General features: G+C 41.9%; 4 protein-coding genes across 6 annotated transcripts; 1 reads left to right on the forward strand and 3 right to left on the reverse strand.

The window, feature by feature from the left end:
* The first annotated feature begins 2,916 nt into the window (after nt 1-2,916).
* disp1 (dispatched RND transporter family member 1) lies at nt 2,917-82,880 on the forward strand. Of its 2 annotated transcripts, XM_022767369.1 has the most exons (12): nt 2,917-3,083; nt 5,072-5,155; nt 27,941-28,018; nt 57,662-58,397; nt 74,584-74,613; nt 75,074-75,197; nt 75,442-75,569; nt 77,361-77,455; nt 78,137-78,234; nt 78,329-79,918; nt 80,012-80,275; nt 80,428-82,880. In XM_022767369.1, exons 4-12 carry the CDS (start codon nt 57,703-57,705, stop codon nt 82,294-82,296), a joined length of 4,893 nt encoding a protein of 1,630 aa, XP_022623090.1. In that variant the 5' UTR covers nt 2,917-3,083; nt 5,072-5,155; nt 27,941-28,018; nt 57,662-57,702; the 3' UTR covers nt 82,297-82,880. The 2 variants fall into 2 exon arrangements, with proteins under 2 accessions (XP_022623090.1, XP_022623097.1); XM_022767376.1 differs by lacking the exons at nt 2,917-3,083; nt 5,072-5,155 and adding an exon at nt 13,283-13,316.
* A 4,204-nt stretch (nt 82,881-87,084) lies between these two features.
* On the reverse strand, nt 87,085-93,325 carry tlr5 (toll like receptor 5). 2 transcript variants are annotated; one of them, XM_022767404.1, is made up of 5 exons: nt 93,110-93,325; nt 92,030-92,089; nt 89,421-91,698; nt 88,806-88,894; nt 87,085-87,945 (listed from the first exon to the last, which is right to left on the reverse strand). In XM_022767404.1, exons 1-5 carry the CDS (start codon nt 93,140-93,142, stop codon nt 87,700-87,702), a joined length of 2,706 nt encoding a protein of 901 aa, XP_022623125.1. In that variant the 5' UTR covers nt 93,143-93,325; the 3' UTR covers nt 87,085-87,699. The 2 variants fall into 2 exon arrangements, with proteins under 2 accessions (XP_022623125.1, XP_022623133.1); XM_022767412.1 differs by having other exon boundaries at nt 89,421-90,087; nt 93,110-93,320.
* A 5,113-nt stretch (nt 93,326-98,438) lies between these two features.
* On the reverse strand, nt 98,439-100,628 carry LOC111238070 (thrombomodulin-like). The gene has a single exon (XM_022767473.1). The coding sequence runs from the start codon at nt 100,435-100,437 to the stop codon at nt 98,806-98,808; it is 1,632 nt and encodes a 543-aa protein (XP_022623194.1). The 5' UTR covers nt 100,438-100,628; the 3' UTR covers nt 98,439-98,805.
* An 841-nt stretch (nt 100,629-101,469) lies between these two features.
* LOC111238082 (thrombomodulin-like) lies at nt 101,470-104,719 on the reverse strand. The gene has a single exon (XM_022767483.1). It carries the CDS (start codon nt 104,628-104,630, stop codon nt 103,035-103,037), a length of 1,596 nt encoding a protein of 531 aa, XP_022623204.1. The 5' UTR covers nt 104,631-104,719; the 3' UTR covers nt 101,470-103,034.
* Nucleotides 104,720-134,687: the final 29,968 nt, after the last annotated feature.

Genomic DNA, 134,687 nt, shown 5'->3' on the forward strand with positions numbered 1-134,687 from the left:
ATTCTGGAGAGGAAATGGATCCAGGTGCATGCACATCAATTAGACATTTCAACTGAAAACCACAGCCTATTTAAGTTAACCATTAATATTTTTTGCTGTGCTGTTTCTGCTTCATTTCAGCCTGCACCTGCTTCGCCCCTGCAGAGTTGTTGCAGTTATTATTATTCTTTGTGCACTCCAGAACAACAAGTTCGGTGACGCCGTGCTGTTGCCTGCTTTGCTGCTAATCTAGACTGTTTTATTCTTGAACTCATTGTGATTAGTTTTCATTAAATAGATAATAATTTCTTACAAACGTCCAGAGCTCATATGATCTGATGGAAAGTTTCTGTGTCAGGTGAAACTCTATGGGTGATCATTTCCCAATGCATAATGTGATCCTGAGGGCATGCTGGGAAAATCAGAGCAGGGCGAAAGTGAGTGACAAGTGCTCTGCTCTCCTTTAGCTGCAAACAAAGAGCTTTTGAACAAGAGTCAGCCTTAATCTGCCACAGCGGAGGTGTTAAGTAGTCAGATGCATTTTAAAACATTTGTATTGCACAGTAGAATATGATTAACATTAATGGTGTTAAAGCAGACACATGTGTGACCTAACAGATTCATAATGGACTCCCAGTGTTCATATAAAATGCTTATGATGCCATATCTAGTCTCTTGTATGAGATACATTATAGCACCACACATTTTGTAAATGAGGTGTGAATGCCGCTATGCAGAATCAGTGCAGTTTACTGGGCAGCCTAGTAGTCATACTGCCCCCATGTGACAACTATTGTTCAAAAATCATCAGAGGAGAATAAATGAATCAGTTTGTGTTTCAGTGTGAGCGGTTTTGTCTGTTTTAACTGATCTGATGGATACACATTATTAGTTACAAGTAATTTATATTCTATGATTCTTAACATTTGAATCCAATTAAATCAGTGTAGATAGAAGTGTGGCGTTTTCATAGCTCAATTGGATTCTTCACTCAACTCACCGATGTGAAACTTGTGAAACAAAGTGAATTTTGTCCATAAATAAGGTTGTTTTTTTTCAACTCTAAATAATAACTCAGGTAACTGTGCTCAGCAGTAACTATGCTTTCAATTCTTTATTTAGAGAAACTCATTGTTGTAAATTAAAGTAAATATTCTGTGATGTTTGTTTGATGGACCATCATAATATCTCTCCTCCCTTTCCCTCACTGAATAAAGTAATTTATATCTCATCCACCCCTTTCTGTGATTTCCCTGTTGATTTGTGAGTCTACCTGTGAGGAAAGAAAAATAAAGTAATTTCCTTTTGTCTGAAGAAACAATAACACATTTATAAATGTCAAGGTCTTGCTCTTAGCACGAGATGCTTTAAAATGAAATTAGGTTGCTACCGACATGATGGGAACATTTGGGAAAGCAGGAGAAAATGTCAGGGTAAAAACATCACATTTTCAGGAACATTGCAAGTAAAAACATGTTTTTTCTTTCTTAATTAGTTTTACATCAGTACTATTTGTCAAGATAAATGTTAGCAATGAGAAAAAGAGCCACAGCCTCAGATGCACAGAGTCATGCAGGTCATTGGTGATGGGAAACCTCTGTACGGCTACAAGGAGATGATACAGTTCAAATTAATGTCATTGCTCATTCACTGAACTTGAGTTGAATCCTAAGCTTTTATGAGGTTTCATCTATGCAAACATTATTGGTGTAGTGTGTTGTGTTCTAGTGGCTTTTGACCTTGGGCTGGTAAAGTAAAGCTCTGATTTCTCACAGGAATACAGAGCTTTCGTCTGTGTTATTCCAGGAAACTGTGAGATGACTGAATATGCTCTCATGCAGCGGCATGGAGCTGCCTCTGTGGACTGTTAATGCACTTTATAATAAATGTTATTGTCCACAGACTGACACAAGGCAGATGTAGGATGCAGGATATGTATGTGCAGACACAAAAAAACATTACAATACATGTCGTCATCACAGTAATACAATAGACCTTTATGATATCATTTATAATATTCATCTCTTCTATATCAGTTCAGTAGAAATATTGAGTCCAAGATGATTATCCCAGTCTTCATTGTATCATAATAATTAATTGCCAACAGTTGTTGGAACAAAACTGGGCAGATTGTAAAAAGGGACAGGTTTTTATGAGCCCTCACCCTGATGTACTGTCATGTAATGTACTTTTGAACAGCAGAAGGAAACTATAACCATTTTAAAGGCTTGTAATTTCTCAGAGTACTTTAGTTTTGCCAATTCCCTTCTCTTTTAGTTATTATTCTTGGCTGCTTGTCTCGTCCTATCTTCAGCTCATTTATCGTGGGTTGCAAAATGCTCTTGTCAAGTGCTGAAGACCTGAATGGCAAAATGAGATATTATTTCTGGAACATTATGTGATGAAGTATGTCCAGTTTACTCCCCGTGTAACATCAGTAATAACTGTCAGAATTGGAATTAGGAGCGCTGTGAGACTGATATTAACAATAACCGTATTTAAAAAATGAAATACTGATGTTGTGTTTAAAGATGAATTTGACTTTTGTCCTTATGGTTATAATTATTTTCAAATTGTCTAGATATAGTGATAATATTGTTATCGTGAATTCTTTTGGTCACAGTAATTGTGTAGTGAAAATCTGACATCTTGACAAGCCTACTTGATATTGATTCAGTTTTTGTTCAGTGGCCTTTATGAATTTGTTATGACTGACATATACTGCGCCGTATTTTCACAGCTAAATAAAAATTTATTACTTTGCCTCTTATTTTTACACTTTACCCAATGCCGACAATTTATTCAATAAAAAAATGACTAAAATAATATAAAAATACTTTACCAGTACATAGATTAGTAGGAGATAAGAGGGTAGGGTACATTGTCCCCTCCTAGTGTCCTTCAAAGTTCCCTACACTTTTCCAGAAACCTCCTGAGTGCAAACAAGAACTCAGTGCGCAGCTGCCCACTCAACATGGTTTGATGCTTGTATAGTGGATACATCAGCATCCGGCAAAAAACTACAGCAGAGGACCAGGAATACTTTTCTTTTCTGCTGGAAGTGCTCACCGTGTGTTCTGCTCTCATACCGGCTGGGTGCTCATGTGAGTATGCGGCTTGGGTTGTGGGAGAAACAACTGAGGCAGCGCTATTGTTCAGCCAGCTGTTTTGGTCAGGGGAGGTTAGCTGGCTAGCAGCGTCAGTCAGCTAACGTGAACTTAGCTAGCTTGGTGAGAGCAAACACCAGCGTCGGTTTGTTTAGGTGGTAAAAACGAAGCTGAATATCCAGAGTTTGGAGCTTTTTCTGTGACGAGGAGACAGTGTGTTTAACAACAACGTATTTCAGCCTCACACAGGCTTCAGTATTAAAGGTTAACGCTAGCTTACACATTGAAAGGGTCAGCTGTGATTTGACATCAGGCCGAAGCTATAATGATAACGTCATCTTCGGCCGTTAATGGACTCAACGACATGTTTCAACTTAAAACTTCAACATTAAAGACTCAAAAGTAACGACTGAATTTAAGACAAATACGAATCTGTGGTTATTTTTTAGCTGTTGCTACTTCAACTGGTGCGAATAAACAGTGTAACATGTATTTGTGTATCATCTTTCCATTGTTAGTTTTCTAAAACTTGTCTCAAACAGCATGTTATGACAAACCCCATCAGGACAGTTGTATTCTATTCTCCATTAGGACATGTCCAGACAGTTATTGTGCTCTACTCATTTCCCGTGTTTGGCTGTAGTCTTCCAGAAAATGTTTTTAAGCTGACTGAAAACTAGTTTAAAGAGAAGTTGCTCAACTCATTTATTTGAACACCTGCTGTTGTGAGTAGGAGTTGTGTTTGCAGGGAGGGGAAGTGTCAATCAGCTCTATGTTACTGGAGCAATTATCTCTCCAACACCTCAGCTTCTCATTTTATAACAGCTTAATTGAACCCATACTTTGACTCCTTGCTCGCCATCTTTTTTGTTTGTTTGTTTGTTTGTTTGCAATACCTGTAGTCTACAAAAATCTTATTCTCAGTCCATCACATCCCGGAAACCACTCCCTAAATGAAATGTCCTGCCTGCCTTTAAACACTCCCAAATCTTAACATCAGCCAAATACCGGCTGGTGCCAAATGTTCTATCATTGTTTTTGATGTCAAGGCCTCCAGCGGATATAGTATGTACCATTTAGATATTACAAGGCTTCTAGAGATGTTACATTGCAAATATTGAAATCAGTGAGCTCTTTGAATATGATATGAAATGATTGGTTAGAAACTCTGTGACCTTTACCAAGTGAAAACTAACCCTTTACTTTCACTTTTTAATGCTTTAATGTACATCGCCATCACACAAATCCCTATCCTAGTCAAGCATAATGGAAGTATCAGTCAAGTGACCTTGATTTTTGGCTAAAAGATGAGCAATTTCCTATTTATAGAATAAGTACAAATACCTCTAATTCCCCATGCATTTGGACTTCATGTTTTGTGTAATTAGTTTATTGTGAAAATGTTTCTCTCACGAGCATTAACAAACTAATCCTCTGCTTATAGCTTCTCAACATCATATGAACGTGACCAGCAGCTCTCGAGCCAAAGAACTGTTTAGAAAGTTGAAAATGAAATGCAAAGAACAGTGGGTCAGTGGGTTGGACTGGGGTATTTGGCTTCAACAAAAACACAGTATTACTGCTAAAACTGCAATTTTTGTTGTTAACCAACATCATAGTAAAATGTCTGTTCCTATCTCCTACACTTTCCTTAATAAGGATGCTAGTGTAACAATGTCCAGCCCAGTGTCTGGACGTATTCAATCAGTACACGTGACCCCTGTCTTCAGGTTCATGAGTCTCTGTCTATTTAAAGACAATAGACAATTATTCTGAAAAGTTTCAGTAAGTGAAGCCCACAAACATTTTTCTACTTTGTTTAATATAGGCCTTTGATAAAGACAAATTTGATTTAAAAAAAAACAAAAAAAAAAAAAAAAAAAACTTTCTGCTGATCTGCACTTTTGTGGGAGAAATATAGACTGTGCTGGGAAATTTTGCACAATGTTCTTCACTGATTTCTTAATGCTGTCTTCTTATCACAGTTTCCTGTGAGGCTGCCAGGTGTGATCACTGCGTTGCCGTTAGAAACAGGAGGAAACACAGCGAACTCTTCCCAGGAATTTCCAGTAAGTGTCTATGGCAAACATTTCCCAGACTCACACCCACACCACTAATTAACACACACAGAACATAACACCCACGACTGTGAATGATGCTTCACACATCATTTTCCAAAATGAGTGTAAGCACAGAATACATTGACAAAGTACACACAAACCTGTTTTAGCCATATGCTGGAGGCAGCTTGAAAGCGTGTTACCTGTTTACTGCTGGTTTTTCAGACATTAGTCGTGGCAAACCATTTCGTGTATTTGTATAGCCTGCAGCTGGGCTTTTTTCACTTTATGATATTTTATATATCATCTTGAAGTTGCTCGTGTGCTGCAGGAAGGGCCACCAGGGGGCACTCTTATGCTTGGTATTCCCTAAAGTCAGCCCATTAGTCCACTTTGAACAGCGGCTTTCCTGTGAGACGTCCTGTTGAGATTTCAGTTCATGATTAGCAAAAATTCTACATGAGCATATTAACAACTCACTAACACAAATTACCAACCAATATCTTAAAATGTGGAGGGAAATTTGTGCCTAAATTTTCTTTACATTCTATTGCATTACACATGTATGAATTAGCAATAGCTATAAACTCCTTGTGCAACAGATTAATTTCATACCCTGTTTTGAAACCATGTTAAATTGCATTGTCCCTATCAAATAAATAAATGAACTGTTGATGTGTCTAATTATTAGGCTCCTTTTAAACTTCTTTTCTAAGTGGCCACTGGAAACATAAATACTTTCATTAGCAGTTCATTAGTTTAGTTCATTAGCATTAGCACGTATACAGAATGAGAAGAAAAAAAAGCTTCTTGTTACCACAGGTGATACAGAGGAGCCCATTATATGTAAAATAAATATAAATCAATAAATCAAATCAATGCACTCATCTGGTCTTTTAGTCATGAAAGTGTTATTACATAGATTCTAACGGCTTGTTCAACATACTGTTTTAGTGCAGTAATTAGTCAACTGCTGTTCAAGGAAATGGCTCAGTTATTTATGTGAAACGGCTGTGTTGTGATTTGTTGTTCTTTTTTTTTTGTTTTTTTTTATGCAGCAGTAAAGAACTGGAGCTTATTCACAGAGCAGTTATTTGTTCACTTTCTGCAATTTAAAAAGCAACTGCAGCCTGTAACAGAGCCAAGTCTGGCCTGCTGATTGCTACAAATAAATGTGTCCCACTCTGAAATCCACCGCTTCGACTGTGCCCCGCTGAACACATACATTTTCTTTTAGCTTAGATCTCTTCGGTTTTTCCACTTTCCTCCCTCCCTGTCAACCCTCACCATCTCTATCTGCTTGTTATATCTACGCCCCCCCCTGCTCTCTTTCCCTAAATGTCTCTGAATCCCTCCATCCTGGCCGCCCTGCTCTTATGAACAACTGGCCAGGACAGCTGGCTTTAACAGCTGCTTGTCATCTCATTTTTGGCCTATCTCCATCTGGACAAGTTTTCCCATAGAGCTGCTCTTTTGTAAGCCAGTCATTCTGTTTCTAAATCAGTCTTTATGCTATCTTTGTGTCACCGCCGTTCAGCATAAAGTACGCTAAAACCAAAATCCAAAGAGTTTTTTTATTTTTTTTTATTGTACTTCTTGATGTTGGAAGTTTTTATGACTCTCTCCTTTTTGCTCTTGTGACCTAGATCTGTCAGCAAAATCTGCTGCCTTCAATAGAGGACATCCTCTTGGAAAAAGTAACAGTTCACAAAAATTTCTATTTTCCGCATCAGCATCTGTGTTATCGCTGCTTCTTTGTTTTCTTCTGATCCATTTATCATCATTACCTTCTGCTGACGACACCAGCGTTCATCTTCGTTGCCTCAGAATGAATCCCATGTGTCATCTGTGCCTGTAATGGCCCGATCTGAATCGTCTTTTGTCCATCTGCTGATAATGTGCTCTAATCTCTCCTGATTGTAACTGCTGGCATTTAGTTGAGGGGAAATGTTCCCTGAGCAGTGGCAGTAAAGGGAAGCGAGGTGCTGCACGAACAGTCGGAAAATATGATTTTTCTGTTCGTTCGAAGAAAGAGGCAACAAATGGCAGACCTGTTTGAAAAGCTTAACCTGTCTGTATCTGCATTTGCACTTATAGGACATTGATTAGGTGATTGAGGTTGACAAAGTACACAACTCTATTACTTGAGTCAAAGTATAGAAGTAGTAAATTTCTACTTGAGTTCAAGCAATAGACTACTTGCGTTTAAAAGTACTTAAGTACTTGAAAGTATCCTACATTTCCTTATGTCAATGTATTGTTGTATTGTTCCACAGTGCATTTACAGAACCTAATAAATGTCTCATACCTTGACATATTTTCTCAAGTTGGATGGCAAGTATTTGTGGTAAATGCAGCAAACATTTGAAATAAAAGGAATTTTTCTTTTTTTTTCTAAACTTTCAAACATGAAGTTCAAATTGAGCTGTTCAGAAATGCAGCAAGCAAAACAATAAACAAACAATAAAAGAAAATTAATTCCTCTGACTAAAAGCTTTGCTTCATTGTAACGAGTACTTCATAGAAATGTAGGGAGTTAAGTAAAAGTGTAAAACACACCTAGTCAAAAATAATAACAATAGAAACTACTGGCAGAGGTTAAACCTACTGTAACTTTCAGTGTAAATTCCCATAGACTTGAATTTGCAGTTGAGGAATTGAGCCATCAACTGGCTGCGTGACCTGAGCGACCCTTTGTCCGGTTGCTGATGTGCAGTTGTTGGTATTGTAATTTATCTACCCTCGCTACGAGCTGTATCCTCCGCTCTCCCTCCTCAGGGTGGCACAGAGGTTAATCAGGCCGGGAGTTAGTTGCCACTGGAGGCATGACTGCACACTTGCTGTCTATAATTCAAACTGTTGCGCTGCGTTCTTTTGATGTCGAGCTGAAGGATGGAGACGCTGGCGGATCCTGTGGACCATGGCACCAGCATGCCTAATCTCTGTCTGTCTTTGTAGAGACTTCAAACTGCTACACAGTATGGATTTGTGTCTTCTGGTGCTGACAGGCCACTGAGAGAGAGATGTTCTCCCGGCTCTGAGGAGACGGAGCCTTTCACTATCCAGGCCTGTCAGGGACATGGCTTTAGATCAGTCTGAGATGAATATTTTGCTTTCAGTAAGGATGAAATCCAACTCAGGACTCGAATTTCAAAGTTTATTCGTAGCCTGGGAGAATGATCTAACTAGTCTGTGAGAAGATTTACTGTAGGGAATGGGCTATACCAAGTCTGCATTTAAAGTAATAAAAGCATATTGAGATTTGCAGATTAGGCTGTGTTTCATAAAAAAAATTGTAATTTAATCTTATTTTCTCAATATTGTGTACAGGCTTTGGTTGCATAATTGATTAAAATGGAAACTTTGTGCAACTGCTAAAACAAACTCTGAAACACTGAGATACGTCAGTTGAGAATCTGTCTTGTATCCCCACAACAGTTATTAACAGTCATTAATCAATCAAGTCAAAGAGTCTCGTAATATTTTACAAAAGGACAACGGCAAAACTAACAAACAGAAACAGTTAATAGATAATACGGATATATTAATATGGAGGACAGTAAATAATAATAAAACCAACTGACCGCGAGGAGAGGATCAAACAGAGGTGTTTAGCTGACCAGATGGTTACAGGATATTAAATATACTGTAGGAAAAAGAAAGCAGGTTAGTTGTTGGTGTGGCCTTAAAGGTTTCTAGTGAGCAAGATGTTCTGTTATGAGAAGGAAAACCGTTCCATGATGTGAAAATGCTCTGAAACCAACTGAGTTTTTCCTATCCTGGTGTACATGGCAGATGTGAGAGGTAATCAGGTGTTTGTCCATTCAGTAAGTGAAGAATAGAAAAAATACAGTTTTGATGTAGATGTCTTAAAACCCAGTAGGCAGGGAGGGCAAGTAAAGAAATGACTAATTCACGTTCTCTCATATTCTCTGTGAGCTGAAAATAGATGTTTTTATTCCAAAGCAAAGTGTCTGAATCACCAGATGACTTTCTTAAATTGTTTTGACTACTGATGCTAGATTTGTCTACCAACTTCCTCCATTACACACACACATGTGCACACGCACTCACGCACACGCACACACAAACGCATACTGTGTAATTTAGTGGAAGTTTAGAGGAAATTCAGCATGCAGGCTCCAGCTGCCGCACCATTCATTTTTTTTTATCTCTTCTAATAGAAGAATCAAGAGCCACAAGTCTCTCATTGTTCTGTCTTTTCCAGTCCTCATTTATTCCTTAAAACAGCTATATTTTTGGGCGTACCGCTTCCCCACACAAATTCATTATCTCATAGACAAGATATTTGAAAAGCCACTCAGCTATGAAGAGCTACACAGTGCTCAAACCTGACCCTTCACTTTGTGACTGCAGCCCACCTTTGACTGTCGCTGGATTTAAGCTTTGGGCATGTGGAGGATCCCGTCAGGCACTTGAGCCTGAGCAGACCGAGGCATGGATCCTATCATGGCATCTCGCAGACCGTCCATTACATCAGCTCCTATCTCTGTGTCTTTATGGACCTCATAACTGAAAGCAGGCCGCCTGACGGGCCCCTTTTCCTTTTGGGTCCCCGGCTTTAGATTATAGAAATCGATAGCACCTGCTGCTCCTCAAAAAAGCACATGTGAAATAATACAGGCTCTGGCCACTGCACTCTGCTGTCAGCTCTCTGACCCGAAGACGGCCCTGTGTGGGAAGAAGAGCTCTGAGACAACCCACTGTCTCTGTCTTCTGCATCACCCAGAACCCAGAGCCCTGCCATATCGCTGCCTGCACCACAGCTGTCACTGTTTGTATATTTGATATAGTGACGGATGCCGAAAAAGGAACAGGTGTTGCGTATTAGTGCCACTTTTTTATTCTACAGCCCTCTGAAAAAAAAAAAAAAGTGGACTGCAGTCAATAGAGTTGTCAGAGTGTATCATTGTAATATATGGCAATCTGACTTTTAAACTCAGCTTTGCTACAAGGCATTACCCTCACAGTTTTCCTAAGGAAAAGGAAGAGGCTCAGAGAGGGAAAATGAATTAATGTGGTTCAGGTGGACTGACCCCAAAGACAGATCAGAAACATGGGAATGTCTTTGAACATCGACCCTTTTCTGTCCCGCTGTCTCTCCTCACTAAGTTTTATTGGTCTGTGTGTGTTGAGTTTGTGGGACTATCAACCACAGATGGAAACTTTCCCATATTTGGTTTTGACGTTTATGTCTCATATATTTGTCGGAGGAATTTTATTCCACAGTCCCGTCTGATTATTTCATGAATGATCCCTGAACTTAAACTGATTTTCCTTTTCTTAGATTGGAGCGTTCAGCAGCAGTAAAACCCAACAATTATATGAGCTGAACATAAATCTCAGCACTGCCCAAGATAAGGGTTTTCAGTCTACCTGTGCTTTCCTAACCTGCTGCCAGTCAAACAGATATTTTGTCACGGGCCATCACTCACATAGCTGCCTGTATCTGCTGCTTAATATTTTATATCTTTGCGGGAGCACATTTTGAATCCTTCACCTTGCACAGGCCTGAAGAACACAGTTTGACTTCCCTCACCCTATCAATCTTGGTTTATGTGTGTGTGTGTGTGTGTGTGTGTGTGTGTGTGAGACAGAGAGTGAGAGTGTAAGCGAGCGGGCTGCTTCACTGCATCTTTCCTTGGTTGTTTAGCTCTGGAGACAAATCCCCACAGACAGGGGCCTGGTTCCCCCCACAGAGAACAGCCTCATTAGGATTTGTTGCACAAACTGGAGAATGTTGACTGACTGAGGGAGGAACAAGGCCTTTTCCCTCCCAGGGACACATGTTCCTCACTGTGGCCTGACCCTGGAGCTCTGGGCCTTGTCGAATCACATTTGGCTCATATGCCTCCCGGTCAGGGGCTCTGTTACCCCTGGACCAACTTCATGCTCCCTCACCGAGGCCTGTATGCAAAACTGAGCTTAAGGTTTTAATACATAGGGAAGCTTGTTGAGGCAACATAGAGGGCTGATGTTGCTATCACGAGGTATGGAGTCCAGTGAATATCGCACCGTGCGCTGTTACTCTTAGGATGTTATTTCAAATCAATTTGTAGTGCAAGGTCTCTGCAGTGTGCAGAGAGAGTCAGGTGGCTCATTTAAGGGCAGCGTGTGGCTGGAGGTCACATCAAAATTGAGTCACATTAGGAAAGAAGTACTTTCCACAGCATACAGTATTGACAATTTAGGTCGTAGAGTGTCAAGGAAGGATAGAGTGGAGGAGTCTTTCCTCACAGATTCAAATATTCTCATCCAAGATATATATATATATATATATATATATTATTTTGAAATGTTTTGAAATGAAATGATCTATAAAAATGTTGAAAAACTCCTTTCATAGTTGTTTTTCTTCTTGTATTAAGACCTATCACTGTGATAAGACAATGATAGGAACTTTTATGTTGTGACCAGCTGGACCACATCGTATTCTTGTTTGCTCTCTCAGTTTGATTACACACTAATCAAACTGGCCAGCTGATTAGCAACAGGAAGAGTTAAAAGGAAGGACAGTTGAGAGACAGATGCTCCGACATAAAAGAGAAACTGAGCTTCCCCTGCTTTCAGTTCAGTCCTGAATGTTCAATCATTATCATTTGGCCTCCATATTGTTTCGGGGTTGGATGTGGGCCGCCAACAGTTTTGAGATTTTCAACTGGGGCATAAGTTGGAAAAGGTTGGGAACCACTGCTGTAGATAATAACCAATCAGTGAAGTATGCACTAGAGCACATTTAACCGTCGATGTGATACTAAAGGATTAGAACAGATGTCTTTTAGTTACATTCTGCATTGCACGTTTTTAAGTCATATCATGATGAGTCATTGTAAGGCAGAGGTAAAGCTATTTAATTATGCAGACAGGCCAACTCAATCTACTTTATAGGAGGTGTTCACTTTATCACTTCCTCTCTCAGCCATTTCAGCTTGATGTAATATCATTGTCAGTCATGTTTGGCATTGACAGTCAGAGATCTGATTAAAAAGGCTGGGTAGTTAATGAAATGGCAGACTGCAGTTCTTCCGGGCAGCGTAGAGAGAGACAGTGTCACCTTCACCTTGGATTAGCAAATGGAGAAAACCAAAGATTGATGTAGAGGGATACTGTAAACAACATTATGATGTAAAAATCAGCAGTCATGTAAGGGAAGAAATGAACGGAGGTGTTGATCGTTCCACTTCTGTTGAATCGGCTCTGTTCTGTTTCCCTCCATGACTTTCTCTGGCTGTGACTCCCACCACCTTCCTGTTTCTCACAACACACAGAGGATATGGTAAAGGTGCTCTGAAGTCTTGCTCTCTGTCAGCCCATTAGTGTAGAATTGTTGAAAGGGCTTGTTCCCCCATAGGAACCACTGTGAGCCAATGTTGAGTAATGCTGGACATATGGAATATGTAACTCGCCACTGAGTCTCTGGGACTCTGAACACATAGCCCATGATTTTCAGCAGACTTTGTCTCCTTGACTTTACATAGTTTTCCTCCCAAAAAAAAGGAGCAAGTTCAAAACATTTAACTAGTTTTTTATTTATTTATTTATTTTTTTTTAACAGATCTTCTATTCTGTTGTCTTTTTTGATTTTCCTGATGAAGAATGTAATTTCCTGTTGGACTTTATGCAGTTTTACCTTACTTGGAAACAGTGGACAAACTAGAGTCAACATGCAAATCAGTCGCCTTGAGAGCGCCGTTCTGGTCCACTTAGCTCCGTTCAAATTGTGCAAGATGCGTGCAGAGGAACAAGAAAGAGGGGAAAACAAAAAAGAAAAAATGTGACGGAGTTCACTCCGGCTTCTCTGAACTCTGATAAAAACTCAAGTGATGACATGTTTTACTGGCTGCTCTGAGAATTTAGTTGACTTTGGCATATAAAATTGGATCAATGTCTTGTTAGTCAGACTGTGATTAGTCTGATGGACAAATATGGATCCTGCCAGCTGACTCAACAACAGGTACAGAGTACAGCGTGCCATTAGTCTGGGTCATTTTGAAAACAACAACCTCGTAACACAAGCTCTTTTTTTTTTTTTTTTATTCCTGCAGACCAGACCGTGTCTGAGCATCTCTTTATCTGCTTCTGCCTCAGAGACTGTTACAGGAGATTGCTTTAGAGGGCGTGTTCAGCTGCTGGTCAAGAAACAGAAAAGGTTTTTCCAGCATGTTTACATCACTCTGGTTTCCCCTGACAAAAAGCCAATGGGATTTTTACATGTTAGCAACTGGCCTTTTTTTAAAGCTTAAAGAGATCACGACTTTGGTATTTACTGACGTATTTTATGTTGTAGAATAAAACTGTGAATTTAAATGAAAATGTCTGAGCTTGTGTTAACCACAGTCCTTATTTCAGCCATCTAACCAAAAACCCATTCAAAAATCCCATCAACTTGAAGTGCTAAAATGCTAACTAATTTCCAGAATATAGGACTCTGTAACTTGTGGATGTAATTGTTTCTCCTGGAATCCCTCATTGTGTAGTTGTGAGGCAGAAGGATTATGAATTTCTGGTGCTGAATGGTTGAGTTTTCATTTTTCTTGAATTGGAGTCTCACGTTGAAGAGCTGCAGTGAAGGTGCACCCACAGTGTCAACTGATATTTAATAATTCCAGAAACTCGCACCACACATGTGGAACAGTTGGCAGTTGTGTGGGGTTACATGAGTATATTATCTGTGGCTGTGGTAGGCAGGGTGGCAGTTTTCATGGCCAATCAAATTATGACTTTTATTTCCCTTAATTGCATCATGCATCTGCACTGTGGTGGTCTGGCAACTTAATATATAATAATCAAAGAAATGAAAATGTGGTAGCAGTTAGACTAAGAAGACACAACATATTTCTATAACGTTTTGCTGCAGTACTGGGATATCTGCTACCAACTGCTGGTGAGTGTTCAGTAATAATAAGTGCTGAAGTTGGCAAAGAAGCACAGGGATGATTAATGATTCAGCAGCCAGGCTCTGACATCTATATAGGAAGTGTCTGATTCCATAACCCCCATTCTTTCCATTGTGGCCCACAGTGAAAAATTGGTGTTGAATCATTAACGTTCGCACCACATTTATATGCATACAGTATGATTAAAGAGAAAATGTGATATTTTACTTTTTCTTACTTGTGGCAGATGCATCAGTATAGTCAACATGTCTTTGTATAAACAAGTGGAACTTACTGTAGCTTGGAAAAAATGTCACAGAATACAGCTTCACACCGTGCACCATTAACCTCCTCTGAGCTGATGGACAGGACAGGTCCAAATTCCCCTAATACTTTACACCAAATTGCACCACACTGCTTAATCATTACTGACGTGCCCCTGACTGTGCCAGTCCGCCCCCTCAGTACATGGCAAATCATCAAAATATTAACCCGATGCAGGAGAGGGGTGGGGAAATGAGCATATGTGACTAATCTGTATATCATCCTGTGCTACCACCCACATTGGCAAATACTGAAGGAAAGAAATGTTTGAAAATCAGGAATTGAAAAGATCAGACACTCCCCTGTGTCCTTTCAGCTCACTGGGCCAGCGGCACTATGACATAGTGTTTTGGAAAACTGCAGAAATGATGTTTTGACATTTTCATTCTTTTGAAAGGCTTTCTATTCTGAAAATGTCACTTCCTGACCTTCTCTGTGAAACTTTTTGTCATTACTCAGTCTCCTCACACAATGTCTGCATTATTTTACTGAACCCTTCCCTTTGAGAGCCCCTTTACTTACACTTGTGGACACTGTAGAGACCCATGATACCTGAGAATGTGCCCTGCGACAGAGCTGAGAGGCAGCGCGGACCTTAATGATCACAGATGGAGAACTGGCTTCTCCTAACCCCTACAGAGCTAATGTTTTTCCTCCTCTGGATTCTTCCACCGCTGCTACATTCAACAAGTGGTTTGCCATGAACTCAGTTTGCTTTAGCGGACTGCTCTTGTCTTGATGGCTGTTCCATGGCACCACTTCCACCGGAGAGTTATTGGAATTCATGACACTTAATAAAAAGAAAGGCACCTCATGCTTCCTATGCTGCTTCTCCAGGAATTACGATTTTCAGGGGCAGGCTTTACCTTTCGGCAAGTTAGGCAATTTCCTGGTGTCTCTATACTAATAGGGACAAAAAAGGACCTTAACAGCCTCAGATTTCTTATTATTTTTAGATGCAAAACAGATAAAATTATGTTTCTGTTCTAACTTGCATTTACCCTGAAATAACTGCATGAAGGCGTTCAAAGCACTTATTTCATGATTTAAATTATTATGTTATTTATGATATAAATGTGCCACCACAGAAACCATTAGCATGTTTTCCCTGCCGCACAGATTCACTTGTTCAATGATGGGAGCACCGACCCCCCCCAGGGGAAACTCTTTGACTCTCATGGAAATGTGCAGCAACATGCTCGTCCCAGAGCTGGAAGAAGGATTCAGATTATTAAGAAATAAGTAAATATAGAAACACTCCACTACAAGTCTTTAATTTAAAGGGTTACTTGTGCTATAAGTATTAATATCGATGCATTCATATGTACATATGACTTAAATAGTAATTGTAATGTTACAATTTGAACTCCCTCAAGTGCTGCATGATATGATATGCAAAAAAAATGATTTTGGTAGATATTGTGATTGCGACATGCGATTGGAAGGGTCGTTTTTTAATTGATGGCAAAAAGAAAAAAAATATAAAATGATGATGTGGGATTTTTGTTGGGTTTTGTACCAAACAAACGCACTTTTTTACATCTGGAGAATATGATTTGTGGTCGGAGCGTCTCTGCAGCGCCACAAAGCTTATGATGCGAACAATGCACAACAATGTTGTGACACATTTTACCTTCATCAGAAAAATTGCAGCTCCTGCGATTTGGAAATTGCACTTGGTCATATTGCGATTTCGATTATATTTTGATTAATTGTGCAGCCCTGTAGGTGAAAATAAGATTTGATGGCAGCTTCATGCCTGTCTTTTCCCAAATCACTGAATCCCCCCCCTGTTGATTTTATGAACCCATCACTTGGGGAGGCCCCCGTCCCCTCCCTGTGTGGGAGGGCTGCATGCTTGAGCTGCGACATTGAGGTCATAACTTAATCATAAATATAAAAGTGAACCATTGTTGATTATTACCTCATGGAAACAAAATGTAGCTGATGTACAATATAAGTAAAACTCTTCCTGTTGGCTGACGTACAGCTTTGTTAAGGTAGTTACTGTATCATGAAGCATGAAGATTTAATGGGGTCTCAGTGCGATTGCATCTTAACTGTAGGCTGTGTTCCCAACACCATCATCATCATCTTCATCATCATGACCTATCATCCTCACAATGAAGCTGTTTCAAGAGGAGAGAATACCAAAAACTGATTTATTCCTCCTTCTGACACGTGTATCTCTCTCTCTCTCTCTCTCTCCGTCTCTCTCTTCCTCCTCTGCTGGATTCTCCTGAAAGGCGTCCAGGAGTCTGAGGCCTTAATTCAATAAGAGATAAATTGGAAAAATGTGCAAATGTGAGGCATATTTTGGGTTTTGCCGGCCAGAGGAACATTTTGAAAGTGCATTTGGTACTCCCCTCTGCAACTTAACTGCCCTCTTCCCTCCTTCATTTTCTCTCTCTGTGTGCTGTAAATCTTCCCAGAGTTCCATCTGCTCTCTTGCCGCACAACAGTTAAGAGTCAGTTCATTAGACTGACACAAACCAGAGAGGGAAGGTGCTCCCAGGGAGGGGCACAAGCTAGGGAGGGAGGGAGGCAGGGAGGGAGAAAGAGAGCGATCTTGGCCTAGGGCCCAAGCCCCCTGACCCCGGAGGGCCTGCTGTTTGGGTCACAATACAGAGGTGGATGGATAGATACAGATGGCGTGATGGAGAAGGAGATGGAGGAGAGAAGGAGGAGGAGGGCAGGGGCAGAGGATCAGTCCAAACCATTTCTTTTGTTTCACTTGTTGAAGACCTTGGTGTAGCTGGAGCCCAATCATAAATCGGACTAAAGGGCCGACTGTATAGTTGCTGTCAAGCAGAGCGATTAAACATGCCTCACTCCCTTCCTCTCTCTGCCCCCCCCCCTTTTTTTCTCTTTGTCCTTTATGTCACTCTCTTCCTTTTACGTCCTTCTCCTCAACCTTCTTATCATCATCTTATCTTGCACTGTACTGAATGTTCTCCTTTTTCCTTTCCGCCGCAAAGTGCTGATTCAGAGAGTGGGAGAAATTATTTTTGTAGAATTTCATTGTGTGAGTAATGATTTAATTAAAGTTAAATACTGTCAACATAAAGTTTCATTTGTGTTTTTGTTTTAGGCGCTTTGCTTTTTTAGCCTACTGCTGAGGAACCAGATATTTTTCTTCCTCAGCCTCCTGCCATGTGGATTAAAGTTGATGAAAAGCACGCTCACACTGCTGCGAGCCAATTTGATAAAGTTATACGGACACACCTGCATACAAACAATCACATATGGTGCATATTTGCGTACGCACACGCACAGCCATGGATGTGCGCAGACATATGCACACACATTCATGTCAACACAAATGGGCTGCAGCAACATTTGGCTTGCATTTTCTTGGCAGCGTCTTTTGCAGCGGCGGGGTGGAGCAGATTGAATAGGAACCCATGAGAGAAAACAGCACTTCAAAGCGCTCTGTTTTTAGTGGTGTTTCTTTAATGCCTATTTTGTTTTGGATTCCCTGTGGACACAGCAGCTCTATGAGCAGAGCAGAGTTTTGAGTGGTTGACTGTGACCCGGGCCAGGCTCAGGCTAGCGGCTGCGGGGAGATGAGGGTTCTGGCAGAGCTGCCCGCTGGCTTCAGAGTGCGAGTATATTTACTAATGGCACTCACTGGGATGTTGGCGACTCCTCAATCCCCATTATATGGTCTCTGTGGTCCGCACTGTATGATTGTGTTGGGTAGCAGCAAGATGTACGGAGCTGCTTTTAACACAGGCCTGAGCTCCAAGCACAACTGAGCAGCACCTTTTACTGCAGTTTCCACTTCGCAGAATCATTTTCTCTCTCTCTCTCTCTTATTTTAAATTCTCAGTATGTAACCTCTGCCTCTAGAGGTCTCTCAGTGAAACAGTAACAAAAGACGGCGCTTGGTTACGTCGTAAAGTACCTTTGCACTCAGCTTCTCTCCGTTAGGATTCCTTCAGCATCAGTCGTTCAGGTTTTTACCTGGAGCCCAATTATCCACAGAGGTGGGAAACTGGACCCGTTGAAATGCCAGAAGCCACGTCAGGATATGTGTGTTTGCGTTGAAGTCATGTCGGACATAGTAGATGTGTGTTATCAACACAGATTTCATTTCCATTTCTTTTTGCTGAAATTACAATATTTGGCAGTAAGTGTTGCTTTAACACTGCACTTCCCAGAGATCACTTGGCAAACACTGTGTCAATTACCGTATTTTCTGTAGGTTTTAGTTTTCTCATGGTGATTTCTCTGCTCATGCCAAATACTTAGTCCTCCCATTTGTTCCAAACAAGCTGCTTTTTTACTGGAAACATAAAATGTGTAATTTCCTCTGCGCTGGAGTTTTCATACAACAAGACCCACCAGACAAAAAATGTTTGGATCAGAAATGTCAATTTTTAATGAAATGGGTGTGGATCTTATTCACTGATTCGCTGTGTCAGTTGGATTTAATAAAAATATCACTTAAACAAGACTAGTGTTTAACGTCTCTTACTAATGGGATGTGTAGCAAAGTTGGACATAATCAATTTCCAGTTAATTAAACCTTCTCCATGTAATAAAGGCTTTGGACTTAGGACCAGTCAGTTTGTTCCTGTCCTCTTTAGACACCGAGGCCTATTAGCACACCGGGCTTGAAGCCAGATAGCTCCCTCTCTGAGAGCATCAGAGCCCATACATGTACAGATGAATGCACTCTTGGCAACGATGTCCAAGTTTTACGTCACCCTGCAGGACTCTACTCTTGATCATCCCGGGCTGCCAGCGCAGACGTGAGCCCTCTCACAGGATGTCCTCAGCTGTCAAGGCCAAGTCAAGAGCGTTTCACTGCGTAGTGTTCGACTACAGATGGGTGTGTGTGTGTGTGTGTGTGTGTGTGTGTGTGTGTGTGTGTGTGTGTGTGTGTGTGTGTGTGTGTGAATGAATGCTCAGTTGTAAAGATGGCCTTGTGTGCCTCTCCTTGTAATTTTTTAACACATGCTTTCTGTTTTATTAGTTGTGTGTTTTTGTGCGTTTGAGATGAAGGATCAACGTTTGATGTCAGACCGGTCCAGTTACATACTGCATAGCATGCTATATACTGTATGTGTGTGTGTTTATACTGTATGTAGATTTATTATGCTATGCAGTATGTTATACACACTGTAGAAGTCTTTAATGCTCTGACTGCAAGTGGCTTAAAGTGGTCTGACTGACTGACTGACTGACTGACTTTGCCTCAATAGCTGAGCCCAAAATTTAAGATTAAGAAAGCTGTGTGTGCCACTTTGCATTCTCATTATGACTGCCATTATCAAAACATGTTTGTTGATTGAAGTGGATTGAAGATGATATAACTATCACCTGGTTTATACTGCATGTTATCACTGGAGAAACGATAAGAAAAATGAGTTATAGCAAGTTATTATTTACAGGAGTCTAGAAGCAGTAGTGTTTTGTTAATGATGTTGGAGAATAATTCTGCTGTCAGACAGTACGTAGAAATACTGGTTGCACTCTTACAAGTTCCAGAGTACACTGGGTCTGGTCTCTGTCAGCTGTCAACAATACCTTGGCAGCTTTGACCTGAGCTGTGCCATCCCTTCTGTTGCCGTAAGCACAGCAGGTTTATAGACCTCTGGGGACCGCGTGCTTCAGTCGGGCCCGCTGCTTCATTTGCTGGACTTAATTGTGATTTGTGGAGCGTTTGTCTCTGGGGTCGATCACCTTCTCATTCAGTGACTAACTCTGGTTCAGGTTAATGTTGTGATTACTCCAGCATGTCATGGATCGGTGGATTTTTCAGTGACGTGCTTTCAGTTTGATTTACAGCGTAAAAAACGGCCTTTTCATCTTCGCTGTCACTTTTTGGAGATGCTGTCCAGTGGGAGATACTTTGAAAACATGATGGATGGAAAGGTGTAGCTTTTGATTTCAGAGCAAAACCACAAAACCCCAAACTATACAGTTTCCACATCAACTATATGAAAACATTGGCTTTACTCCTATACACACATCTGTGTCTTGTTTTGTTGTGTAGTCTTCCCAGAATACTAAAACATAATGGACTTCCTATTAGTTGATGTTTCCTTAATGGCTTCATAACAGGTACTTATTTTTCCTAATTCTCATGAATCCCTCACATAATGGCTTATTATTGCAAACCTGCTGTCACGCTCACTTCTCCCTCTGATACACCTCCATCACACCCTTCCTTCTTCCATCCTCTCTTATTAGAGAAACAGAACTAGCTTTGTTTAAGTAATAATCACCTGAGCCTAAATTACATTTCTAAAGCATGGAGGTCACAACAACTTCCCCTTTGGGGTTTGATTTAAGTGGCACTTAGGCCCGCTACTGTAGCTAATCACAAGGATTTATAGAGTGCATCACCAAGGGGCCGGTGGACCAAGGAATGTTTGCTGGCACCCTGCTGCAGGTGTTACAAACCTCTTTTCTTTCGTCCTGTCTTTCTTTTCCCTCGTCTATTATAGCTGCTGATGGAAGGCAGCTGGAAGACCTCGCTTGTTCTCCACTTGTTGGGTTAAAAGGGGTCTCTGTTGGTGGAACATAATGCTGGCAGCACCCTCCTCCTCCTGTCGCCGGTCACTGCCCAGTCCGGAAAGTCCTTCACGTAAAGCTTTCATAATTACATTGATCTTGAGGGGGGCATTTTACGACCTGCTGACGCATTCAATCACATTTCAGCATGGCTCTTGTTAAGGGCTCCTGTGTTTTGCATATTCCAAGTTCATGTTCAGTCGTTAGCAGTTCTCGTGTTTCTGGTAATTGGGAGTTTTCACATGGCCCTGAAGGAGCAGGGTGAAGGATGGAGGACGGAGAAAAGGGAAGGAGGAAGAAGCAAACATGAGGGGGAGGGAGCAGCGTGGATGGACGGAGAGGGGGTTGTTGCTCACTTGAGAGGAAGACTGTCAGAAACTCCAGAGGCATGTAGTATGAGATCCAGATGTTGTAACCCCCAACATTTACCCAACCCCGTCATCCTCATGTCTACTGTATGTAACCATAACGATGGATTACATTGCGTCCTCTTGGATAGCACTTTTGTTCGCACCATCGTCCATGGTGCCTCTCTGTTTTGTTTTTCAGCTAAATACAGGAAGTCATTATTAGCCTCTGCCTTATCCAAGGAAACATATCTGTTTCTTCACCCACCTCCCTCCCCCTGCCCTCTTTGACTTTCCACCCTATCACGTCTTTGGTCTAGTTTGAGTGAATGCAACAGCGGGCCAGAGCTAATGAGCTTGCTGTGATCTAAGAGCAATGCCATCTATAGGCACTCACCCCAGCCTGTGCCAAATGCCATACATTAACCTGAGATCAGGAGGGAGTGATAGAAGGAAACGCTTACATTAAAGCCTTAAAGAGGCCCCGTTTGTAGAATTTACAACTGAGTATTTGCTGGTTTTACCCACAAGAAGTGCCTCAAAAAAGGTCAAGATTATTGGCGACACAACAGCGTGAATCCGGGAAGAACTAAGAATGTGAGTCCCAAGATGGATGATGAGGTTAAATGAAAGTGAGGGGTGAGACAGGAGGGATTGTTCTTAGTCCTAACACTTGCTCATCTGCCCCACTCCTCTCTCTCTCCTCCTAATCCCCTCCCCTCCTCCTCTTCCCCAACCTCCTCTTCTCCGAGTAACCTTTGGCATGAGAGGTCAGCATTGTGTTCCAGCAGGGTGACCTTTGGTAATGAGAAGGCAGGTTAGCGGGCGACCTGGAAGCGCTTTGTCCACCTCTCCTGGGAACACAAACAGTGCCCGTAGTAAGGCACACAGGAACAGCTGTAAGGCGGCCGTGTTGTGTGCTCCGGGCCTGCTCTGATGCCCATTTGTCATTTCACTGGAAAAATCACAACTATAAACAAGACAAATCTCCATGACCGTTTCTCTCCAGGTTTCAGGGCACTAGTTTCTACGAGTTCTTTGAGATGGTGCTTTTGTCTGAAAATTGATTTAGGTAAGATGATTCAAGGTAAACTTTGCAAATAGCTGCGTGTTAATAATTAATTGATTGATGATATCGGATTACACATTTCCTTGTGTCTAAGGCCTCAAGCCAGTGTCTTGTTGACCTATCGCTGAGTCTTACCTAGCACCCAGTTTCCAAACAACCAGCTCTTTTGTGATCTCTGAAACGCTGCTTCTACAGACATGCTCTTCTCTTTATCTGGGTAAGATGTTTAAATAGCACTAGAGTGAGTGATTCACCCACACAAGAATGAGGTGACAGGTGTGTATGTGGGTGGATGTGCACTTGCTTGCAGATGTGGGTATTCATCTGTGTTTTTTTTTTAATTTTTTTTTTTTACCTCTAGCACTTTGATCAAACTATTGCAAAAGTCTATAAAGGTAAGTTCAGTCAGGCGGCTTGTGTAGTTTGTAATCGGCTTAACTCTGAGGGCTGACTTTACTCTTCAAGTTCATTCATCCCTTTTAACCCCAACTCCTTCATCCTGTGATCATTTAATTTGTTTAGTCCACATTACCGTAGCCTGTTTTGGTCTCGCTGTTGCCTTTCCCGACTCTCTCTCTCTCTCTCCGCCACTGCTTTCATCACTGGAGATCTCCCATGTTGATATCCCTATGTTATTTGATACCAGCTTAATTTTTTTTTTTTGAATTGACTTGCTCCTGTGTGCTTTACATATCTGGCATGAAATCGAACAGCTGAAAAAAGACACAAGTAGAGAGAGGAGCCGGGTACATACTTCTTGGCCGGCATCCATGAAGTGCAAAGATTGCTAATCTGCTTGCACAGCCCGTTCCATTTCTCTTTTTCCTTGACTTTGGAGCACTTGAGAAAAAGGGGCATCCTTCAGTGCTTTTTAAACAACACGTAGCATTTTACCAGCATGTAAATTCATGACACATCGTCGACTTGCCAATGGAAAATATCAGGGAAGGGCCAGAGAGAAAGGGAGAAAGAGTGTGGATGGCAAAGCGCCACAATAATTCTTGGCATTGATCCCCTATTGAATGAGCAAAGTTTTCTCAAGGCTGCTTGAGTTTGAGTTGATCCCATTGCCGAGAGAGCGTGCTCTGGCTTTTCACGCTTTTCATTTTCTACTTGAAAGTGGCGCAGTTATGAAGCTGCTTTGATCCCCTTGCCATTGGAAGAGACTTGCATTTGTACAGAATGAGACAGTAAGCCTTTTGGAATCCTATAGGCAGTTTGTCGTTCCTTCAAAGTACAACTCAAAATGATCTTTGAAACTAATGAAAGAGGAGGGATTACGGTGTGCTCAAACATAGTTAGCGTCTTCCTGCAGATGAATTTATCGTCTCGATAGGTAATGATTGGGTGCCACTCATTATTCAGACAAAATAAATAAGTGACGAGTGAAGGGCTTTCATCCTTGTTGAGTCTGGTGAGGTCACTGGAAAATATAGTTTTATGTCTGATTGAACGTGTTTCCATGTATGAATGCGTCATGTCATTACATGTTTGCCTCTGGTTATGAATAGGTGAATGAATGAATGGTTAGCCTGGCTGTATATGTGAGTGTATGCGTATGACAGTGACGAGTGTCCCTCGACATAGAGACATCAGTGTATAACGTGTCTGCAGGACTCTTGCTAACCCGGAGCCAGAGGCGCAGGAATAAACCAGACTTCAGTGATGTCTTGTCTGTCTGGAGATGGCTCTCACTCAGAGGAAATGAGTCTATGTTACACAGGCATTGCTCAAATTCCTCCCCTTGTGTCATCGCTGCTAAAGCAAATAGCGGCTTAGGGGAAAGGATTCTGCCACTGAATCAACAGATTGTTTGTGTCTTCACAGGCTCAAAGGGAACATTTTCAGAATTGTGGAAAGGTAGGAATTTGGGGAGTAGTTCCTTTCAGCCTAACCCTCTTCTTGTGAAACCTTAATGTCTCTGCCTTCAGTTTTAAAGTTTTGAAGGGAGTTTGGCTTCAGGAGGGAGATTCCTGGACTTGAATTCCCCCTTATTTGAGTGAGTCTTTTGGAAATGAGAGCGGACTGTGACTCGAGCCATTGGATTAATTGGGGCATGCATGTTTGGCCTGGGCCTACCACTGACCTGGGGTAGACGGGAATTGTCTGCAAGATGGTTGTACACCAATTAATTTGGGTCAGCCTCGGTTTTTCTGGGACTGAATCGGCATCAAAGCCTTGGCTTTTCCACTGCAACACACTATTGTCACACATAGTAAGCAACACTTACGAAGTTAGAGGTGGACTTCTACATTATCCTGAACCTTGTAAACCTTCTTCTTGCCCCCTCCTCATCCTCAAAACTTAAAAAGTCCCATAATTTACACTTTACACTGTTTTATTTTGAAGTGTTGATCCATAAGAAGATATATTTGTGGTTTTAAGAACCAAAAACCATCTCAATGTAATTTTACATCTCCCCTCTCAGACTTCTCTCTTAACCTCTCTCAAATAAAAATATAGCAGTTTTCAGGTAAACACTCGGGGCTTAGGGCATGGCTGAGACAGGTGACTGCTTTGTTGTGACATCACAAAGTTAAGGAAGTCCTAACAGCTGGTTTTAAGGCTCAGTTTCTGAATACAGGCTGTGTGCATTTCTCTGTGGACCGAGGCTTTGATACTTTCACAGTATTAATATAAAATCTAGACCTGCTTTATAATCAAAAGACATGGAAATCTCACTTTATACTATATGGGACCTTTTAATGGGTCATGCTTTTTTCCCATTTTCCACTGCAGGCAACAGTTTATCTCATGTACTCTACTTAACATTCAAAGGTTTTCTTTCTCATGAGAAACTATTCAAACCTTTCAAAGCAAAACCAATACAACAACCATCTTGAAAGAAGCAGCGGCTAGCAGTTGACTAGCCAAGGGTCATCTATATTGTTTTGTTGTACCTCAGTGTCTGTGTCAGTGATGTAAAACTGGATTTATTTCCTTGTGAGAAGTTAATAACATTCCCTTACATTTCTTGTAATACAGACCACATGGGACACATAGTCAACACTCGACATGCATGGAGCATAAAGTCATATCTGAAGAAAAAATAAAGAATAGGGAACATGTTCTTGATTAAAAAGTCATTTTAGTACAAGCTTGTATTACATGCTTGCCTTACGTATATCAAGAAGTAAAAAATATGACGATTTGAGCTGTTTTTATTCTTCTGCTGAGGCAACTCTCAATACTATGTTGTCTATGTGCAAATGCTTTTATTTTTTTTTTGATTTGAGAAATTTAGGTGTCTACACTTCCACTATTTGAGACAGGGAGTCTGGGGAGGAACTTTGAGCCATTGTGCTGAGTTAAATACGTCCCTCTGACCTGAGGTTGTTACTCTAAATTGGCTAAAAGTCCTCCCCCTCCTCATCTGTCCATATTTAAACTCCCTCTGTGGCTACCACTCTCTTCATCTTCTCCCTATCGACGCACACCTTGGTAATTGGTGATGTGGACCATATGTTGGGCTTGAATGGCCTCCTGTTCTGCAGGGCCATTAGACATGCTCAAGGACATATCACAACCTTGTTATCAGGCTACCTGTTCTTTCCTGGACTGGCGTCGCGGGCAGGGGGATATAGTCTGCCAGTCTTTTCAAACCCTCTTATCTCCTCTTTTCATCACCTGTCAAATCATCACCTATACCCACATAAGATAATCTTTTCCTTCAGCCTTACAACAAACCTTTGCTGCCTTTTAAAAAAAAAATCTCTACCAGTTGAATATTTCAGCTAATATTTGGCTGACTGAGAAAATTTTCTATGATTTTTAAAAAAAATCTAATTTGTTTCTAGTTTTGTCATTCTTACAAAATGTAAAAAACATAGTCTGTATAGTCTTTATCTAATATCTGTTTCTGTAAAATCTGTTTCACATTCCCTCATTATTCAGATGCTGATTGGTTAATTTAGGAAACATTCAGAAACTGGATGTGCTTGGATGCAAATGAAAAGCTCTTTTCTTCCTCATCAGCAGTTTCGGCAGCACCTTTCCTGATGCACTGTTCTGATTATAATACAGTGCCACCACATCGGCGCATTGCCGCAATTGCAGTTACAAATGACAGTAATCCACCTAATGCAACTCTTGGTAGACAATAGCATCATAATTCTCTATACTGGAAAGATCCTGCCTATGCACAGTTACTGTAAGGAAAGGATGCTGAATTTGTCTGAGTCTGTCTATGGACTGCAGCTGTCCCTCCACCCTTCTTTTCCACTCTGGATGAATAGGAGAAAATACAGCTTGGTGGACAGGCTTCATTATGGTGTGGCAGGTGCCAGGTCTCGGCAAGAAAAAGACCAAGTCCAAGTTCTGGTCAAAGATCAAGTCATTGACCTAAAAGGACTTTTTATGTTACAAAGAGCCATGTTAATTTGTGGTTGTCCTGCAAATTCAAAATGAGTGTATTCGTGTGTGGTTTATAGATTAGATATGGATGGGTGAGTTAAGAAGTCATTGTGAGTATTTTGTGGGTGAGTATCTGAGAGCCCCAGTGGTTGGGATGCAGGCGATCATGGTAAAAGTCTGGGTTCAGAACTGTTGAACAGTTTTCCAGCCTGACTTCTGGATGAGATTGTAGTGGGTGGGGGACTTCCCCTCCGTCTTTCCCACTTGCCTTTGTCGCCGCCAACCCATTTCCACGGAGGCTCCTTGGGGCATGGTGTGGAACAGGAGCCCGCTGAGCGTCCCTTAGCTGGAGCTGCAGTGTCAGAGGTCAGTGGTGGAAAGTGCTCCACAGCCAGTGTTTCCGCACTTTGCTCTTGAACTGGGAGAGCTGATGCAAGGAGTGCCGAGATTTCCCATGGCAGCTGCTCCAATTGAAGATTGAAAAATAACGCTTAGCTCTGTCATTTGACTTAGCATTGCATCGTTTATTGTACCGTATTTTATCGCACTTGGCACAGATAAAGTTTTCAGGAAACTCTTCCACGTGGCTGAAAAAAAAAACTTCTCACAGTGTTTTCAAATGTAATTTTCAGACCCTTTTGCCCTCGGTCATAGTAAGGGATTCTCCTCCATGAGAAAAAGTCCAGAGAAAGTTCTTTCTTTCCAAGATACAATCCTCTGGTTTCAGCTTCCAGAGAATCGTTCCAGGCAGCAACAGGTTATCGCCCCACTCAGTCCACAGAATTAATTAGTCACCGCTCTCAATTAGAACAAGACTAAAGAAAAAGTTCTTTGGTCTTCAGTTTAAATGACATCGAAACTGGTTAAAAGGAAAAAAAATAACACTGAAGCTGCATCAAAACAAACTTGAGAAAAAGGAGGCAGCCATCTTGACGTCAGTGAATATGTGCGTTTGTCTGGGTTTTGGTTTTGGTGTTTTTTTTTTTCTTTTGAACGTGTGTGAGGTCCCTGGCAGCTCCTATTGAACACGTTCTCAGTCTTTGTTCTGTATTATCTGCCAATTAAAACAACATAGGCCAGACTCTGGAACTGGAAAGTTTTGAATTGGTTTCTTCCAAGGGATTTTTTTTTTTTTTTTTTTGGAAAATTGGCAATAAGTTTTTTTTCCCATTTAAGGTACAGATGTACCCATGGCAGAAATATTGCCCAGTCTGGGTCTTAATTGTGATTTTAATGTATCTTGAAAAGTTAAAAATGAATATTTCCTTTGTGTCCACAGATTTACCTGTTTCTCTGGGGACTTCAAGAGCCTGAACGCATGAATAGCTGCAGAGCATGGTCCATTGTCATCCTACAGGTAAATACACTGTTCAAAAATCACTTGTCACTGAGCAGAGCAGAACATCATATAGTATCTTTTCCACTAGGTAATAGACCTTTCCACATATCTTGCTTCCCTTAATACTCAGTGTTGACACTTGCTTTGAACGGATATTGTCAGACATGTCTGACCTAATTTTGCACGCCCTATGAGGTCTTTTGTGTCTGCTAACTCAAGTTGACTTGAGCAGCACTGCAGCAGTGTGCTATTAATGAATAAAGAGAGAATTGTGAAGTAGAGCAACCTGTAGAATGATTCCTGGCTTAGTTGAATGGAATTTACAGGAGAAACTCTGGAGTAAAATCGTTGAGCTGATCAGTCTGAGATATATTATATTGCTATTTATTTATTTGTTAAGAGAATGATACATGTCTCCCTTTTAACTGATATTTTCAAGTACTTGCTAATCAGTTATCCACATCGGTGGCAAGAGGATGTTTCATAGCCGTGCTAACAGTGGGATCACTTAACTTTTCATCTAGCTGCATCATCAGGTCCAAGTTTCCCTTTGTCCAGTACTTTGGTTTATGACTAAATACCTGCAACGCTGACTTTCCCATCAGCCTCGGCTCTACTTTGTGGTCAGTGCTGATTAGTAAATGTTAGCATGTTAACATGCTGAACTAAGATGGGGAACGTGGTAAACACTTTACCTGTATGTTAGCATACAAATAATGTATTAACTGATACATGGTGTTGTATTGGAGCTGTTTTCATGGCTTTTGTGACTCTCCTTGGACGGCTTGTTACACAGAGGCCTCATTGGAAACTGTTTGGAAAAGGGAAGACACTTTCAAAAAAACTTGGCAGGTGATTGGATGAACCATCTATCACTGTCTATTATGGGCTAACTTCAACCAATCAGATTCTGTATCCTTCCCATTTTTTTCCTTTAGCGGCAGATGGTGAATTAAACTCTTGCCAAAGCCAGTCAGGAGAAGAACGAATAGTTCTTCTTCAGTGTTGCTCTCTGCTTTTCTTTCGATGAAGAAATACTCTCCAGCTCTGATATAACTGATGCTATAGCAGCATCTATGCTAACCTCTTTCAGAGCCGCTATCGCTGTTAACGAACAGCAACTGCTTGTCGCTCTCGTCACACCAACGACACGCCCGTAGCTGCCAGTAGTTCCTCCCGAATAGGACGCTCATTGATTTGAACCACTGTGGTTCGGCCACAGGCCAGTATCTTGGAACCTGACAAAATGGATTCTCTCGTGGGAGAAATCCAGCTGCCTTGTAAGGTTACTTAAATAGCATTATCCACAATAAAGCTGAAACCCATGTTTAAAACAGGGCTTCTGATTTGTTTTTATTTCAAGGCAAACCCATTCTGTCTTGATCTTTATGTTACTCTGTCCTCCCATTGAAAAAAGATTTATTACCAACCCAATCCTCCAGAGCTCATCAGAACATCAGAGTAGAAAAGTCACCATGCTTTAATCTGTGTCCCTTAATCACAAGCAGCCTAATAAAGAAAAAATGCAAAGGAGTCGGTGACTGTGAGAGAGTGAAGCACCTATTGCCGGTCCTCTTCCTTTCACCCTGGGCCTCAGTCTGGCGAGTCCAGACAAGCCTCCGGTAAAAGGTGAGGATGTTTGTTCTTCACCTCGCTACAACTGGGTCAGCGAGCAAGTTAAAGGTGTTTACCTACGGCTCATAGCTCACAGTGCCCTCATGCTCTCAAAGACCGTTTAAGACGGATTCATATTCTGGGAAGAAGTAGTTTGTATCTGGAAAACATGCATCTCTCAACCACTCTTTAATGACGATGGGTTTTGTATTGTTTTAATGAAATTCGGCCCATTTCAATGCGGGAATTGAGGGAAATTTTCCTCTCAAAACAGGTTTGTTTGGATGATTTGTGGCTACAGCACTGTGTGATGGTGTACAACTATTCACAAATTATCCCCACCAAGAAAAATAGTATCAACAGTTGAGGGTGAACTCTGTCCTGTTACTCTGTCCAACACATGACCTCATGTTGAAGTATATATCTAAACTCAGGCAGCAGAGCAGCCTTGCATGCACAGGTAATCACCAGCACTAAACACACTTCTCTCACTAACCCAGTTACACACACACACACACATTTCTCTCTCACACTCACTCAGTCTTTCTGGTTCGTTCTGCCCTGACCTGCTGAAAGGCTTTCAGGGCCGTGTCAGTCAGCCAACAACTCTCTCTGCTCAGAGTCTCAGCAGGTTCAACTTGGACGCCAGCCTGTCCTCCGTCCTCATTCTTTCACATTGGCTGCCTTGTCATGTTCGGATGTCGGGAACACAGACTGGTGTGTGTGTTTGTGTGTGCGTCTGTGTGTGCACCTATGCGTAAAATGGGTGCTTTAGTCTTCAGCAGCGTGCATGCGAACAGGTTTGCGAGTGTACAGATGCGTGTAAAGGTTTGAGTGTGTAATGTGTGCGTGCCTGGCTTCATTTATTATTGTGTGGGATCATTGTGTGTGTGTGTGTGTGTGAGTGTGTGTGTGTGTGGTGTGTGTGTATCGTGGGTGAATTTGCAGAAGAGTTAGAATAAAACAGCTGTGGCTGCTTTGTAACATGGACAGCCCAACTTCTGCTGCCCGCAGCTGCTCAGACTCTCCCTTTAATAGATTTCATAGCCTGTGAAAAGCTTCTTAGAGCCCCAGAGGAAGTAAACACTGACCTTCTTCCAGAGCTCACTTCATCAGGTCAGAAAGTGAAAATCTGCTAACAATATTTGTTAATTACTTAATATTTTGGTGATGTGTGTACAGCAATTTTCCAGTACATTTTCCTCTGCATGTGTTCTCCCCTTTGAGTGTCATCATTTCCTGCAGCAAATTGTGGCTGTAATTAAATAGACCAAAATTGCAGTGAATGACACAGTGAAGGTTGAATAGGGGAAGTAATTTAAGTTAGTTGGTAAAGGAGCCAAGAATTGATGTATTCAAAAAAATATACTGATATTAGTGGGTGTTTATTAACACTTAACACTTGCAATACAATGTAAAATGCTCCTGAGTCACAAACTTAAATATTGATATTGGTATTGGCCTCAAAAATCCCAGTGTTCCTCTGGCTACGATGTAAATGCTTTTACAGACTGTACTGTAGTGGTCATCCAGCTGTTGATTATCAAACTTCAGACTATCGTAACTTCTGTCAGCTGTGCTGCCTGCGCTCCTCTGGTCCTGCGGTGCGTTTTCCTAATTCTGACTGACAGAACATCTTTTTATCCTGAAATTCTGATGTGCTGCTGTGGTTAATGACGACAAAGCCAATGTACTGTGTGATGCGACTAAATCAGACGCACACATCTTGATTCTTGATCAATTCAGTTACTAGATAATGTTCTAAAGGACAGTCTCATGGCGTTCCCTACAAAGGACGTGTTTCGCTTCCGTTTGTCGGTCATCCGTCTCCTGCACGTCTGACAGAATAGATGGCCAGGCTGCGTAAAGACGTATTTTCTGGCTTCAAGTCTGTCATGTCTGTTTTCTTCTATTTGACATGCTTAACTATGGTGATGGTGTATTTGGCTCTGAGTTAGGCGTAGGCGAAATTACGATTACTTTGGCGTTTATCGGTCTTTTTTTTTTAAGCCGTGCACTTTTCGTATTCGGCCATGTGATCCATTCCCACTTGAGCGTCTGTCCATCACCAAAACATTCTCAGATGGATCCGTCTAATCACTGAACAACGGACTGGCCTCGTATAGACATCACGTACCAAGTGACTGATTGAAAAACCACAGGAAGGTGGTCAGAGGGAAAGTAAAAAGGGTTTCCGTGATTTATCCTAATGTTTGTGAGCTCGCTGACTCAATCGAATGTGCCAGTAACCAGCGACTGATCCACCCTCCCTGCTCTCCGCTAGCAGCTGTGTTGACTGTCTCGTGCATGGGAACCCTTGATTACTAGGTTGACTGTACATTTGGGCTGAGCCTGGCAGCCAGCTCATTGTGCCTCCCTCTCCAACACACACACACACACACACACACTCACATACACACAACAAACACAAAACACATCCTTCTTAGCTTTGATCGTGGAGAGCTGTTACCGACTTCTGCTCCATCATCCAAAGCCTCAGGTTATCCAGCGGTCTTTATAAGGTTTGGGGATGTTTGTCTGTACTACAGTACGTCGGTCTGGAGATGCCTCTGGCAGCCGTTTCATGTCCAATAACCTCATCCTGGCGCGGTCGCATTTATTTATATATTTATTTTTTGCTTCATTAGAAGCTTCAGCTGTGAGGGCTCGGGATGATGTCTTCATTAAAGTTTATGATTTGTTGATTTTAATTATCTGTTGTGGTTCTTGATGTGATTGTTAGTCGGGCGTTAGGAAAACACCACTCCTCGATATAACAAGACGCAGGTGTAGTGAAATGACATCAGTGTATAAGCTCAGTTTGGAGCCAGAATATGATTTTACTTGAAATGCGTCCACAGTTTGATTTATGATTAATCTCGCCCGGTGTAATGAAACCACATCTTAATATCAAGGGACAATAAATATGATGTGTTGAAACATTTTGGAATAATTCAATAGAGTCTTGTTTGGTTATCAGTAACAGATGGTTTTAAAAATCTCAGTCTCGATTTTCCAAATATTTGGAAAAACACTGAAATGGATTGTAAGCACATTATTACTATTAGGGTTGGATGAATACATTGGCTAACTGTGACTCTATTAGCCAATTTAACACCAATTTATTTGGTTTTATATTTCTGCCTTATTAAAGTTCCAGGCAACAAATCTGACGTATAAATTAACCTTAAAAATCACAATTTCTGTGCAGTCATTAGTTGCAATGGATGGTGACGTGTCCAAAAGGAAAATGACTGAACCCAAATTACCGGTGCTGTATTACAAGCATATCAGAGCATTTCCTGCTTGTTATATAATTTAAAAAAAAAAGTGAGACATAATCCATCTGGCTCGACTCTCATGAGGTTATTGGAGGAAAAATATACAGTAAGCTCTGTGAATGGAAGGTTAATGAAGCACACAGAATCATCAGCGCTCATTCTGCTGTTGGATGTTGCGCTCATACCAGATGTTGTGTCCAGCCAAGTTATTGCAGTGAGTTATGATGCACAATACTGGTTACATAATGCACATTGTAATACAGAGTCTCTTTATTGCTTGTGCTGAGGGTGCAGGGGCAGGTACAGTAGGGTTTTGACAAACTCATCGTCCCTCCACTGAGCACCTCCATTACAGCTCTTCTCCTTCAATCTTTCAGCAATCAGCTTGGTGGGTTCTCTCCGGGTCCTCCAGCGGGTTAGGTTAACTGCCGACTTTAAATTGTTTCCAATACAGATACTGAACGTTAGAGTGAATGGTTGTTTGTCTGTATATGTCAGCCCTGTGATAGACTGGCAACCTGTCCAGGCTGTATCGCGCCCAAGGATAAGCAGTATGGCTAATGAATGAATGAATGAATGAATGAATGAATGCAAATTAGTTATAGGGGGCAAATAGTGAAATGGTTTGATTTGGGCTACCTTCAGTTTAAACATAGTCTTCAGTTCTGTTCAGCTTTTCTTTACTGACATCTATGTTACTGTCAAACTAAAAGCCTCTGATAGAAGCACAAACGCTTTCGTTTCCTCCTCCTCAGATCACCAAGATACAATTTAATTTTCTGAACACAAGTTGTATCTCTATGTGATGTAGTGTCTGCTGCACTTCTGCTGTCTTCTCTCGTAGATCGACAGCGTGTAGTTTTGCCAGTCTCTTGTATAATTCGGTTCACAGTCTGATGAATGTTTGCTTTAATTCACCGACTCTCTGTTCATTTCCAAGCTTCTCTCAGACAGGAAGCAGATCTTACAACCAGGGAAACGGCCGAGGGAATGATAAACGAAGGAGAGGCACAGACACACGGCTTCAGATCAATGCAAGTCTCAGCTGTTTATTGTTGAGGTTTTGTTAAAGAAAGTCTTTGATCACAGTAGTAGGAAGCTTCACCTGTACATTAGTGTTTGACGCCTGGCTGACATGCATGTCTGAGTGTGTGCAAGAAAGATTATTTTTTCAGTAACAGATATTCAAACACATGGATTTATTTTTCTCTGTGATTGAAATTCCCCTTTTTCTCTTCACTGTCTTTTAATCAGGAACTTGTGAAGGGAAGTTTAGAGGTTTGACCTGAAGGCTCAGGTTTGTGAGGCCTCACTGCAGGATTTCCCACAGACCACTATACCGGCAGCAATTCTTTTTTCTTTTTTTACGTTTTGTAAAGAACTGTAACTAAACAAATATTTTTGCTTTAACATAGACAATTTAAATTTGGCTTCCCCCGGGAAAGCCCTGTTTTGTTCTGCCTAGGAAAAATGACTATTGGGTTTCTTTTGTCGAAAAAGTGGGTAAATGGGGAGATGAAGCCTGGAGGGACGTGTGTATTCATAACACCAGTGCCTCTTTTCTTTCAGGCGGTATTGTCTGGTGTTGTAGATCCTCTTTCCTCTATTGTCTTGTGAGTTCTGCTGGTGGTCTGTCATGTAAACAGCTCTCAGAAGGGAACCTTCTCCGCTCTCCTTTTCAAAAGCACCCTCTCTTTTTTTCTTTTTTTCTTTTTTAAATCTGGGCCTGTGTCTCTTTCTGTGGTCGCCTTCTTGACTGTCTGCCTGTCTCTGTCTCTTTTCCCCAATCCCCTCCATCTCCATCACACACCCACTCACACAAACATCCCAGCTCCCAGCCATTACTGGCAGTGGGTCTGTCCCAGTGCAGACCTAACAGTGTATTGGGGCTTTAGGTGCCAGTGGGGAAGGAAGGACCCTGCTGGCTTGTCAGCATCTCTGACCCCTCTGTCACAATGGGTCCCTCTCCCTCCCACTCATTTCCCTGCCAAGCTGGGAAGAGTAAATATTTATCAGCCCCCACAACAATGGCCCGCTCGGAGGAGGAGAAAAAGACTTTGAGCAGAGCTCATGCAAGGCCTGTAGGCAACAGTGGCGGGGCCTAACGATGGGTTGCAGGAAGATTTGAATGGAGCCTCTGAATTATTTTGAAGAAGTACATTCCATAAGTTAGTGGTTATGTTACGATGGCGGAGCTGAGAGGCTGAATCCAAGACTGGGTGAGTTGGTTAAAAGCAAAACAAGTTTGTTTACACAGAAGATTATACACATTCAGTTCTTGGGCGAAATCTGAAAGATCTTAAAAAACTCTGTAGGAGCTAAGGATTGCATTATGATTTTAATGACTTTAAATTATATTCAGCATTTGAACTTGTTGTCTCTGTGGCCACGCTACTGGCATTAGGGCAGTATATGGACTTTATAAGGTATATTGATATATTATCAAACAAGATATAAGATGAGACAATATTGTTGTGTTTGCATCTCTCCTCTCTCACACTCTCAACGAATCCTGCCCCCCCCCCACTCTCCCTTTGCGTCTGCGCACAAACCCAACCCCACTCGCTCATAAATTCTTTTGCAACAGACCTGTCTTTTATTTTCATCAGTCTGTTTTGATAAAAGTGCTCACATGTGGCTTTGACTTCACGACTGAACATTTAAACCACAGAATACTGAGATATATGTTGTGTATTGCCATTCAGCCTAAAGATAGGCTGAGATATGGTTTTTGATTGGTATCATCCAGCCCTAACTACCATAGCTCTGTGATGTTATTGTCAGTCGGATGGTTGGTCCAACGCTTTGGTCTGAACTGAAATATCTCAACAACTGTTAGATTGACTGCCATAAAAACTTGTGCAGACATTCATGGTTCCCAGATGTGTCCCATACTTTTCCTTTTCCTACGTCTCCACAACTATTGGATGGATTGCCATCCGATTTGGTACAGATACCGTTGGTGTCCAGAGGATGAATCCTAATGAGTTCGGAGAACCCCTGACTTTTCATTCCCTGACCTTGAGGCACATTTAGTGTCTTTCCCTCCCCTTCTCTCCTCTCCTCAGTAAGATTAGTGTCTATTAAACCTTCCTACAGTACATCACAATTAATATCCACATGTTGAGGAGGAGGCCTGGCTGGAGCTGTATGGAAACACTGCTGAAGAGGGTCTTTGTTCTCTGGGTTCTCTGGGCGTAAAGGTATGGCGACTGGTGAGGACGCTGGAAAATAAATGGACCCTACATTGTTGTACAGTGCAGGAGGAAAGAATGACACAAATTTGAAGCCAAAAAGAAGAAGGAAGGGTCAAAAAGAACGAGGCAAAATGATTTGCCCTTGTTATCTAGCTGTACTGTGAAGCATTTCTAAATTGCAGGAAAATACAGACCGGTATCTGTCGTGTGTTTCGTGTAAAGACCAATGTGAAACCATAATGACATGCAGTATAGTCCATCAAGGGAACACGGCTTGTCATTCAATGCAAGCGGACACAGTAAGAAATTTAAAATAGAAAGCAGATAGTATGACTTTAGGCAGCAGTATTTTAACAGTATCTTTGCAGCTGTAGGGAGATGAAACAGAAATTCCTTGAATATATTCAGCACAGAGTGTCATGTAATATACAATCGAGGAAACACCTGCTTAAATGACTAACATGGAGTATATTACAAGCAGGTGCTTCCACACATGTTCACTATGAGGGATAATTAGGCAGTTACACATTCCTTATGGTCATGTGTATAAATGTTGGACACACTCGGTTGCTAAATATTTTGGCTGTTGTGGCTCAAAGACCACTTTGCTTCACTTTCTGATGTTACAAAGACAAAGGTCATGTTACCTTTTGAGTCTTTGGGAAATGGTTCAAATCTGTTTGGAAGATCAGTGGTTGCAGGAGGTTTCTACAACCCTACATTTAAGGTAAGGAACAACGGTGTAAATGACATATGTCAGTCTAATTCATAAGCAGGAAGTTTCATCCAGAACGGTCAAGAGCATTCAAGGGGAACTGTGGTCACGCCGCACTGCATAAACCCGCTCATTACAGTCAGAAATACTCTTTCACAAGTGTTGCAGAGTTTTGCTGAGTGATGGGAGAAAACTGGTGTGGACTGACTCTTCCAGTACATGCTGATGTCGTGCTGCAACACAGAATCATCCCCTCATTTTGTCTGCTATCTGTTAACATTTATCTTTGGTGCAAACAAACACACATTTCCTGATTTTCTTGGCTAATTCAATTACAAAGGCAACTGAATCAGATGGCGGGCATCAGCTTGCTGGCACACTCTGCCTCTCCATTGGCCTGTTGGATTATTAATTGGCGCAATAAGATAAGTTTTGGCGGAAATCCATAACGAGACACTAATATGTCAGATATGGTGTGAAATGGCAGGCGGTGGAGGGTTGGCTGGGACAAAGGTGGTTCCTGCCAGAAAACTGCATATTTATGAGACACTTGACTTATACTCTGTGGTTTTAAGGGTCCAACGCATTATTTCAACAGCTTCTTTTTTTGGTTGCAAACTCACCATATTGTCGGTGAAAGCACTAATTTCAATTTTGCCAACTTCACAGAGCTGAATCTGCACCAAAGCACCACAGATATCATTGGTCTACCTCTGGTCCTCCCATTATTATACCTTTCGGGGGAGACCTGTTGACCCAAAGCATGATGTAATTCCATAAGCCTGTCACTAATAATTTCCCCCTTATTTTTAATGACTCTGAGATTAATGCCAGACCAAGACTGGGCCTCCGTCATTTTCAGGGCGTGGAGTTTTTTTTCCCCCTGGTCTGCTTTTATAGTAATTTTACACTGTTTATAAATATTTATGGACATATACAGACAGCTAATAAAGTCAGCATTGGCTAAAGGAAACTAGACAACTTTCCACTTATTTTCATTTTTTGAGCATTATTGTTCCTCTCTGCCGCCCCGCTTCCTGGTGCCAAAAAAGCTCTACCCACCATTTGAGTCATAATAATAACAACTTGTTTTCTCACATAAGAAAGAAAAGAAAAAAAATTGCAAACAGACCCTCGGTCCAATAAGTATGCGCCAACATGCCTGCCGGAGACAAACATACCCTCATGTGTCCGCAGTTAATGTCTGCTGTGCAAGTGGCGGCATGGACGGACCAGACGTATACACACACCTGTGCATGCCCGCACATTTTCGCACAGCCTCGCTCTCCTATGCTGTATCACACACACACACACACACACACACCTGTACACACACAGACACCTGTAGGCCCTTTCTTCCCCTGTTGTACTGTATCGGTTTTCTGTTTGATGTAGAATTTGTTTTTGGTTGTCGAGGCTCAGTGCCCACGGAGGAGTCAGGTGTTGTGTGAAGTGGATGAGCTGTCAGGAGGAGAAAGGGGCGCCGCTATTGTTTCAGTACAGTTTGTTTCTGTTTTCAGTTTTGTTTCTTTAAGATGGCATCTTCGATAATCACAAGGAGTTCATACAGTCGAGTTTAGGAAAGAGGAAACGCCCACCACTCCCATTTTCTTTCATATTGTCTTACTACTGCACACACACATTAACTGCACTCTGTCCACTGTATTTGAACCAACTGCGTGTGTGCATGTGTGTGTGGAAGCATCAGTGCATATATGGGATTATTTCTAGGGTCCATTTGTCAAAGCACACATTTATCATGGAGCCCACTGGTGTCAGACCTGCTGCTTTCCCACCACGTCTCCATTACGCTCTGCTGGTACTCGCTCAGACACTCAACACCTGACCCGACACACACAGTTAGTAATGCACACACAAGCTCACACTCCTACACAGAAAAATGGACACACACACACACACACACACATTTACACACCATAACTGGCTCTCCACTACATGAGGCCCAGACTAGAGAAGATAAAATATTAAACTAAACATAAATGAATTCAGAGAAATAACCCAGAGGGAGAGGCAGCTCACAGTCCTGCTGTGAAAGTCAATACTAAGTTATTTTCTCATTTTCCTTTTCTTCTCTCCCATGATTTACTTTGGGCTGATTCAGGGAACTTCTGGATTCTAGATGCATCTTAGGCTCCTTTGTATTCAGTCCCTGCAGTGTATTTCAGTAATGAAGCTGGATTCCACCCTCATTATTTCTGCCATTCACATTGTGCTGAAATGATCTTGAACTGGAACCATGAACTCAGATAGCATCCTTCAGCTGCTTCTCAAACACAAGAGCTGGGGCTCAAGCTGTCCTGACAGCGGCATCTGCTTGGCTTAAGTGTCCTTGAGCAACTTTGTCCCTGTAGACCTGTAAACAAGACTAGGTCAAACCCTAGTATGTGGCTGGACTGGTCAATGGTCAATGTGAGGAATTGAGGATGGGGTTGAAAATTGTTGTGGAACCGCTGTAAAAGATTTCATCGCCTTGTACTTGAATTTTGCCTAGTGTCAGCCAGTATATCTGTTTGCTTGTCTCCTCCTCTCTGTGCTCATATATAATGTTTTAATGCCACCAAATTTCCAATAAAGCTGTTCTCATTTACATGTTTTCCTGTTTCTGCTGTCAGACAACGGAACAAGTTTGAAATAGTGACTGAAACGTGGCCTATGGAGACTACATGTTAACTCCCAAGCCATTTTCAAGCTGCTGCTAAAATCCTGGTTTTATAACCACAACGTCGTCTTACAAGATCTCCAAACACATAAGATAAAAACAAAGACTGTGCTGTGATTTCAGCTGTATTTATTTGTAAAATGATCACTCAGAGAGAAAGTTAGAAGCGACAGAATAACTTTCTTATTTTGTCTCTCATACAGTTTCGACCGCTGCGCCGCCTTTGTGTCACTCACTGAACAGTTCACACAGAGAGAGGTGTGCCTCTTGCATTACAGGCAACTCTCTTCTATTGAAAGTAGCTAAGGTTTGTCCAAAAAGTTGCAAGACTTGTTGCTGAAAAAAGTTTCTAAATCTAGTGATGTGTTGGCAACACTGCAGGCTGTGAAATCCCCCCTAATAGAAACTGTTTGCGCCAATTCATTTTGAAAGAGCAACAGCCAATGGGGAAACACCCAGCTGACCAATGGTGTACTGTGATCACTCAACTCTATCACTCACTCACTCACTCACTCAGTCAGTCAATCATGGACATTTGCGTTAATACTTAAACTCAACAGTTTGTCAAACAGCATGAATAAAAGAAAAGCTGTAGATAAAGATGTTTAACAGCCTGGTTGATAGCTAAAAATCAGGTGAAATGGGAAACTGTTTCCCAGTAGCTGTTAGAAGATAATAGGCCTGTAACTCTATGTTTTAATTTGCCATTTAATCAGAAATCGAAATTAAATGAGAACCCTGGTTTCTGTCATCAGGGTACGGGAGAAACCAGATTTCCCCAGATAGACTTCAGATAGAGAAAGTAGAAAGATTATTTTCCGGACCGATGTGCCGTTGTATTTGAAATAATCCCATCCAAAGTCAGACTAAAACTACCACTCCGTTCATTCCTGTGAAAGTTGCTCACTTGGCGCATACGCTGGAAGGCTTCAGGCTGCGGGCTTCCTCATGCCTTTGCATTTTTGGAGCGGTAGAGCATGTGCGGAGAAGAGTCCTTCTGCCTCTGAGTCGTTTTAGAGCATGTGCATCTGAGATTCAATTTAATCATACAGTTCTTTTTAGACTTAACAAACCTTATTGGACTGAATGGATCTGAGAATACCGAGAGAGTTTTGATTGTCAGCTCTAAACCTCGGCACCTTGGATGCCAGTCTCATAAAGTGTTGATCACTCTGGTTTCTGATCTGCCAGTAGGTGGAAAAAGAGAAGAGATAATAAAGACACTTTGATGTTTCCAAGCACACACATTCATTCTGTGTTCACAGTATGTGTTTTATGTGATGCAGTTTCCTTTGTTCGTTCCTGTTGCTTTTCTGTGCAGTTTATCACCGTAGTTTGTTCTGTTTTCTTCTTTGTCTTATAGCTAACTCATCCTGCAGAACAGCGTCTCTGCTTTCTTTTACCTTGTTAGGTTAGATTGTGGAAAATGAAGAGAGAGAGAAAAGTCGAGGCAGAATTTGTGAGAGAGGCGGAGAGACGAGGCGATGAGAGAGATGTGAATGTCAGGTGTGTGTGTGTCTGTGTGTGTGTGGGCTTGTTTCACTATGTTTGTTGGGTCCAGAAAATGGGAGCCCCTTATACTTTTAGGGCCCGACAACTTTGTTGGGACCAAACTGCTGGACCCCACAAGTTTAAATGGCTGTTTGAGGGTTGAAACTTGGTTTTAGGGTTAGGGCTAGAATTAGGGTCAGGGATGAGGGAGTGCATTATGTCAGTGACGTGTCCCCAAGAATATAGTAAAACATGGACGTGTGTGTGTGTGTGTGTGTGTGTGTGTGTGTGTGTGTGTGTGTGTGTGTGTGTGTGTGTGTGTGGGGAGAGCAGCTGCAGAGGCCCTGGTTCCCTTCTCACTGGCGCACACCTCTCCACAGGGAGCAAGAAGGGCTCCAAGTGCCCTGAGCTTGGCTCTAACCGCCCCCAGAACCGGAGACAACCCTCTCGCACACACACACACACACACAAGCTGCAACCACACACGCACACACACACGTATACATACTCTACTTCACATGTACACATACCTCACACACTCAAGGCCCCCATTTGCTTGTTTTCTGCCTTACTTCCTCTCTGATTTAGTATTTTTGGCCCAATGTTTCATTTCAGTTCAGCTTCTTTCCACAACCTTTACTGGCATGAGGAGTATTACAGCAGCAGCCAGGAGGGATAGACTAAAGGGGCTCAGTTCAGCATAACAATAGTATATATACTGAATATATTTTATCTCTCTATCTCTTACATACACACAGACCAGCTACCTCGAGCCAGAAAAGCCTTTTAGTGAATCTATTCAGCTCCCCTCCTCCCCAGCTCTGTGCCCCCGTCAACCCTCAGAGGGCCCTCCAAGAGCCCACTTGTCCTTCAGTGAGATGACACAGGATGAAGTCACTCCATTTGCCTTGGCACCAGCATCTTTGTTTTAGGCACTGTGGTGATGTGCCAAGGGCTATGTTCTCACAGCAGAGTGTTCTGCCCAGTCCTCTGTGAGAGGGACAATGCCATAAAAATTAAAGTATCCTCTGTGCAGCACAACAAATTGCCGTGTAGGACAGAGCATGCCAAACTCAACCGTGGCACAAAGGCGAGTTCAGCCAACTACATTTGAGCAAAATGGAATATGGCTGACAACTGATGGCTGATTATTTGTTAGTAAAATGCTGCAACTTTAGTGTAATTTACAAAACATTCAGGCAGCCTATAGTTCAATAGCAAATATGTAGCGTATCTGGAAAAGTCTTTTGTTTCCCACAAGGTTATAAACTGGAGGTATACTGGGGCCTTGATAACGTAAGAAGACATTTTTATGAAATTTAATATTACATGTATTAAGCTTAAGGAAAAACTGGCAGTAACGTTACATTACACAGCAAAGAATACGTGTTTAACAAGAGAGGTTTAAACTGTGAAAACACTGATAATGAAATGTGATGCTTCAGGATTAGTGTGAGTCAGCTCAGCAGATGATTGACGGATCGATCACATCATACGTTTGCTTCGGAGCAGCGTTCGTTACAGTGCAGGAAAAAAAAAAACCTTTCCTCTTACCTGGTTTCTGGTGAGTTACCTGGTTGTAACTCCAGTTCTATGAGAATAGCAAGTTCATTAGAAAGCAGAGCATGTACAAAACAGAACCGTTGCATACCTGCACACTCAGTGGCCACTTTATCACACACACCTGTACAATGTAATGCAATCCAATACAACGGTTCTGCCACTAAGTCGACTTTTATGATGCCTTTAATGTTCAGTCTTTTTTGACACTGTCATACAGGTGTATTCAATTATATGTTTTTAGCATTGAGGCCTAAGTTAGTGATGTGTCGTACTGGGCGGCATTATACTGAGAGGTGTTCCTAATATTCTGGCCCTCTGATGTATGTGCATGAGAAGGATAAAATCAACTCAACATAATATAGTCCAGTACAAAACCACTTTTAACCATGACCTTAAATAATAAACTTATAATGGGTAATTAACAGATTACTGACAATTATTCAGAGCTGTTGCACTGAATTGCAAAAGGGTGAATACGTTTTTGTTCTGAAATATCGAGTCAGGTTTTAGTCAGTTGCCGTGGTTGCATCTGGGGTGAATAAGACACCAACAGCCACACAACAGACAGACGGTATTAGAAATGTGTTTTGTGATATTCTTGTGGTCAGTCACAAATAACACTATGTACTTTTCGGAATAAAAAACACGGCAATGGATAAGATCTGTTGATGGAAAACGGTCCCACACAGACTAGAGGAAACGAGACCGTTACGAACATCCTGTGGAGTTAAATTTTTACCTCGTACATTAAGCTCATCTGTCCACAATAAAGTTGGCGACGTGAAGCTCCTCGGAGAGCGGATGATGATTTAGATGGAGAAAGTGTTTTGAAGTGGCGTGGAAGTCAAGGAGAAGTCTCTAGACCGGCCTTGTCTGCATTCCAGCTGCTGACTGTGGTGACACTTCAGTGGCACTTCAGCTTCAGTATTTCTAGTGTGTCTGGAGTTTGTGTTTGTAGAAAGAAAGGGAGTGTGTTTTATTCCTCCTCCTCCTATCTCTCCCTTCCTCTCACCCTGACGGCCCTTTCCATCCATCTTCCTCTGCTTGTTCCATTAAGCTCTCCTTCGTTTCACCCTCCGCTCCCTCTCCTGCACATCTTCACCTCTGTCTCAGTGTGTCTGACTGCCAGAAGGTTTATGACAGCAGGATGTGATCTCACACCTCCCTCAACATTTTCAACCACACAAAAAAAATGTCACGATTTTCTTTCTGTTTTCCTCCATGAGGCCATCTAGTCCCCCTCCCTCTGAGAGACCCTCTGTGGCCCCCGGAGAAATTTGACACACGGATGCGATCTTTCAAGTTTTATCACAGTTTTTCTCCAGAGCCACGTTAGCCCATTTCTTACTGTCAGACATTATGTGCTCCAGTATTCAGGCCTTTGTTTGCTGCCTGAAGAAAAAGCCTTGAATGTTGTCTTTGTTTAAATACATTTTAATTATTCAATATTTTTCTTGCATTTACTAATGTTTTCCTACATTAGTAAGTATGTTGTCCTGCTCCTTTCTTTTTTCAAAGGTGTAGGTTTGTTTTAGTCGTGGGTGAGAGAGCAGTCAGGGGTTTTTCAACCAGATAAAACATGCTATAAATAACACATTATAATCATAACATAGTATAACTGATAAATGGATTAGTTCATTGACAGAAAATTGATCAACAACAACAAATTTGATAATCTATTCATCATTTCTGTGAATTATCAAGCCAAAACATTCTCTCGTTCCAAATATAAAATGAATATTTTTGGGTTTAGCATAATCAGACAAGCCATCACTTTGGGTTCTAGTAAATTATGACAGGTATTTTTCACTATAATGAGTAAATTGCTGATATAATAAATATATTGATCAATAAAATATATACATATATACATATAAATAATTGATTTTGATGATTAGAATATATGTATTTATCCTGAAAGTCAAAACAAAGAAATCCACAAAACACTTGCCACTGCTCATCAAACCTAAGAGGACACTGTTTGAAAGGTTATAGCAAGTTACTCCAACTGTAAAAATGCACAGCCAATACACACGCGTTGGAATAAACATGTGGTCGAAATTGCACAAAAACAACCTTTGCTCTTTTTCCCAAATGGTGGGCAACACACATACACACACACACACACACACACACACACACACACACACACACACAATCACAATGTGTTTGTTGAGTAGGGGCTTAGGGGGGTGTGAAGTGTAAAAAGGCTGCTGGCTGTGTGTGTGTTTGGGCAGTTCCTCAAAGGCCGTGCTCCTCCTGATGAGCAAACGCTAACTTTGGTCCCCTCAAAGAGGAACTCCACAAAAATCTGTCCACCAAATTCCTCCTAAACAGCCCTTTGTGCCCTTCGTCTTCTGTGTGTGTCTGTCAACCTGCCTCTGATCCTTCTCTCCTTCCGACTTTCCCTCTCTCCACTCTGCATAACTTCCCGGTCATCCTGTTTGTGTCCCGGATCAAACCGGGACCCTGTTCAAACAAATTAAGATCCCTTTTCTCCCTCTCTGCTATGTGGTTTGCAGACGCTCCTCGTTTGCTGGTCTCTTCTTCTGCTGCTTCTGCTTCCTCTCTTCAGCTTGATAAGAACCCTGCGTTTGCATACCATCACTCTCCCTTCTTTACTTTCTCCTCTCTTGCTCTGTCCCCTCCCCTCCCCACTCTCTCTCCCTCTGAAAGACAATAGAAAGAGGAGTTTTGATGGAGCTGTGTCTTTTCCCAGACTAGGAAGTAGTTCAGGAACTTGAAAAAGGGGAAGAGAGAAGAGGTAGCGAGGAGGGGGAAGAAACACCGGGGTGATCCGTGTTAAAGAACGACAAAGGCCTTGTTGAGCTGCTACAAAGCCCCTGACACCATGTGAAATCCTTAGGAAAAACAGACGTAATTAGAAGGCTGAGCCTAGTTTTTAGAGCCAAAAGTGTGCATATTTTAATGTGTTAAAGCAACAGCAGTAAAACAACAGGCCTCTGTTTCTAATTTCTAAACACTGTCTTGTTCCTCTGCCAAATAATAGCAGCTGGCCAGTTTGAATTCTGCATGCAATTCAAAAACCTGATGGTACTGTTTGGGTTTGGCCTCAAAGTGAGGTCTGTTTCTTTGCAGTTTCTTCATGCCAAGAATCATAACAGAATAATCTTGGTTTTGGATTTGTGATCCTTGATTTTAAAGACAAACTTTACACAAAATGTGTTGTCCTCCATCTTGAGACCCAAGTACTACTCTGTTGTAGTGTTCCACTTCTCAGAACTAAAGCATCCTCATCAGAAACGGGTAAATTTACTAAAGACGTAGGGTCCTCTTTTTCACTGGATATCAGTGATTTGCTGCTGTAGGGTTCTTTACCAAACTTTTTGGTATGCGACTCCTTAAAACAAACCTACTGTGTCTGCTTGTGCAACCTGTGACCTCTCACTCACAGGTCAACCAAAGACTGATTCTTCCTTCTCTGATTGTTGCTTGAGTAACTTCAGAGGCCTCACAGTTATTTGATATTATCTAGTGCTGCACAATGAGAAAAGCAACGATTTGAAACAAATCTGAAAAGTAAAAAAAATCTAGTGTGGAAGAAATGTTTTTTAATTGTCTCATGACCCTTCAGATTTACTTTGTGACCCAAGGGACCAACACCTGGTTTGAAATTGAAAGCAAACTCAGTAAAGTATGAACTGTTTGCGAATGTCTTCAATTAATTACGTCAGCCCTTTGTTTGTCACTCCTGGTTACACTTTCTTAGTGTTGTGTTTGCAGTTCAGTTTCATTGTCATTTGCACAACAGTTGTTCTTTTGAAGTAGCTGTGATCACAATAATATGTTTGTGATTCTATTGGATAAAATGGAGAGAAAGTGAGGTTTTTGTGTCAGTACAGGAGAATCTTTCCGATAAAAAGGGCTCAACCCGCGAGGCAGAATAGAACAATGTATTCAGAAAAATTGTAATGAATAAATTCTAGTAAATTCTGATTTTTTGTTCTTTTTTTATTGGATAATTTCTTTACTTTTCGGCCATACCTCTCCCAATGCAGTACCAAACAGCTAAGCAGCTCTGTCAGCTCTAGGCTGTTTTTAAACCATGAGCCGAGCGATGGAAGGGAACAGCATTTTGGCTCCTACGTTTTAGGTTATTATCTCCAATAGTTTTGAAATCATAGCGCATCAAAGTCATTTCATCATCCGCAAATCAACAAGTATTCTTGCCTTTGGGTTTTTGCCACCTGCCAGCCAATGTGAGTCCAACATGTGCATGTGATGTCATTCGCACCTTCCAGTTGCTAACACCTTGGAGAAGAATGTCGACTGGAAGTGGAGCTAAACCCCTCTGCCAATCTCTTCTAGTCCCAGCCAAACGCTTTCGCTTTTTCCTTTTTTTTTTTTCTCTCTCGTGTCTGTCATTTTCTTTTATCTCTGTGCTGTGCATGAAAGGAAATGATAAGAAACAGACAGATCGGTCATCTGGATACAACATGTCTCTGCACAACCACAACAACATGGTTGCTCCACTCACTTGTTTTACACGCGCCTTCAAAATCTGCCAGGAGGAAAATATCAGGCATAATCCAGTACATACGCCCTCTGTTTGTCACAGGTTATGTGTCAACCCACAGACTGCACAGCATGTGTCATTTCACTGAGATGCAATTCTATTTTTAATCATCCGAAATCTTTATTGTACAGGTGTGTAATACAGCTGTATCGTAAACCTGAGCAGCAGAAGACGGACATGGACACACCGTCTTACATAAGAGCGGTTCAAACCAAAATCACTTCATTTTAATGGAGTCCCAGGAGTGAGCAGAATAAAATAAAATAAATATACTTCATGCATTAAGGGAACCTTTGACGATGCAAATATCTGCCATTGACCAATTGCAAACCATCTTGACAGTGCTGACCTTTGAGAGAACGGAGAACCTGAGGGTCCAGACTGCTTGGCCCTACAGTATTAGATCAGCTGTTGTGTCAGGCGAATAACATAAACTGCATTAACTTCCTGTGTGGCTATTGACTAAGACTTAAAGTAGTCAGTACATTGCCAAGCTTAAACCTTATTTGAGCATATGTCAACTCTTTTCAGAAACATGTAAACTGTCAAAATCAGTGATAAAAGAAAAGAAACACACTTTGTTCAGACCTGGACTTCAGGCCAGTCACACCATAAAGTGGCACTCCCAAATTCATCCACTGCTCTTTATGAAATATGTGGTTCTAGAGGCTTTGTGGTATTGGTTAGTTAGTGAATTACAGCAAGCTAACCGCTAACATGATAATTAGCCAGGAATAAGCCAGTGGTAGTCAGTCACGATCGCTCCCTGACTTTGTGTCTGTACTGAGCTGTTCACTAACCTGGAGTTTGTTTGTGCGTCATCGTTCAATGAGGTATTGAAGAGGGGACAAAAACTTGTCTGAGCCTCTTATGCCTGGTTGCCAATGGGTCTGTAAGTTCACACAGTTCATTCAAAAGACGTATTTGGACAACTGATCCTGTCTCATAACTGTCTAAAAATCATCCATCTTTTACGGAGCAGTACTCCAACAGGAGAGTTCAGCATTGTCAAGACGACTTGATATTTGTCAACAACCCAAATTCGTAAGTCAAAGTTGATCAAAGTTGAACTTGACGTGAAAGGTTTGCACTGATTTACTTCTGAGCAAAACCACTGATTGTAGTGATTTTATTCAGATTTATTTTGCTGTGAAAGTCCTTCATTTTAAAACCTGATCTAGACACATGTTTAGACATGAATCAACATAGTGATTTTGACATCAGCCCAAACTCAACTACACTTTGGAACAACAGGCCCCAAATCAAACCAACCACAGGTCTTCCTAACGTTGAAGCCAAAACTTAGATCCACAATATGTCGACACACATTATCAAACGCATACACATCTTCACAAAGCTACAGATAGGCCAACAGTGGCTGCTTTATGAAGAAAGACGTACAGTAGTTTGCAAAGAAACGTCAATCGATTGCACCATCCCCTACAACAAACTAAAACATATGCATGTGTGAGACATATGGTGCTAATTCAAGCTTTCCTTGTGCATTGTATGTGTAATAAATACAGTTTTCATCAGATTTACATTATACAGCAGAGGGGTAGAAAATAAATTGAACTATAAATAAAACCTCCTGTACCTAAATTTTAATGCAGGGCAACTCAAACATTAGCTCTCCTCTCATTCAGGTTTCAGCCATTCCTCAGCCCCCTCGGGTCTTTCTGGGCAGACGTCAGGGAGCTCAGCACTAATCAGATGGGAGATGTCCGTCCTCACCTCGAAGGTGTTGAAGGGATAAGGTTTCCCTGTTTTCCTGAATCACAGACCTACAGAAGCCACGGAGCAGCGTGATCAGCGCTGCCCGGGAGCGCCTCTTTTCTCAGTCTCTTATTCACCCAGTCAATTACGGTCACACCTTTTCCTTTTTCTCTTTGTTCATTCAGATGTCCACACACACTCAAACACCACACAGTCTTTCGAGCTCTCACTTTTTCCTTCGTTGTCTCCTCGTCTCCTTCTCTTTCTCGCTCGCCAGACAGTATCGCATGCAGGGGAAGGTGAAATGCTCAGAGGGCTTCTAGGATTACCTGCCGCCTTCCTGCATATATGTCGGAGCACATTACGATCCAGCATCTGAATGCTCTGCTATTAGATCACTGTTAATGTGCTTTTAAATCACACGACGAGTTGGGTCATGTTTAAAACTTACAGGATGAAGGCTTTTGTAAAGAGTTTTTTTTTTTTCTCTTTTCATTCCGTTCTTTTGTGCAGCTGTTTGAGGTTTTATGCTCTTCTCTCTGCGTTGGGCATAGAAAGAAAACAACAATTTGCTGTTCAGGCTGCATGTTTGCTCCATGTGCCACATTTGCTTCAGTTAACAAATCCAAAATGAGAGGGAATGATAGTTATTCTAACCCCAAAAATTTGGAATTGGGCTTGGAAAAAGGATTTAAAAGCAAGTTTGAAGACACATTAAGCATTATTTTTGACATGCCATGCCAAAGCCTTAAATTGTTTAGAAACATCTTGTCCTCCTCTGTCCTTCCCTCCCCTCTTTCTTTAACTGTTCCAACCTCCTTTTTTTTTTTTTTTTTTTTGTTGTCCGCTAAACCTGTCACTTTGATGAGTTGTGTGCAATCATCCCAGAGGCCGTTGGGCTTTCACCAGGGCCTCCGTCCTTCCTGGTACAGTGCGGCCTTTGATGTGGTTCCTTCTTTAGCTCCATGCGGGCCGACCTTGGCCCCCGGCTGGCTAAACCCAAACCCGGTCTCTGTAATGTTGTTTAACACCACCTATCAACTCAGTGTTGCTCTTGGTGGAGGTAAGAAGCTGGACAGTGGTGTTAGCGCTGAAATGCCTTTTGTGTTGTGATTTCAACAGACTGTCCTGAGCTTCCCGGCCGCATGACCACCATCAGTGGGCCGCTGAAGAGCTGTGTAATAATTCACGGGCAGCTCCCTCACTGCTGCACCCACAGGGAGCTGGCTCAGAGCCTCAGCAGAATGATATGAAATATGTTTGGGAGCTGAAAACAGCGATGAGATGTTTCTAAGAGGCTGCGGTTTGTTGAATCTTGGACAGTTGTAATGATATAAATCTAGACTGGGTATATGTTTTTTAAACAGCAACAACTACCAAAAAAACAAGGTGTATAAACATATGCTATCACAAATTAAAGTGTAACAGACAAAGTGGGAACTAACCGTAATGTCTCGCAAGATAAAAGAGAAGCACAATTCAACACAATGAACACAACACAACTTATTAGGACAGGGTTATTATTATTAGAGACTACTACAAAGAACTAAATGGCCTGGGCTTTGACTGGCCTCGGGGGCCAGCTGTGAATTAGTACCTCACTACTGCAGATGATTACAGCTTGCTATATGAACTGTGTCCTAATCCTGGTGGACAGCTGAAATTAAAGCCAGGTACGGCCCTCTGCCTTCCCAGCATTCCCTGTGATAAACCTCCTCCCCTGCTGAGAAGAATCAGTTGTTTGTGAGCAGAATGTGTTTCCAGAAGAGTCTCCAGTCTGTAAAGATGAGGTATTTCTTTTAGCAAATCAGGCACCACTGATGAGTGTGAGATTACAATGAATTTGATTTCTGCTTTGTTCCCAGCCCAAGCTTGGAACTTGTGTGTGATAAACTAAATAAAATCAGGCATTGTGTGGCGCACATTTCCTGGTTTTGCAGACATTATATGTGCCATGTAGACTTAGTTACATAAATTATATCCCTTTATAATCCCTTTACTAAAGACATAAGCTCTGAGCTAAACACTATAACACGACAAGAAAACAAAGGAGCTGGTCAAAATTTTTAACAGATGCCTTTATTTTTTTTGTCTATGTCCTGAAATGCTTTTAAAAATGGCATAATTGTTGACGAAATATCACACGTGCGCATGTGAGTCCTCATACCTGGGTAAGGGAGGTATAAACTCCAAAATGAAAATATTAAGTTGAGGATGTATTGACTCGGACAGTTCCACCCTCTCTGAGGTTTGAATGAAACCACAGGGCTTTTGTTGCTTTGGGTGGGGATGGAGAGAGGAAAGAGAGCATTTAAAAGTAGTTATTAAACTAAACCCAGAGGAGCAGCCAACACATCTGAACAGTAATCTATAATTTAAGTAAACCAATGTGTGAAGAACGGGTGCGGCCATATTAAGGAATTATGTGGTAGAATTTCAGATAATTAAAGGCAGTTTGCTGTCTCTGTAACTAGGGATGTTGAAAGCCCTATACTGTGGTCATTTCATTTATATTAATATACCTACCTACTCTGTTCGCTATTGTTTAGACTTCATATTTTAGTGTTTGATAAGAACTAGTTCCCTGAATTATTCAGGTAAAATACAAATTAAAGTTGTACTGACCAGCATTTCCTGTTTGTTTCCCCTCTAAACTTGCATATCTGTATGTGATGTTTTGGAAATATGAATATCTTTCCTTTTCCACACACTGCACTGATAGCTGTGAATGTTTTCCTTCATGTAGCCTAGTTATCTTTGTATATTCTTGCCTTTTAATAGTTATTAGTCCACTATCTTCTTCATACTTGTTAAAGTTTATTGGTGTTTTTTTTTTTATTTTTATTTTTTTAAGTTTTGTAAACGATGTGATAATGCACGGGAGTGGTACCTTGGCGCGTGCCAGCGTTGTGGCAGTGAGCGGGTTAAAGCTGACAGTGTGACCGTCCTATCAGTGCTCCTCGGTGCAGTCCCAGCCCACCGCCTCCTGCCTCCGTCCCTCCACAGAGAGAGAGAGAGAGAGAGAGAGAGAGAGAGAGAGAGGCGTTGTGTGGTGTGTGTGTGTGTGTGTGTGTGTGTGTGTGTGTGTGTGTGTGTGTGTGTGTGTGTGTGTGTGTGTGTGTGTGTGTGTGTGTGTGTGTGTGTAGCTGTTTGTCATCCCGGCAGGACACACTCCATGAGAAACAGCCCGCTCTCCCTCAGTACTTGTTGCTGCCTTGTCGAGGTGTATTGTGTCGGTTGAGCAGCCTCGCGGATCCTATCTGAACTGAACCCGGCGGAGTCTCGATTTGTTTTATCCTCGGTGCTGAACGAAGCGCCGCGTGCTGCAGAGCCCACCGGCGATAACAAGCGCAAAGCACCGGGAGACGCAAAACACGGTAGGATAGTGTGAACACTGGCTCCTCTTCAGACTGTAGTTGTATGTGTGTGTGTGGTTGTGTGTGTGTGTGTGTGTGTGTGTGTGTGTGTGTGTTTCTCTGGACTCCTGGGACCTTCTTTTTTAGACGAGAAAGTCGGTTTTGAGTCAGACGCGCGGTGCGGCTTCATGAGTTCAGGAGCTGTAAGAACATCAAGATCTTGAGAGTTCAATGCATCTCCGGTGCTGAGCGGCAGTGAGTCTGTCCAAGATGTTTAGGATGGAGGTAGATCGATGTCAGAATCTCTTTTTCCTGTTAGCGTTTTCTTCACAGAGCTGATGTTCCTACACTAAAAGTAGCGGGATTATTGTTTTCATTGTAAATGAGTAGATTGATTGAAAACAAACAAACAAAAAAAAACTTGGTCCTAAAAAAGTATTAATTAACATTTTTTTCTCCTCAAAAGATTATTAATGAGCTTGTTTGTGCTCGTCTGTCCTTATCACCCTTGTCCCATTGAATAAGCCAACCCTAATATAACTTAGTTCAGCATGACAGTTACCATGATGTCTTACTATCATCAACATTCATGTCAGCCCTTCAGAAGAAGCTAAATTAAATGTAAGTGAATTTAGATTATTTATCTTATGTTTTCACTGTTTTGCCTACAGACTGAATGACGATGATGTAAATACTGGGCTTTACCTTTTCTGGGAAGATGTTCTACATTAACGTTTTATAGTTAATTAAAGTAGACTTTTAACATGTTTAAGTGCATTTGCAGCATCTTATGTACATTCAAGATATTTTAACATAGTTATAAGGCATAAATGAATTCATCTTATTCTCACTTTCTAATCCAGATGTCAACCCAATGAGTGTATTGGACGTGTGGGTTGATGGAATGATAGATACGGCATGTTATCTCAGTGTGTTCACCTAATTTACCTTGAGACTCAGCGCTGTAGCCTTGAGCCAACACCATCAAATTGGTATGTTTAACAGCCCAGCTGTGAAAAAAAGTGCCCCGAGGAGGTCAAATATGTCCAATATCTCTCCTGACAACCAGAAACATTTCAGAGGGTTTGTGTCCTAAAGCCACGTCAAGCGTGCACGCCCCTCGCAGGGGGCGACTGCCTGTTGTTGTTGATATTATTATTATTAGAAGCAATGTGGTTATTAACCATCTCTTGACTGATTCCTGGTAATTGCTGCCTATTAGTTTTAATTAAAGGGATGCAGGATGCCTTGCCTTGTGTTGCGTAGCTGCCTGTCGCCTGAGGTCTCGCCATCTCGCTCACACCCCGTAATCAAAAACTTCACTTGAAAGACGGCAGAAGAAGCGCTTCGTCATCACCTGCGTTACACCAAACCACTTGCCCTGGGAATCATTATAGATGTTGGTCTCTGATGCACTTTCTTGGTTATTTAAGGGTTTGCACTTAATAATTCCCATGACCAAGGACTTGTGCGGTTTAAAGGGAACTAGGTGCAGCCTCATCCCTTTAAAGCTGCAGGTTTTGTATTGAAAATAAGGGGGAAATGACACATTGGCACATTTGGAAGTCTAGAAAGTTTAACCTGTTGGATTAATTGATGATAAAAGATTCAGTGACACTTGATTTCATGCTCCGCTTTTCAAAGCATTCAAAGTCAGTTAGAAAGATGGTACATTTCATCAACCAGAAACTAAATGAAAGTTAATTATTGTTTGAAAAGACAGCGATCCAGATGTAATTCATGAGACAAGTGAGAAGATGAAGTAAAAATATTCAAAAAAGGAAATCTTAATTCCACTACTTAATACTTCTTGGTTGCTAGCATTACCTTCTTCTTTTCTTTTACAGTTAGTTACTACCACCAGGCTACTCTCGCCACAGAGCTCATGTCCTTGAAGTCAGTTATTCTGGCTTTTTTTTTTTTCAATCAAGACAAATTTCCTTCGTAGATCGATGGAACAGCGGAGGCATTTCTGAGCCTCAGTTCCAGTTGTTCATGGTGCAGCTTCGTCCAGCTGTCAGCTTTTATTTTGAAGAGAGACACAAGACCCTGCTTGTGTCCGCACAGACTACCCTAGATGTCTCACCTGCCTGTCAGCGCTCTGCATTGGTGCGCGCACACACACACACACACACACACACACATTGAGGCTGAATTCCTTTACATCCAAACAACAGAAAGACACACACATTAACTCTACACTGTAGTACCAAACCCCATTCTCTATATACCACTTTTTTTCTTACTTAATCTCCATTAAACTCTCCTGTTTCCATCCAGCCTTTTTAAGTCATTACAGGCTCTTGACAGCTGTGGGAGCCAGACTAATGACTTCATCTGGATTTCCCTCAGCACTCTGCTATTCTGAGCTCTCCAGGCTCCGGAGTTATTCTTCCTCTCCTCCCCTTTTCTCAACCCCATCCTCCCAGCCACCCCTGACCCGACAGGGGCTGTCATGCTCATGTTTCACCGCTCACTCATGTGGAGGTGTCACAGAGCGCATTGGTCGCATACGCCGCATGTCTTTCGCTCGGGGTCGGATGGGAAAAACAGGCCGCTGTGATGTATCGCTTGGCGCTCGAATGCAAGCACATCCATTTTTTTTTTTTTTTTTTTTTGCGGCGAAATATTTTTCGGGGGTCATGTTGTGTGTGAAATGAAAACCTGTGAGTGTGTGCAGGTTTCTCGGAAGGGTAAAGTAAGGAGCTGAAGTAGTTAAACTGAAGGTGCTTATGTTACTTTTAGAATGTAAGTCAATTAAATCTATATATAAGAATTTAATGTTCAAGCAGATTTACAAATAAGAGGCGTGGCATCTAAATCATTTTTGATGTGGCTTCAGTGACGATGACTTTGAGTGGGCGTTGTGGCGGCACAAAGGAATCATATTCCACGGGATATGGGTGCAAAGGACTACAGTAATCAGTTTAGGTCTGCAGCATCTGAAACATTTTCCACGTCATCGGCCTCCAGTTCAGGGTTTTATCTCCTGATGGCATCACTGATAGTTGAGTCGTGGCTCTGGCTTCATGCATCAAAAGTGAGTTATTCACAATACACCCTGAGGAAAACTAAAAAAAAAAAATATGCGATGTTTAGAAGTTCTGCACTGTGGAAATAGAGGTGCCGTAGTGCAACAATCTCTGAGTGAGTTGATCAACTAAAGAATCTCAACAATTTTTTTTATATGTTTGGTGGTTAAATCCACTAAAAATATAAAATATTTGTCTTTCATATCTTCAAATATGAGATTTTTGAATTTGGGTTTTGTGCTGTTGGTCGGACTGAACAAGGCATTTGAAGACGTTTCCTTTCACTCATAATTTGTGATGTGCATTTTCAGTATTATTTTATATATATGTATATATTTATCGACTAAAGGTGATTTATTTATTAATTTATTAATCAGAAAAATAAGGAACACATTAATGAAAGTAGTCAGTAGGTGCAGCCCATTCTGATAACATTATATTTGTCACATTTTAAGAGGAAGTGCGTCTCTGTCTGTCCCTCACCTGTCCAGACTCTTTCCTCTGTTGGTAGCCAAGACTTCGTCGTCCGTCCTCTGTGGTTGGACGGTGGTCACCGTGTCTCTATCGGACTCTGTGACTAGTATCTGCGACAGGAAAGAGATACTCTGCCAATTTATATTCTTGGTTTTGGGGCAGATGGAAATTAAGTTTTGGTTTGGTCCAATGTTCCAGATAAGCATCATTTTTTTAATTTAATACTTTTGGTTTACGCTGATCAGTGGTTGGAAATAAGTGCAGGTCTGAGCTTGAACAGTGTTGGGTGTTATTCCGAGCACTAACTAACTTTTGAAGCGATTTCACTGTCACAGACAAATTTCCAATGTTCCAAAGTTTTTAGTCTCGGCTCATGCAAATAGTGACGTACAATGACGCTTTCTCCTGCACTAAACAGGAAGCAGCAAGCTGAGTTGACAGTGAGCATGGAGGCACTCACTCACTCACTCACTCACTCACTCACTCACTCACAGGCTTCTCTCCTCTGTGGATCTGTAGTTCGGGCTCTGTTCCAACACCTCGACCCTGCGTTACCTGTGAAACACAACTCAGCTGCTTTTGAAGTGCATCAAGCGTATCACAACACAAAGCTGCTTTTCTCCCCCTCTCTCTCTCTCTCTCTCTCTCTCTCTCTCTCTCTCTTTGCCCTGCTTTGCTAAAACAGCCCACAGAATCTCATTTTCACATTGCAGTCTGCTGTGAGTGTTTTGTAATTTAAGCCCGGAGCATCGGGGCTGAAACTGTAGCATAACGTGAACCTTCTGTTTTTTCTCACCCTGGAACCGTTTGTTTGGCCTCCTCATGCAGGAGCGTCCCCTGCTTTGTAATCTATATGAACACTGCCAGTTCATGCTGGGTCTTATTCATGCTCTGTAAATCACACTGATCTGAAATGGCCCCTATTTGACTGTTGTGGCTCCAATGAGAAGACAGAAAATTAGTTCAGCCAAATATTTCAGCGGTGAATCAGTTAGTCATCAAAAAACATCTTCCTATCTAACTTTATTGAGAAGGCGCCTTTTTTTGTTTTTCTCGACTGATTTTCATTTAACCTTTAGTAGATATGTACCAGAAAATTACAATTAAATGCAGATGAGAAAAGAAGTAAGAGTTAAAGTTAAAGTAACTTCATCTTCTCTAGACTCAGTTACAAAGAAAACATGTGAGTCTTGTTGATGCATCTGTGAGGTTCGGTTGGTAAAGTTTATTTTTTTTGCACTCTTGGCTTTCATTAAGTGTTTGTCAGTTTAGTGCCAAACTGGACATCGCACATCAAATATTAAACTCTGATTTATGTGTTGACAAATCGAAGTTAAGAAGGCGACCTTTATAAAAATGTTTTTGCATCTGTAATGGTATTAATGTGTTTCCCAGTTATTTCTGCTGAGTGTACGTTTATGCTGAAAGACAGTCATTTTTCTGAGACAGTCTCTGTCCTCCTCGCTCACTTGGCGCCTCTCATTCTGAGCGGAAAAAAAAAAAGCTCCCCTGCTCAGTTTCTGAGGCCGGGCTGTTTTGGGTTTTTAAAAGATTGTCCAGACTTACGAAAAAACGCAGAACCCTGTTGTTTTAGATGAAATCTCTGTTGTTTATTTTACGTAGATACCAAGATGAACACAACACACATGTGCACAGCATCTAACCAGTGTTTCATCCGGGTATAGTCCACTCATCATCTCTCAGTGGCCTGTCCAACTCATCTCTTGGGAAAAAAATCCACCTACCAATGTCTCCAGAGCCCATTCTTTTATACATTATATCTCATGTGTAATACATTATACGATAGAAGATCCACTTCTGGAAAAAGAAAGGACTTTTAAGAAGCAGCTGTCATTGATTTATGATGAATGTACCCCACCTCACAGGTCACACCCCTCCTGTAGCATCATGCTCTGGTAACCTCCTTGGATTAATTGTGTTGCTGACAGTCGAACAGAGCCTAACCTTGTTTCTCTTTTCCTCTGTTTTCTTCTTCTCCTCCCAGAGGAGTGACAGTGTCCCTGCCAGGCCTGCTGGGAGAGGACCATGGCCCTGAGCGATGTGAGCGGCGACCCTCTGGCCCTCAGTAACGGAGGGCACCATCCTCTCACTGCCAATGGAAATGCCCCCTCAAACACCAGTACACCAGTCAGCAACAGCCAGGACCCTCTCACAGCCGCCTGTAGTAGTGACTGCCTCACAGCAAACGGAGATGAGGATGTTACAGTTAAGGATGGAGTGTCTAAAGTGCAGCAGAAGCAGCAGAGATCACTTGCTGTCCAGAGAGCAAACAGGCCGAGCCAAAACGGCGGGGTGGTCAAACAGAACGGCTCCCTGAGGAACCTTCCCCCGTCCTCCGCTTCCTCGTCCTCCCCAGCTGTCACAGACTCCCAGCGGCTGGCCAAACGCCACCTTCCCTCCACCCTTTCCCCGTCCTCTTCCTCCCCTCCTCTCCAGCCCCCGCCGCTCTGCTGCCAGCACTGTCACTTCCACTCCACCCTCTGCTGCCCCTGTGGACAGCAGGACTGCCCGCTCTTTCAGAATCCAGGCACAGGCCCAGGGCCGGGCTCGCTTCCCCACCCTGGGACCGCTTCATCCTGCCCCTGCTGCCTCTCTGCCTGCACATACTCTCACCCCCACCCTCATCCTCCTCACTCATCCTCCCCTCTCTGTCTCCATCACCACCATCACCAGCGCTGGCAGGAGCACCTCCAGAGTCATACACATGCTGCTGGACTCAGGTACGGGGAAGGAGGGGTCTTTGAGATGTTGATGTTTTCTTTTAATAGATTATAACTCGCCTTCCTGTAGCATTATCGTAGCTCACTGTTCTGAAGTGTTCAACTAATGTGTGGATGTATGTGCACTAACTGCTAACATATCCCCGGTTTGGGCACCGAAGGGTCTCTCACAGCCCTCCAGGCCCCCTGAACCCCCCCCATACCTGATAACATGTCACATCCGTGTTAAGGGATCATGTTAGGCCCGGACTGCAGGAGAGGTGGTTACGGCTGTTAGAAGACGATATTTTGAAGCAAAGCAGGTTTATTTTTCCCAAATAGGGGCCTGACACATAATATGATGGGGTTACTGGGGTTACACCACCATGTTGGAGGAATGACAGCGAGTGATTGATGTAACACAATAGTAATAATAACACTCATATACAGGTATATGACTTGACTTGAATTTTAGCTATTTCAGGTAAACTTTTGTCTTTGCTGTTCATGACGCCTCATATCAAGCGGGTGTTTTTTAAATGGAAGCAGGAATTTTTGGTTGTTGCGTAACTTTCAGAACCAAAAATGCAAAGGCAAAACCCTATTTACTTTTTATATATTTTTTTTAAATTTAACAAAATAAGTCAAACTTCCCAAATAGAATCACTTGAATGGATCTAGAGTTGAAGCAATTTGTCGATTAATCAATTACTTTATTGACAGAATTCATCTGCAATGGTTTTGATAAATGATTAAGTCATTTTTTTAAGCAAAAATTGATTCTTAAATGTAAAAAATTAGCTGCTTGTGCACAAAGCAGCTATAAAAAAAACTACGTAACTTAGTTAAAACAGTGAAAAATGATTTAAATCACAAACTATTTGATCATACATCTGCTTTTCCTTTCTCACTCTTCATACGATGCCACACACACATCGACACCCAGCCTTAACCCATACTCTTCCACTCGCAGCACACAAGCAAATGATTATCACCAAACATGTTTCCAGAATCAAGCAAACCAAGAACTTGAGTGTGGCTGAAAACAGAAGCCACAATGAGCCACTGAGTCTTTTCAAGAGGAAAGATACTGTTGCAGAGTTTTATACATTTCTTCAGAATGTGTGTTGTGTCTGTTCCTCTTAACCATTTATAGTCTGTGATTTAAATGAAGTTGAATTTCTCACAGGCTCCTGGAAACATGTACCGCCCCCCACACTGTACGTGGAGATCAGTGACATACTATAGCTCAGGTTTTGACCCAGAGTCGACTTCCTTATCCGACTGTGACGCTGGTGTTTAAAAGTCGGTCCACATACAAACACTGCTGCTTATTTGTGAACTGATATTTTTGAGTATTTGGTACAAGACCCTCTCGGCTGTTGGGAGACAAACAGCCAAAGTTTATCCATGACATGAGAGAGGAACAAGTTTTTCTTAAAATTAAATGAAACCTGCATGCAATCACACACACACACACACACACACACACACACACACACACACACGTATATATATATATATGTACACATGTGGCGACCATGCCTCCTCCAGTCGAAACAGAATGTCAGCATTGAACTCATTTGTTGGCAAACTCCTCTTTCTTTCCTCCAGTGATCCATATTTAGTGAGTTTCCCTTTTTACTCCAAAACCACAGGCCTTCCACCGCATTTGAAACTGCAACCATTTAATGCCTTGCATAATCATTTGCATAATCCCGTATTTACCATCTCCACGGAGAAGGGGGAGGCAGGAGGTGAAAACTTTGCAGAAATAATTATTTACTCATGTCAGCTCCTTTTTATGGCAGCAGCTCGTTGTGGGGAGTCTGATTTGCATGAAACTTTATTTCTTCTTCTTCTTCTTCTTACTTACTCCTTCGACGTGGAATTTTCCTCAGTCAAATTAAGTCGGATCTCCCCTCGTAACTTTCATTAGAAAGACGGGCGTTGTGGGTGGCGTTGAAAGATGAGGTTTGTGCAGCCACAGCGGGTATGTACACCAAACTCTGGGTGGGCAGAGAGAGGCAAAAACAGGATTGTGTTGCAGGCATTTACATGCATTCACTGGCATCTGCTTTTTCTTTTTTTCTCTATTAACACTCGTTCTGTCTTCATTTCCCTCTCTCTCTCTCAGTCCGTCCCTCCCTCCTCCGTCTCTTGTTCCACATCAGAATGGAGAGCAGATGTGGCGTGGGACGTATGTGTCTCCAGCGTCGAGCTGCTCTCTTATTTACCAAAACAGGTCCCTCTTGTTCAGCGATGACAGGTTTGAATTACAGGGCCTGGGTTCGCTCCAAGACTCCATATCCAACCCCCCACCCCCCTTTCCTGTACAGTGGTGTGTGTGTGTGTGTGTCAGATGGTGAGATTAGACGTAGGAAACAATATACCTGCCTCTGTTGTGTAGTTTTGCCCTGAACCCAGACGTTAACAAAAAATTTCAGACCTCGTCTCGTCTTTAGTCCTCCACCCCTGAACTGAGGGCTGCTGGAGTTTGGTAGTTAAATATACCTTGAACACACACACACACACACACACACACACACACACACACTCTTACACGTGGACATAAACCATCGTATATATTCCTAATACCCTCGATAATTTGAGGGTGTGGAGTCAGACAAGATGGTGTCAGATATCGGCTTGATCTGCCTCAGGGCTGTGATCTGCCAGATTAGCCGAGGGATTACGTCTGTGATCGCACACACACACACACACACACACACACACACACTGATAAGACGTAACATTAGCTCTTCGGGGAGACCTTTTTATGGGTTTCACAACAGGGGGATTTTTATGCCTCTGTTCTCAGCTTCACAAAACATTAATCCATTTACTGAGATTAGCTCAGACTTTTGTTTCCTAACTTTTCTATTTTGAGAACAATCAAAAGCCTTCGGGTTATGGAGAGGGGGTGAGGCACAACTCAGCAGTTTCTGTAGGACGGCAAAAAGAAACCAACAAAAAAAAAACGGATTCAACCGTCCATCATATATCTGTCTCTTTTTTTCTCACTGGGTCTGTTTAAAGCATTAGGAACATGTCTGTGTCTCTGCTGTAAGATTATCTCTCACAGCCATTTCATGTGTATTATTTAAGATTGGAAGGAAGCGGAGTGTCCTTGGGATGTCAGCTGTTTGGCCCGGGTTGCTTCAGTGTGTGCCAGCAAGGTTTAAAGGCCTCAGGTGAAAGCCTTTAAGCCAGGGGTGGAAGTGTGGAAATGCCTGGACCCCCCGTCCCCCCCTGTGCTGCGGCTGCTCCATTGAGAAGTCTTGATTCAGACCTTTTGGAAGACAACCAATCACTGCTGTTGAGAAAAGCCCCAAGCATACAATCCAGAAGTGTTAATCTGGAGTTAAGCATGCACACTTAGACCGGAGCTACAGTTTCAGGACTGTACTTGGGGATTCAAGTGCACACTCACGGTAGATGAGAACTGTGTCAGGAAGGAAATAACCGTAACAGGTTATGTGGAGCTTCGGGGCAGGTGAGCTTCAGCTAACCTGCTTCTACCTGCACCGATGACCCCGCAACAGCCACCAAACAGCTCACTGCCACTCAACCATCCGGGGTCACGCCGAGTATTTAACCTCACTCTCTGCTCTCCCGGAGCTAAATGTTTCTGCCCTCTTCACCGATGCCTCTCGCAGCAGCTCTAGTTGTTTATGGCAACCGCAATCTGGGTTTATATTCACGTCTTGTCAGATAGCAAGAATTCCTGCATCTCACTCCCTCCGACGCCGTCTCAGGAAAAGGTCAGCTTTTATTATCTTGAGCGAGTGAGTATTTTGTAGTATTTGCAGACGGCAGGTGGTTTGGTTGCTATGACACACGGGAGAAACTGTATGAAAACATGACAACTGCAAAGTGCCGAGCAGTTCATCATGTGTAATTTAGCAACTTTTTATCAGTTGGATGTGGCCGAACATTTTTTGGTGGGCCACGTGTGTCTGCACTGTGTTGACCTGCCTGATTTATTTCTTTGCTTTCTTTCTGCCAAAATCTCAATCTCCAGATTTTTCTTCGTGCCTTACGTTCTTTCTCTTTCTTCCTCTGTGTCTCTCGGTCTCTTGCTCTTTGTGAGACAGTTGCAAGGCTCAACCAGTGAAGGGTGTATCTGAAAGCGATCTGTGTGCTCAGTATTTAAGGGTGTCAGCTTGACAAGGCTTTGCACATTATCAAGAATAACAACTGTTTGCAAGGCCTGTGGAGCGGGTGTATCGCCTGGGCTCTCAGTCGTCCGGACCAAATAAGGCCTTCTGGTGCATTTTATGTTGCTTCTCTTTGGAACAACATTTCTGTTGCGGATCTGTGTGAGAACTGTGGGTCAGGCTTTATCCGCCCTGGCTTTGAAATCTTCAGGTTAATGAATGAGGTTGGTTTTATTTTCCTAAAACAAGAGTACAAATCATGTTATTTTACAATAATCTATTAGAATGAAGTTTCATTTTTATTTATTTATTATTAAGTGCAGCAGTTTCTTGTTGGGAAATATCGTGATATTGGATATTATCAGCCCAGGCCTAACAGTCATAGTAACTGCTTTGGGAGCTGCAGGAATTACAGTAGCTTTTAAACATGAATGTAAGTCTTAATGATCTTATGGTACACCACATATTTTACTCTCCCAAACAGAGAAGGAAAAAAGAGAGTGAGTGTGGGCTCACAAATTACAGCTGCTTATTATGACAGATCAACAGACAAACCCGCAGGTTTAGTGAAGGGCAACACTGTGAGTGTGGAGTCTTTTACACACACACACACACACACACACACACACACACACACGCACACACACACACGCACTTCATGTCTTTTTTGAATCCCCTCAGACTGTGAAAGTTCGCTGTGTCGAACGGGGTTTTCACCTCATGCATACCTCTACACAGGACCAACAGAAGCAGGGCAAATAGAGCTTTCTCTCCCCCCCAGGGAACCGTTCATCATCTGCTTTGACAGGTGAAAAGACTTTTACACTTATATTTTAGGCATTTAGCTGAGTTTCTGCTTCAGAGAAAATAATAATGAGCGCAGCAGCAAAACTAAGCTCCAATTTGTCAATCACTGCAGAAAGATCACAGAACAGAGTGAATTACAAGAAAACAGGCATTTTATTTTGATTCTGTTGATAAAAATACGATCATGTTGGAGTACAGGAAAAGTATATGGGGCGCAGGAGGGGATGGGGGGGGTTACTTCTCCTAGAGAGAGACGCCTCTGCTGGTTGTAAAACAGTGATGATATGTGACCCTGAGGCCCCTTTACCTTCACAGTTAATTTGTAAGGAGAGAAACTAGCAATCTGGGTCTGGTAAAAGCCTGTAGGCTTCCTTTATTCTGCTGTTTCTAGCCTTTGTAAACATATGCAAATAATATGTTGTTAAACTCAACTGAAAAGAGGCGATTGCATTTGAAGAGTGTGTTTGTCTCTATGTGTTTGTGCATGTATGTTTGCATGTATGTTGTGGCTCCTGGCTGGGGCTTGTATGAAGACTGTGATGGATAGGAGAGATTTACTGACATCCTGTGTCTAATCCCCTCTGTACTGCAGCAGGACACATGCGCTTACAAGGTTAGCCCGGGATAAAAAACACTTTCAGTCCAAAACTAAGATATACAGTACATGCGTGACTTGGAGGACTTTTTCAGAAACAGTATGATGGTGTGGTTGTTTTCCCTTTGTAGATTTAAACGCCATTTCAGATTTATTTTTCTGCGGAAGGTGTGGTGATTTTAACATACACTGTTTACTGATTTTAATCCTGACCACAGTGGCTCCAGAAAGTATTCAGACCTCTCCTGTACCCCACTCAGTGGTACGGTGTAGTTCCTGGGCACGAAGCAAAGCCCATAAAGATAGCCGTCCCAGATCAAAGGCCCACGCTGTCCCATAAAGCTGGATCAAAGCCTGAAGTGAGCACAGCGTTGTCATAACTTCTTATAAGCTGGCTGAGCAGCTAGCCAGGCCTCAGCTGGATAAAGATGGCTTGATGCTGCTGGCTGGTTAAGATTACTATCACACTTTGAAAGGGATAAACTTCTACATGTGTCCAGACTGTGGCAAAAATGTATTTGGGTTTGTAGGACTTAATTTTCTTTCATGGTTCAATCAATTACAGAACCAGAGTTATTTAGTTAGATAACATTGCATTACAAGTCTCGCAAGTGTTCGGCTCTGACTTCAAGAGACGTGAGACTCGGTGCATTTCCCCTAAACAGGAGCTGTTTGTCATTGCGGCGTCGGCAGGCCGACAGATAAAACGAGCAGCGGCTTTTTGAAAATAAATAAATAAATAAAAAATGAAAAAAGTGGCCTTGTGCGAACAAGCCTTTCCTCTTCTTCCAAATGAACTATCAAAACAAAAACATCGTCACCACTCACCAAAATATCCCGACCAGCTCTACCACATGTAAATCAATTAGTGAGTGCAACAGTCAGTCAGTGAATTACTGGTTCTCAAAATGCTGGAGCGGGAATCCCCAGATCCAGTGTAAAACTGCTTTTTAATTTACTATTTACTATTATTTATTCATCAAGAGCTATAATTAATCCATTAGTTTATTTTGCTGTTGTATGAATATATAATATATAATATACAATATAACTATGCTGCTGGAAACAGACTAAATAGTATACATACATAATTGTGCTCATAAATGAAAGAAAAGATTAAGACTGTTTAAACAAAACTGAAATTTGATTTTTTTTAAATCTATTGGTTGACTAAATAACAAATATATACATAATGTTGGATACAAACCATGTATGTTAAAACATTTTCTCTAAGGCTGAGTGTCAGTAACCTGAGCCAAAATTAATTATTGGTCCTTGGATTTCCTTTGCTACTGATTACAGTACAGTTTTTATTAGCAATTCATCTGTTAATTATATGTTTGATTAATCGTTTAGTCAATAAAATGTCAGAAAAAAGTAAGAAATGCTCATCACAGCTTCCCGTAGTCCAAGTTCACGTGTTGAAAATGTCCACCTGTGGGACCCTTTGGCCTTGGTAGCACTACTTTAGTTGTGTTTAGGTCCGTCCTGGACTCCTCAGTCGCACAACCTTGACAAATTATACAGTGTTTGAAAGCTGCAAGTCTGCTGATTCTATCTGTGCAAAGGGTTTCAGCATTCCCAGATCACTGCAACAGCTGTTGACACAGAGTTGGTTCAGACTGGCGGCTATGGCTCCAAAGTGTTTTCCACACCAAAGGTTCGACTTCTATACAACAGGCTTTATATTCACTTTTTATGTCAAGGGAAATAAGCAAGGCAAGAGTTACTTTTCAAAGGAGACCGGGGTTATCCCCGTCATCATCGCTGCACTTGGATTTCACTGGTTTGTACCAGTTGTATATGCAGCAGATTGGAGCTGTCACTTGTTCAGAAAAGTCAAGTTTGAACAAATTTGAACTGACACGTAATTCACTCAAACTAATTTGAATGTAATCCGTAGACCGTCTGATGTCAGATGCTCTGAGGAGGTTGTGAACCTGTCGTTGCTCCACTGCGTCACTTTGGTGGCTAGCCCGTGAGTTAGTTTATTGACCGGTGGATAAGGCAGCAATACTTGTAGCTGTTGGTGAGTTTTAAGGTATATATAGTTTATATATATACTGTATATATGTATATACACCATCACATTCATATTAATGTTTGTTTGACACTAACAGATCCTAAGAATTTTTTTAGATAAACAATAAGTTTCTTATGAAACACTATTTATTCTGTACTTGTATTTCCTCTGCTGCACTTTGTGAACTTCTACTTGGAATTTTCCAAACCCCTCCACCCCCAGTGCACTCCCTTCCTTACACACACACACATACACACACACACACACACACACACACACACACACACACACACACACACACACACTCTCTCTGAGGGAGTAGGGAGGACAGGTTTTGACTCGGCCATCATCATTAAGGCTGCCGGCCTCAGGGCCTCAGCTATCGGCAGGTTTACTGAAATCGTCTTGGTCAAAATAACCATCTTTGTTTTATTTCCTCCTTTATTAGATACAGTTAATGTTTGTTTAAGCTACTATAGATAACTGAGGCTGGAGCAACCGTCAGCTACACCAGGTGTCTTTAGATCAGCAGCTAAACCTCGGATGTCACAACTCAAAAAGCAGAAAAGGGGGAAAAATAAGAGGAAAAAAAAAATCAGTGGAAAAAAAAAAATGCTAGCACATAAAGGGCGTGCCCGAGAAAGGGAAAGAGAAGAAACAGTGACCCTGCAGCTATCATGTCCTCACATGGCCCACAGTCAGACAAAGCTACGACAACAAAAGCACAGAGGGAAATAGATTGATGGTGCGGTGCGATGAGGTAATAATGGAGTAAGAATAGTGGTGCAGAGTGAAAAATGGACCTTCTATAAAAAAAGAAAATTGACATCGCCCTTTTTCTTTCTCTACTTCGTCTGCTACTGAATGACATCAAAGAAACAGAGTGAAGCTACAGGCTGAGATCATATGTCAGCACAGGATCCGGGAATTAGACATTGGAGGGAATTTATGGCAATGAAATCCACAAGTATTTTGACAGTAATGTGTTTATTATTTTGGCTTCAATATGATTTATTTCAAATGAAAGAAAGACTGTGACTTTGAGGTTAAAGTGATGATTTTTAGCTTTGACGTAGTTTGTATTGGCCGTGCCAGGAAGGAGTCATGCCCTTTTTTTTTATCCACAGGGTTCATTGCCATGTGTCTCTCACCTGTTTATAAAAACATTATGGTTTTGCTGCCCACATGTTAATGTATGGGTAAGACTTGGGACAGATCACTGGCTAAATTGTCTCTCGAATTAGAAATGCCGTCTTTGCCTCGACACGTACCTTGCTCTTTTATTCATGGTGAAGCACTCAGTTTACACAAACCCTTTTAATTTAATGACTCATCTTGTTTTAACACGGAGCCTTGGCTTTAAAAAGGGGGAATACACCGTCTCAAATAAATGAGCTTTGTATCTGGAGACGTGAGGCTCTGCGCTGTGGTCTGAGCCAGAAACGTTTTGTTTTTTCTTTTCAAAAGTCCTGCTCCGTGTCCATCGCTGTGCACGTCCGTTATACGCGTCTTTCTCAAGCAAGCCGTACTAACCAGAAGATAAAGGGTGTCTGGTGCAGCGGCAGGTGTGAACCATTGGTTCCACCTCTGGAGGTCTTGGAGGAAAGCCTGCTGCTCTCGCTGACCACACATGCCCACGTAAAGTTGGCTTGTTTACAGTTATACTCAGCCGTGCAGCGTAAGGTCGGTCCAGGCACATTCATACGTTCATCTGGAACAGATTCCTGCCGATACTCTCCTCCCCCAATTACTGACAGTTTTTTTTGTTTTTTCTGATGTTTAGTAGAAAGTTGTACTAATCACATAAATTATTATAACTATGGATTTTAAAAGCACAGAATCCTGACCCTGTACCATGTGACTCTCCCCCTTTAAGTCATAAAGATGAGACGTGGAACAGCCCTAATAAAGACGTCGCGCTGACTGACAGCTTGTAACTATTGGCTATACTGCTCAAGTCCTGCCTGTACCTGAGGAATTTGTGCGCGGCCGTATTTCACCTCCCAAGAATTCAGGGGAATGGCAGGTGCAACCAGAAAAGGCCACGCATTCCCTAGTTTCAGCTTCTTATTTGTGCAGGTTTCCTCTTTTTTTTTCTTCTTCTTCTATTTTTGTCATGGATATTTTTTTTCAAACAATTAATAGCTTCATTTTAAAATAATAAATTAAGCAGGCATTTATTGGCTCTGGCTCCAGTTGGCAGTCATGTAGACACACACACACACATACACACACCGTAGACACCTGTCCAGCACGGCGCTGTTAAACCAGAAGCACAGCAGCTACACTGCGCACCGGGGATGAAAGAGAGTGAGCTGCAGCCCCGAAATACGTTTCTAAAATCCACAATCATCGATTGAAGCGTCTCATGCGGAGGCTCCGACACATACAGGAGCTCACACACACGAGGGTGAGAGTCTGCACCGTGGCTAACGGCTCTCTCTGTCTCCCTCGTGCCTTTTGTGTGTGTGCTCTGTAACTGCATGTGATGACATTACTCCTTGCAGTTTGTGTGTGGAACAGAAAGATGAACTCAACAGGCAAGTGTAAAAGGTGTTAATCGACTTTTTTTTTAGCAGGTTTACCCGCGTTTTAAAAAAAAAAAAAATTGTTTATACCTGCTGCTTTTGGTGTAAAAAGGGTATTTGTTTTCCGCTGTGAAACTTGACAACATTCATACCACTGAAGGCGTAACATGCAACATCCAGACATGACTAATATATGAAAATCTACCCAAATTTACACACGACAGAACAGAAGTTCCACTGTTTAACAGTTAATACACTTTTTTTCCGCACAAACGTGTGTCTGGTTGTGTCCGGTTGTGTTTCCCCGCCATGTGATAATGAGAGGAGAGAGAGTCCCCAGCTGACCTCCATTTAAACTCTGTGTTTAAACAGCACAGGCCTGATCCAATGTTTATTGGAAGCCTGTTAGAAACGTGATGCCCTGTGAATCACACCGTGTTACTGCTGGAGCTTGACGTGCCTCAGAACGTCGAGGTTCGCTGTAACTTATTATCAACACTGATCCCAATAGTGGTCTTCACAATCGATCCCTGAGAAAACTGTTTCTCATATATTTCTATCTGTCACATACTTGAGGTGGGAACGGTGTGGAGAAGTGTGTTGGGGAAAACATTGGAAGCCTTTTGGATACACTAAGTGTCCACTTTATAGCACTTCTTTGGACACTCTTATTGGCTATTGCTCTTGTCTGTTGAGTTACAGCTATAAAAGTGTTTACACTGTTGAATTTTATTACCTGTTTACAGAAACACGTCTCTGCTAACTATCGCTTCATCTTAATTCATTTACAGGCTTTTATGACAGACAAAACTCACTTGTCCCATGCTACTTTAAACGCTGATACATTAGCTACTTTAGCTTCAGCCCTATTTAGATTATGTCGTTTACATATACTCAAACTTTAACACTTCTCATTCAAACATTAAGTTTATTTATTAAACTGCTTCTATTTCACAAACCATTAGCTCTGATGTAGTTTTATCCTCTACCCCCTATGGGTCTATTTAATATTTACAGTCGTGTTAATGTCATCCTACCGTACACACAGCCTCACTTTGGGGGATTGTTAATATTCCTCTCAGTATTCTGCTTTAGCCATAAGAGACTCTGTGTAAATATACACACACACGCAACTACTTATCAGGCACAGCGCACGGTGTTTTTCTGCCTAACTAGTCTCATGATGTCATCTGGATTGGAGCGCCGGTAGCCTGGGCCTATTTCACGGCTAGGTCGAGCCTCTAATTGTGTGTAGCGTTCCAGCGAGGCACTAATCAGGGCAAGGCAGACCCAGCAGCCTGACGGTTGACACTAATTGCTCTTGCTCAGACATGAAGGCCTTGTCCATGAAATATTTATCCACCCATCTGTTGAAAGTTAACCCCCACCACCCCAGCCACCCCCACCTGGCACAGATATATACACTCATGTTCAATAACACACACGTGCACATTCATGGGCAAGTATGGTCACATTTACATTTACTCAGGTGTATGTTTTTTTTAATTCATTTTTTGTTGTTCAAGAACCAAAATATTGACTTAGGAAGATAGAGTGACAGAATGAATTTAGACAAACATTTCCTGCTGTTGCTATGACTACTACTATGCCGTGTACGTACAAGGTGTCGCATCCCCTTCACACATTTACAGACTGATCTCTCAGGGATATATTTTCACACATCTCCTTGTTATATTTCAGATTGTGTGATGAAGACCTGGTTAATCATAGCACTACAATAAAAATAAGGTACAACAAAAAGCAATAATGGGAGTGATACCTAAAGGTTTTCTTCTTTGCTAGAGTTCCAGCTCTGTTTTAGAAAAGTTGGTGCAAAGTGTCTAGTTCTGTTGAGATTTAGACACAAGTTGGCTTTTGTAGCAAAATGCTTTAGCATGCTCGAACAAAGTGCTTGTTGTATTCTCGAACCTTGTCTCGCACCCCCCCCTCCCCGACACCTTTCCAACTCCACAACTGGAGGGGCTGCGTCTCACAATTTTGGTAACTTTCCAAAACTGACAGTCCCAACATTTATACCCATTTCACGCTTTGATCGGCCAGATGTGCGGAGGTGTGAAAGTATTCAAGTTTTGAACTTCTCTACTAGATTTCTGCTACTGCCAGTGTTTCCAGCCGGCTGAGAAATTTACTTGCGGTGATGGGTGGTGGAGCGTGTGACCGATGTGCGTGTAGGGACTCATACAGTTTAGAGGTGGAGAGTGAAACCCGGGTTATTTTCTGTAGCTTCAATTTACAGATGTTCCCTTAACGCCTTACATGCAGACTATTGGTAGATGCTACAATTTAAAGGTTTCCCCTGAACACCTCACATGTAGACTCAGACTCTTGGCAGATTATACAATTTACAGATGTTCCCTCAACACCTCACATGCAGACTATTGATAGATGCTGCAATTTACAGATGTTCCCTAAACAGAGGCTACCTAGGCGGCTGCACATAGAGAACCCTCTAGTCCACACACAGTTACTGCAGCGCACGCAACTCGGACGGGTGTGTGTTCAAGAAAGAGTGAAAAAAATAAAAAGGTGTTGTAATGAAAGACCGAGTGATTTTATCTACCTGGGCGGGCTGCCTAAGCAGAAACTATGTAGGGGAAACGCTGACTATTTAATGTCACTTTAATGGTGTACAAGCGAGTGCGACACAATGAAATCCTTCAAGAGGAGACTGTGCAAAAGTGTGTGTGGTGTTTGATTCATGGACTCACACCTCTCTATGCAAGCGGGGTTTTTCACCCAGTCGTCAAGTCTGGCCAAAAAATGAGCTATAAACCGTTTTGTCTTTAGACGTCATCGGACGATGCTACTACTGTACCGCGGCTCTGGATGGAAGTCATCGCTGTACATGTCTCACGGTGCGATGTTCAGCCGCCATTTAGTAGATTTCACCACGTTTCGCTCACGATCGTCAACTTTCGCCCCCCCCCCCAAAAAAATTGCGCAGCTTGTTCGGCGTTTAAACAGACACACTCGTACACATGGCTTATTCTCAATCACACTCAGCCCCCAACTGCTGCTGTGTTTCTCTCCTCTGTCAGCACAGTGCTGAGTGAGCGGCTGGTGGTCTGTGTTTACCTTATTAATTAGCCCAGTGATCCAGAAACATTCTCCCTCTGGTAAATAGAATAACACTGAAAGGTTACTCTGGGCCGGGAGCGGAGGGTAATATGAGAGAAGGCAGGAGCCAAGGAAAGGAAGAGAGAGGAGTGGGAAGACAGAGAGAGAGAGAGAGGGGGAGAAAGTTGGATAGAGAGACTGAGAGAGTGTGTGTCTGCATTTTAAGTTTGCTTTAGAGCTGTCATGAGTAGAAGTGATCAGAGTCAGGGAGGAAACCTGACGCTGTGGGTTGTCATCCTGCTGAATTTAGAGCCTCTGTGATCATCAGTCAACACGACGTCTCTCTGGTGCTAACCGTCAGCCACACCACCACCTGCCGTTTTCTTTACCCCCTTCATTTATTTTTGTAATGTGCACAAGGTGTGATGGTGTTGTATCCTCGCTTCCTTTTTATAGACTTCAGATTGAGGCCGAAATAAAAGTCTCAGGAACGGAGATTGATCTCCCGCTTGTTAAATCTTGAATTCATCGCCTGAAATTGCTACGAAAAGGTCACCTGAGTTTTATGATAGCAGGATAAATTATTGCAGTTGAATTGATGGATTCTTGAACTGCCTCATCTTTGTCGTTTAAACTTCTGGAGCCAAATGGCCGACTCAGGTATGCTCCGCATCTTTCCAATTGGCTTAAATGCATGCAGATTAGAGCGCCACAGACCAAAATTCAAAACAGACTTTAAGCAGACAAATAGATACGCCTTAAAGCACTTTTATGAATCCTTTCCAACTATTTCCAATAACTCGGCTCCCCCATTTTTGGGCCATATCTCTGTCCCGAGGTCTGCAGTTCCTGGCCATACATGGAAAGCCAAGAGACAGAGCACAGTGAAAAGAATTACATTAGCAATACAGAGTTTTCCCTTGGCTACTAGTTCAAAGAAGGGCAGGGGAAATGTGGTTTTCATTAGGCATTGTTGGTTTAAACCGGGGTAAAGGTCACTTTAAAAGTCCGCCTCAGAAAAACTCAGTAATTTCAGAAATCATGAATAATTCAATGCTTAAGAGCATGAATAAGTCTCCCAACGCTAGAGTCCAAAAAAAGCATGATTCTAATCTATAATTAAAAAAACAAACTTAAATATATTTCACATATGCATCTCCAGAGTTGGAAAACTGATCCCTACTTTGCGTGTGTGTGTGTGTGTGTGTGTGTTTTTTGTGTGCACTTGTATTTTGAGACTGCGCTCTAAACCTGTGCCACTTGACATCTGGCTGTCATGTTAATGTGTCCAGTGAATCTTTAAAAGGGATTTACTGCCTTCCTTCGACCCGCCCCCGTGGAGTAAAATTCCTTGCCAATAGCTCCAGTTAGTTTGTGCTTCCCATTACCACTAATTATAACATTCCAAAAGACTTTGACGGAAAAACAGGCCAAAATACAACAACCTCTGTGGACAGACCCCTCTGGACAGATTGCTTAAATCACAGTGCAAATGTCCGGAGTGCTAATGACCTAATTGGCTGTGGCAGAGAGCGACCTCGACCCTCACTTCCTGTTCTGAAAAAAAAAAGCTTTTAGCGTTTATTTAAGGCTATTAAAGCAGAACATTTATCTTTACAAATGAGGTTTGTCTGAAAATTGGAGTGGTCCATCTGCTCCCTCTGCCCTTTGTCTGTGCTGGTTATTAATGGCGTCACAGTGGAGACTCAACTCTCCCCTCTGCTAATCAACTTTAAAACCTCTGCCTCTGAAAATACCTACACTGAGCATCAAGGTCGAGGACTGTTTAGCACCTCGTCTCATGATTAATTTAGTCACGAGATAAGAGCCAAAACAAGACTCATGTAGCACTTATCTAGTCTTATCAACCAATCAAAGCACTTTACAATGGACGCCACATTCACACATATACAGTGCTTTCTCCTACATGTGTAACACGTTTCTACCAGACACACACATTCACACATTTGCGGTTCGGTATCTTTCCCAAGGACACTTTAAAATGCGGAGTGGACGAGCCGGGAATCGAAGCACCGTCTTTCTGAGTATTGGACGACCCGCTCCCACAGCTTGAAGAATATTATCTACTTTTTTGTCACCCTCCACTCACACACACTCGTCTGTGTCTCCCCCCCTGACCCTTTTGACCTGTGTTATTTATCCCCTGCAACCCTGCTGTGATCACATGGCCATATCTGATTCTCCTACTTCCTCCTCTTCCCTTCTTCTTTTGCCTCCACCCGGGGCGTTCGCTTGCTCACGGCATACCGGACGCTACCCCATCGCTCCCAGGAGGAGCTAACGAGAAGTCCAGATAGATCTCGAGCAGCTGAAGGCTTCATAAGCCTCTGTGTGTGTGTGTGTGTGTGTGTGTGTGTGTGTGTGTGTGTGTGTAGTGGCGTGTCTCTGGGCTAACCGCATTGTGTGTGTGTGTGGCTCAGACCTGCCAGTATCAGTTGGCCTGATTACAGGATAGGATTCATCAGAAGAAAGTGTCGTTGTGTGTGTGTAACGATAGCTGGTGTGGCTGAGTGTGTCGCATCTCTTTATTGATTGATCTTTGATTTATTGAGTAGTTTGAAAAGGCTTTCGTGAGGTCGCTGTGCTTGTGTCGTCTCATAGGTTTAGCTTCAGAATAAAAAAATGCTGTTGGGGCTTTATTTCGGCCGAAGCCGGCATCCATCGTGTTGTGAATGTTTATTTCTTGCGTGTGTCATAGGTTGTCTGTGTGTGGCTCATGTTTATTAGAAACAGAAGAAAGACTGTCTGTCACATCTGAAAGGAATTTGCAAAGACTGTTATGATACGTTCAGTGGAAAGTGGTTTTGACAGCCACGTCAGTTTTAATGTTTTCAGTGGTCCAGTACTCAAGGTGTGTGCTGCTGCAGCTGGATAAAGAAATCCAGCAGATCATGAAGGAAAGATGTCCACTCTTGCTCAGGAATCTGTTTTCGATTGGCTTCTGCTTTGACTTGAAAATATAAACCTGATTTATCTCCCTCTTTTTGTTTTTCAGCCCCGCAAGGCCCTTTCGATTCCCGAAAAGGTAAGACCTGCCAAAAACAGATTCTGGATAGCAAAATCTCTCTCCTCCTCCTCCTCCTCCTCCTCCCTTTATTCCTGTCATCCATCCATCACTGCTCCTGTGGAGCTATCATTCCTCAGTAGTGAGTCATGAGCGTTATCGATGAGAGTTGTGTGTCTCTCTGTGTACCTGGCCTTTGTTAACCAGCAGTTTAGATCTTCTCATGTCTCCATTACAGTGCAGTAAATGCTGCTGTCTTCACTCTAATCCAGGAGACTGTTTAATAGAAGATTAAGACTTTTTCAGGCTGTCACAGAGGTTTGGGGGTTGCAAAATCTCAAGTATGTCATCTTTTGCATAGAGATGGAGACTGAGACAAAACCTGAGACTGCCGCTGACACTACAGCTTATCAAGAAAGATCTTGTCATGTCTCCTTTCTATCGTTATTTTCACTAACTTTAAGTCTCCGTCTTGTTCCAGCTATGCTGAGCTGATAGCTGATTGGCCGGTGGTGGTGCTGGGGGTGTGCACAGTGCTCATTGTGGTGTGTGCCCTAGTGGGCGTCCTTGTGCCCGACCTCCCTGATTTCTCTGACCCGCTGCTGGTGAGTACAGTACCCATGATGCTTTTATTTTCTGGATAAATGTCATCATTTGTCAACACAAAGCTTCTAAATAACCAGCCTGGTCCCAGATGTGAAATACTGAGGATGTGTGGTCGAGTTAACTGGGAGAACAAACTGACTTCAGCCCAAAAGCTTTGAAAAATCATTGATGTCATGGATATTAAAGAACCGTTTATACCGAAGATTCATTCATAACCTGTGTCCTTCTCTCTCCTCCCCAAAGGGTTTTGAGCCGCGGGGAACAGCCATTGGCCAGCGACTGGTCACATGGAACAACATGGTGAAGAACACAGGCTACAAAGCCACACTGGCCAACTACCCTTTCAAATATGCTGACGAGCAGGCGAAAAAGTAACTTCACTACATCCCTTACACTGTCCACACGCTGTGGTTTCTTTAAATTCCTTTTTGAAAGCATTTATAAAAGACAGACAGAGACAGAGAGTCCAGGAGAGTACAATATTATTTTTTATTCATGGACCAAACATATGATTTTTAATATCTGGTTATTTAATAATAGTCTCCTCGTGCCAACTCAAACTTTCACATCTCCCACTGAAGACTGCGGGATGAGGGTGGGAGACCGAGGTGGAGGGGGAGGGAGGGTATTAGATGGGTGAGAGGGGAGGAGGGGGCCGGAGGAGTTGAAGGATACTGTTGACAGACACGCTGAAAGGTCTGAATCCCCTCCTGAAAGAAAAGGGGCGCGATGCAGAGATCTGTCCATCCACAAGGTCATCGTCTGTCTCCTGCCGGTGGGAGTGAGTTCACTAATCAAGAGCAGGTCTTTGCATGTTTACGTCTCTGTGACTCTGTTTCGCTCTCCAGCCTTTCATTCTCTGCTCCAAAGCTGTTGCATATATTTGGTTTTTCCTTTTATTTAAGCGAGTATAATTAAGCAGAACCGACCAGGGGAGCCATGGCTCTGGTTGTAGAGCCCCTCGAACCCAGGCTGCGTCAGGAAGAGCATCCAGCATCAAACCTGTGCTAAATCAAGTATGCAGACGGTGACCCCCTTTTGCGGGAGCTAATTAGCCTAATGCAACCTAATTAAGCACAACCATTATTGATGCCAGAATATTTTTTGTTGTTTTTGTCTTTGAGCGTTCGGCTTTTAAGTGTTCGCTTTGTCTCACTGATATCATAGCAGTTGTCTCGGATGAATGACGTTGACATCGCAGTGAGGTCACAGCCCTCTGAATCAGATTTTATCCTCGTGGCTAAGATTAGAACTTCTAAAAACTGCAGCTCCACTTGACTGATTAGAAAATGGATCCTTTCAGCTGCAGCCCAGACCTTCCTCTCTCTCTCTCTCTCTCTCTCTCTCGTCTCCCCCCCTGCTGTGTCTGTGTCTGTCTTTGTCTTCCTCCCTGTCTCGCTCCACATGTCTGTCTGCAGATGTAATTGTCTACTTACATGTGCACGGCGCACAAGAGGCCTCTGCTGCTGTCAGCAAGCCTCCCTGCCTCATCCCCTCTGTCTGTCAACCCCCTCAGTCTCCGTCTGACAGCCACCTGATTGCTCTGCCTTCCTGTTTGTAGCTGAGGATGTGACACACACAGGAAGGCTGAAGCATAATCTTCACTTGAAACACTGGCATGTAGACACTATACTACCTAACTATTGCCACATCCTATACAACATATACAGCGCACACACTCCAGAGACACAATCAGCCCTCCACGCTCAATCACAGCCAGTATTATGATTATTATAATAATGACTGGAGTATCCCCCGTACTGTAGAGAACCATTCATCTGGTTTTGGAGGGAGCAATAATTACTGCTGCTTATTTCATCACCGAGCTTCAAATCTGCTTCCTTCATTTAGTATCATGCTGACTCTGCAGCCTCGGACACAGCAACATCTCTGTTCACTGTTTGCATGATTTCATAATTCACCAAACAGCCTCTTCCTGGGTTTGGATTAGTAGCTGTGGCCTTTACCATTTTCTAAGGGGGGTATTTTCATCTTTAACATAATTGAATTTATCTAAAATATATTCCACCAATGTAAGAAAAACCAAAAATAGACTCTCTTCCCCACACATCCAGCTTTTTAAATGTCGCTCTTGTGGCTGATTTTAACAGAACCACACGTTCAAGTTTTGTTCAATGTGCCAAACTTTATTGTTTTCGCAGTCACCAAGAGCCCAGGTGGCCCGAAGACCATTATGACAGAGACAAACGGCAAGCAGAGTGGGACTTCAGTAAAGAGTTTTTCTGTGATGTGCCAGGTAAGTTTCTGAATCATACACAGACACATTAAACCAGATGATGGGGAAAACTGAAATGAAAAAGATAACACACCATAAATAAGCCATCTGTCAAAATATGATTGCAGTGTTCGTGTCACATGAGCGGGATAAGATAATAAGATAATTTACTTGACTACTTGCTGCCAGGTACACGACCAGCGTGTGGAGAAGGCGTCCATATTCTCTCGAATCTGTCGTTTTATTTGGCTTCTGCACGCACAGTCTTTCCATTTGTACAGTAAATAACATCATCTCGAGCCAGTGCACAAAGTAAGGTGGAGCGATAGACGTTCAGGTCAGAGGATTAGGTTTCCTAGCAACCACCATTCCTTGGTGGAGAGCAGTCTGCACGTTGTATCGGAGTTTTAATCTTTAATTAATCTCAGTATAATAGAAATTGTAGAAACTAGCGTAAAGGGAAAACAGGCAAGCAACAGCTAATCTTTTAATAGGTCGTGTACTTTGATTGGAAATAAGAAGAGATTGAAAAATACACAATCCACCAAAAATAAGTCACATTAGTATGAACCCGTTTTCAGCCGCCGGTTCTTCGCCGCACTGATGGTATAAATGTCTTTGCCTCATATTTCCCAACTTTTATTATTTCAGGAAATCTTGTTTTCTACTTTAAGTAATAAAACTTTTTTTTTCTTTCTGCAGGTGACAGTTACTCTCGACTGGTGTTCGCATCAGCTGAGGGGAAGAACCTCTGGAGTATTCAGGCCATCAAGTCAATGTGCAATCTGGACAACACAAGGGTGCGTATGTGGAGCAGGACAAACCTCAGTCATCAGGGCTTTGTCTGCTCTTTTTGATCCTTCCTGTGTGCTGATTATTTGTCTCTGTCCACAGGTGCGTTCCCACCGTGACTACTGGAGTCTTTGTCAGCGCACCAATGACGCCTCCTGTTGCCCCAGCTGGACACTCGGTAACTACATTGCCGTCCTCACCAACAGGTCGTCCTGCCAGAAGATCACCGAGCGCGACGTGTCGCACACGCTCAAGATCCTGCGCTCGTGTGCCAAGTACTACCACAATGGCACACTGGGGCCCGACTGCTGGGACATGACCCTGCGCCGGAAAGACCAGCTGAAGTGTGCCAGTGTTCCCCGCAAGTGCACCAAGTACAACGCCGTCTACCAAATCCTTCACTTCCTGGTGGACAAGGACTTCCTCAGTCCCAAGAGCCTGGAGCTTCCTCCGCCTGTGCTGAAGTACAGCATGCTCTTCTCCCCCACGGAGAAAGGAGAGTCCATGATGAACATTTACTTGGACAATTTTGAGAACTGGAACTCGTCAGACGGCGTCACCACCGTCACAGGGATCGAGTTCGGCATCAAACACGACCTCTTTCAGGACTACCTCCTCACAGACACGGTGTACCCCGCCATAGCCATAGTGATCGTCCTGCTGGTCATGTGTGTGTACACGCGCTCAGTCTTCATCACGCTCATGACAATAATAGCCATCATCAGCTCGCTGATTGTGTCTTACTTTCTCTACCGAATGGTCTTCAACTTTGAGTTCTTCCCCTTCATGAACCTCACGGCGCTCATCATCCTGGTCGGCATCGGTGCGGATGACGCCTTCGTGCTTTGCGATGTGTGGAACTACACTAAGTTTGATAAACCCCACGCTGAGCTGGCGGAGACGGTCAGTGTGACGCTGCAACACGCTGCCCTGTCTATGTTCGTCACCAGCTTCACCACCGCCGCAGCTTTTTACGCCAACTACGTCAGCAACATCACCGCCATACGCTGTTTCGGCGTCTACGCTGGGACCGCCATTCTGGTCAACTATATTCTCATGGTGACGTGGCTCCCGGCGGTGGTGGTGCTGCATGAACGCTACCTGCCTAACATGTTCACCTGCTCCAAGCCTCCACACCAGCAGAGAGGTTACTGCACGCGGACGTTCTGGGCGGGTCTGTGTCAGAAGGCCAGCAAATGCCTGTTTACCGTCTCCGAGGCGTCCAGGATCTTCTTTGAGAAGGTGCTACCCTGCATTGTCATCAAGCTGCGCTACCTCTGGCTCTTCTGGTTCCTCGCCATCACAGTGGGCGGGGCCTACGTGGTGTGCGTCAACCCAAAGATGAAGCTCCCGTCTCTGGAGCTGGCGGAGTTCCAGGTGTTCCGATCCTCTCACCCGTTCGAGCGCTACGACGCAGAGTACAAGAAGCTCTTCATGTTCGAGAGGGTTCACCACGGCGAGGACCTCCACATGCCAATAACGATCATCTGGGGCGTGACGCCTCTGGATAACGGCGACCCCCTGAACCCCAAAAACAAGGGAAAGCTGATGCTGGATAGCAGCTTCAACATTTCCAGTCCAGCGTCTCAGCTGTGGATCCTCAACTTCTGCCAGAAGCTGAGGAACCAGAGTTTTGTCTTTCAGTCGGAGGAGCAGGACTTCACCAGCTGCTTCATCGAGACGTTCAAACAGGTCAGAGTCATTAAATAGAGCCAACTTTAATATTTAAGTGTCACTGGATGTAATCAACTTTTCTTCTTTTTTTTTTTTACCTGATTTTAACAGTGGATGGACAACCAGGATTGCGGCGAGGGCTCCGTCTACCCCTGCTGCAGTCAGTCCACCTTCCCCTACAGGCCTGATGTCTTTGAGCTGTGCATCAAGAGAGCCATCATGGAGCTGGATCGGAGCACTAACTACCATCTGGACAGCAAGACCCCTGGACCTCGATTCGATATCAATGACACCATCAGAGCCATAGTTTTAGAGTTCCAGAGTACCTATCTCTTCACACTGGCCTACGAGAAGATGTACCAGTTCTACCGCGAGGTAAAGGCGCAAAGTATTTCATATTATATGTTAAATTGTCTCTCCATAATTTGTGCTGGCTGAGAGTGTTTTTGGTTTTGCTTTACTTACAGGGTGAGTTTTGTTCCTGCTTTAATTCTCCCGACTTTTAACGATTGCGATTGTGTTTTCAGGTGGACGCCTGGATCACGGAGGAGCTGCGCTTCGCCCCCGCAGGCCTGAGTCACGGCTGGTTTGTCAGCAACCTGGAGTTTTACGACCTGCAGGACAGCCTGTCGGATGGCACTCTGGTTGCCATGGCGCTGTCAGTGGCTGTGGCTTTCAGTGTCATGCTCCTGACCACCTGGAACGTCATCATCAGCCTGTACGCCATCCTGTCGATTGCCGGGACCATATTCGTCACCGTCGGCTCCCTGGTGCTTCTGGGCTGGGAGCTGAACGTCTTGGAGTCCGTCACCATCTCTGTGGCCGTGGGTCTGTCCGTGGACTTCGCCGTCCACTATGGCGTGGCGTACCGGCTCGCTCCAGAGCCCGACCGCGAGGGGAAGGTGATTTTCTCCCTCAGCCGCATGGGCTCTGCGATCGCTATGGCAGCACTGACCACCTTTGTTGCCGGGGCCATGATGATGCCCTCAACCGTGTTAGCCTACACCCAGCTGGGCACGTTCATGATGCTGATCATGTGCATCAGCTGGGCCTTCGCTACCTTCTTCTTTCAGTGCATGTGCCGCTGCCTGGGACCCCAGGGAACCTGCGGCCAGATTCCCCTGCCCAAAAAGCTGCAGTGCCAGGCCTTCTCCGAGGCCACAGCCACAAACCCCTCCTCTCAAGGGAAAGGCTCTGGGCAGGCGAAGTACCAGCTGGACGGCAGGGGCGGGCAGGTGGAGCACTATGAGTTAGAGCCACTGGCATCCAGTCAGAAAGCTGAAGACAAACCTCGAGAGGAGCACGAGGTTTGTACTCAGCTTTATAATGGAATCCCCCCCCACCACCACGCAGCCCCCTATTCACACATCCATTATAAGAGCAAAGCTGAGCCCGGCAGAGCCGGTCCTGAGAACGGGCTCGTAGCCACACTGAGCACACCGTCCAGGTGCCAGTACTCTCAAAACACTAACTGCACCTGCGGGGACCCCCCTCCTCCTCACCTGCCTCAGCAGTGGACCCCCCACTCCTGCGCTCAGCCTCCCCAGGACTCTACTTCCTGTCCTCCCACCCCTCAGCTCTTTCCTCACTCAGGAAACACACCGTGCAAACAGAGTACTTCCCTCTTATCTTCAAACCTGGACCCAGTCTACACACACATGGAGTGCCGTATGCACTACATCCACTGTCCCCCCGCCCATTTCCACCACTGTTCCCAGGGAAGAGTGGCCCCCCGGCAGGGACCTGCACACAGCTGCCATCTCAGGAAGTACTGCGTCCATACTGCAAACCTGCAGGCTGGTTCAGCCAGAGAACAGAGATCCACAACCTCACCTTCAAACCGGGACACGGGCCCAGCTCCAGGTCCAGGTCCAGGTCCAGGCCCAGGTCCAGGTCCAGGTCCAGGTCCAGTCTCTGGCTCAGAGGAAGATCATAGACCTGAAATGAGTCAATCAAGTCTCGATAGTAGCCAAAATATCAGCAACTCGGCCCCGACACAACCTCACACTCGGTGCCCCTCCCCCCCACTGGGCTCGTCACACACTTCCTGTCATGAGAGACAGAAGGCGAAGGACAGAGCCCGTTGTTGTGGTGATAACCATGTATCCGCCACGACCACAGAAACAACAACGCAAATGGATGCTTGTTGTAAAATCCCTGGCAACCAGGAGAAGCTCGAAAGTATTCCCGTCACACGGGAGCAAAGTGTCAAAAAGTGCAAGCGGACCTCCAAAAGTGAGCGGGCGTCCTCCGCCTCTCCAAAGAAGCTGTACTGTTTTAACAGGACATTGAAAGTGAAGTGCAATTCAGCTTCAGAGTTTAACGTGCCAAAAAGTGAAACCAGCGTGCCTCCTATTGCAATAAACACTAATCCTTCTTCTGAAAGCTTATGTTGATGATAAATTGATATTTTAATAAAACTCAGTCCAGAACAAAAAGCAAATATCCAAAAAAAAAAAAGAAAAAAGGAATGACTCACTCGATGTTTCCGTGCAATTAAACAGTGTTTGGGATGTGTTTGCTGACCAAGTGCCTCAGTGTGTTTCATAAAACAGCACGGACCCACTAAATATATTCTGTTTACATTTTTCTTTTCGTACTCACCAGTTCTTCACATGCCAGATTATTTGTTTGATTATACATGAAACACACTATTGATGAAGCTATTTCATTGTTCACACAGACATCTCCATGAAATCTTGCAAACGTAAGTGTTAAATGTACAGCAGCCATTTGCACCGACAGGAAATCGTACAGTAAATATTGTGATATTGTGTGTAGTTATAAATATATGTCGTCGGATATGATCACATCAACTTTAACAAAAATGTGCCACATTTTACAAGCTGATAAAAAAAATAAAAAAAAAAGTTGTTGCCTGACACTTTTTTGTATTTGTGGGAGCTAGTGTTGAATTCTCAGTGTGCTCTTGTGTTCAAGTCGCCACACGCCTCAGATAAAAGATGTACTGTATGATTAAAATGTCTTTTTTTATCACTATTGTCCTGCTGTCTGCCATTGTCTGCTCCTCCTGATACACACACACACACACACACACACACAGACCATAAAATGAGATTAGGCTCCTCTGGAAGAAGGATGGTATATCTTTAATCATAACAGTGCTACACCTGTTTCATTGTCTCATAACTGCTGGCGCCTTCAGTGCTATCTGTTACATCTGGCCTGAGGTCGTTGACTGGATTTAAACTGGGCCGGGCTGCCTGCTCTCAGGGCTCATGTAGACTTGATTTACACAAGAATAATGGATTAGATTTTATTACTAGGTGCGATACAGATCTCATCTTCTCAAGCCCATCAGTCAAAGTACATCAACAGGATTTCTGCTCAGGAACTGTTGAAGTTTGGGAATCGCATCAAAAGATAAAACTGATCGTAAAATTATTCTTTCGAGACAGGCCGCAGAAAAAACTTATGTGCTGCGAGGTTTAATACATGTAAGTGAAAGAAGTGCTCTGAGCTTTAAGGCCTGCTGAGGCAGACAGCCTTAATTACAGGGAGACAACACTCTGGCACAAAGCGCTAAGAAAACAGCCCAGCTGCCATTAGCAGTGGTTTTGCTTGTCTAACAAATATATATTTTCAATGAGTTACTCTTTTGTAATATTTCCTGGGCAACATTGGAACAAAATCTGCTGAATGTTCTTCCTGTTTGCACATTCAAACAAGACCTATTTATGGCTGTGGTTTGTCTGTGAGCGTTTTCCAAGCGATTGTGTGATTAAAGGAGAACTGAGCCTTTTCATGTTTTGTTTTAAAGCAGCTGTAATTAATATTTTTGCAGTAACAATGGATCAAATTACTAATGTTGGCTCATGGCGAAGAATCTCCTACTGAGAATTAACCCCCCGAGTCTGCAGCTCTCCACAACTGTACTGAGTTTTTGTGTCTTTCAGCTCATTGTTTTGGTTTTCGGGCCCACGACTTTACTAATGTGGCTCTCCTCCTCTCTCTCTCTGCTTTAAAAGCCAAATTTAACAAGCTGGTTTCAGAGAAGCTAAAATGCCAGATCCTCTGCAGACTCATGAAACAAGGCTAAAAGAAGAGTCATTATTTGACTTTAATCTTTAATCTTAAGGTGACTAAACACATGACTTTAAATGACTGTGAATAGATAACCGTATGCTAACAGGTTGATAGCTTATTTCCGCTGCCCCCATGTGGCCAAAAATCAGTGGCCCATTATGACCAGTCCTCAACCCGTGGAGCTCCACTGGTGCAACTGGAGTTTAAGTAATTTACTCAGTAGCTACTTCAATAGTTGCAATTGGTTATTTTCTTTCCTGCTTTCCACACAAGCACCGAGGAGCACACGGCAAGTCACGACTGTCCCTGATTGAATTGTCTCTAGATGTAGACAAGATATCCCTCCCTTTTTTTTTTTTTTTTTACCATTCCTCTTTCCTTCACCTTCATTTTCTCCATCTTTTTTTTCTTTCTGCTACTAAATCTATTCCAACCAAAGTGCAGAAAACACCTGTTTCCTCAGAGGTTCATTGGGAAAAGAAGCAGTCCTCATCCCCTCTGGTCGTCTTTCTGCCCCCTGTCTGTCCTCCAGTGAGGAATGTGAAGGCCGATCTGCTCCCAGTGGGCTACTGGTAAGCTGGGGTTTTTCTTTTTCTTTTTTCTTTGTGGCTGATGGGATTCACACTGGGACACCATGAAGCTTGAGTTCATTATCTCTTTTTGGCTCCTTGTTACTGTTATTCAGAGTGAGATCCTCCAGAGATCCCACATTTCTCATGATTGTCTTTTGATGTGGAATTTCAGCAGCAGTCTTCCTCCTCTCACTATTGAAATCTCAAATTTACTGTTTCATGTTGCGTCTTGCGTCCCAGACACTTCTCACATTGTGGTTTGCGGAGGGGCACTTCTGCGGAAACACCATCAACATCATCACAAGACGTTAGTTTCAAAGTGAAAAGCTAGTTTCCACCATGCGTTTTGGCTCAGAATAGCAGTTGGAACATGTGGACGGTGTCAGAGAAGGGAGGAAAAGTACCACTGTGCTTTTTTTTTTTTTTCCCTCTTAACCCCGTCACACCCCGTTACCCAAAAAAAACAAACTTCCACAAACAAACAAGTCGTATAAAACACATTACATAAGTAAACCACCCACAGTGGGCTCGTTTGATGCTCCTGTGTTGAAGGAAAGATCTTATTTTGGCTCGTACAGCTCAGACTTGTGTTCCCCTCGGCCTCAGATCCCCCTGCCTTTACTCTGCTCCTCCGCTCAATCACTGCAGTGAAGACGAGTCCACTTCCCCCCGGAGGATCTCTACTCAGGCTTGCGTGAGCATCCCAGTAATTATATTTGCTTAAACAGAGGTCAAATATTAACTATGGCCATGGGGCTGGGTTTATTACATTTCCCTGCAAGGGGAGAATCTCAGAAGCATGTGTGTCTGTTCTAAGTATATTCTGCAGGCCTGAAATAACTGTGAAGAGCCCGCAGAGCTGGAGAGCTTGTTTACAAGGTAAACATTTGCTTCCACTTTTCAAATTAGATTTTGGTGGAGCCGCTGGACTGGGCCAGATTTATGGAAGTGAAACAGGTTTTTCCTTCTTTCTTTTCAGATCAGTGGAGGAGCTGATTATTATTTTTTTTTTTCAACATGAATTCTTTTCTCACCTTTCTGCTCCAGAAATTTTTGTTCAATATTACACTGAAAAAACGCAGGTATCTTGGTATGGAAATTAGAAAACAGAGGGCGACTTCTCATCAGTGCAACCTTCACTTCTGATTGAAAACATTTTAATAAATCAGTAGAAACCATTGAACAATATTCTTGTCTTTGCAGCTGAAGATTATATAACCAACATAGTAGGAGGAAAACATCTTTGCATATTAATTCTTAGTTAATCTATTCCTCCCAAACACTGTGCTATATTCCTGTGGCTGTTGCTTTTGCCTCTAAAGTCTTTGGCTCTAATCTAGAACCAGATCCTTTACTCATGATCTTTAGATCATCTGAATCCACAGTCGGCCTAACTTTAGCCCTCGTCTTTTCTTTTACTACGTTACAGCAATACAATAATATTCAGCCCATTAAAATGTGGCTGGTTGACTTGATTAAACGCTTTTGTTTAAAGAATATTCAATGAGTGAATTTGGCGAATTATTGAGTTTGAGCTGTTGAATTATGTAGCTTGCAGTTTGGAATTAGGAGACTACGTCTGATTAACAGTATCATACAAATATGCACAGTAAAAATCAATTTTCTAAAATCAGAAATACACATTTGTTTAATAACACACTGAGACACTTTTTGGGGCCCTCAGTTCTCTCAGTCAATACCTACTACATTTTAGGGGCACTAAAAATCCCAGAAAAGTGCGTAAGAAAAGCAGACTGGACAGATATTTGGCACCGTGTTCAGATAAATGGACTGTCCACAGTGTATAAGCTGCAGGAGCCTGCAGACAGGCTGTAATGTTCAGAACAGCTGGCTCATAAAGGCTGGGAGGATGCAGGCGGCCGGGGCCAACAGGACGGAAGCTTTCCTCTGCCCAGTAGCTTCCTGTTTTCAGACACACAGCTCAAATGAAAGGAAACTGACTGACCTCAGATTCACTCTCATCTTACAGTCCAACAAAACCCAAGTGCTTTGGGAGATGATATCATTTGCAGTTGCTGCTGAGATGAAATAGCGTCATTACGTGACACACCCAGTGCAATTATAAACAGTCTTCGTGTGTTGATCGCTGGACTCTCACTAATTATCACTGGGTTTTCACCGATCACTCAAGGCTGACGTGAAGCGTCGGTAAAGACACGGCCAGCTTACGTCATCTAGTGGTGAAAGTAGGAAATAAAAATCCAGAGGAGTTTCACCTTCACCAAGGAGGTTCTGTTTTCTGTAAAAAGTACTGAACCGATAAACACTAAACACGGTGGGGGGATGGGGGGTGGACCAGAGAAGAACAGATTAAATTTTGGGGCAGATCCAGATCATTCATCATGAATCAGATTTTTTGTTTCTCTGAAGTCTGGTGTATGTTTTTTTTTTTTTTACATTGGCCTCGGTGGGGCCCGCGCTCTCTGAGGGCCCTTCTAGTTTCTAAATGTTACAGCTGCAATTATGATCAATAAAATCATTTACACTAAGGTTTAGATTAGATGAGCCAAACCCAAGGCAAAAATCACATGAATGTTTCGGTGTTTTGTGGAAATTTTTAATGCAACCATGAAAGTAAAACATATATATGCATACATTTCTCAAAGCATTAAACATATATTCTATATTATCCTCTTGTTTAAGGTTAAGTACTCAGGAATCAAATGACACCACTCCATGAAGAACAACATTTATTTTATAGATTTTGTTTTAATTTTTACAATACATGATCATTTTTGAAAATCTGTGAGATAATCATATATAATAAGACTTACTGGCTGTTGCTGCAATGATTGTCAATATAAATACTTCTGGGTCTTTGACTGTAACAAACAATTTGAAAAAAATTACTTTGTGGTAGGAGTTTTGTCATTTTGAGATTTTCACACACAATTTACTGAAACAGAAATTAAACAGTTCTGCAAACAAACAACCATCGTACAGTATCGAGATCAGAAGGTCAACAGCTGACAAACCAAACTGGCCAAAATTAAACTGTTATTACACTTGATTAATCAGACTCATTAAACTTAATTGACATTAAAAAAAAAAACAAACCATAATAACAATCATTTGTTTGTGCTGTACATGTGATTGGGTCATGGAGTGTTGGAGCTTCCTCCTCCTGCTACCTTCCCGGCGACACTTCAGCATCGTGGTTCACATGGCGATTTCTCTGAGGTTCTCCAGCTTTATGTTGTCCTCATGTTCAGGTTGAGCGTTCGGCTCCGCAGGCTGAGGTTTGTCCTCTGCAATCTTTTTCACCTTGGTGTCTTTGAGGATCTGTGAAGTCAGTCGCTCATAAAACCACTCCAGGTCCTGAGGGTCCTCTGGCCAGATGAGGTATTCTCTCTTCTGAGCCAAAGCCCTGATTGCGTTGTACTTCATCAGCTGGTAGGGAGCCAACTTTGGTTGTATTTGATCAGAAAGGATATTAAAGTCAGCAGGGAAGGTGAAGAACTGATATCTTTCTATTCTCATTCACTAAAAATTGCATGGCACCAGTTTTGTGAAGCAATGTTCATTTAAGTCTGTATGAAGCCTGCCATCTACTGGTGAAAAGTAGGCACTGAACTGCCCATTACCAGCTGAGCTTTGGTGCTACTTGTTCTCTACAGGGAGTAACTTCCCCAGCATAAAAGACCAGGCAACAGCAGATGGAAAGATTAGTGCCTATATCCACATGTACTTCTCAGACTTAACAAAAAATTGTGTTTAGTTACTTAAAAGTAGCTGAAAACAATGATTTTATATTAATAATGTATCACATAACTAACACGTAACTAGTGACGACCCCTGGGGTAATTATCATGTGACTGTGGAGTTCCCCTCAGTTCTAATAAGAGTCTCAGCTCATTGTTTTGGTTTTCTGGTCCACAGCTTTACTGTGTTGTTTCACTCTCGCTGCTCTTATCAGTGTTATTTTTGGCAGCGGGCAAAAATCTCCATTTATCTATAAAAGAGTAATGTCTTTCCCTCAGGAGTTCTAGTCTCTGAACTTGGAACTAAAAGCAGAATGAGTGTTGGATTTAGATTTGTCGTGTGGTCAGAAACACCTCTCCAAACGAATGCTAATTATCTGCTGGGTGTGTAAATAGGCGACAGTTTGCTAACACATTTACCAAATCGATGTATAGGGGGATAATATGTCAGTCATGTGCACAAGTGGCAAAAAAAGAAAAATCAGTTATTGCATGTTTAGAGTGACTTTCAGCAAATCCCATAGATTAGGTGCAAAGTAAGTGTCTCAGCAGCCTAATACACACCTTCCCTACCACCAGCATTATCAAGACGTTCGTCAGCTCCTCCAGCATCCGGCCCTGGGCCAAGGTGAACGCCTCCAAGCACCAGCCATCTGGAAAGAGGCACACCCATGTTAGTTATTGTGTGTGCCATGATTTTTTAATTGGTAAATAATTTCGTAATAGAAAAAAAGAACGATAAGGGAGTGGGAGCCTAACTATGGCTGCGGTGTCAGCTAGCATGCTAGATTTCAGAAATCGGGACGGCATCAAGTGTCTCGTTTGACGTTCTCGGAAATACTTTTGTTCACTTTCTTGATGGGAGTTAGATGAAAGGCCTGACACCACTGTCACATCTGTTTGTTAAAGACAAAGCCACAGCCAGCAGCAGCAGGTTAGCTTAGATTAGCATAAAAACTGGAGACTGCTCACTAAGAAACAAGTCATCGGTTGTTTAATCTATTCAAAAACCTGCAGTCTTTATGCTAAAATAATCTAAGTGCAATCAATCTATACTCATCTAACAAAAAAGGGAATTAGTTTATCTCCAAAAATGTTGAAGAATCCCTTGAAAAAAAAGGTCAAAAATTAAGCAGACGTAGTGAAACCTTCAAAAAAATCAACAAAAAAAAGATGTACCTTTAAGAAACTCTTTGGAGATGATACACACGGTCTTCCTGCTGCCCCAGATGGCATCTCTGATGTTCGAAAGGTGATCCTCACCAGGCAGGAAGTCTCTGGCCTCAAAACAACAGTGGAAGATGTTCTCCTCTGAAAACTGGTTGTCGAGCTTATTCAGCAAAGCATCCTCCACCCACTGATAGTCACTGTTGCTGAAGCAGAGGAAGACGTCGTACTGCACCTCTTCCACGGGAGGCGTCTGTTTTGGGCCCTTGAGAACTCTGCCAACGATCTTTTTGTAGATGATGAATATCTGCCCTCGGAGACGGGCGTAAATAATCCCGCTGATGATGACAGTGATGATAAGGAGGGCAGAGAACATGAAGAGGGCAAACTTAAGATCTTGGACATCCTTTTCACACGGTTTGATGCTCTTGCCGTACTCTAGCAGAGAGACGCCGTGGAGAGCAGCTGGAAACTCACATGTGTACTCCTTAGTCGGGCTGAGGAAATTCACGTTCGTCGTGTTCAGCCACTTCAGGAAGCTCTCCATATTGCAATCACAGTGAAACCAATTTCCTGCCAGGTTGAGGAAGAGGAGCGACTGAAAAGTCATAGGATCCGGGGAGGCTAGGAAGTTGTTTGAGAGGTCAAGTCTTTTCAGGCTACCCGGAAAGACGTCCCGCTGCAGAGAGGTCAAGTAATTAGACGAGAGGTCCATCTCTATGATCGAGCTGAGACCTCTGAAAATCCCTTCTGGGAGAGTCGTGAGTGAGTTGAAGCTTATACTGAGGGCAATAAGATTCTCAAGATGATCAAACAGGTCAAGGCATTTCCCCTCATTCCAAATCATCTGCAGGGAACTGTCATGAAGATCTAGCACTTCCAAACTATTATTAACGGGTACTGTAATATTCCCATTTAGGGTGCACCACTTGATGAAGTTGCCACTGTAGAAGAAATACTGGAGATACTTGAAATGAGTCATTATGAAATAAAAATCCTCCAAGTTTGTTAATCTGTTTTCTGTAACATCCACATGGATGCTGTTCATAGCCAAGTCATTGATATGTCTTAGTAATTTCATCTTATTGTCAGCCAAATAGAGATATTCTAAGTTTGGTAATGATGCAGGAAAACCCAGGTCTCGCAGTGAGTTTCCTGTCAGATATAAGGCTCGTAATTTGGGAAGACCACTGAAGGATTTGTCCCCCAACACACCAATGTGATTGTGAGATAAATCCAACACCCTAAGCTCTGTCAGGCTGGTGAATGTGTGAGAACGAATCTCTCCTAGCAGGTTGGATGACAGGTTGAGCATCCTTAAATTTCCCTGAAGACCACTGAAGGCATTTGTGTGAATCTGATTGATTTTGTTTTTGGAAATGTCAATAATTACTGCAACCTTTAGGGGGCTAAAAACAGCCTTCTTCAAAGTGAATATAAAGTTTTTAGAGAGGTCTAAAATTTCTACTGCACTGTTCACGAGGCCTTCGTACGTGTTTTCATCTGGATCGGGTAAGTTGTTATATGAAAAGCCTTGGCCTATGTGTCCATACAATATAAGATGAGAAATCGGAGTCCCTTGTATTGCTTTGAAAAATTGTCTCGATGTGTTCACGTTGAACCCATTGAGGGACAAGTCGAGGGTACCAAAGGCCATCCCTCGGAAAGGGTTCCCACAACTATCCCTGTCGTATTCTTCATCGTACATTCTATTTAAGTGGTTGGAGTGCAAGTTCAGGTGTGTGAAATGTTTCCCCCTGAAACCAACAAGATCCTCTTCACATAACCTTTTAATGCGATTCAATTTGAGGTTTAAATTTGTGAACTTTGTGAGCTTTGAGAAGAACAGTCCAGGTTGGAGTCTCTCAATTTTGTTACCAAAGAGGTTGAGCATTTCTAAGGACAAAAGGGGCTGCAGATAGCTCTCTACCAGTATGGAGTCTCTCAAATTGCAATAATCCAGAAAGAGGTGTTGTAAATTAAACAGTCCTGCAAATGCCCTCGGCTCCAGCTGAAGACCAATATTATGGCCTAGAACCAACCGCGTCAGTTTTCTTTGCCTGAGGAAAGCGTTGTTCCTTATGACGAGCTGCACTTTCTGCATTCCCAGATCTAACTGCTGCAGCTGGACGTAGTCTCTGAGCGAGGTGCTGTTGATCTCACTGATGTAGTTCATGTCCAGGTGCAGGTGGGTGATGTTGGGAGGCAAAGCAGGAACCCAGTAGTGGCGCTGTGAGGTGCAAGAAGCTACAAGGCCATATAAAGTGCATGATGGGTAGCATGTGGTTACCTGCAGGTCGGAAGATTACATTAGCTCTGTAAACTGAACTCTGCACTTCATTTTGGGATATGCGCTTGTTCACATTATGCTGAGAGTTAGATGAGATGATAGATGCCACTCTGATGCCTGTACAGCAAATATGGTGCTGGAGCCAGCAGCCAGTTAGCTTAGCTTTGCACAAAGCAGGAGGATGTGTGTATTTTGAATTTGAATGAGCACCTTTCCCACAATATTGAACAATTTCTTTAATTCTTTTCCATCTCAGACTATTGTTCAGTTTGTGAAAAACAAATAATAACTGATCAGTTTTGATCTTGATGTATGTATGTTACACACGTACCTGTAGGTATAAACCAATGAAAACCAACTGAAGAGCCGGCGTCCTCATGCTGTCCTCGACCTATCAAGACGTCCACAGAGAAAGTAAAAAATGAGCAGAGATTAACAGATGGGATGTTGTTGCTTTGGCTCAGCAGAGTAAATATTAGTGAGGACAGAAGAAGGTGAAACTGTCAGACAGACTGTTTGCTTTAGCAGGTTCACAGTTCACTGGTGCAGTCACACTGCTCAGTACACAACCATTCATCCCTGATATCAGCTTCAATAATAAAGCTGCTCGCGAATAGTTGGCATGTTTGCTAGGTTAGTTAATTTCCCTTGAGGGATGCACGCAAGTTGCACTGTGGGAAATGTAGGATCCAGGGTTTTTGAAGTGTAACTCAAAGATCTGAATCTTGAACTCTTTTTTTTCCCCTGCAACTTCATGGAGGTGCAATATCCCACTAAATCTCGGGAGGGCTCCTTTAATAATAACAACACTTGGGGAGCACTGACATGTAAAGAAAAAAAAGGAAAGAAAAAAAAGGAAACCAGATATGTTGCAAGACAAAGCCCTGTAACTCCAAATCAGAGTTTTGTACTGCCCCTAGTGTATTAATTATAATTAGTTTTTTTATTGTATTTTTTATCTTAAAAAACTAAACATAAATTCTACATTGCAGCTATAATATTTGATACCTTACTCCTGTTGCGTGTATTATCAGTAGTATAGTGTATGTATAATAAATAGACTTAATAACCTCTCTCCTGTATCACCATGAAAGCCTCTTCATATTGCCTCGCATCATACACACGTTTAAAACAAGTTGTCATAAATTATCGAAGGGTTGTACTGAAATCTTTCCAGTAATCTTTGGGTTTAACACTTAAAAAAAAAAGCAGACTGACACAGATTCACTAAAAAATTTTTTTACCAGCATTTGTCCGGTACAATCGGAAATAACAGACGTGTCAACATCCTAAATCTTTTTTCTTTTCTTTTTTAATTACGAGTTTATACAGGGAGTCAGTCATACATGTTCTCGGCCACAGCTTCCTTACAATTAGTGTGTCAAATGTGTAGTAAATGGAGAAATCTTACCCGTGTTGTTCTTGTGCAAACTGGGAAAAACATTCAGTGTCTCTCCTGTAGGAAGAGGCGGTAAAACACCTCCTCCTCGCAGACCTGCACCAACACACTCGCGCACTTATCTTGGAAACTGCGACTGATTAATATCTGCTCATTGACCACGAAACATACCTGCCATGTATTTTCTGTCGCTCTGACTACACAGGAAATGTCACAATTCCCCATATGAGCAAATATCTACTTCCTCTTTCGAAGGCAACTTGTCCTCGTTTTTTCCTCAACTTCATGCTTCTGTTGTCTTATTATGGGCTGTTTTTAAATCTCCGGTGACCCACCCACTTCCAACTTCCCAGCACTGCTACTATATCACTGCTAAGTACACTTGTAGTACTGCTAGTACTGCTGCTGCTACTAGTAATAGTACTACCTTACTGTGTTACGACCTATGGAAGCTAGTTTCCTCAGGAAACGCAAATAAAAATACCAATAAAATACTATAATAACTAATTATAACTGATTGAGATAAAATTCACAAATACTCAGCAAAATAAATAAATGATAAATAAAATCCCCAAATACAATTTGAAAACAAAAATTAATAAAGTGCATTTTAGAAGTCTGTTACACTACTACCACAACTAGTAATTAGTTTTAGCACTAGTACTACTAGTAGTGGTAGAGGCAGTATACTACTATACTATAATATAATAGCCTAATTGTACCACAATATTATCATACAATGTTGTATATATATATGAAGATATGAATTCTTACGGTGGCATCAGTGACGTTCCTGTATATTCTAGATAAGGCTGCCAAATCTTCAGAAAGGTGTTATATCCTTTTCTGGGATTATATGTAATCTTTAAGAAGGATACAGCTGTTCATATCCGAAGACCATCTATCAGATTTCCGTGTCATTATTGTGCATTTCCTGGCCACACGTGAAGCAATTTCCATAAAGTTGATTTGGGAATTAGTTGAGGCTTGTGAGATTTTCCCGGTAAGCAAAGCTCAGGATGTAATGGGAACATAACTCCTGTGGTCGTACCAAAAGGGCCGTACCTTTGAACAAAGCCAGGTACAGTGCAGGAAAGAGCCAACCCAATAATAAATGTTAGTAAAATATTATACACAGCTCTACTGTATTGTTGTGACATTCCTTACTATTTATTTGTGTGGGTCTATATTTCTCAGGGGTAGGCTATGACATTTTAGTTCCTTATACATTCACATATATCCAGGTAAGTAATATGTTGTTATGTTTGAAAAGTATGTTATGTTTGTGCTAGGAAAGTGTGTGAAATGGAAGACAGCAGTTTGGTGAGGTTAAGTATAAAGGGAAGCATTGTTTCTCCCAGTGCCCCTCCAAACGAAAAAAAGTTTGTTTTTGGCAGCAGAGTGAGAAATATTTACTTACTAGTCCTACTGTAATATACACTATAAAAGTACTCCATTACATATAAAAGTCCTGCATTTAAAATTACACTTGCCTCAAGGTAACAAGTGTAAGTGTAGGGCCATTGCACTAGGTTTTATAAACATCCTTCTTCCTCAGATGGTGCGGGAACAACTGCTTATATAGTCCTGAACAATTAGCCTGGGTAGAACCAAACTCCATCCAGGGGATCCAAGTCCGTCACATGTAAAAAGATTAACTGACAAAAAGTTACTTTTTATTTGTAAACATCAACAGTTAAAACAAGACGTAAATTGTATTCTTCTAAACAAACTGTAAAATTGCTCCAAATCAGACAAATACTCATGAACACAGTATATTAAACTTACGACCACCCCCACAGTCTTGGTATAACCCATGATATCATCGATGACATCAGCAAGACCAATAAAGAGGGAAGTGTTCGCCGCCCCACCCTCTTTAAACTTCTGGAGTCCATGGTGAGTGTGGAGGATCAAACTGCTCAGATTAAACCAGTGTAGTAGAACTGTGTCTGTTTAACCAAAAATAGTGATGTAACTGTAACAAGACACAATGCTAACAACAAACAAACCTGTCACATTGTTTCCAGTGCTAAAGATTAAGTGCTAAAGCATGAGATTTGTGTTTTTACAGTTGCTCATACACACACACAGCCATATAAATATATATATATTTAGGTGCAAGTGACATCGGCTGCTAATTTCTGGACATTACAATTACAAATGCAGTTTTAGCTTCTTCTTAGCTCTGAATATTACAAGGCTAGCTTTAGCTACCAGGTGTTGGAGAATGGGTAGCATTAAGCTACATTACAGAGTGCTAGTGGCATTAGCTATTCACTTTAGTCCACATAGATTTGATGGTAAGATAAAATGAAAACATGTCAGTAACAGTAGCTACTAACTTATGGAATACAAGGCTAGCATGAGCTGCTATCTGAAAAGTTTGGACATAAAGCTAGCATTAGCTGCTAAACTTCTAATATGTGGACATTACAGGGCTAGCATGAGCTTCTAGCTTAAAAGTTTGGACATGAAGCTAGCATTAGCTGCTAAACTTCTAATATGTAGACATTGCAAGGCTAGCATGAGCTGCTATTTTAAAGTTTGGACATAAGGCTAGCATTAGCTGCTAAACTTCCATTGTTTGGGCATTTTGAGGCTAGCATTAATTGCTACTTTTGGGAATTTCAAGGGTAGCATTACCTGCTAACCTTCTGACATTAGAAGGCTGGCATGAGCTGTTAACCTCTGGACATTTTAAGGTTAATTTATACACTTCTCCACTTTCTTATCTTGTGATTTGATTTTAATGTGGTATAAAAAAAATCATGTCACTATGAAAAAGATTTCAGTAGTTTAGCCTACTAATAGTTTACTGTGTAAGTGTTGATAGCCAATCATATCAGCTGTTTTTTTTGTTGTTATTTCTGCATGTCAGCTGATCAATAATCAGATATAATGATTACCATAATCTAATGGTGAACATGCAAACAAATTAAAAGCTGTTTTAGACTGAAAAACTGCTGTTAAAACAGGCAAACAATAATCTTAATTCTACTTTTAAACAATCTTTTTTTACTGCTTTATTTGCTAAAATATTGTACATATCCTTAAGACAGTAATTAAAAAAAAAAGAAGTCCTCATACCTGTAGTGGTTATTAATATTTTATAATAATTAACTGATGTTCACACTGCAAGTGAAAGAGGATAAGACAGAAGTTAAATTAGAATAAAACATTAAGGAAATCAGAGTAATGGTAAAAGAGAAAAATAATATATCCATGGATGAAATACAATAGCAGGATCATTGTTAAGAGAAAGTTATTTTTTGAATGAAATATATTGAGTTTATACCGTTTAATACACATTTTCATCTAACTATTAAGTATTTCCAAATGATCTTCTGTGCTTCTCATTACCTTAAAACATATCCCTGTTTCCTTCACTCCAGCCCCTCCCACATCATCTGAAGCAGCATCAGTTTCTGATCACGACAACACTGCCGGATCACAGGATCAGCTGTCAGTCTGCAGGTGTGAATAGCTTTATATGCCTTGGAGTTTGTAATTGCACAAATAAAATGATGCACTGTCCAAACAATAAGTATGGCCAGTGCAGCACTGAAGTGACGTCCTCCAACAAAAGTGACCGTGAAATAGCTTAAATTAACTGTTTGACAGCAGCTGCACAGTCATTAAAACCTGTACTTTGTATTTATATTGTGAACAAATCCATCAAAACACAGTTTGTAAAGTTACTGCTCTGACACTGAAAAATAATGAGCCAACAAAGCTTTATTTATTCTCTTAGTTGCATCTGCATTTCTTGATGTTCTGTTTGCAAATTTCCTTATATTTGACTCTGAGTGTAAAGTTTCTGACATTTTCATTTCATTTTTCAAAAACATGTCTGTCTCATCTTTGTGCAGAATGCATGGGAAAAGAGAAAAAGCAGCTTTTTATACACTTTGCCACCACTGCTGACATGAGCCTAATAACCATTCAGTGCATTCAGAAAGTATTCAGTCCAGTTTTTATATCGCCCCATTATGACCACGTGAAAACAGAATTTTAGAAGTGTTTGCAAATTCATTAAAAAGAAAAAACTGAAATCTGAAACTGACAGTGAGTGCAGATTGATGAGGGACATTTATGAATTTAAATGATTTTAGCATTAGGCTGCAACATTACAACATGAGAAAAAGAGTGACTGCATACTTTCTGAAATGCATGAACACACTGTTTGTCAAACTGATGGATCTGCTAAATGGACATCTCCTACCAGGTTTCTCCTTCAGGCACTGTTGTTCTAGTGACGTTTGTTTTCCATGTTTTTAGACTTTATCAGATATCACAAGACTTGCAGCAGCTTTATCCCGAGGCAGCGGGGAAAGGTTTTGAAAACTTTGAGTCCTTAACGCAAAGCCCAGTGAGAGGGAAACTGCTCATAGTGCCGGATGACATCACACCAGGTAAGCTATTTCTTAAACAAATATGTCATAATCTATAAAAAGCTATTTCGGGGTTTGGGTATTTTTTGAAATTAGACTTTATTCCAGACTTTTCTAACAGGGTATCAGTTGGTAAATACAACTCTGCTGTTTGCCGTAGTACTGAGAAACTTGTAGCTGAAGTTGAGCTGTAGTTGACCTACCTGGATCATTTCAGCCTTCCGTTAAGGAGCTCTAAAAATGCCTCTAGATGTCATTTTTGGATCCACAATAACTGGTCTTTACTCCAGTATCCTCGCTTCTGTAGGTTGTGTATATTAAGTACATGTGTCCTCTGCCGCTCTGCTCTTTAACTTGTGACCCTTTGGACGGGGCGTGTCCATCAACCAGCTTTTGCATTTGACCAGCTGCAACAGGAAAACCCCTGTTACATATTGAAGCATCACTAATAACAATCTAATAATGTAATCTATAACAATAGTTGAGTCACAGGGGACAGTTTACTGCAGAATGACTGCTTTTCATTATGATTATTATGTAATATGCATGTTTTACTATGACATTTCTATAGTCTCATGAAAATAGATGATAGGATATGGGGAAACAAGAATTAATATATAGCCAAAGGTATGTAAAGATCATATTTTGTTTATAATTCACGTGCTATTGCTGATTATTTAGTTCCTGTTCAGCATGTGCATCATGTTGTGATCTTGGCTTGTGTGTCTGAGATATGCATAAACTTCATCTGGTTCATTATTGTGACGGATTGTGTCCATGTGTCACCTTCCCTTCTAAAAAAACAAATAAAAAAAAATGTGACATTAGATGTGAAGCAAATTTTGCAGCTCTGTCTGTGCGTGCACGACCTGCAGTTCGCTTTTTCCTCCACACGGTGGAGTAGTCCACCTGTGTCTGAGGCAAGAATCAAAAGAACAGACTTCTCCTTCATTCATATTTTTATAATTTAATACTGTTTCAGCACAGACGTTTAAAAAAACAAAGTTCTTTGTCATTCTCATTACATTCAAACTGTTGTACGTGAGTTGAATTGTAGATTAAAACCAGTTTTCCCAGGCGGTGAAAACCTTAGTTGTTTGCATAATATTTCTGTTGTATTGTGAGTTTATAGTGACCACCTCTCCTGTGACATGACCACGCTCCTGTCCTCCATAGCTTTTATTTTGCTGTGAAATCTGCATCCTTCATACCGTGTCTCTGTAGAGACTGTCTCTGTAGCTCTGTAGTCGAGTCTTGATCTGCACATTCACATGTCTCGCTTTAGCTGTCCCTCTGAAGCCGCTCTCTTTCTCTTTAAGCGTCTGTGGCCACACGGTGTAAACCGTGAGCCTCACCCTCCTGAGCTTTGAGCGCACCGCTGCTCTCCATCTTCCCTCTGCGGCTGAGGATGTGATGAGCCAGAAAAACCACCAGCACAATCAAAAAGACAGTACACAGTATTATCCCAACAAACGCTCCCACTGACACCCCCGAGGGCTGCCTTGTTGGTCCAGGTATGTATGATGATGTGGGGAAGTCTGGAGCGGTGGTCGAGTCCTGTGATCCATCTGTGTGATCCTCGTTTTTTACGCAATTGTATTGGTTAACTAACGTATATCCTGGAGAGCATGAGCACACATAGCTACCGAATGTGTTTGTACAGTGCTGATCACAAAAATTGGAGATGCACTCGTCAATTTCTATGCACACCGTGTGGTCCTCTCTTTCCTCTGCTACATAACCGTCAGGACAATAGCACTGGGACGCATCGTTCGGGTCGCACTCCGCAGCGCACTCCTCCCTCCCGCAGTGAAGTTTACACTTATTCGGCGACTTTGGATCCACTTTATATCCCTCAAAACACGAGCAGTTGTAGCTACCAGGAGTGTTGTGGCAGTCGTGCTCGCACGGAGCAGAGAAGCACTCGTTGTCGTCGACGCACAGGCTGTCGGACTTCACGTATCCATCCTCGCAGACGCACTGAAAGCCGCCGATGGTGTTTATGCACTTGAAGTTCTCCCCGGGACACTGCCGCTCGTCCTTGCAGTCATTGAAGTCCACGCACGACCTGCCGTCCTGAGCCAGCTTATATCCGTGGTCGCACACGCACGCGTAGGAGCCATCGCTCTTGTAACAGGCGTGATCGCAGCGCAGGGCGAGACACGGGTCGTTTGTGGCCTCTTCGCAGGTGACTTTATTTTCAGGGCTGACGATTTGACCCGGCGGACAGTAACAGGACGGGACTTCGTTTGGGTCCACTGCGCATTTGTGCTCGCACCCGCCTTCTTGTATCTCGCAGCTCCAGGGCGCCTTCAGCCACTTCTCGGAGAAGCAGACGTATTTAGTCTCAGATGGCATCCGGGTAGCGATGGTGCCCATGGGCAGAGTCAGCACATCCTCGACCTTAAACCCCATAGGGGTCATGTAGGTGACAGACTCGCCCTGTGGAACCTCTAGATTTTTGCATGGCTGAATTAAGTCGTACTCGCAGAGAAACCCGACCGCCTGTTCACCACATGGTTCCTGGGTCCATTTGAAGTCGCTCTCTTTGGAAACTGAGACGCACCGAGGAGAGGAGCAGCTGCTGTCAAAGCTTGGCGCCCAGTTGAAGAAGTCACTCTCGCTGTCTTCGGTCACCCACTGGAATCCTTTCAGCCCAGCAGCAGCTTCTGGACAGTCGGTCCCCAGATGCAAACCGATCCAGAACCGCCCCGTGAAGTTCCCCAGCAAAATACTCAGAATATCATGTGATACAGATGAGCGCACTGTCATTAAGTGGCCTCCTTGATCTTTACATTGATTCTGGGCTGTTGTGAAATCGCTGGGGTCTTGGATCATCCCGAAACACTGGTTCCCGATGCAGTATCCGTTATTCGCCCCTGCCCCGCCGGTTCTTCCCATCATGGAAACCAGCATGACAACAAGCAGTCCCGTTACATCACTCATGTTTGCGCCTCGGTTGTGTCCGTTCAAGTTCTTGCGAGTTCCAGCAGTCTATAGGCTTGTTTGTTTGAGAAACTGTTTAGCTCGTATTTATAAGCCCCTAACTCCATGCTACTGTGCCGGCGGAGGAAGGAAGTCGCTCTTAATCAGCCCGCTGCGCCACTCACTGCTCTCCACAAACTTTCTCCTTGAGCACAGACCATATCCCCAATTACGCACGACTTTTACGCACATACGCACCGAAGACGCACTCACGCAAGGGGGAATCACCCAACGCCCCCTTTTTCCAGTAGCCCCTCCCAACTCCACTCTGCACAACATGTAAGTCCATGAGCGAGTCTCTTAGTCTCGTGGTCAGTTTCTTTAGATCCGGTGACATAAATAAACGTTTCTTGCACGTTTTCACTCGTTTTACACATTTTCTGATCACGAACGCAACTTTATCTCAACTCAGGGCAGGGTAAGGAAAATTAACATCTTAATGAAAACAAAATACAGCAAGGGTGTCTTTGTAAAGATGCATGTTTTCCTTTACACTGACTCCACTCCCTTGTTGTGTTGCATATGATCAGCAGCCATGTATGTGCCATGATAGAAAGAAGGAAGGACAGTGTAAAGCAGGGGAAAGAAACAGGTGTGAAGTTTCCTCATTTCTATATTAACCAGTGTTTGTTCAGTTCTCACACCTCCTATTTTATAAACTCACTGTGGCTCTGACACTTCAAATCTTAGTCCCCCCATAGCCTCTATAATGTTGGTTATGATGCTTATTCCAATGTTGCTCTCATTACAGATTGCTGTGAACAGACTCGGCTAAATGCTTGCTGTGGTAAATGTAAATATAAAGGATCTGATTGTGGGTCTCACATTAACTCTGCAGTTTGAGTGAAAGGTTAACAGAAGCCACGGGGACAGGAAAAAAGAAACCAGCCCGACCAAACCAAATAAATGAAACAATAAATTCATAAATAAATATGCCTCTTCCAAAAACAAACAAACAAACAAACAAACACACAAAAACAACCTGGAGAACAATTATATCAGAATAAAACCTTAAGCTGCATTTATTCTTTTTCTTTTACAGCATCGTTCAATAGTGAAATATTCAACAGCAAAAAAACAAAACAATAATAAGTCTGTGAAACAGACATTCAGTGGCTGGGTATATCAGAAGGAGGTGCACTTGTGTTTTCATAACAGGCTCCATTATATAAGAAGACGTTAGCAGCACAGTTTACATTCAGGTGTAGCTGACCTCGCTGGATCAGTCTGTTTTACACTAATGTTAATAAAATACATCAGCAATGTACAGCCAGTGTAGCAGCTCAGCATTATCAGTGAAAGTTTTGCTCTTCTGATGCATATAGACAAACTAAAGTGTAACTATCAGGATTTAAATGATCTGTGTTGTACTTATATCTGTAATACATAGATTATGTGGTTTTTTTTTATGGCTGTAAAATTAATTATTTTCACAAATGATGCCATAAAGAGTAGGAGTGTTTTTTATAGCTATATAGCTGTAGATATTTTTATTTACTGTATTTTTCGGATTCTCTGTATTAAATATGAGCCGTCAGTCGGTCAGCATCCTTGGCCTTCAGATGATTCTCAGTTTGTTTTGATCACGGTTATTTTAAAGAAGAGAGAGTCAGAATGAGGATGAACTTGTTGGGTAAAAATGGTCCAGAGTTGTTGCTGTTTCACAAACCGTTCCTATAGCAACCAGTGCATCCCAAAGCAATCAGTGGTCTGCCTTAAAACTACATATCTCAAATGTCCAACTTCAAGAAAGACAGGAATATTTTTATGAGCGAAACATCAGTCACAGCGAGTCACTGTGACGTAATCCAGAAAAAAACACACAAATAATGTGCCTTTAACTAAAGAGAATTTCTTATGGCTGTTTTTTATCAGTGCTAAGAGCTTAGACTGAGACTTTATCAAAAGATAAAAAAAGTAGTTAACACATAAAGTAATAATAACATGGCATGTAACATTATGATGTGCAAAAATAAAAATGTCAAGCAAAGACAAAGGCACATTTTCCTATTGAAGTTAAGGAGCTAAACTACAGTGTGTCTCCAGTGAAATGACACATCAAACTAGTTCTTTTATAAGATAATCTGGTCAATCATTAACAAAAAAAATATGGTTTATATTGCTGGATTTGTGACATTTGTAAGGAATCTGCACTATAATTAGAAAAAATGACCATACTGACTTTTTAGTACCGTTACTATTAGACATTTTTCTGTGTAACAGCATCTTATTTGTCATATATGACTCCAAATAATTAGCCTGATTGGAAAGAAAATCCCAAAATTTTCCATCTTGGCATTAAAAAGCTGAAGCTCCAGCTCCAGGGAATGATCATTATAAGGCACATAAACCCAAATTCCATATAAAAAATATAAAAAAAACATTCAGAAAACATTCAGCTGTTTTTCTTTAAAGTCTTCATTCAATTGTCTTCATTTATCGCAGCTTTAAGAAGTGACACTATGGAGAACTCAGTGGAAAAGTCCCATAGATCGGATGACTCTGTAGCTATAGTGCATGAGACATGGGAGGGTGCTCAAAGGTCTTCAGCGGTGCCATTACTGTCTCTGCAGGTCGTTTTTAAACTGTTTGTCGAAGGAGAACCTCTTGTAAGTCTCTGTGGTCACCTGCTGCAGGTAGAAAATATCTAGATCTGGGTGTTGGAAGGAGGGGAGCTTAAATTTGCCGCAACGTTTCGCCACGTATCGGACCGAGCAAAACAGCAGCACTGCACACAGCAACATGAACACGGTGATGCCCAAGACGCTGCCGGTCTTGATGTAAGGGGGCACTGCTGCTGGAGACGCGCCGGCTGGTGTCGGCTGTGGAGTAGAAGAGCCTGATCCGTCATCTGTTTCAATCGGCACACAGGTGTGGCCCTTTAACAGCTCGTACCCCTCATCGCACGAACATCTGTAACCACCGAATAAGTTTTCACAGTTGTGATCACACTCCCTCTCATTCTCACATTCATTTATGTCGGTGCAAAAGGTTATGTTGTTCTTGACGTCTGTGATGTAGCCTTCAGGGCAGCGGCACTGCACCATCTCCTTCCCTTCATCTCTTGTGACGACGCAGTCAGCTGGACAGTCTCTCTCTGTGCAGTGTTGTTCACACAGGGTGGCATTCTTGGGTGACACCCTGAACCCCTCGTGGCATTCACACCTGTAAATCCAATCGTGCTTAATACATTTCATGTGCTCACACTTGTCACAGATTGAAACGTCCACACACATTCCGTCCTCCTCAAGGAATCCATCTCGGCACTTGCACTTAAAACTTCCCTGGGTGTTCTCACACTCCTCACCCACACCTGTGCACGGGTCCTCCTCCTTGCACTCATTCACGTCCAGACAGCTCTTGCTGTCCTTCGCCAGCCTGTAGCCTTTCTCACACTTGCAGACGAAAGAGTCGCTCTCCTGCTCGCAGCCTTGTTCGCAGTCGGCGCACGGGTCTTTGGTGCAGGTGAAGTTGTTGTGATGGAGAGATTGTCTTGCGGGACACATGCAGGTTTTTGTTAAAGAACTGCACGTGTATTCACAGCCGCCCTCCATCACTTCACAGTTCCAGGGAGCTGGCATCCACTTCCCCGAGAAACACACATGCCTCGAGTCCGGATATTTGGCGCCGATCTTTTCCGCCACGGCGGTGGTTCCCGGTGGAAACGTCTCCGAATCTTCAACTTTGAAACCCCAGTGAGTGTGGTTGTAGCTCACCTGTGCGCCTCCGCTTGCCAGCAACGACCCGCAAGGTTCCTCGAATGAATACCGGCACAGGAATCCGTCCAGTTTCTCATCGCACGGCCTAAACGACATCATGAGGGGCCCCCCCGTCAGCACGAAGGAACAGATTCTGGGACCTGACGCAGCTTCTCCGGTCTTCACGCCTGTGCCGTTCAGCGATTCCATCCAGAAACTACCGCTGACTCCGCTGAGGAGACTCCTTAATGTCTCCTGTGGTTGTCCCAGGTCGACCGATGATAACTCTCCGCCCTCGTCTTTGCAGCGTTTCTGCGCACCTGGAAAGTCCATGGGCTCTCGAAAAAGCACCAAACACTGCGTCCCGGCGCAATGGCCGCTCCTAGAGAGGTCCGCTTCCTCCAGCCCGCACAGGAAAACCGCACAAAGAAGCAGAGCTCGTGTCGTAGGAGTCATGATAACGATGTTAGAAAAACCGACGGTGGTATAAAGTTCTGTGTTGGACGATCTGAAGCTAATGCAGTGACTGCAAGCTGCACTTAGTGCCCATTTATAACCCCCCCCCCAACTATGTGTGTGTGTTTTTTTTTCAGGAGAGGAAGGAAGTTCCGTCTTGGCCAACCTCACTAATTCACCAAAACACACACACACACGCTCACACGCAAGCGCACACACGCACACACGCGGGTGCAATAATAAGAGGAGGATGAACATAATCCCAGAACTCTCTCCCATGAGTGAATCTGCTCCTGTCGATCTACATGATAAAATAAAGGTTAATGCCTCATGAGAGAGAGAGAGAGAAAACTTTGCCAAAAATCCAACTCCCACAAAACAGATGCACATCCTTGAAACATGATTTATATATTCTTTATTTTTGAAACTTTATGAATTCACCAGTTCACATTTACAGTAACATTTCAGAGGTTAAGAAGAACACCCCTCTCCCTCCTTTACCTTTCACATCACCACCAGTAAGTCTTGATTACGTGAGCAAATTCCAAGTGAAAAGCAAATCCCCAGCTTCAAAAAAAATGTACGTGATTGAAATGTGATCTGAGAGAAGGCACTTCTTCCAGGAGAGTCACTGACTCATGGATTTGGAAGGTAGACAAACTTCCCTAAGGCACAATAACAAATACAGAGGTATGGACACAATTGTGTGACTTATGGTTGATCTAAATCAATCATCGTTCACACACCGTTCACTGTTTTCTCTCAAATTAGCAGAGGAGGAAGAGAGCTGCCCTTCCACTTTTCCTCGGGGGGGGGGGGGGGGGGGCATAGTGACTGGACGGTGAAGAGGAAGTGAAAAACAAGAGAGCCGGACAGACTTCCTACCTACCAGCCGCACCATGCAGAGACAAAAAGTGACAAAAACTGCATTACATAAATCATTTAGTCCTTGAGCTGCTGATTTTCCAGGTGGAGTTTGAGTTGAGTAAACCTAAAGGAATGTGATTACATCCGATTGATTCCCTCCCAAAGTGACACACAGTGACTCAGTGGATGAAACAGGAGATGAACCACATGCTGCAGTGAAATCAGTGGAATCGTTTTGACATCACAATTTCATTTGTATGTGCACTTTCACACCTGGAAACTGACTTGTCGTTGTGATTGCAGACATTTACGACAGCGACTCACAGAGGTGTTCGGCTCCCTGCTTCTTCAGTGGCTCCTTATTTCCCATCATGAAAGGGCGAGGTGGTGTGGAATTGGGCGGAGGGGATGTGGCTCGTGGTGTAGCCACACAAGGAAAGGAATCCTTTGTTCATGCTGTAGAAACAATAATCAGTCCACTGTTTTTATTTGAGTTGCTAGTGCTTAATTTCAAGATCCTGAGCTCTGCATGGATGCCTACCAGTGGGTGGTGTGGATTCAGTCCAGTGCAGTGACACACTCAACAGTTTGGCGCCAAAAATCAGGTCACTGGCTGTCAGTGTATTAGTTCTCTGATGTCTATCTCTAATGCCGACAGTGACTTTACCCAGCCGCGCCTTGGAGACTGTTTTGTTTCTTCTAAATTAAACTGCTTTTTTCCAGTCGCCATTGCTTTCACAGTGACTCCATGTGATGGATCCAGAAACTTAGATAAAGTCTTGTTTTTAATTAGATATTTGTAACATTGCTTCATAGTTCTGTTGGAGCAGTTACGCCCTGACTGACCTATGTGGGCCTTGATGGCTTCCTGCCACTATATATAGTTTCTCCAACTCATGGCCCAATGTTAAGGTCTCCTTCTTCCTCATGCGGTAAAAATAAGTGGCAGGCCGACGGCAGAATATAGAATGAAGTAACATTTTCAGTCTCAGTGGGTCCTTCACCTGCTTAATAATCAGTTGCGACGTCTGTACAAATGAGTAAATCAGCAAGTGTAAGGCGACACGTTAGTAGTGATTATCATGGTAATCAGTAGTAAAGTTCGTTAAATGATTAAAAAAATTTCAACTTCTTTTCTCAACATCCCGTATCTATATGCAGCTGTCACTGTGAGTTTTAAAAATATTACAAAACATTCTTTACATCAGTTTTTAGAGCTGGATTATACCCTGAGTTTAAGACAAAGGTGGAAGGACAAATTACTCCGCAGATTCAGACTCAGACATTTTATTATCCCAAGTGGGGAACAGGTAAAGAAAAACAAGTGTAAGAATATACATAATTCCTAAAGACACAGTCCATAGATATGTGGAATAGGGAAGTGAAACCTGCTGTCACTCTCAAACCGAGTGCCACAGATTGTCAAATTAAATAATAACTCAGTTTGAGTCATGAAACTTTTCTGATTCATTTTCTCAAATCAAATCAAAACATTATAGTGAACTCACAATGTTTCAGAAGTTCTTACTTTAGATCAGACATCTTGAAATCATGATAATTTAAATAATATCGTACAATACTTTATTATTATTATTCCTGATGTTATTTTACAAACAAGAAACAAATCTGTCAAATATTTTATTCAGCTGACATTAATAATTTACTTATCGCTTCTCCAAAAATGACACACAATAACAATCATATCATTTGTGTCTCACATCTACGACATTATAAAAACATTATAATGAATGCGTAACCAGTGTTCTGTGTACATTGAATCAACTGACTTAGAAGTCTATAAACAACGGTGAAAACAGTTAATTTCACTTCTCCATCGCTGATTAATGGGCGACGCATGTTAAAAGAAGAGTATGACTGGGAGCTGGGCTTGTGTGCGTCACTGAACTGGTAACTTTGCCCAAATTTGGGACTTTGTAGCTCCAGTGACTGATAGAGATGTCAGGGTGTGGTATGCAGTGGTACGAATGACATCAGAAATGTTTTTTTTACTAGAAACACTTGTTTTAACCCGAATCATGATCTTTTCTTAAACTTTACCGAGCAATGACCGTTATCATATAGTAACCAGGTCGACCAGGTTAGGTGCAACTGCTATAGGTACAGGCCGCGTGTTTATTATTGCTATTTCAGGAGACACTCCTATGGGTGTCAGAGGGTTGGAAAAAAAACGCCCGAATGATAAAGCATTTGGAAAAAACTGTAGATATGAAGGGCTCATTCTAAACCAACGAAAACGGTTCTTAGTTTCAGGTGATTATACCCTAATGAAAATACACTGTTGCTCATAAAGCTGGAATAAAATATTTTTTACCCCTTTCCATGAAATGATTGTGACAATGTGATTTATTCTTGACAGATAAAGTTTATATCTTCTCAAAACTTTAGCAGTCAATCTCTTCCAAAGTGATTACTGATGCATTTAAATAGGAATAAGCAGAGGATTGTGTCTGAAAACAAAATTATTCCAACTTTATGGGCAACAGTTTAGATCAATAGATCCCTCTAAATCCTACACGCTGGTCCTTAAACAAATAAATGATTAGGCTCACTGAGATTATTTCTGCCTCCAGAGCAGCTTTTGCACCTGATGAAATGTTTCTACATCAAGTACTCTTGCATCTACCTGACCCTCTACATCCACATCAGCACAGACCATACTGGATCCAGTGAGCAAGAACCCCTGTTTTCCTAACCTTCAACCTAAAGTACAGTTTTCATGGCAGTTGGCTGAGGTGTTAAGATACAGCCAGGGACTACAGAGAGCGCTGTCACCAGCCCAGGAGGAAAAGGGAGGTAGTTTCCATGTCCTGCCTGAGGATGAAAGGAAGGAGAGCTGAGGTTAACTGACCCATAGCCTCACACACACACACACACACACACACAAACACACACACACACACACAGGACAAAAGTACCCAAAGTTTTAATCATTTTGTAAATGTTAGTTCACCCGCCCGGCTTTCAGGCCATGTGTCTGTATTAACAAAGATGTGAGCAACAGCCTCTCTATAAACAGCCTGTACACCTCGAAAAACAATTCTCCTTCGTCTTCCTCTCTCCAACCAGCAGGTCGTGTCTCTGAACTGTGAAATGTTCTGTCAAAACTCAGTGATTTCCAACTGGTGTTAGGCACGGCAGCACTTTTGCTCAGTTGCATGTCATATTTCTAGATTACCAGGTTCAGACGGTGATGATAAGATAAAGATCATGATTTGATTCCTTTTCAAAAATGTGAACAACTTTAATAATGTTGAAAAGTTTTCAATGTAAGTGATGCAGGAAAAATCTACAGTCCTGGTTCTGTGTACAAATATATTACAAAGTCTATCTGAAGTTAATATGAGGCTCCATCACAGATAAATGAAGTGTGTTTCTTCTCGGTACAAAATTCCCTGTTTTTGTGATGAACCCTCCTCTGTATCTCAACAAGTAAAATCTGTCCGGAGAAACACAAAGAGGGAATTTCAATCTAAAAAAGCAGAAACTTTGAAAGATATCCACTTGATTTCTTTAACTCTAATGAAGCTTCATTTTGGCTTCAGATAAACTGTAGACTGTATTTTTATGGCTAATGTCCCAAAAAACGACAAAAAATGACATATATTTTTGTAGAAGTTGTAGTTTGTGCTGCTGTTGAACTCTCTCTCCTATCACCTTCATCAAAGTAAGATTTGTTGGGTTTCAATGTTGTAATTTTCTGAAAAAATTACACAGTAATCCGCTGTTAATGGGAAGTGGTAGCCAGTTATTTACCGTACGTCTCCTTTAGATGGAATTTAACTTCCTGCCAAAATTTTTTTTTTCTCAAAGCTAAGTTATAATTTGACATCATCGCTTCCTTTCTTTTTTAGCTGTTACTCAGCTAGAGAAGCCTTATTTCCAAAACATGAGGATTGCTTGGAATGGATGCTCTTAACAGGAACAAATAACCAAACATAACCTGTTTTCAGCATTAATTAAGTTGCCCTTTTGGCAGGCCTCCCGTCACGAACAGTGAAACCCTTTCAGATGCTCATCAGCCCTAAAAGGGCACATGTCACTCTGCCGCTCGTTGACCTACATTGGCTACACATGGTCGCCCAAATCAAATCCAAGTCACTAAATGCTCGACTTCAGAGTGACTTCTGGGTCTACACCATCTACGTGAACTCAATCATTCAGCCTAATGCTCCTTCTGCGCCACTGCGTTCCACCAAGGAATGTCGGCTGTCATCACCGTCCCTGCACACAAGACTGTCTCAGTCCAGACTGTTCTGGTCTGTGGTTCCCTGATGCTACTGAATGCTATCAGAGCAGCAGCAACACCTCTAACACCCTAATGCCTAACTAGCTCTCACTATGTAGCTACTCTCGATGGAGTCCTCAGGAGTTACACCAAGGTCTCCTGCTGCACTGAAGCTTTAGTGTTTTCCCTCACTTGTAAGTCGCTTCGGATAAAAGCGTCTGCACAGTAAGTTAAATGTAAATGTAATGGAATATTTATCGACCAACGCTAGGAGATGAGATCAGTGTAGAGTTGTGTTGTGGCTGTGTACAACATTGTATTGATTATAACTGTATGTTTACACAGTTCTGGGTGACAGGCTTGAAAAAAGTGTCATATAAGACTGTACTGCTAATGCATGCATGATTTCACTTCCCTGTAAATGTTTATTCACACCTTGTTTTGATTTCATCAAGGGGTTATAATTTGGTAAGAACACGTTTACACATCCTTTAAAGGATAATTCCAGATTATTACAATGTGGGTCCTAATTTTGTAGTTTTGTCTGTTGTTTCTATCGGTTGTAATTACATTGTTCTGATTAAGTTAATCGCCAGACCAGGTCAGTCTCCACGTGGTACCTTTTAAATGTTGGCTAATCTGGGTCTTGGTTCTTTGCGACAGGTCAGTTTCTACAAATGTTTCTACATCACTATGTTTCTTTTATCATAAATACGAATTAAGGAGGAAAAAAAAAAAAAGTCAGCAGTTATAACAAACCACAACTCTCCTTTAACATCATTATTGACCTCACAGGAAATTAGTTCATTAAAATTGAGAAAGGCACGATTCTCCTGTAACCTGCTGTCACAATCATTGCGACACAGGAGACATTTGCCAACTCTTATATACTACTGTTGAAAAAATGCAGATATAATACTGATATTTCAGAAATGTAAAAACTGTCCAGTGATATACAATAACTTCTTAAAAATATGGGAGGATTGCATTAAGGAAAAAATGTTTTAAAAATGTTCCTCTCTACAAAAATGTTCTCCCCTCTCTGTAACTGAAATCTGATGTAATAGTAGTGACACCTACAACTTGGCAGAGCAACGTGATGTTAACAGAGTCACATGTTCTTGTAAATATTTTGGCCGTCATTCAAACCTCAGCTCATCATGGTTTTGAAATTCTGGCAGGGTCTTGCTTTCCCTGTCGGATCCTTGCTGACCTCTGAGGAACTTGCTGTGAGGATATTGTGTTTCACCATCTGAGACACAGATAAATATTCATGTCCTGTGTTGAGGTGCACAGGGGGGCGGGGTGGGGGTGGGTGGGTAGATCCACTGCCTCAATTGCAGGAAATGCCCCTCCAGGATCACTGAGTCACAAGCCTTCAGCTTAAACAAGCAATCTTCATTCCAACTTTGTCGTTTTTTAACATCTTTGTTTTCATCCTGATTGAGTCTGGAACAAGAACCACAATGAAACAAAAGACAGAAGTGGAACAAGAAAATAAACTCAAACTGAATTCATATTTATCAGGAAAAAAAAAAAAAACTTGTATTATAGTAATCAAAATGAAATTAATAATGCACTGTAAGATAATTAAAATGATGAAACAAAATACACGGATGCAGCTGGATAAAAGTCACAGTTCTTGTTTGACTGACACTGATGGACTTTGGAACAGAAGCTCAGAGGTTATAAAGGACATTTTGTGCTGAACACAGGAAATTATTGCATGAAAAGATGTGGTTCGGGTTTCCTGTATATATCAAGTAGAAGATTTTGTAATCCACTTTATAGGGCTTTGTAAGGAATGATATGATGGGGAACCTGCGAATAAACCAATACAGTTAATATTTTTATGAACTTTCTGTCTTAGATTTGGTTTGTTTTAACCGTGACTCCAATATTTCCCTAATCTCAGTTCCTAAATGTGCTCCTGTGGGTTGTATCAGAGGGTAGGGACAAACGGCATGCAGTCATTTATGTTGGTGACATATTGATTCTCGCTAATTAATATCCGCCAGTTAAGAAAGTTGTTGACTCAGTCTAGCGGAGTGACATATGCTCGTTAAGGCTGTATTTAATATTTTGAGGTATTAATATCAATCAGAACATGCAGTTTATTCCTGTCCATCACTATTTGTACATTTGTTGTATGTGTGGTGTAAGAATTATGAATTAATTAGTGTTTATGCACATGTAAATGAAACATGGACACAAGCTTAATAGATGTAAATGTGAAATCAAATTACATTTATATTTTTCTACATTAAATGTAAATTATTATTTGTTCATTTGGAGAACTTAATAAATGATCAACCTACGGTAATTACAAATACCAATTCTGACGCATAGTTAAGGGAGTATTTTAGTGCTTCATGGAAACGGTGCAGTAGCACATATTTATTTACTTGTGTTGAATATCTCTCCTTTTTATAAATCACACACAGTCACCCACCTACAGCCAAGGCCGACTGGAGTGGACGTGTTCTGCTGTATTCTATAATTAAGACTAAAATAATTGATCGACCTCACTCTGCCTCCTGTATCCTTACTGATAGTCTGTGGTGAATAATACTTCCTGAACCCAGTCATACACTGCCTGGGAGGCTACCAGACGGCAGAGTGGGATGATGGTGCTCTGTTGTTTTAGTAGATGAAACAGAAGGTGGATGTTACTGGCTGTCAGCTCTGAGCATCTTCTACTGTTCTCTCTTGCATGCTCCCTTCACGCCACAGTTAATTGCTGAAATCCGCTGAACTGAATGGGCCTCATCTCACATAGAGCCAGATTATTCTCAGTCTGTGTGAGGACAAGCCAAGTGGAGGAATGTGTTCTTCCAGAGATGCCAAAGCTTCTTGTCCCAGTCTCATCATCGCCTCTTTCCAACAGGAAATCACAGTGAGGCATCTGTCTCCTTTATCTGACCGTCTGTTAGCATGGCATGGAAAACAGTGGAGGAGTGTGTCTGGACACAGTTAGATTTATTGGCATGTCACTTCCACTCCGCTCCTTGCTATTGTTTTTTTGTGTCAGAAAGGAGCAGAGAAAGATGAAGCTATCTCAGCTGAAGCTCAGACCTCTAGCTAAGGTTTCCTCTCTTCCTCACTTAAATCTAAGGTTGCAGTTTTAATTTGCTCTCCTTATAACCATTTCTTTAAGTAGAAAAACTGTTTCCCTACAAAGGGCGATGGTCCTATTTTTGTGATTGAAACTTGAATCTTACTCCTACAAAAAATAAAGATTCATTTTATTCATCACCATTTTAATCATTTTAATACACTGAGGAGTTTTTCAGCTACAGCCTTACTTGGTCTGGTTGGATCAACTGCTTTGCTCAGCCTGTCTGATTTTATGCTTTCTATGTAAATTCATTTCATTTTACATGAATGTTTTTATGTACATTTTATGTCTTTTCATGTGATGCACTTGGTGCATGTAATGTCTTTGATGTAAAGCACTTTGTGCTACATTGCTTGTATGAAAGGTGCTTTACAAATAAACAAAACTGTAATGAATTTTCCAAGAAATGAGGCTAAGAAACTTTATACTTAAAGAACATGGATGGACAACTTGCACAATTCTGTTTCTTTGCAGGAAAGTAATAATACTAAATTGTTTTTACAAAGTACCTCTAAAAAAACAGGACAGTAGCCCTGTGTTTTTTTAATCGGTTATCAACAACTGAGATATTGGCAGATTGATTGCACGGAAAATCTACCTCATTGCGATTGTGTTCGCAGTGCCACAAACTCGGCCTCCCCTGTGCCTCTTTATAAATCCCAGTAACACCAGTGTTTCCCTTCAGCTTTCCTCCTCACTGTTCCCGGTCCTGTACTTGAGCGCTGCTGCCCAGTGACAGATGGATGCATGGATGGATGGACAGGAACACCTCCCACCCCTTTTCTGTTCTCTATACTTCTGCAGTAAATAACACTGCCCCCCTGAGGAGCCCACCGTGGCATGCTGACAGAAATATTCTGAACTTCCTGTGACCCCAGAAAGAAAAAGAAACACCCTGGGCCTTTGTAAGGTAAGTACCACTCTCTCTCTCTCTCTCACTCTCTCTTCCTCTCTCTATCTCTCTCTCCCTCCCTCTCTCTCTCTCTCTCTCTCTCTCTCTCTCTCTCCCTTCCTCTCTTTCTCTCCCTCTCTCTTTCTTTCTCTCTCTCTCTCTCTCTCTTTCTTTCTCTCCCTCTCTCTCTTTCTTTCTCTCTCTCTCTCTTTCTTTCTCTCCCTCTCTCTCTTTCTTTCTCTCTCTCTCTCTCTCTCTCTCTCTCCCTTCCTCTCTTTCTCTCCCTCTCTCTTTCTCTCTCTCTCTCTCTCTCTCTCTCTCCCTTCCTCTCTTTCTCTCCCTCTCTCTTTCTCTCTCTCTCTCTCTCTCTCTCTCTCCCTTCCTCTCTTTCTCTCCCTCTCTCTTTCTCTCTCTCTCTCTCTCTCTCTCTCTCCCTTCCTCTCTTTCTCTCCCTCTCTCTTTCTCTCTCTCTCTCTCTCTCTCTCTCTCCCTTCCTCTCTTTCTCTCCCTCTCTCTTTCTCTCTCTCTCTCTCTCTCTCTCTCCCACACAGACACACACACATTTTCATTCTTTATCTTATACAAGTCTGGCTCTTTCCAATTTCCATGTTCTACATACAGGCACATTAAATTTCTGGCTCTTTATGCACCTATTGTTCTACGCACAGAAACACAAAAGTCAACACAGACTCATGATAACATTTGACCAGAAGACTGTTTTGGAACTACTTGCTGCGGTTACATCAGAATGAAAACATGAGAATGGAAGTCTGCAAACAAGGAGGATTAAAAATCACAGATTTAAAGCGGGAAAAATATATACTTATTGTTTTTTTTACAAGTTGTTGTGTTTTTTTTTTTTGTTAAATAATAATCAAACAAAAAAAAACAAACTGCCTCTTCCTATACACCACGGCTATTTGTGTAACCCCTAACCCTGCGCTGTTCACTCCCATGCTTGGACATGTCCACATATAGTGTATGAACATATGAAATCCTGAGGACAGGGGTCAGTGTGGAGGAAAGAGAGGAGTTTTAATATTACAGTAAAATATACACTACTGGCAGCAGGGTGTTTAACTCAACATGTGTCAGCTGTTAGCTGTCTGTAAGTGTGTGTGTGTGTGTGTGTGTGTGTGTGTGTGTGTGTGTGTTTGTTTTAGTGTGTGTGGTGGAGATGGTGGGATTGAAGGTCTTGAGTTAATCTACCAAGGAATTCATGATCTTTCCATGACCGCAAAGCATCTATAGAGCGCATGTTCATATAGGTCGTGTTCTCATGCAGGGCAACTACTCCCACGCAGCCTGTGCTCTTGTCTCCACGGCTTTGGTGTATTATGTATACAGACATACAGTACGTACAGGGATGGTAATGGAGGACAAATTGGGAAACGACCCGTCGGCACGGTTCAGTCTCTCAACATGCTCCCTAAAGTCAAAGCTGCAGAACAATATAGTGTGGGGAAGTCAGCTCCTTGGAAGTTTTTTTAATTTCATTTTGAGAGTATGTGCGCTCCTGGTGGGGTTGAAATGGGCTGCGATTCCCATCAGCGTTCACTTAAACACTGGTGGAGTCTGACCTGGTTTTCCCACACAGCACAGCCTCCCTGTAAACCCTCAGAAGAGAGTCGCCCTCTCCCTTATGCTCTGACCTGTATGTGGTTACAGAGCATGCTGGGAAAGCTGCATTTCTTTCTCAGTCTGGTTTTGTAAAGTTTTGCTCATAAATTTTGTACAACTACGAACAGCAAGAGATCAACCCGCAGAGACAATAGTTTCTTCCAGCTGGACAGATCTGAGATGTTAACCTGTTACTGGTTGTCTTAAACTCTTACAAAGCCTGTGTATACTTACCATCTATTACACATGTGACACTGAGCTTGTAAACACACTGCTTTGGTTTTAGCACTCAGACAGTGCAAAGTGCTGGTAATTCAGCTTGAAACCACAACATGAAACCTATTATAAAGTGGAACAATTTCAAAAATAAGCATATATGTGTAGCCCAAATGTATGTTTATGTATGTATGTTCATATTGTAAACATATGATATGTAAATATATATCCATCCGAAAGCCTGTCGATATATATATATGTCAATATGTATTGTAAGTACTGTAAGGAAAGAAGGCACAGGAGAATAATAACAAGTACAGTGTAAGACAACATGACTAAAAACATTTTGTTCTTGTCTTGTTCTGGCTCAGTTTGTGTTTGAGGCTGATAAAACAAGCGTATTCTTGCATAAACATTGTGCCAGGTTCAAAGGTGGCAGAGACAACATTCAACAGGGAAAAGTGAAAAGGAAATCTTGTGCAACAGCTTTGGCTTTGATGCAGCAAGTGAGGCAAAGCAGAATCAAGGTTTGTGATCACACATTCCTCCGCTTGTTGGACTGGCTATCATTAGAGGACATTGGTGAAGTCATGTTGGAGGTGGCACGATGAGATACTGTGCCTCAGAGTCCGTGAAGGAATAAAGAATGGAAAATTGATTAATTCAGCATAAACATCTCAATAGATTCGACTTCATGACAAACAATGGCTAACCATAATGTTGCAAGCTACTGAATAATTGTGGCACTGTGGAGTTTCGTTGTGGTTACACAGCAGTGACTTCTCAGCCCATGTGTTTCCATTCAGCACAACACCACAACACATATTGACAGAGGCTGCAGTGCTCAGTATCATCCTAATGCAGCTCTTTTACAAACTGCTGTGATGTGAGATTTAACTTCCCAAAACAGTCCTCTGTTTTCATATTCTGCTGATTCAAGTTTCTTTTGGCGCTCCTAACTCTTTGCTGAAGGGAGACAAGGTTCGAAGACTTTTCTCCGATGTTCTTACTCAGTGTTTTATTTTTTGTTGTTTTTACTGTTACCTGTTGAGCTTTGTAGCTAACATGCTAGCAAAAAGTTTCCTATTTACAAGCAACATTAGCACTCATTTGGAGTTGTGCTTCTTACCATCTGATGAATGTGAAGTCCAGTATTCACTCTCCTTTCAGCTCTGTTTTGGCCTCTACCAGCTCCTCTGGGAAATATATGGATCTCTCACAGCCAAATGCTCCATTATGTTCAGTTGCTAGTTGCTAATTTTACCTGCCTGCCGTTGTGTGCTGACCAGGTAGTGTTCAGTGGGTTTTCAGAGCTATTTTGTTGAAAATACTTGCCTGCTGTGGCCGTAAACCATGAAGTGAACCAAACAATAGGTCAAAACTTATATGACATATATATATATATATAATTTATATGGCTGTGACATCTATGGTAAAATCCTGATTTTATAACTGCAACGTCGTCTGACAAAATCACAAAGTCCATAAATTAAAGACAAAGACTATTGTGTGGTTTCAGCTGTATTTATTTATAAAATGATCACTGAGAGAGAAAGTTACAAGAGACAAACTATCTTTCTTTTTTTTTTCCCAAAGTTATTTTTCAGGCTTTTGCTTTTATTACAGTCATAGTGAGACAGAGAGAGAGAGAGAGAGAGAGAGAGAGGTTGACACGCAGCAAAGGGCCACAGGTCGGACTTGAACCAGGGCCACCCAGGCATGGACTTAAGCCCAAATGGCATGTGCTCCACCTGCTCTCTCTGCTTGGTGTGTCTTATGTGTAGTTATTAGAAGCGAGGCTCAGTGTATTTGAAGTGCTCCTCCGCTTCCCTGCAGTTCCTGAGCAGCTGGGAAACCAGAGCTGCTCATTAGACTGTCTGTAACAGAAGTCAAAAGAATGTCTCTGCGAGAGGAAATGCAAAATCGCACATTTTATAGGTTTTCTAGAGACAACAGACTAGAGAGTGATTGGCCGTTTTCCCAAAACAACATAATATCAGCCATTTGGAGAGAAACCATGAATTGTCCACAAGATGGACAGTCACTAACCTACCAGGATAAACATCCAGTTACAGTTGCTAGGGAAAAGATACCTCAACACAGAACATCTGGATTGCATTAGCAGGATGATTTCACTTTCTTCAGTTACCCACATTTTAATACATCTACTGTAGGTATAGAGTTAGTTCTGAAGGCACACATAGCAGCTAGATTTAATACAAATGAATTAATTTTTAATAATATGATAACAAGCTGACACCTTACAGGGTTTCTCATACATAGACTATACTTGGGCGGACCACCCAAGTATATTAACGGCCACCCAGGTATATCTGCTGACTCATTTTGACATTTTATTTGTATTTTTTTAATCCGTCAGCACGAGGCCATATGTGATCAATTAACTCTACTCACTTAAGTAAATAAATGCAAATGCTGTGTTAACATTCACACTTATTTGTTGTTGGTCACCCCCATAGACTGTAAAGAAAGATGGAAGTAGCCTTAGGTTTCTGAAGAGCAGTTTTGAAGCTCAGAGTGGGCTGCTCCACTGTTGCCATCTTGGCAGTACCTGACTCCTCCTAACTCTCGGCTAATCCAAAAATGGGCAGAGAGGTGGGGCGTGCGCCGAGCTGAGACTTCGGTGCATGCTGGTTTGTGGCAAGCATACACTCACCCACCTGTCGCTCAAAGCGGCACACCCTCAATTATGCACCACTTTAAGCCTTAATAAGATTCAAACAGGTGAGTTATATAAAAATTCACCTGGATTGGTACCAGGCTGTAAACATGTTTATTTCTGCTGTGGGAGTGTATGGGGACTGACTTGGTTTTGGAGCCAACCTCTTGCTGCCATTCAAAGAAGTGCTGCCTCCACCTTATTTAAAAGCAGGCCTTCAGTCTCTTTATATCGCTTGCCAACAATTGAGCCGCTACATAAACTAAATCATCTCTAAATGCTCAGTGTGTTTGAATGTGTGCTCTTGTCTTGGCCTGCTCTCCTGTCTGGTAAACACACTGGTTCCTGGTCATGTTTCCCTCTATTTATGTTTTCATGTCTATCTGACAGCTACAGGAGACTGAGACGCTGGGGGCATCAGACAGTTGGCTGGCCCAGACAGAGGTTAGTACCGTAGGGTACTGTAAAGACCTTATCTCACGCTTGTGCTGATAAAATTATTTTTGTAACTTTACTACAGGAACTACAAGGAACAGATACTATCCAGAGAAAATATTTTCAATAGCGAGGGCAGAAAATGCAGCAAAATGTGGCAATAACAGAAGATGCCCCTTGGACATTATCAACAACAGAGTTGAAGAAAATTCCTTAATGGAAAAAATTATATATATATATANGCTACAGGAGACTGAGACGCTGGGGGCATCAGACAGTTGGCTGGCCCAGACAGAGGTTAGTACCGTAGGGTACTGTAAAGACCTTATCTCACGCTTGTGCTGATAAAATTATTTTTGTAACTTTACTACAGGAACTACAAGGAACAGATACTATCCAGAGAAAATATTTTCAATAGCGAGGGCAGAAAATGCAGCAAAATGTGGCAATAACAGAAGATGCCCCTTGGACATTATCAACAACAGAGTTGAAGAAAATTCCTTAATGGAAAAAATTATATATATATATATATATATATATATGTACACCACGTTCTTTTATTCTAAAGCCATGAGTACACATGGTTCCACTTCATGTGAATGTGCACAAGCAACATTTCCACTCCCACAATTAGCCATAAATGGATGTAGACACAAATGATCAGACACAGAGAAGAAAGACATGAAAATGAACAATTTCAACAATTGTGAAACCGAGGCTCTTACAGATGGGAGGCAAAAACGTGCATCAGTTTACTTTAGTACAATTGGGAAGAGACGTCATAATTAGGCTTTAATTAGGCAGACTCTAAAACTGTGATTAGTAAATATTAAAAATATAAAAGTTTCAGTTTCTCAATGAGTGAGATTTATGAAGTGAAACCATGTGTACTCATGGCTTTAGAATAAAATAATAAAAGAACGTGTATGCATATTTCTTGTTTTGTGCATACACATAGTTTTAGTCATGAATCTACACAGAGTCTTATGCATCTGGCCCCTGGTATTTTTAATGTATTCTCATTTAGATGGATCTCTGTCCTCCGGAGCAACACCTACACGTGATTTATTTGAGGAGGAGCTTATTCAGCTGTAGGTATCGAAGATTGCGTTTACACCTACCAGAGATCCGAACACAATGCGAGCCAGACTACCTCCAGAAGTGGTCAGGCAGATGTGATCACATTCTGGTGACAGCGCATTTATAACTTACATTAACATGTGTTTTTCCTCATCTTGATAAGGTGTCTGGATACATTGCACATTTTAATACACCGTGTAAACAGATGGCTGATGGATGGACTGTTAGAAACTAAATCATTAACTGTTTACCATTTTTTCTAAAAAATATGTCAAAGTATGTCAAACTCAGAGGAAACTAAAAATATAACAAAGAAAATCCCTGACCAGACTCGAGTCTGGTCCGGTTTGAATACGAACACATTTTAAATGCTGTCCGACAGAGAAATATTATATTCTAAACATCCACACAGATGCACCTTGTTAAAAATGCAAATGATGTCTTTGTTTAAAGAGAGGAAGCAGATGTGGCCGCTGAATTCACTCACTTCTGTTGATATAAGATGTTTGAATGTCAAATCAAACCTTTCATCCAATGTTGAAACTTTTTCACTTTCTGGGACATAAACTCAAAACATTTTAAAATTGCAGATGAAGATGAAAGTAAGAACAAAGCTGCTGGTTTTACTCGCTTAAAAATAACTTTTACAAAACGTCACATCTTGCACTTGAAATAGCAAAATGTCTCTGTAGGCAAAATAGTATAAATTATAAATGCAAATAGATAAAGAGTAATACTCTTATAAATGTATTTAATTTAGTTGTACAATCAGTGTAACATACTGTATACGTCACGTTTGTATTAATGAGTAAATAATGGTCAATGCCTTGAATGTAAGATGAAGATCATTAGTTTAACTGACTAACTCCTGTGTTCAATAACAGTAACTGTTAAATGTACTGACTCAATATGAACAAGTAACTGGTTTATTAGTGGCGCCATTCGTCTGTTCCTTTTTACATTCTGTGCTTCCATTCAGTGACTGAAGCCTGAGCTCAGGCTTTTGCTGAACCGTCATCTCAAGCCAATTATGCAGATTGTTGAGAAAGTGTTACACAGAACAAAAAAAAAATTGATTGCCAGTGAAATGGTCTTATCTTTTACCTACCTGCTAGTCAGATATAAGGCGTGTCTATTTGCTGTCTCGCTGTATGAGATTGCTTCAATACGCAATCTCACAAAGCATCAATAATAAAGCTATGTAGAAATGCTTTAGACATGATACAGTCCATTACAGTCAACAATGAATATTGCCAGATGGATTAGAAACAAAGCAAGACTGCACATTTATGCATCAGGACTTATCCTATTCCACAACATTTAGGAACAAAGATTTTGGATCAACTATTAGTTTCTCTAACAACTAAACTAAAACTAGACCCCCCAAAAAAAGTGGGCATTAGGGATGACGAGATCTGATGAAGATTATTGGGAAAACCCATGACATAATTTTTACGTTAACAGAATCAACTTCAAGGACAGATCTTACTTTCAGTAAGTTCATGCACAATGGGATTTGGGTGTCATCACTCCAGGCAACCAGCAGGAATTTGGCTCAAGGCGGTAGACGAGCCAGGACTGACAGACAAGTTTAAAGCTTGGATCTACCAACAAGGCATTCTGCCATGACTCCACTGGCCACAGCTACTCCATGATGTTCCACTGACCAGTGTTGAGGGATTCGAGAGAAAGATACAACACTTCCTGTGCAGGTGGTTTGGCCTACCATGAAGCCTCAGCAGCATGGCCTTGTACAGGAGTAAGAACGAGCTGCGACTTCCCTTCAGGTGACTGACAGAAGAGTTAATGGTTATCCCTGCAAGAGAGGTGCTGCTGTACGGAGACTCCAACAGCACCAAAGTCTCCTCAGCAGGCATGGAGGTGAGGACTGGGAGGAAGTGGAGAACAAATAAGGCAGTTGACCAGGCTGAACCATGCTGCAGCATAGTGAGCTGGTGGGAGCCGTGGCATCAGGACGGACAGGGCTTGGCAGCATTGTAAGACCCCGCTACAATAAGGCAGAGGGGAAAGAAAGACGTCAGCTGGTTGAGGAAGAGGTCCAGGCAGGGGTGGAGGAAGCCCGCTCCAACAGGGTAGAAGGGATGCAGAAGTAAGGAGTGTGGACTCAATGGGAGCAGCTCTGGCAGGCTGAACCACATATAGTTCCTGGTCCAGTCAGTTTCTCCAGCACATCCAGTCTCTTCTACTGGGACTGGGCAGAAACTCCAGCATGCCCCCTGTGCCAGAGAAGAGAATCATTGGGTCATATCCTGAGTTGATGCCCTCAAGCCCTGGGAGAGTTGTACTACCGCTGGTACCAGGTACCGAGGATCATAGCAGATGTCATCAGCTCAGGGATTTCTCACGGCAGGCAACAACAACCAGCGAGGCAGTCCATCGCCTTTGTCAGGGCTGAGTATGAGGGGCTGGTAGTTAAATGTCGTAGCAAAGGATGGAGGTTTGATACAACCCGATTGAGGTTGGGTGCAGAGGCTTAAGTTATCAACCCCGACTGAGTCGCCTGGGCGAGGATCTCTGATGCTAAATGACCCGAAACACCCGATGACCCCAGGAAACATGACTGATGATGTGTCCAAGTTGCATCGAAAGGTGTTCGCTAAAACCAGCGTTGTGGTAATGAATTGACATAATGGCTGTGTTGGATTTTGTGAGGAGGAAGACTGTAAATAGGAAACAGAAAAAATAGAAAGTCCTGGTCAATGACATCTTGTTTTAAACAGTTGTCCTGCTTGTGATATACTGTTTTCGTCATTACTTGATTATCAGCCATGTCACTAGTACATCTCAGTGATGGTGTGACTCATGGTTGCTAGGACATTTATGATGCAGCTGCAAATCCTCTATGATGCAAGAACATGCCTGGTTAGATGACTATGTTGCCACACTTGTGTATGACTCAGCTGGGGATGCTATCTGCAATCACCACTTAGACGAGACAGTTAACCGCAGACGACAGTCAAAAGTTTGCCTGTCCGGCTGTGCTGATCCTGGTCAGTGAAAACACTGAGGCACACCTGACCACTACGTGTTGGAAATGAGAGCATGAAAACTATAACATATGCGTATAATCTGTGTGTGTTCAAATTTGACTGAGGTATGACTGATTTTTGACACAAATTGCGACAATTAGGTGCTAAAGGTTGTAAAGTAGCCCATCTTGATTGCCTCCAATATAATGTAATATAATTTAACGTATGTCATTAGTATTTGTGCTATGAATAAATTAACATTAGTTAGTACAATACTAAAGTTTAAGTTGAAAGGTTATTATGTAGATTATGTAGTTACCGTAAGTTTTTTTTTTTTTTTTCCAATGCCTAAATCTGAGGAAACTCCCATGTTGTCCTTGGTGACTCTAATGTCTAAAGTAATGTTACAAAATCAAAGAAATTAAAATTTTGACATCACAGTGAAAATTATGGGGACATTTGTGGTTTTGATGACGTTTAATGATTAATACATTTCATGATTATTAACGTCATCCGATCCAAGAGTCATTCAGCAGCTCATGGTTATTTATGGAAACACTTGTCATGGCCTCATTGTGGAATCTCCATCACTGTTGCCCCAACATTATCTCAACAAACTCCCTGATATATTCATCAAGTATTGCACTGATTTTCACAAAAGCATGTATCACCAATACTGGCAGAAATATAGTTAGTACGTCAGTATAATAAACAGAGCTTTCTTTTCAGGGTTTAACACGAGTGTGGCCTGTGATCAGTCGACATCATTAAGTTTGGGTTTTTTCACTTGTGGGGCATGATCATTTCCATGCGAGTTGTGTTCTGCTGTTCTGAGATGTCCTGGACAGTGAGCGGTATTTGAGTTGGCAGCTATATCGGCCCCCACTTTACGATAGCAATGGAAAAATGTAGAAACAAAGCAATCTGTGGGAAGGAGAGAGAGAGTCCCCTGTGTGAAAGCATTACTGGCAGGCCCTCGGCGTCATCTGTGACCTGCTGCTTCTGTCTGGCCTGGATCACTGCTCACTATGTGTCAATGAGCACTAGTTTAGTCTGCATGAGGAGAGAGTGTGAGGACTCACAGTGAGTAGGCTGCATGTGCCTGTGTGAGAGTGAATGTGTAATTCCAATTTAGGATTTGTTGTATTACAAAGAAAAACACACATTTATTGGTAATTCGGACATACAGATGGCTTGATGTCATGACCTAATTCAGGACACACTTCCTTTTTACTCTTAGGAAGAAAAGTCATAAATCCAGTATAACAGTAGCTTGCTGCAATGCCAGTTTTATTGTCTTAAGTGTATGGACGTTCCCTTGTGCTAGTGCAAGGTGATTTAATTCTTCCTACAGTCAGAGGCCATTGTTGCTGAAACCCCACAGACGTCAACCTTTTGGCTGTTATTCTTTATTTTTACAGGTTTCTTTTGGGAGACCACCAGCTCTCAGTAATGCATTTATAACAAGGCAAACCACAAAAAGAGTCAATCATGGCTATGAAAAAAAAGGGTCTCACACTGAAGCTGCTCAGTGGAATAATCAGAAGTAAGTTGCACTCAAAAAACAATTTTCCAAAGAGCAGGGTTTGGTTAATTGGCATGGTGAGTCCTCTTATAAAACTTCCCAGAGCACCACAGATTTGGAAAGGACTCTGGTTGGTGTCTGGACCAGTGTAAAGCTGAAGTTTAGTCTGCATGTGGAGAGAGTGTGAGGACTCACAGTGAGTAGGCTGCATGTGCCTGTGTGAGAGTGAATGTGTAATTCCAATTTAGGATTTGTTGTATTACAAAGAAAAACACACATTTATTGGTAATTCGGACATATAGATGACTTGATGTCATGACCTACGTCAGAACACACTTCCTTTTTACTCTTAGGAAGAAAAATCACTCTCACTGATAATGACATTTTCTCAAGTGCTGTGCCTTTTTTTGTTGGTAATATATTAATTTTCCACTTCAGATATAATTAAGACATGAAGCACATTTCGCCTCAAGGGATTCTCTTGACCTTGGAATCAGGAAAGTCAGTGTAAAATATTATTTATGGATCTTCCTCATCTTCCTTTTTGGACAAACTTCTTGGGAAACCAGTCTACTGGCAGCGAGCATGAGACAGTTCAATTTAGTGTCACCAAGTCAGTTCGAGTTTTATCTCTGTAGCCCTTCATTACAAAATGTGTGCTGCAAATAACTTAAGATAGTTAAGCCTATCTAGACTTAACAATTAACAAATCAACTATACCACAAAAATATTACATATAGTAAAGAATAAAATAAAAACAAAGACAAAAAAGAAAGTAGAAAAATGGGAAAAACCTTGGGTCAACCATAGAAGCTGATGATTTAATAACATTGAATTGGACAATAATGTACAAATGTGAGACACAACTGCCAACACATACTAAACTAGAATTATTTAATTCCAATTTATTCCAATTTTTTTTTAATATAGATTTGGGCAACATTTCTATTGGTTGAGATACTTTGTATGAGTAAGTGCTGAGATCTGGGAGCATGATGACATTGCTGCAATGAAATCAGATGAGGCAGCATTCAGTAAATCTCGACAGGCAAAACTTAAGGTGACAGCGACTGAAATGTGGCTAAAAATCCTTCACTGCACATGAAGAGTTTGAGGCAAAATTCTGTGTTAAAATAGACTATACATATACATGTAGGCTAATTAAGGGTTGGTTAGCAAATATGTGGCCTGAGTATGCACCGGATTAATTTTTGTATCCATTAAGAATATTCATGCAAACAACTAACTCAGATTTAAATACTTAAATCAACACAAATAAAATGAGAAGAAAAGACAATCCTTCTCATGAAATCAGGTCCTTCATGAATATTCATGTGCAAATTGTCGTAATTCAGAGTTTCAAAACCACATTCAAAGATCACTTCAAGCAAAAGACTTCCACTAGCTCTGACCCTAAATCTGCTAGCAGATGGGGTGACTAGCAGTGTTACTAGGTTGGCTCGTTGGCCCTAGAAGTCTGTTACATGGCCTTCTCCTTGAAAGTTGCCGTCCTTTGAAAGTGACAGTTTGGGAAATGGTGAACAAGGCGTTATTATGTCCTATAGGAATAATGGCCAAAACTAAGAAAATAAGAGCTTTGGTGTAATTAACAGAGTTAAACTCACACTCCCGAATCAAAACACATTGCACCAAATACAATTGAATTGAAAATGGATAAAGCTCTCGGCAAGACTGGTAAGTAAACAGCTGGTAATTGTAATATTAGCTATGTAGCGATAGCAAAACTTACTAATAGCTTCTTTAAGAAAAGAGAAGTTTAATATTTTACAGTTTCCCTGTGTTTTATTTAAAGTGTTGATCCATAAGAAGATCCAAAAACCATCTCAGTGTAGTTTTACATCTCCTCTGTCAGGCGTCTCTCTGGAGCTCTAGTAACAACAGGTCAGTCAGCCAATCAGAAGAGAGGAGGCTCTGAGCCTCTCTTCTGATTGGCTGACTGTTTTCTGAGTGATCTGATGAAAATCTAGCAGATTTCAGGTAAAACACTCAGAGAAACCAAATCCTGCGAGTTTGGATGGTAGGTCAGGGTGGGCGTGGTTTGGGGCGTGGCTGAGAGCAGTGACTGCTTTGTTGTGACATCACAAAGTTACGGAAGTCCTGACAGCTCAGTTTCTGAATACAGGCTGTGTGCATTTCTCTGTGGACTGAGCGCTTTGATACTTTCACAGTATTAATATAGAACCTAGACCTGCTTTATAATCAAACAACACATGTAGTAAATCTACCTTTATACAATATGTTAACTTTAATGGGTTCTTCCCTGGTTCATGTACAATCCCTCCACCGAGTTTGGAGTGAGACGTGAAGAAAAAAAATGAAGTCTTTGGGACCTTTAGCAAACGACTTCAAACAATTGCCATCCCTTGTTAATTCCAACATAGCATTTATTTCCATGAATCAGAGTGAAAAGCTCTTCCAACTTGCCATTACAAATATGTCATCGCTGTCCGTGCTTTTTGTATTTCTTTGTCATGTCCAGAAAACCATAGAAAACATTACAAGTGTTAGGTATTTTTAGCAGCTAAGGTTCCACCCTGTCAACCTCTGGCTCTCCTAAGTGGCCTTGGGCCTTTGTCCGAATGTGTGTGCCAGCTCTTGTTAAACAAAGTGACAATTTTTCAGCACTTGTTAGTCAACATATTCAAGGCCAGGATAGTTGTTCCTTCCCTGTCGTGGTACCGGATTCTCACACTCTTGCTAACAAACAGTACTTGGATATGTCTTTTTATTACCTGATGATTTGAGAGGAAAATGTGTCTTTGTCCAGACATCCCCTCTGGCAGCAATGTTGTTTGTGTCACCATAGAAGCCATTTAATTGCAGTGGCAATGATATTATTCATTTGAATAAAATACACCACTAATATGCCAAGTCATAAATCCAGTATAACAGTAGCTTGCTGCAATGCCAGTTTTATTGTCTTAAGTGTATGGACGTTCCCTTGTGCTAGTGCAAGGTGATTTAATTCTTCCTACAGTCAGAGGCCATTGTTGCTGAAACCCCACAGACGTCAACCTTTTGGCTGTTATTCTTTATTTTTACAGGTTTCTTTTGGGAGACCACCAGCTCTCAGTAATGCATTTATAACAAGGCAAACCACAAAAAGAGTCAATCATGGCTATGAAAAAAAAGGGTCTCACACTGAAGCTGCTCAGTGGAATAATCAGAAGTAAGTTGCACTCAAAAAACAATTTTCCAAAGAGCAGGGTTTGGTTAATTGGCATGGTGAGTCCTCTTATAAAACCTCTCAGAACACCACAGATTTGGAAAGGACTCTGGTTGGTCTCTGGACCAGTGTAAAGTTGAAGTTTTGATATGATTCCCAGCTTATCCATCCACAAACAAAGAGCCCAGTCAGAGGACAAGTTTAATAAATTATTTAAAAATCTCCTTTGAAGATAGATCTATAGCATGAGCCAGATTTAATTTTAGGATTAATGGCAGCTCCTTTCTTGGATTTAAATAAAACCGAACAATAGCGGCCTGATATTTAAGATTACTTTTAATCTTATATTGACAACTTGAAAGAGAGTGAGCACGGTATGCTAATTGTATTCAGTATAATTGATCTTATTAAGTAAAGTAAATTAGTTTTAGTATTTAGAGCAGGAAGTGGTTCTTACATAAAATGCTTCACTCTCACGATGAAGACTGGGTTCACGTCTTTGCCTCCTGACAACAACGTGCGTGCTGCTTCAAAAACACATTAAGCAATACCACAATTGCTCCCTAACCTTATTTGCCATAAGCTGTTTTCTTGCTTTGGTATGACAGCTTGTTGTTTTTGGCTGTTGGTTTTCAGCTGAGGTTGCTGCGATCCTGAAGAGATGTCCTCCAACTGAGGGCAATACTGTAGATCAAATGATTCATATATATATATGTATATATGTATATATGTGATGTCAAAGGGTTTAATCGTAGCCATGAACACAAAGAGAATTATTACCCGGATCTTCAGTTTCCCTTCCCTCTACGTGGTGTTTTAACATTTTTTACAGCTCATTGTTTTGGTTTTATGGCATGCAGCTTTACTGTTTTGTTCCATTCTCACCGCTCCTGTCAGCATTGTTCCCAGCAGCAGCAGCACCAGGCAATTTTTTTTTTTTGGGTGAAAAAGCTCTGATGAACCCACTTTACGCTTACATGTCCAACACCAAAGGGCAGGCAAAGTTAGCTTCCACTAGCTGGAGGACACGGAGCAGCATTTGGCTGCAGAAGAGCCACATATTTCAAGCTAAAAGGTGAGTGAATATTTGACTTAAACAATAAATTGCCCGAAAGGGAATGCTAAAGTTGTGCATGTCTGCTTGATGCCATTATGCTGCCCACTGCTGGAAACAGCTCACAGAGGGTATTAATTCTGCCCAAACCGTAACTGACTTTAAAAAGAAGCTAAATAATGCTCTATTCTCTACTGCCTTCATTTAATCATTAAGTCTTGCACTTTAAATGTCCCATATTTTGTAAAGATAGATTTCCACATCTGTGAAAGTAACAAAGTGCTCAATCCACAGAGAAATGCACACAGCCTCTATTCAAAAACTGAGCCTTAAAAGGCTTAGATCCTCTCCTCTGATTGGCTCACTGACCTGCTGTTAATAGAGCTCCAGAGAGAAGCCTGAGGGAGGAGATGTAAAACTACACCGAGATGGTTTTTGGTTCTTAAAACCACAAATATATCTTCTTAAGGATCAACACTTCAAATAAAACAATGGAAAAACTTAAAATATGGAACCTTTAATTAGATGTTACCTGTTTTATAATCTGTTTTTGTACTGTTTAATGCAGTGTCCGTCTTTTTATGTTTCTTTTGTTTCTGTTCTGTTTTCTGTTTTCCCTTTATGTGTGAATAGAAGACTATTGTGTTGTAGTGTTGGCAAGGGATCATAAATTAAGGTTTGTGGAGACAAAAAAGTTTGAGAATATCCTTTCTTTTACATGTAAAATGAGAAGTAACTTTTTCTTTTTTACAGTGTGTTGGAGGACAGGAGCATTGTCTAACTGGGGCATTGGCAGTCAAGTGCATGAAGTCAAAGGTCCATGTAAACAACGTCACCCGAATTCGACCTTGACTGGAATATGGCCAGCAGCCAGGACACTGTGAGCATGTGAACTCAGTCCTTACCGTAATGTGGATTTAAAAAAAAACTCAATTTTTATAACTTTCCAATAAAATTGTGTTTAATTTTTCCTGCTGTTGTACTTTCCCCATATTTATTTGGAGTGATTAATTGGATGTCTAAGCACTGAACATTCAGTACTGCCGTGACATTAGAAGCAGCTGTGCTCTCGCTCTGACATGATGTCTGCCGAAGAGGGAGAAAGAATAAGTAAGACAGAGGGTCACTATAGCTGCTGTGAACACCCAGTCCTCCTCTTCTAATTTTTTAGGTTTTTGCAGGATGTGTTGTTTGCTGTTTCTCTGGGCGACCTGACCACGAGCATGAAATGAAACAGATTCAGTTATAGTGGAACTCTGTGATTCAGCATTACTCATAATGTAACCTCATCAGATTCAAACCATGTGAGGAGGCAATGTCAGTGTTTGTGGTTCAGTATCATTTTTCTCGGGTGTCGGCCGACAGTGTGAGATCTGACCAATGGAAATGAACCAGGATAGTAGGCTTTTTGACACTGTGTTGTAAATGTGCCAGTGGCCCAGTCCATTGTTACGCAAGAGGCAGAGTATAACTTCATCCAGAGGACAGATTTTACGTTGCCTTGCTTGTGCTAAAAGACCATATAAAACCCAGCCTTGTAAAATAACATCACATTATTTACATTGCTGATCTCTGGCCTTGAATGTGCTGACAGACAGCACGCATACTTCGAAATCCAGCCTCAGGGTTCAGGAAGAGGCTGAGAATTTGCTGAAGATGTGTTCTGCTCATCTTTGCAATCCCTCACACTGCATAGCGTGTTCAGATTTAATCCCAAACGATATAAAACAACCAGTTTAATGTCAGAACATTCTTAGAGTGAGAAATCAAGAATAGCATCTAGAAATATATGTTATTCAATTAGACAGCAACCTAATTAAACAAATCATGTCTAATCTCTGAAACCGCCAGTCCCTGGCCTGCTTTCATATAATTCACCAAAATTATTCATGTAGTGATAATTAATCCCCAACCAAAGCCTATAATCACTGTAAGCATTCCTTCATTTTGGCTCTGCATGCATGACCAGAAAGGATTTTCATGAGCTCGTCCAGCCCACAGAGCTTTATGATTCTGCTAATGCTGTGTAGCCTCCCTGCTTCACCACAGTAGCTATAATGAATTTTCAGGATGAGACAGGATGAACATCTACGGGATCAAACATGTGCTTCTCAGTTTGGATGCTTGGTTTTCTTAATTTTCTTATATATGCAGTAAAATACAAAGTATATACAGTAGATACACAGAAATGTAAAGACTAGCAATGGTTGCATATAAAGATGGCCGACCTGTCCCATTCTCAAAGATGGAGGGTTTATGACCTACACTGCAGTCAGCCACCAGGGGGCAATCAAGATGTTTTATCTTCACTTTTGGGGAGTTGTCATGTCGTCCATCTTTATACACAAACATTGTATAATAGTTAAACTCTTCAACTCATCTTTGATTGTTTCTGTTCTGTCTGAATTCTGCAAAAAAAATTCATGTAGAAGTAGCCTCAGTTCTTCATGACATTGGATCCACAAGATGTTTCTTTTCCTCAGAGATTCTGCTCCATGTTCACATGATTGCATCACATCATTTCTGCAGATTTGTCAGCTACATTCAAGCTGCCACATCCTGTTCTAGCTCCCGTCCTTTCAGTCAATCAAATGCTAGCATGCCTAATTCGGTTGTCTTGGAGACGTAGCCTCTTGGAGGGCGCACTGGAATAATTTAACGTGACTTCACTCCGAACATGCGAACGGGTTCACTCAGATATCGGTAGGGACATGTCCGTACTGTCCATATGCAAAGCTACGCCCACGGCTCAGTGTGTTGCTGGAGAACATTTCAACATGTGGACATGGAGGTGCTTGGCATCAAACAGCAACATAAATTTCCACTAACTCCACGGTCACGTCAGACTTACTGCTCTGCTGCTAACTGTTAATTCCAGCTGATTCGAACATCTGTCTCTGTGAGTGTGTCTGTATCTGTGCGTATTTAGTGTCCTAGTTAAAGTAACTGGGACATGAGCAGTGAGATAATCAGTGATTGTAAACAAGTTGAGGTAAAACTGAAAGTGAGCACAGCTAAAATGTCAGTAATGATCCATTATTGCACAGAAAATATGTGCACAAGTACAAAGAAGTGGGTCTGTAAAAGCTGATGAACATTTATAACAGATGTGTTTTCTTTTCTTCCAAATCATACTGACTAACCTGGGGGGTTGTTTAAAACCTGCCTGATCATCTGACGGCATGTGTTTCTTCACGTCTCCCTCCCAGATCTCAGCAATAAACTTGTGAATTTTATTCTTAATAGGAATGCTGGTGAACATTTTAAAAGATATAATAAACCAGAATTATGCTTCACTATTGAAACTGTGACTAAAAACATGTTTCTCGTTCACCGCTATCAATCACACTCCATTAGTTTTCAAACATTCCTCCCCCGCTGTGACTCACAGCTCTGGGTTACCGCTCAACATCTCTTTGTATTACAGCTGTCTGGCCAATCACTTGTAGTTTCCGCATGTGGTGATCCAAAAGGCCCCAATCCAGATGTGGAGCTTCCGTTACACAGAGTCCCATCTCGTCGTTGTGCCAACAAATAAAAGCCTTGAACCCCCGAAGTTGCATTTCTTCATCAACAGAGTGTGCACTCCTGATGACAGAAATGAGTGATGGCCATGAAAAATGTGAGCTGCTTCATTTACATACAATGATAAAAGCCCATTTTGTCCTTGAAATCTGCAGAGAAGTGGCCTGACTCATCTCAGCACTTTGTTTTGAACCAAGATAAACTTTGTTAAGACTTATTGGCAGGGCGGAACCAGAACATGCTTGGTGACTTAGGTTGTGGACATTAGTTGGCTGTATAAATCTTATTCACAAAAGCTGTAGTCTGTCTCAATGTAATCACATCTTGCTGTCATGGAAAGAGGGAGTTACACTGTTCATACGTCTGGATGAGATTCTTCCTCTTGTAATAGCTGGGCGTTACAGACTGTAATGAGCGTGTTTTTTACATCTTTGCTGCATCAACATCAAAACAATCCTACAAGAGTCATTACCACTGCGGCTTCAGATATGGAGATAGTTACATGAGGCTCCACAACAATCTGCTTTAAATATTTGTGTTACAACATGAATGAAATAAGCTGAAACATTTGCTGAAATGGAAACTGGAGCAGGGAATGCAAGGAGGTTTTGCCTTCCCTCGTGTCAAACCCGCCTGATCATCTGACAGCATGTGTTTCATCACGTCTCACTCCAAACTCGGTGGAGGGATCGCACATGAACCAGGGAAGAACCCATTAAAGTTAACATATTGTATAAAGGTAGATTTATTACATGTGTTTGATTATAGATCAGGTCTAGGTTCTATATTAATACTGTGAGAGTATCAAAGCGCTCAGTCCACAGAGAAGTGCACACAGCCTGTATTTAGACACTGAGCCTTAAAACGAGCTGTCAGGACTTCCGTAACTTTGTGATGTCACAACAAAGCAGTCACTGCTCTCGGCCATGCCCCAAGCCCCGCCCACCTGGACCAACCATCCAACCTTGCAGGATTTGGTTTCTCTGAGTGTTTACCTACAATCTGCTATATTTTTTTATTCGATCACTCAGAAAACAGTCAGCCAATCAGAAGAGCGGCTCAGAGCCTCCTCTCTTCTGATTGGCTCACTGACCTGTTGTTACTAGAGCTCCAGAGACAGATGGTTTTTGGTCTTTAAACCACAAACATATCTTCTTATGGAAGTCATGATTTCCAAGCTCCTACCTCCATCTTCCTTTACCGCAGGACAGAGGAATTTGGAGGGGAGGCTCCGGATGCATTTGACATTTGAGAAAAACCAAACAGTGGCCTCCTTAGCTGATCCCCCCTGCACAGATTCAGCAGTGATCAGCATATTCTTCGCTGTATTAGTGGGAATTCTCAGGCTTAATGAAGTATCAGTTGTTTTTCACACAGTGCACTTGGAAATTACCCTGAATCTACAAATGTTTGGCTTCAACATTTGTCTGTGAGGGATCAGAGTAATCTCTGGAGCAGGATGTGTGATGTTTTTTGTGTTGTTTTCAACAAAAAGTATCCAACAAAGGTTTTTTACGAACTAGAAGAGAGAAGATTAATGGCATGATGTGTTGACAGACTTAACTGGAAACAACTTACTTTTAACTCACATTAACATTAACTCACATAACATCACATCTCTGATAGGAGAGATCCCTCCTAAACACCACCACCACCACCGCCCCTGCTGATCCCTGCAGATCACACCCACACACAGACACACAGATACGCACACACATAGGAAAATGTCTAATGAAATCACCAGTGCGCATACACACACACACACACACACACACACACACTCTCTCTCTCTCTCTCATTTCCTGGCATGCAATACAAGCCAAGGTGTCGGTCCAGGGCATTCTCGCATGACTAGCACTCTCATCTGCTTTCACTTACTTCTCACCATCTCCGTGTCATGACCCTGGCACACAGCAACACTGGCTCAACAGCTCACTGCGTGGCTCACTCTGGCCATGTTCAAGTCTCTCTCTCTCTCTCACTCTCACTCTCACACCCACACGCCCTCTATCATGTCTCTGCTTCATTTATCCACCCTATAAACCATTAGATGTTTAACTCTGTTGTATAACAGTTTAAGGGGGTAGCCTACATCATGTTAGTGTGCAGTGCACGCTTTTGTTCTGAAAGGTGCGCAAAACCCATTACTGGAAAACGTGAAATACTCAATACATTTAGAGATCTGTAGCTAGACGGAGAAAAACACACTCCTGTATCCCGGCAACAGTCCAAACTCCACTAATGAACACATTACACTGAGATATCAAAATGACAATTGATATCTCAAGTTGTAGTTTTAGGAAGTTAGAGGTTATGAGTTATGAGGTGGAAATACTTTGTCACAAATACTTTGTCCTTCTGTTCATTGTTTAAGAAGTGTCTCCGCTACTTGCCTGGTAACATCACAGCAACAAGACTGTTGTTCAGGTTTTACAGCATGTAACCGCTCAGAAAAACACTCACATTTCTGTTTACATATAGATTAAACAAATGGAAACAAGTGCGGTTACAGGCCTAAAACTGAAAAAAGAAAAACTTCTTTGAATTGCAGATTTTCACCATTGACCAATAGCAAGAGAGCCCGAGAGTCTAAAACAGAGGAAGTCATTGTAGCTTAGATGT

The sequence above is a fragment of the Seriola dumerili genome, unplaced genomic scaffold (assembly GCF_002260705.1).
Source record: "Seriola dumerili isolate Sdu_G_001 unplaced genomic scaffold, Sdu_1.0 BDQW01000025.1, whole genome shotgun sequence".
NCBI classification, from domain to species: domain Eukaryota; kingdom Metazoa; phylum Chordata; class Actinopteri; order Carangiformes; family Carangidae; genus Seriola; species Seriola dumerili.

Coding starts and splice junctions, on each gene's coding strand:
- disp1 (XM_022767369.1), top strand. CDS start 57,703: ATGGCCCTGAGCGATGTGAGCGGCGACCCTCTGGCCCTCAGTAACGGA. Junction 77,456..78,136: donor GTTTTTCTGTGATGTGCCAG/GTAAGTTTCTGA, acceptor TTCTTTCTGCAG/GTGACAGTTACTCTCGACTG. Junction 80,276..80,427: donor TGTACCAGTTCTACCGCGAG/GTAAAGGCGCAA, acceptor TTGTGTTTTCAG/GTGGACGCCTGGATCACGGA.
- tlr5 (XM_022767404.1), bottom strand. CDS start 93,142: ATGTTTTTCCCAGTTTGCACAAGAACAACACGG. Junction 88,895..89,420: donor CTCCAAAGAGTTTCTTAAAG/GTACATCTTTTT, acceptor GCCTCTTTCCAG/ATGGCTGGTGCTTGGAGGCG. Junction 87,946..88,805: donor TAATGCTGGTGGTAGGGAAG/GTGTGTATTAGG, acceptor ATACAACCAAAG/TTGGCTCCCTACCAGCTGAT.
- LOC111238070 (XM_022767473.1), bottom strand. CDS start 100,437: ATGAGTGATGTAACGGGACTGCTTGTTGTCATGCTGGTTTCCATGATG.
- LOC111238082 (XM_022767483.1), bottom strand. CDS start 104,630: ATGACTCCTACGACACGAGCTCTGCTTCTTTGTGCGGTTTTCCTGTGC.